Here is a 144,179-nt window from a genome sequence, read left to right on the forward strand (position 1 = left end):
GCTGCCTGACAGCCAAATGACCTCCCCACAAACTCCCTGACCTGCCCCAGAGACTTGTCTCCAAAATGTAATTTCCTAAAGTAGGATCAGGAGAAACTCTAGAGATCCCGGGTGGATTTCAGCATAACCTGATGAGAACAAGAGAACCAAAGGGGTTGGGAATGGAGCACTGTGAGGCAGATGAATTTATTTAAAAGGCTGGACAGTGAGAAAATGCAGGCGTTCTTGCTTGAGAAGTATTAGAGAGTGGAGTTGTTCAATCGCCTTTGTGAGAACGTTGTTTGATGAGATCCAGGACTAACTGAAGCAGAGACTAGCAAAACCAGTTTTCTTAAAGACAATCTTTGAAATCTTCTTAATTTCTCATTTCCTCCCACCTAAAAAGTACCCACCAAGTCCCCAAAGCAATTATTCTCAAAGTGGAGTTTTTCAAGCACCTGCACCAGAGTTAATCTGTGGAGTATATTAAAAATATAGATTTTGGGGATTCAGAACTACCAAACTCAAATCTCAGGGGCTGGAGTGCAGGAATCTGTGCTTTGAATAAACTCCCATGTGATTCTCTGTCCTTTGGAGGTTTGTGATGCTTTATACAGAGGGAAGTATAAAGAGTAGGTAGAGAGGAGAATTTGTCCTAAACTGTGACTGAGGATAACTTTGGCAGCAAGGTCACCCAAGCAAGTCACTGGAGCAGGCAGGACAGAGCTAAGACTTTCCTGGCCCAGTCCCAACTTCCCAAGTTCTGTCAGCCATTCCACCAGCCTGAGGACAATTTTGTTTTTTCTTTAATCTTCTACAAAATTTGAAGATTTGAATGAAAAAGAATACATAGAATTTGTTCTTTCTCTTGGATACCAGCCTCACTTAAAGCAATCTAACCTCTCTAACCTTTCCTGACAATAAAAAACATTCTAGAGATGTGGATATGTCCCAAAATAATATTCAAATTCTTTCATAAATGGTTTCTTAGAAAACAAAGAAAAGAACAAAGAAGTAGGGGCCCCCCTGGTGGTGCAAGGGGTTGAGACACAACCTATGAAGCTGTCTGCAACCTCTGCAGCACGAGTTCGATCCCCAGCCAGGGAGCTACCCACATGGCGCGGCAGACCTCTCCTGAATAGGCCACTGCTCCCATCAGCTATGTACTTTGGTTGATCTGGCTGTTCTGTTCCCCACTCTGTCTCTGGTGAATCCTCTTGTCCCCCACGCCCCTGGCCTGTACCCCAGCTCTTGTATACATAAATAAATAAATCTTTAAAAAAACAGAAGTAAAATTTTTATTTCTTGTATGTTTTTAACTATGGGAAGAGGGAATGAGTAGTATATTCCTGGGGTCCAATAAATGAAATATTAAGAGATCAAGAGCAATGTAATAGTAAAAATCTGGCAGGATAGTAGTAAAATTAAAATTTTTCATACCACTTGACTTAACAGTTATTCTTTCAGAAATTCATGCTAACAAAGTGGATAAATGCAATAAGATATGTAGCAAGGATGTGCATGAGTATTGCTTATAATTCAAAAAGTTGGAAACTTCTAATATGAAACACATCAGTCACTGTGCATGCAACCGCATCTTCTTTTACAGAACCCACCCTACTTGTGGTCCTTTGCTGTGGCCTGAGGTTATAGCTTGAGTAAAGACTGGTCCCTAAATGGACCTGGAGCAGGGATCTGAGGAAAGACTGACCAGCAATCTGGACTCAGCCTGACCCAAAGGGGTTGCTATAAACTAATTAGACAAGTTGGACTTTCTCCTTTTACAATTCAACAGAAAATACAGAATCGGTCAATAGGAATTGACGTTTACATTTTCCTTTATAACGTTATATATTAAAACTTCAGGCGGTAAAAAACAACTATGAAGTACAAAAGTTATTTTCCTAAGAAAAATATTAACAACACTGTTGTTTTATCCATTAATGTTTCAATAGTTTGCCAGCTAAATTAGTTACAGTAGGTGGTCAACGTATTCTTTCAGCTGACAGCATGGGAAATGAATGTTGATAATAAAGTCTTATGTTCACAAAGTTAAATATCTTGGATTTTAAAGCTCACTAGAATTGGCCTCTGTGGGATGTGAATATTGGCTCTGTTACCAAAATCAGGGACTGGATTTCTAGTGAATAGGTTTTCTTTACACAGGTAATATAGATTTTAAAGAAACCACATGGGCTCATTAGAGGTTAATATAAATGTGAAATTGCTACCCAGACATTCCATTAGCCACTTTGTTGATTTTTAAATAAATCAGCTTGTCAAATAAAGCTCTGTATATTTCCCTCATGTGCTTTAGTCACTTTCTCCTGGATGGACAAGTGCCAGGCATTCAGTATGGTTTAGCATTTAAAAATAGATAAAATAAACACTGTACTACCATAATTTTAGGAAAATGGAGAACAACTTGCCAATAAATGTAACAACATTATTTAGTTGTAAATAATCATCCACACTAAAATTGACACCTAAGGCCCTGCAGAAATACACACTGCAGAGATGATGGAGGCCAAAATAAATAAGAAATAGGAGTCCTGTCTCCCATGGGCCTCTGCTACACCTCCCATACCTGCTTGGACATTTGCTGGGATTTCTACCAAAGGTCCTCAGGGATCCTCTGCCTCTCCAGGTTTGGTTCCTTGCTTCCAGAATATATGCCAACCATAACACCTGCTCCGATGACTGTCCACGTATCCAAATGTCAGAAATATTCATCTGTTAGTCAGCTGTATCAAATTTCTGCCCTTCAGGATATAACCTCTCTGCTCTTTAATTTTATCAAAGCTCAATTGTAAAAATCGCTGTTTGGTCAAAGATCACCCAGAGGACTAGAAGGCCATGCACTTTTCTGGGCATGTTAGTTTTTTTTTTCCCCCTGAGTCAAATCAAACCATCAGAAATGTTCATATTTACAACAAGATTTCCCTTCTATAACAGGATTTTGACATTATGCTCTCCATCGGTGTAAGAGATTTTCTATAAGTCACCTGTCACTGGTTGAAGATTATGTGGTGTTTAGTTTATGAGGGCCCAGGAAAGAACCTTCTGTTGGACCTCTAATGCTTTTTTTCTGTCTTAGAAATACTGAAACAGGTCGTAATTAACCACATTTCCCCCCTGCTCTTTAGAAGTTCAGTATCAAATTTGTAGACTACGTCCAGCTACACTTAGTTGTATGTTGACTCTGTAGCTGATTTGATTTAATTTCCCACCTTTAATTTCTCATTTCTCTTATTTCATCCATGAGACAAGGAAAGAGGGAGGAAAAAATATTGGAAGTAAGAGAAAGAGAAACTGGACGTTCTGGTTAATATGCCAGTTGTCTATTCCTCTCATACAAATGTAAGGGCAATGTCCACATTGTAAATACTGTGGTGACTTTCAAGATATTTGTGCCAAGAAAGTCTCAGAGCTGAGAGAGAAAGTAGTGGGATGGGGAGAGAGAGAACCTGTTACCATTTCCATGTAACTTGTCCATATAATTTTTTTTAGAAATTTTTATATAGAACTGAGGTGTAGGGCAGAGGTGCAGGGGAGGGGGCAGGCAGCAAGAGGATTCACCAGAGACAGAGTGGGGAGCAGAACAGGAAGATCTACTGGAACACACTGCTGAGGGGAGCAGTACGCAAGACAGGAGAGGTCTGCTGTGCCATGTGGGTCACCTCCCTGGCCAGGGATAGCGCTGAGACTTAACCCTATGGGAGACCCATGTTATTTAATCAGATACTTTGGTTAAGGACCACATGTCTCTATACCATTTACTTCAAGTCATTTAGAGATGAAAGATTGTCAGGAGACATGTAACTGGAACCAGTGGGTCCTCGGGTTACTGGGTAGCCAGGTATCCCCTTTTCTTCATAACTTTTACTTAAACATGGCACTTTCACTTGAGTTTTTTCCAAGTGGAATTGTCAAAAAGGAAATTCTCACTGGCTCAGAATGTTTTTCTAAGCCAGGTTATGCTGGTCACAGCTGGGAGTAAGAGTTCCAGGTCAGGTAACCAAACATCTCTTGCCTAGCCTGCTGGAACAAGGGTCATGAATATTAAAATATGACTGTCTTGGAAACTGAGCAAGGCAGCTGCTTTGAAGGGAATGCAGATGGGCAGGCAATGGAAACAACTAGTGCACCACAAAAGAATTAGGTGAGAAGACTCTCCCCCCCTTCAAACCTACTGAAATATGGGTTAACCTTAAACTCTAGAGTTCATTCCTGGATCAGCAAAGCTTTATCGGTCCATCTCAGCCTTTCCTAGTCTCGCAATCATTTACATTTACCACATGTCTCAGAATGTAGTTTTATGGCCTTCACCTTTGTCTATACTGTAAGATTTGGCAGGACAGGAACTGCATCTTATTCTTATTACCCCACAGGTCCTGGATGGTACCTTAACATGGTACTCAATAAATATTTTTTCTTGACAACACAGAGGCTGATACAGTGAGCCTTCATGCTAATCTACAAAACAAATGAATAATCCTATCTCATGAGCAAAATAATGAAACACACCAAAAGTTCTGGCTTTTGTAACAGTTTCCCACCACATACCAATATTCCTCTAGTATTCAGGAACAATGTGAGAATTATTTTTTTTTAAGATTTATTTTATTTATTTTTGCATACAAGAGCTAGGGTGTAAGCCAGAGGTGCAGGGGGTGAGAGGATTCACCAGAGACAGAGCCGGGAACAGAGCAGGCAGAATGACTGAAATACACTGCTGAGGGGAGCAGTGGGTGAGACAGGAGAAGTCTGCTGCGCCATGTGGGTTAGCTCTCTGGATGGGGATGGAACTTGGGCTGTAGTGGCTGCTGACAGCTTCATCGTGCTGAGACCGAATCCCTTGTACCACAAGGGAGGCCCTGGAATTTTTTTTTTAAAGATTTATTTATTTATGCATAAAAGAGCTGGGGTATAGGCCAGAGATGGGGGGGGGTGTGGGTGAGAGGATTCACCAGAGACAGAGCAGGGAACAGAAAAGGCAGACTGACTGAAATACACTGCTCCAGTGGGCAAGTCAAGAGAGGTCTGCTGGGCCATGTGGTTTCTCCCTGGCCGGGCATCGAACTCGTGCTGCAGAGGCTGCGGATTGCTTCATAGCGTGGTGCTTAACCCCTTGCGCCACCAGGGAGGCCCAGAATTATTTTTAAATTAAATAAAAACCAATCAATCACAAGAAAGAAAGCAGTGGGTTTCTGGCCTCTGTCTCAGACCCATAATCCCCACCCTCTAGTCCCTTTCAGTGCCCATGAAAGCCTCTGATGACAGCAAAGTCTAGATATGCCCTTTGCCTGTGTGTATAAAGGGTGCCCTTTGGAGCCAATCGATGTGGCCTCAGGCTATCAGTTCTGACTAGGGCACTTCAGACTTGCCACCAGGATGGATTTCCTGTGCTGGCTGACACCCTTAATGTACAGATAGTTATCGTTAAATCAACACAGTCAGGATCCCCAAGGGACTGCCTTTTTTCTGGTAGTGTATTTCCTGCCCATTCTTGCTTGTTGGTTTGATAAGGTGCTAGAATTCTCTATTGACTGTCAAAGTTAGATATAGCCATTGTATTTTATTTCCAAGAAAAATGTAGTTTTTAGGTCTGCTGGGAGGATCGTGAATTTGGCAAAACGATATAGCTGCACATCCTTTGCTCTCCAATCTCTCCTCTCCTCTCCTTCTCTGTCTTTCTCTCTCCTCCTCTCTCTTCTCTTTTTCTTTCTCTGTCTCTCTCATAGTCTCATCTTCTATCACTGAATTTGAATACCTTTTTTTTTAAAGATTTATTTATTTATGCACACAAGAACTGGGGTACAGGCCAGAGTTGTGGGAGATGAGAGGATTCACCAGAGATAGACTGGGGAGCAGAACAGGTGGATTGACTGAAATACACTGCTGAGGGGAGGAGCGGGTGAGACAGGAGAGGTCTCCTGTGCCATGTCGGTAGCTCCCTGGCCAGCTGGGGATTGAACTCATGCTGCAGAGGCTGTGGATAGCTTCATAGTGCTTCATAGTGCTTAACCCCCTGTGCCACCAGGGAGGCCTGAATACCTTTAAATAAGATGTGTCCCTCCATTTGCCAAATCCCTACCTCTCCCTAGCCCTAGCCCTCACAGAAATGTTCGCACAACTATTACCACCATTCACAGTGGCCAACAACCCTGCAGCATCTTGGCTCTAAAGACCTAGATTGACATCAGGTCCTCACAGAGAGCAGGTGGGTAAGAGTCTGGGCATCTACACTAGCTTTCTGATTCATTATAAAGGGAAGTAACCCTGTGGGATCAAAGTCTGTGGGAGAAAGAAGGTAGAACAGCTTTTCTTTACTTTGGTATGTATCTCTGAATAGTAAGTCCTTTTGAAATGCAGTGCCAGTGTTATACTAAATAATTAACAGTAATTCCTTAATAGTCTCAAATATCTAGTCAGTGTCACATTTCCGTGCTTGTCTCATAAAGGTTTGTTTGCTTATTTTTATAATTGGTATGTTTGAATTAAAATCCACATACTGTACTGGGGTATGTTTCTTGAGTCTTTTAATCTGTAAAGTTCTCTCTTTTTCTCCAATTTATTTGCAAAAGTAACTGCCATTGGTAGAGTTTCTGATATTCTGAGTTTTAATGATTTTGTTGACTTCATTTCTATACCATCATTTTATGATGTTTCTGTTCCCTGTATTTTCTAGTATGGTAGTAAAATCTAGAGACTTGATAGGATTATAATCCATTTGTTGGCAAGAATATTTTATTGGTAGGGTTGTGTACTTTTTATTTACATCATACAAGATACATAATGCCTGCTTGTGTCTTTTCTTATAATATTAAGATCAATCAGTGTTTTGAGGTGTGTTAGCATGTGATTGAGGGGCACACAGGGTCCCAAAATTAAAGGGGTGCTTGCTGTAAAATAGGATCCTATAATCTACACATGAAGACAAAGGAAGATTCTTTGCATGTGATTGGCCTTTAATAGAATTAAGATATACAGAGAGAGAAAAGAAAGGATATTCCTAGTAAGTTTCCCCATAAAACACCCCAAACTCCCCATCCTCTCATAGGCAAATGCCTGGCCAAATGGTTGACCCAAAGCAGGCCAGTGAGGCACAAGTTTGTCACAAGTGTAAGGCGCCTTCCAGCAGGGAACCACAAGAAGGGACTTAGGCAGGTCTCAGAGAGCTGGGACTGAAGGAGAGATTCAGAATACAAAAAGCACCAAATAATCCACCACAAGCCAGGACAACAGCTGCCATTGTCCTGAGAAGGACCAGGAGAACAGCCTCCCCACGGGTCTCACCTACATGTCTCTTCCAAGTGTCTTTACATATCTTTCCTCCATACATCTCCTCCAAGTCCCTGGGTGGAAGCTGAAACCGGAAAAGCAACAGTCCACCTGCCTTCCATGTTCCATAGCTACACATGGCCACTCTGTTCCACCCCTCTTTCTCAGATACTCGTCCAACGCAGCTGCATGTAAGAGGAGAAATGGCATCTCCCCTAACAGATGCTGTCAGCCTGATCCTTCTATTATAAAGTTCATATTAGTTATCTGCAAATGGTCTTCGTAGCGCTTAATGACCATCACCCAGAGCCATTATTTCATAAGGGTTGCAATATCAATTATTCCTTTCTTATTTACTAACTGGAGTTTATTTTTTTAAAAGAACTCTCCCTAATTACTATTGATTACTTTGAGGTATAGTTGTTCCCACCCACCCACCCCCTGGAAGGGCAGAATATTTGATTTTTTTCTTTTAATTTACTGATTTTCAGAATAATGTCCATCTTCCAAAAATGACCAAGGAGTGTTTTAGGCTTTGGTGTTTTTATGTCCTTATGAACTCATAAATTTTAGTACATTTTTATGTATCTCAATCCATTAAAGTTTGTTTTTCCTCAAAATGTTCCATTTGTGGCCTTAGCAATTGCTTTGGTCCTTAGAGATGAATGACCCATAACAACATGTGTTTATTTTCCCATATGACTAAGAGTTCCTTTCCAGAACTTACAAAATGATCTTAAATCTGGTATTTATAGATCAAAATTAGTATGTTACTGAAGTTTAATAGGGCTACATTCTTCCATGAAGTCAACTGTCATGCAGATGGTTGAAGTCAGCTCCAAGTGGGAGAAGAAACTTCTCAGTATGGTTCCAGATGCTGCTCTTCTTGAGAGGCTGCTACAACTTTTACTCTACAATCCAGTCTAGGGAGTGTCATGTTCCTACCACCCAATAAGGAACTGTCCTGAAAAAAAAAAACCAAAAAAACTGTATCCTCACTAGGGCGCAGGGCCTAAAGTCTGAGCACTATTAAGTTATTGGCAGCCACTGCAGAAGGAGTAGGATCCCGGAGAGGGAGGTGATCCACATGGCACAGCAGACCTCTCTTGTCTCGCCTGCTGTTCCCCTTAGCAGTGTATTTCAGTACATCTGCCTGTTCTGCTCCCCACTCTGTCTCTGATGAATCCTCTCACTCCCTGCACCTCTGGCCTACACCCCAACTCTTGTATGCATAATAAATAAATCTTAAAAAAAAATATGCTGGGAGTGCAAACTGGTCCAACCACTATGAAAAGCTGTCTGGAGTTTCTTCAGTCTACTAAAAATGGAGCTACCCTGTGACCCAGCAATTCCACTTCTAGGGATCTACCCAAAGGACACAAAAACATTGATTCAAAAGAACACCCATACCCCTATGTTTATTGCAGCACTATTTACAATAGGTAAAACCTGGAAACAACCCAAATGCCCAAAAATAGATGACTGGATCAAGAAGATATGGTATAGATACATAATGGAATATTACTCCGCAATCAAAAAAGATAAACTCATGCCATTCACAGCAATGTGGATGGAGTTAGAAGAAATTATGGTCAGTGAAATAAGCCAGAAGGAAAAAGGAAAATATCAGATGGTCTCACTTATAGCGGGAATATAGGGTAATCAAATAAGACATCAATGTAAAAAAAAAAATAATAGCAATACAAAACACAACAAAACAAAAACAGACAATTATTAACCAGAGACATCCTGCAGGGGAGGAGGAGGGAGAGGGATCAGAAGGAGGAGGGTGGAAAACAAGGGACTGAGGTGATGGTGCACAGGTGCATTGGTGAAGGAAACTGTATGGGTACTGTACCTGAGGGGGTGGGGGGAAGCAAGTATTGTTTAAAAAAGAACAATGATGTAAAAATAAATAATTAAAAAAGTAAAAATGAGGAATTTCAATATGTGAAAATAATAACACATATGCATAAAGAGGGGGGAAAGCAACTAAAAAAAAAATGCTGCAACTGCCCCTGGAAGGAGGCCACTGTCAGCCTTATTTTCTCACTCATATTGTTACATTTGTTATATTCTGCTTTGGTTGTACTTGTATAATCTGTGTTTGTTGCCATTTTCATTGTAATTTTGTTTCTAATTATAATTACCTAGTTTCCCTATTCCCCCAAAGAATCATGACAGACCAAAATCCTTAGCCCCATCAAGAGTCAGCTCTGAGGGCCTCCCTGGTGGCGCAGGGGGTTGAGCGCCACGCTGTGAAGCTGTCCGCAGCTCTGAGGCAGCCATCTTCCACAGGGCAGATGCGCACTCCAGGTGAGGGCACACCTGGTGATGGCTGGTGGCTGGCGTGTGGGAAGAAAGAATGAGGGTTTCTTTTCATCTCTTTGCCTTCCATCTTTGTATGTTTTCTACTGTATATAAAATATACTTATAAACAAAAATAACGTATTTGGGAATGTTTTCTCCAACCTTACTCTTTTAACTCATGAAGTCTTGTGATCTAAGCTATTTGACAATTTTGGTTTAGGGTAACACTGTCCAATAGACACATGTGAACCACAGATGTGAGCTCTACCTCCACAATTTTAAAAAGTAAAAAGAAATAGAATTAAATAAATAAATATTAATTAATATTGAATCAATATTAATTTAACTTAATAAAATTAAATAATACTTTACTTAACCCAACATGCTTCAAGTAGTTTCATTTCAGCATATAATAAAATAATATTGATAATTATTTTACATTTTATTTATTTATTTACTTATTTTAAAACAGCTAAGTCCATCTGTGCCTTTTATTTTTTTTAAAGTCCAATTTATTTATACATACAATAATAACTGGGTACAGGCCAGAGGTGTGGGGGGTGAGAAGATTCACCAAAGAGAATGGGGAACAGAATAGGTAGATTGACCAAAATACACCACTGAGGGGAGCAGCAGGCAAGACAGGAGAGGTCTGCTGTGCCACGTGGGCAGCTCCCTGGCCAGGGATTGAACTTGTGCTGCAGTGGCTGCGGCAAGCTTCATAGGTTGCATCCCAACCCCTTGCGCCACCAGGGAGACCCCCACATTTTTATTTTTTGACCTATGTCTTTGAAATCTGGCATATTGTTTACAATGACAGCGCAGCTCAATTCAAACTAGGCACATTGCAAGTGCTCAGTAGTTCAGGTGGCTCGTGGCTGCCACACTGGACAATGTGATTCAGGTTTAGAGAGTATCTGAGAGATGTCCTGGCACTAGAACTGCTTGTAATGAGGCAGACCACTTGGGGTGGGGGCTGTGACTGCCTGGTGTCTGCCATATGCCCCAGGCAGTAAGAGAACTCCAATTCATTGAGCATCTATCTATTCTGCACTTAATGCACCTTCACGCCATTTGTCTTCATTGTCTAGCACCCTTTTTGAAAGAGATTATTAAATCAAGTAAAGATGAAGGAACAGAAACTTGGGTCATAAAACTAGTTAGGATCCTATTCTCATTCAAGACCCCGAACTGCAGATTGTTCTGAACTCCACTACAGCCTCTGCAATGCTGTTACCTGTTGAGACTGCTTTCATACGACAAGCAAGCAGTCTGCGGTTTGACCACCAGGGCAGCCATGACAGCCCCCACCCCCTCCCCAACAAAAAATGCTGATTGTATCCAAGCCATTTTGCTGCTCTCCTAGACTATCCAACTGTGCACTGTCAGATTTCCCAGCGTGGTGCTTTCCTGGTTGGGGTTTCTTTATGTGAACTCAATCTGCAGTAGATTAATTAAACACTGTATTGATTTTTGGTTCTCTGGGGTACTTCTAAAAGGGCTTATTCCTGAAGTCCCTTCTCTGAGTCAGTAGAACATTTCTCCTTGCAAATGTGATATTTAGAATTTTATCACAGTGCTACCACTCAGCCCCACCCAGACGTCAACATCACTCTCCCCACTCCCAACACCATCACCATCACGGGACATAAAATCTGACTTCTGGCCTTTTCTAAAAGATGCTCATAACAAGAAAAGGGGGAGGGAGTCCTGCTGGCTTTCAGGTCATGTTGATTTAACACTTCATGATTTATGCATCCTGGCTGTCTTGCTTGTAGATTTTCATTTCTACATCCTGCTAAATACCTTGCAGGAGTGTTGTTCCTCTTAATTAGTTAATGTTGGCAGTACATGTTACAGATGAAAGTGCTGTGTCAGTGCTAAATATGAACATTTGGGTATCCTCAAGCTGTCCTTTGTCTGTCTACAGGGGGGGGGGTTTCAGTGTAACACAAATCGTGAGAGATTTGCTTTTGGAAAAAGGCTTGAGTAGTCTCCCCTGAGCTGTAGAATGACGACATACACATTTGTAATTGGAAATTCAGGGTAGCAATAAACGCAGACAGTTGGGACAGCGTTGGCTTTCACACAGTTGTCTGACCCTGATGTAACAGTGCTGTCCCCACTTTGCAAAGTGTGATGATGAAGGGAAGTGAAAAAAAGGACCTGCCCTGTGAATCGTGCTGCCTTAGTGGTAGACCCTTACCTCCCTAATATGTAACAAGTAATGTCAATTTTTTTTTTTTTTTGGTTCAGTGAGTGGGCGACTGAAACAATTTAACTGCATTTCCAATGTGTCTGAGTAGGAAAAAAAAAGATTCATTTAAAATTACAGCATGTTAAATTAAATGTTGAGTAATGTTTCACTAAGACAAATTTTAAATACCAGTTTCATTTGCTTTTGTTAATATATTCACTAAACCTTGAGTTTATCAAATTTCTAAGTGCGTAAAGAATCATTGTAAGCAGACTTATCAAGGTATTAATTTCAAGTCCCATCTTTGAACACAAAAACAAATATTATTTTATGTTAGAACATCGAGTTAGCCTTTCATTTTTTATTTTCTAATCCTCAGCTTTTAAGCTAACTTTATATTTTAAAATAAGAAAACTGCTTGAACTGGAGCACAGAAAGTTACAGGCTCCTGTCTTAACAGCAAGAGGGTAAAAAATATCACATTTTTGGTATTTTGTTTTTTAAATAACAAAACACAAACTTGCAGGCTAAAATATTCTTTATACTTGTCCTCAAATCCACAAAATGGCTGTTGCCTGCAAGTAATTTACAGCAATGTTATTTTGACTGATCCATATTTCACCGTAAGACTATATAGCAAATTATCTTTTGTCTTTCAATTGCTTTTCGATGCAAGAAAATCTTAAGCTTATTATTAATAATCAAAATTCCTAAATGCTCCAAGAGGATCCTCAGTCAATGTAAATTTACATAATTCATCTCTTCCACTCAACTTGTTTTTCTATAATTAGTGCAGCTGTCACCAGGGAGCCACATTCTTGTGGGCAGGTAGCTATGGGTACAGCAGGCAGACTTCAGTCAAACATTTCCTCTTAAACCATCCATCAGTTTTTCTCCTCATTTAAAATGAGTTGGGTTCTATGAAAATAATCTGTTTCCCACTTGGCAGATCTCCCTTTTCAAATCTTGACTCTCCATAATTTAGAATTCCTTCTCTAGATCTACTTAGCTAAAGGATAAAAATGAATTTCTAAAGAATTTCTTGGTCAAGCCAACTTTTAGGCTGCATACATGATATTTCTCTTTATAGCTTCCATATTTTTTCAAGACAGATCCTGATTCCAAAATATAGTTACAATGCTGTTGAGAACACAGCTAAGCCACATTTTGAGCTCAATGACAAAGCAAGCTTAAAAATAGTACAGTAAATACCTAGCTCTACCTTTTTGTAGTACATAGTCTTCAAAATATCTCTCTTTACCTTTGATGTAATTTTCCAGGATAGTGCTTTTTATTTTCTATTCTATTGTTGCTTCATTTATACTACTTAATTTAAGACTGCAGTAGTCAATGTTTTAAATCATGAATTTTCACTATAAAAATTTCCCTTAAAAAAAAAAAAAAAAAGAGGGCCTCCCCTGGTGGTGCAGTGGTTGAGCGCTGGGCTGCAAAGCTGCCCACAGCCTTTGTAGCACCAGTTTGATCCCCGGCCACCGGCGAGGGTCCCACATGGTGTGCAGACCTCTCCTGCCGCCTGCTGCTCCCCTCAGCAGTGTATTTCGTCAGTCTGCCTGTTCTGTTGCCTGCTCTGGCTCTGGTGAATTCTCTCACTGTCCCGCGCTTTTGACTGTACCCAGTGCTTGTATAAATAAATAAATAAATAAATCTTTAAAAAAAAAAAAAAAAGGGCCTCCCTGATGGATGGCCTAGGGGTTAAGTCTCAATGCTGTCACTGCTGTGGCTTGAGTTTGATGATCCCTGGCCAGGGAGTTAACCCACATGGCACAGCAGACCTCTCCTGTCTCACCCGCTGCTCCCCACTGCAGTATATTTCAGTAGATCTGCCTGTTCTGCTCCCCACTGTCTCTGATGAATCCTCTCATGCCTGGCACTTCAGCATCTCTGACCTACATGCCAGTTCTTGTATGCATAAATAAATAAAAATAAATGTTAAAAAAAATTAAGAGGAGACCAAAATGCCAATGGAAAAACAGATCATAAAGGTATGCAGCCTAGGCTTGAGCATCAGGACAAGGGCTCAGCACCCATTTCCATCATTACAGAGTTCCATCAGATAGAACTGGTCCGAAAGTCCTACATTTAAAATAGGAAAGAAGATTCTTAAGTATTTTATATTCTGTGCTAAAGGCAAAAGAAGAGGGGGGCTGTCATGCACATGAGAGGAACAGAAGGGGACTTGACATGTGGGCCAAAAGCCAAGAGTCAGTAGACAGCTGGACAAGAAGGAAACTGGGTTAGCAGATCTGGACTAGCCAGGAGAGACTGTGAGCCTGAGGCACGGCCATGGGGTGCAAGATATGGGAGGAGAGCAAAGGAAGGATCTACAAGTCTGGCTGAGTGGGGGCGGAAGAGGGAATTCAATGCAGGACATAGGTGCTGCAGCCACTAAGAGCCAAGAGGGACCTGTATTGTTGACCCTCGCAGTGTCCCACTGAAGATTTTCAGTCTGAAACATACGCTGATGCCCCTGAAGAGTCAACTTGGGGTTTCTCATATGATTTGACTCAGGTTTGGTAGCAATTCTTCCCCAGTGTGGTAGAGGCAGCTGCAGGCCACCAACATACACTTACCTCTTCTTCCTGGGCACACCTCCCTTGCTTTATGAAAGGCCATCGGACTGAGTTTAGCCAGGAGAATGTGAGCTTAAATGAGAGGAATCGCTTCCAGTCCTAGGCCATAGCCCTTCCATGACTCTGCCATCCTCTCCCCTTCCTATGGCTTGCAGAAGGCAGAGCCAACATCAGCCTGGGTCTGAATGTCAGTGGGTAACAGAATCACATTATCCCTGCTCTGGACCCAGAGAATCTGTCCGGTACTGCTAGGGGAGGAGAAATAATCTTCTGTCACCTTATGGGTCTATTTGTAGAGCAGCATGGCCTTCCCTAAGTAATCCTCAGGGAGGCCAAAGACACGCCAAGCCTCCAAAAGGGTTCTCATAGAGAAAATGTCCCAAGGCATTGCCTTTATGTGTGTTGAGTGTATGACCAACCATGCATATACACAGAGACTGTTTCCATAATGATGTTATGTCCACTATTTTGGGTCTTTTCCCATATAAATGGTGTTAGAAATAGCAGTTAGGTCCTCACACCTACCCCTGGCCAGCTTACAGTACCAAAAGAAATAGTTCAGTACAGTCCAAAGCCATTTATAATGTTTCTTTGCCTGGTGTCAGAGGGTAAAAAAAAAAAAAAAAAAGAACAACAATGGGAAATCGGGTAGGGGAAAGCAGACACAGCTCTGTCAAGTTCACATTAATAGATGGGGACCTTGTCATGTCACTGCAGGATTAAAAGGCAAAACAGGCCCTCTTAGGTCCCAAAGGCCAAGAATCATGCTGGAAGGGAAAGAATGAATCTTAAATGTAGACTTGGAGTTGACTAGCATAGAACATTAATTTTCACAATGCAAGATGTCCAGGTTGTTTTTTTATTTTTAAAGATATTTGGAAGTGGTCAAATGTTAAAAACAAAAGGAAGGCAATTTGAATATTTTCCTCCCCTCTTCCAATCCCAGAGTGCCTGTTTTTCCTTTCCATCTTAGCAGCAAAGCTGGGAAGTAGAAAAGAATTAGTTACATATGTGGTGAAGGAGGCGGGCAAGGAGGATGGATGGGCAGGGAGAAAGGGCGTTAGCAGGTGGGACAGTCTCAGATCTTAGAGTGCACGCCCATGAGGACACGCAAAGGCCTGGGAGTAAGACCTTTCAGTTTTGTCAGTTTCCAGGGACAAGGATTCTAAACTAAAGGCTAAGAACTCTCTTCTCATCCCCACCACTCCTGTCCTATGAGATCCTGTCACCAGTTGCCTGGAGTACAGAACTAATTGAACCTTCTTCTGGGGTCTGTGAATATTGGCTTGGAAGAGCTTTGGAATAGACCATCCCCAACTCCTGGCCCATAGCAAGGGCCTGAGATACCTCCCATGGGCTCAAAGCAAAAATAAAGGGCACAGCTTTGGGAGTCATTTGCTGGAGACAAAAATGGGTCTGGGTCACCATTTCCTCTTCCCTGGGAAGAAGTGAAGTTTTTCCTAATGGCCAGAGAGAAGGAGCCAAGAGTCCTGTTTACTCTTGAAGTCATCTGAAGTCTCCTCCAACAGGGGGTGAAGGGAGGTAGGATTGAGATCCAAAAACCCAGAACAATATTTCCCAGATTTGTCTCCCACATTAAACTTGATTCCTAGTGGCTTTTGAGTATTTCTGAGAACCAAACCTATCTTCAAATTATGAAATGTGCTGCTATTGAGGATTTTCAATAGCACTCACTAGTTAGGGTGACAGAAGTAGTCTATACTCGGAAACTCTTCTGTCCTAAATTCTTCTCAGTAAACAGAAAACTAATAATCAACTAAAATTAGTCTATGCTTTTTAGTCTCTCCAATATTTCTGGAATCCCCTTTCCTTGCTTTCTATTTATTACCTGAGTAACTGGGGGCCTGCTCTAAAAAAATGCTTCCGTTTACATCAGTGCTGGGGAATCCCACAAAACCCCAGAATGATTCACCTTCCCGACCATAGCAAAAAGTTTCTCTAGCCTAAGTCAGCATTTAGTGTGTGAGTGAAGGCATTTCCCCAGTGCAGTGTTCCAAAACTATCCAAGGACAAAAATCACGTGCGTGGTCTGTTAAAACAGTGGTCACTTAGGGTCAGCTCTGCTAGAGCAGAGATACTCTGCCAACCTGTACTCTTGGTGAAACCACAGGCCAGCAGGAGCTCCATCTTTCCAAAGCACAGAGCTAACATTTGTTCATTTACTTATTTACTTCTTTAATAAATATTTCTGGAGAGCTCATGGACCAAGCACTGTTCCAGGTGCTAGGAATGCAGAGTAAATGAAAATGACATGGCCCCTCCTCATGAAACACACGGGTTGGAAGAGGTGTCAGGTGATTATAAAACAAAGCAGCACATTGTGAGAGACGCTCTGAAGAAAATATGCAATGGTGAAGAATGGTGGAGGGACCCACTAGGTCAGGTGGCCTTAGGTTGTCCTTTGTAGAAGTGACACACACGCCTGAAGGATTTGAGGTGTCCACGCTGAGAGGCGGGAGGAGAGGAGTGCATCTTCAGCATGAGGACAGCATGAGTAAAGGACCTTAGGTAGAAACCAGTGTGGCAGGAAAAAAGAATGATGAAGTTAGGGTGGGATTTGATGTTTGGCTGGAGGTTGGATCCTCGGTTATCATTTAAACATCAAAGTTGTCATGGATGAGGCCTTAGAGTAGAGTGGTGAGCCAGGTGCCACACCTTTTCAAGTGAAATGGAAGCAGCAAGAGAAGTTGAGCAACACGTCATGAACCCCAGAGAGAGGATTTTCACACACAGACGGAAGAGTAATAGTATGTAGTAGTAATAAGGAACCAGAAAAATGCTCAACCCTGGGCACCATCAGGAGAAGGAGCAACCTCCACTGGACAGGGGGCAGAGAAAGCAATCTTCTTAGGGCACAGTCAGCGGGGAAGCAAAGTGCAATGAACAGGCAGAGAAGATTGACTCGTTTACCCAGGAAGGCGGGTTCCAGTGGACACAGGAGAAATGTTAAGAGGGATGAGAGAGGGTGGAGTTTGGGAAGGTGAAAACAGAGAAGGGGATGAGTACAGGGCAGGCTGTTACTGGAAGCTTATCTTGGATGGTTCACAGATTTAGGTTTAACTAACACTAAGATGTTTAAAAGAACTAACCCCAGAGGGCACCTAGTAGATTGGAGATGTGTGTGTGCCTTAAAGGGCATGCTGGTTTCCTGGAAATCAGCAGCATAGTGGACTTGTTGATTGAGGGAGGCAGGTAAATGAGGTGGACAGACACAATTACCATATTTCGTCGGGTGGCTTCACTCATACCATGTGCCACGCACAGGAATTGTTTCTGATGGGCTAGTGCACGATTCTTAGCCCTTGAAAGAATGGGGTTCTAGGGCCTTCCTGGTGGCACAAGAGATTAAGATGCAGCACTATGAAGCTATCTGCAGCCACTGCAGCACGAGTTCGATCCCCGGCCAGGGAGGTGACCCACATGGTGCAGCAGACCTGTCTTGTCTCGCCCGCTGCTCCCCTTAGCAGTGTATTTCAGTAGGATCCACCTGTTCTGATCCCTACTCTGTCTCTGGTGAATCCTCTCACACATACCCCACACCTCTGGCCTGTACCCTAGACCTTGTATGCATAAATAAATAAATCTTTAAAAAAAAAAGAATAGGGTTCTGGCTTGTCCAAGAATGTGTAGGTCTGTGGGAGACTCAAATCATGGACAGATAGAGTGCAACCTTATGGGAGAGGGTGGCAGGGTCGGGCCAACCCTCTGCAGACAGTTGGAAAGAAGGGACTAAGACTTTAAACAGACTTGGAGAACTGGCCAGGAAGGAATTAGTAAAACAAATTGAAAAACTGCATTAGTTGAGTGTAAGTTCTTAGAAGACTGAAATTTTAAAACAAATTTTAAACTTTCTTGAGAGGCGACAGGCCCTTCATATGGGATTTGTTAGGTTCCTTAACCTACCCAAATCTTTATTGTATTTTTACATAAAATAATTATTGTTATGATTACTGTTCCACAGTAAAAATACATATTAATAGAGTTTAGTGGTTCCCAAAAGTTAACTGGAAACCAGCCTGAGATGCTAGTCTCAGCCACCCCCCCCCCGGGACAAATCCTGCAATTCAGTAATTCTGGGGTGGAAAAAGGGTCAAAGGATTGTTAGGATAAAATGAGAAGTGGGCAACCAGTGAGAATGGCCCACATTTTTTTTTTTAAAAAAAGAGAAACAAATGTTGGTGAGGGTGTGGAGAAAAAATAACTCTCTTACACTGTTAGTGGAAATGCAGACTGCTCTAACCTTTTTGGAAAGCTGTGTGGAAGTTCCTCAAAAGACTAAAAATGGATCTGCCATATGACCCAGCAATTCCACTCCTAGTTATCTATGCAAAGATCACAAAAACACTAATTCAAAAGGAAACCTGCACTCCTACATTTATTGCAGCACTGTTTGCAATAGCTGAGATACAAAAACAACTTGAATGCCCCAAAATAGATGAATGGATCAAGATGTGGCATATATACACAATGGAATACTACTCAGCAATCAAAAGATAAATTCATGCCATTTGTGGCAGCATGGATGGAGCTAGAAGATTATGCTAAACAAAATATTACAGAAGGAGAAGTAAAAACACCAGACGATGTCACTTCTATGTGGAATATAGAGAAACCAAACAAAGAGTCAAAGACAAACTTTAAAACCAACCCTTGAAAGCTGACCATAGATCTCAGACATCCAAGAGGAGTGGATGGATGCAGAGAACACAGTGGACAATGATGGAGGACTATGGGTACTTTGGTCATGGCAGAGCTATGGTGATCACACCTGAGGGGAGTAAGACTATATTGTCAAAATATTAACAAGGATGTAAAATAATGGTGCTACTTATAAATAATAAAAAACACTCAAATATACAGCCACCATCCTAGATATCACTACATGCACTAATATACCTAGACATGAAAATTTAGATAAATGACAGCTATGTCAGAGTATTTACAAAATTTAATAAAGTAGAATTACACTAAAAACTGTAAAAAAAAAAACATAAGAAAAGACATGGGCAAAATGTTTAGTAGACACCTGGTCAATGTCAGCTATTAAGAGACATACATAATATTTCTATTTGGGTCGATCTAACTTTAAGAAGAGCTTGTTTTGGGGAAACTTAACTTCTTTTGGCATCATGAAAATCAAACAGTAGTAAAAGATGCTAGGCCTCCTTGAAGTTGTGAAGTACAAGTTTTCCCCTCTATTTTAAAATAAAAAAAAGAATTCCTATACTTTTAAGAATACTTTGTAAGTGGACAGATTTCATACTTCTTCATTACTTTTACTACCAAGTTACAACATGCAGATTACAAAGTGGTGTCAACAACACGATGAATCTAAAAAAGTTGTTGATGAAAAAACCTGTGAAGGGGAAGGTGTGAGGTTGTTTAATGCAACTTGCGGCACTTTGTACAATCAGTTATTTTGGGCAATGAAGTAAATGACTGCCTGGAATTGAGGTACAGTGGAAATTAGCTTTCAACAGGATTAGCAAGAATATGTCTTTCCTTCACAAACTATGCTTCCAACTATTTACCTCTTGCACACAAGTGGTTAGTGCTTGTGAAATAGTGAAATCAAAACCTCTGAAATTATGTTTTTAATGGACAATCTGAGCGTCTACAAACATTCTGTGTTAAATCTGTGAATGGCACTATTTGAATGCCATACAGTATTTAATATAAAAGTTCCACAACCGAATATGGACAATTTCTTGGATTTTGTTTTAATTGAATTCCTCTAAATTTAAATGACCAACATCATTCCCGGTTTTCAGTTAAAGGTATTCTTCATAGAGAGAGAAGTGCTTAGACAATATGAAATAAGACTAAACTCTTGCTTGATATATCCCCAGTGCCTGCCCCACACTAGTTCTCATTTGTGCTAGTATATATATGGAAGTTCTAACATAGAGATGGTTAAAGAAGGCAAAGCGTTTTATAAAAATTTGACAGAAGGTACCAGGAAAAAGACTCATTATAATAAAGTAAAAATCAAAATCAACAAGCAACTATAAACCAGAGACACACTATGGGGTAGGGGGAGGAGGGATTAGGGACAAAATAAGGGGGGGTGGGAATTATATGGGACTATAGCTGGGATGGAAATGCATACATTGTGCAAAAATGAAAAATGATGTAAAAAACATATAAAAAAAAATTCAAGACTCCCAGAGATTAGAGATTTCCTTCAGAAGATCAATTCAAATGGCATATTGATTTAATTAATTCTATAAAATCAAAGCACACACAATCAGGACAGATAAAATCCTGAACCTTTTGGTGACTGGCCTGTAGTGAATCTACTGCTTCTTTTTCCAAAGGGCTGGGTAACTCTGCCCTTCATCACAGCATGACTGGCCCCTGGTGGTGGTGGAGTGAATAGACCCATCATTCTAACTAGAACCAGATAGCCGGCTGTCTCACCTCCTTTCTGTAATTTTCAGATCTCACTACTTTGGGATAAATGTTAATTTTTATTTTAATCACAGGAACTATCCGCTAAAGAAATTGACAATGTACATACAGGTTTTTCTTTTAAACTTAGGGCAGCTTTTCTGGAATGACTTTTTTGGTCACAAGCCAAAAAAATTCTGAGATAAAAAATTCTGAGATAAAAATTTCCTGCAGAAATCAGCACGGTACTAGCCAGATTGTAAAGCTTCCAATAAACACATGAACTAAAAATTTTAACTTACAGGTAGTAAGATAATGTAGCAAAATATCAAGTCTGATTCAGATATTCTCATTATTTTTTCAAACTGGGTAAATGAGTAGAACCTTTGCAAATGCACATCCTTTCATGATTCTTCAACATGGATGGAGCTAGAAGGAATTACGCTCAGTGAAATAAGCCAGAAGGAAAAAGAAAAGTATCAAATGGTTTCACGTATAGCAGGAATATAGGGGAACCAAATAAGACATCTGTGTAAAAAAAAAAAAAAAAAGTAACCGTACAAAACACAACAAAACAAAAACAGACAATTATAAATCAGAGACATCCTGTAGGGGAGGAGGAGGGAGAGGGATCAGAGGGAGGGAGGAGCACAGGGGACTGAGGTGAGGGTGCACGGGTGCATTGGTAAAGGAAACTCAATGGGGACTACACCTGAGGGGGTGGGGTGAAGCAAATATTGTTTAAAAATGAACGATGATGTAAAAAACAAAAAAAATTAAAGAAAATAAAAACCTCACCTTCAAATAAAAATCTGGAGTGCCTAGAAAAAAATTCTCTAAAAAATTTTTTCTGTAGGTCATAAAATGTGACTTATAGTCCCTGTACAGAAATACTTTTTACATTTTATTCCTAAAAATATTATGAATAATGTAAAAAAGTCACCAAGTGCAGCCACCCACACTGCAGACAGTTTACATGATGTAAGTTTTAAATCTGGTTACGTGGGACTACCTCTAGAGATCTAGTACTTTCCTTATATGGAAAAAAACAAAGCATCGATTTTTTCAAGGATTTTGCTAGTGCTTTTTGATGGACTCTTTTTTTTATACAATTAGAATTTGTTTCTGACCAGCTACCCTGTTGATGAAAACTTGAGCTAAAGCTCTCCCCACTCTAGTGAAGCCATCTGGCCTATGTTTTAACTCCCAGACATCCTGTAAAATACCACACTAAACAACCATTTCATTCTTAGATACTTGTAATTTTAGTTTCCCCCCAAAAAAACATTAATAATGGTAATTGGAGTAAAAAATACAATGCTAAAATAAAATGTTACGTGCAAATTGCTACCTGCAGGTTAACTGAACTGGCCATCTCACAAAGATCACTCTCAAACTCTGAGCTGGGTTAATTTTAGTGGAAATTATAAAATCTAATCTAACCAGACTATCTGACAATTTTCTCTCATTCCCATATAAAATCCAGTTTGTATTTCTGAGCACAAAAATCAAAAACAGTGATATATGCTTACGTGTGCATATAATCTTAAGACAAGACATCTGAGATTTTATTCCTAATACTTATATATATAAATTTTGAAGGCTTAGAGGAAACTATCATAAATCTAAAAAGTGTCTAGCATGGATCAATTGCTTATCTGAATGCCAACTAAAACTCTGAATGGGCCTCTCTGGTGGCACCAGGAGGTTAAGACGCAACCTATGATCTGTCAGCATCCTCTGCAGCGCAAGTTCGATTCCCGGCCAGCCAGGGAGCAACCCACATGGCACAGCAGACCTCTCCTGACTTGCCCGTTGCTTCCCTCAGCAGTGTATTTCGGTCAACCTGCCACTCTGTCTCTGGTGAATCCGCTCACCCCCCATACCTCTGGCCTGTACCCCAGTTCTTGTATGCATAAATACAGAAATCTTTTTTAAAAAAAACTCTGAAACTGACATCATGACCACTTAAGGTCTATTATGTGCATTTATTTGGCATTTATCAATGAACTAGTTGTTGTGAACATCTTTTATACCAGAGCAACCTAAAAAGGGGAGGTTCCATGCTCCCTGCCCCATCCAGTGAAGGGTGGAGATGGCAGAGGTAGGCTGGAAATCCTAGAAAGGACTAGGGAGAGAAGACTTGGAGGAGGCTTATGGAGTAGAGACATGTGAAGCAGCAGCTATGCTTGCTTGGATTTGTACTAAGCCTTGGATTTGTACCAAGGACTTGGAGGACATGGAAGGAGACACTTGAAAGAGACATGGTTAAGAGACCCATGGAGAAACTGATAATGGCAGCCTTTATTTTGACTTGTACTTTTTGTTCCTTTACCTTCCAGATTTGCCTGGTCCCTTCTGTCCCTTTCCGGTAATTTCCCACCAGAAGATGCCTTAGACTTGTGGCAAGCTTTTGGGCCTCAGTGGTCCCGCTTTGGGCCAACACTGCTGGCTGGGCATTTACCTACGAGGGAATGGGGTGGGGCAACTGGGTGTTTATGAGGAAACTATTATCCTTTCTTCTTTTTCTGTGCACACTAAGTCTAATAAAGTTCTTTTCTATTAAAGGCCTTACACACTAGAGTATGCTTTGTCTCTAAAGATTTATTTTATTGATGCATACAAGAGCTGGAGTGTAGGCCAGAGCTGCGGGGGCCTAGAGGATTCACCAGAGACAGAGTGAGGAGCAGAACAGGCTGATTGAAACACACTGCTGAGGGGAGCAGTGGGGCTAGACAGAAGAGGTCTGCTGTGCCATGTGGGTTAGCCCCCTGGCCAGGGATGGAACTTGTGCTACAATGGCTGCCATTAGCTTCATAGTGCTGAGACTTAACCCCTTATGCGGCAAAGGCAGAATCTAGTTAGAGCAGGCAGGTTTGGAGGTCCCAGGGAACCCTTCATTCTGCCCACTAACATTTTCCCAGAATGTTCATTTCTATCTTGGATGTTAAAGGCAGAGATTCTGCCTTTTTATTAGCTATACTCAGTACCATCCACAGTAAATTCCAATATATTCTGGAACAATAAACAATGAATACAAACTGATGAAGGTTTAGAATAGAAAATTTGGGATGGAGGCATCACAAGACCAGAAACTGGAAGTGGGGGTAGAAATTAAAATAGTTGTTAAACCAGCTATAGAAATAAAAAATCCTTAGGTGCAGACTGCTCTAGAAAATGTCCCTAGGGGCACAAGAGGTGGGGATATGGAGATTGAGGGTCATTAGAGAATCACTGGTCCTTACAAATTAACCCAGTCACACCTTGAAAACGATTGATTTAATAACAGGTAACAATTTCACAAAGGAATAAACCCCTCCCCCAAAGGAACACTGTATTAGAACAATTCAACACCACCTTCTACAATCTCTGTTAACTTACCTCTTTTAGAGGCAACTCTTTCCGCCCTCTTCAGTCTATGCAAGAATCTTCTTCCCTTTCTAATAAACCTGCTCTTTTGGATATAATCAAACATCTGTCTCCTTTGAAAACCTGATGTGTTCCACTGAAAGGGGAACTTTGCCCTTTCTCGGAAGTAACCCGAGGACTCCACCCACTGAGCCCTACATCTCATCAGAATGACATCACACACTACTAGATTATCTGGGCCTTAACCGAGTCCCTAAATCCTAGACCAGAGGAGGGTAAACCCATGAAAGAACATGAACGACACCAAGGACTTACTGTTGAATGTTGCCGAGAAATCAACCTGTCAAATTTCAAAGATTGGAGACTGGCTTTATTTTTCAGGGAGAATTGGTTGCCCCACTGCAATTTCCTAATACAAAATTTCCTAAAAGCTTGAAACTTCTCTTTGGGCTATTTTTTTGGGATTGTACTAAATCAAAGAGAACAATCAAATTTATGATTTGGTATAGGAGATAGCCCGGCAGCACTTCATCAATACTGTCTGTAGGTCCTCCTTGGTAGCACAATAGCACTATGAAGCTATTGCCAGCCACTGCAGCATGAGTTCAATCCCTGGCCAGGGTACTAACCCTCACAGTGCAGCAGACCTCTCCTGTCTCGCCCGCTGAGCCCCTCAGCAGTGCAGATCCACCTGTTCTGCTCCCCATTTTGTCTCCAGTGAGTCTTCTCATTCCCCATCTGGCTGGCCGCACAGCTGACTTACACCCCAGTTCTTGTAATCATAAACCTTAAAATTACTGTAATTCTATTTTAAATAAAATTAGAGTAAGATAATAAAAAAGAAGCAGAAGATCAGTCTTTAGTGGTTTTAATGCATGTGTCCTTTTTCTCTGACAAGCCAACTAAGAAAAAGGCAAAGGCATGTTAAGATTTTATCCTCCTTGTGTAGGGAAGAAAGTTACAGTGAAGAGGATCATAAGAGCTGGACACCAGACACATTTGTTTCCATATGGACACTGTGCTACTATTGAAAAATCAGTTGTCCTGGGAACTTCAGAATGAGTACTATAAAGCATAATGCAGGGATAATCTGTTTTGAATCTGTTTCAACTTGCTTCCATTTAAAAACTAATTAAAATGTTCTATGCTTAACTGATTTAAACTAATTTGTTTTCTAATGGAAGAGATGCATAGAAAGGTGAATTTAAAAATACACTGAACAATATTTTAAGAATATATGTCTACAATATGGCATCAGAGCTAGCAGATGCTGCTTTAAGAATAGCAAAATTCCAAACTCTAAAATCTTCATTTTTCTTCTTTAACAAATTTTGATGCACTTTTGTTCTTACACAAATGTGAAATGCTACATATTAAAACGTTTCAATCCTGATGAGTATTAAACATTTTATTTAAAGATTTTAAAGTAAAAAAAAAAAAAACAAAACAAAACCAGGTACACAAAAACATTGTATTATAACCATGGTGGTATTTCTACATGACAAAAATCAAAGCAAAACAAAATTTTAAAAGTAAATGTACAGGTACTAAATAAGCATAATACCTGATAGCCAATTCAGGCTGCATTTACATACAATGATCTGACTACATGTTTATGCAAAGTAACCATTCTGTCAACTGCCTTATCCCCTGGCGAGTATTTTTAGAGAATTTTTACATAATATAAAAAGACTTGATATGGCACTTAAAAACTACAAAAAACAGAACACAAAAACACATTTGTAATCCAATTCTATATAAAACATATACAGTAAATTTACTACCTTAAAAAAAGATTTAAAAACAAAGACTCCTTGAATAGTGGCTAAAACCTCATCGTAGAAAAATGCTCAACATTTCTAACATTACCGGTAGCAAATTGATGGACTTCTTGTTCTGATTGAATTTTTGGAGAACATGTCTAACTTAAAGCAATTCATTCAAAATTTATGTTAAAATTTGTAGATGACAGTAACTCACTGCCTACCCCATCTCAAAATATTTAATCATGAATACTCTTGAATATTTAACAAAATAAAATACTGGACAAAATAAGAGTAACTTTAACAAAGTGTTTCTTAAAATAAGGTCTTGTAACTGGGTGGGCCCAGTAAATGTGCATTTTAAACAAACTTGCTCTGTGGTTATTTCCTATTCTAAAATTTGAGAACTAATGTCTTAGGGAAACAGCACCACTTGAAAGCAAGATCATAAATATATTCCTGATATAGATATCAGAGTTTTCTACAAGTTTATGACTTGAAGTGAATACTGATTTTTGTTTTAAAAGAAACGTCAGGTATTAAGAGAAACATGTATCTCTTCAACATGTGAATATATTCAAACATTTTCCACTGAGGTTTTCATAGCTTTCAGACTTAGATAGATGAGGAAAAGAGTATATGGCCAGAAACTTTGGAAAAACTACATTTCTAATGAAATGTAGTATCCTTTAAAAAAGAAAAATTATAAAATGCCTATAAATTTTAAAACATCTTAAATTTAAGACTAAATAGTTTCCTAAAATTGAAATTTTATGAAGATTGGATAATTGTGAGTAATTTAAATGATCATGGTTAAGTTCTTTCTTATAAAAAAATATTTTAAAAAGGATGCTATCTCTGATATCTTTAAATAATAAACATTGCTAAACATTAATATTAATAAAAATAATATGAAGAACTCTGCCCCTGAAATGTATTCCATTCTGTATTACATGTTACGTACTTAAAAACTCACATAAGGAGCTAAAACTGTGATGTGTATGAGAACATGTGTGTGTCCTGAACATTTATTCATTTTTATTATTTTTCTTGGACTTCATTTAACAACCTACAAACTAGGTCCAAAAAACATGGATAACATGGCTTTGGGATAGAAATGAGTTTAATTAAGACACTATTTGGAAGATAAATTATTTTCTCAAAACTAAATTTTAAGGAAAAAAATAGTATACATTTTGTCTCCACTGGATAATTGGAATGAGCTTACAAGTTTGAAAACAAGTAAATGCTTCCTTATTATTTAAGTCAAATCGCAAAAAGCAACTGTGGAGTTTCCATTTGAGGAAATAAATATTACCATTTCATTTTTCTGTGTCTATTTCAAATTTCTATTTTTTCCTTTCTATCTACTGAGAAATATTCCATTCAACTGCATCCTGGGTTCTCTAAACTACAAACACCCTAGTTAAAGTTCTGGCTGAAGGGACAAACTCAGAAGCTAACCCTTTAATATACGCATAAATCACATCAGTTTTTCAAAAACAGCTGATGATGAAAGCAATTTAAACAAACAAACAAACAAACAAAAACCTGTGTTTTCCCTCAAAGGGAATCTGTATTTCTTCATTCTAAGCAAACAACACCTTTTAGTACCAATTGGTTTAATAACTGTTGTCTTAACCATTAATTTAACGATTCAAGACAATAAAATTATTATTGCTGAATTTTTAAACACAAAGAACTCAAACTATAGGTGATAAGACAAGTTGTTATATTTTGAGTTAACCTTTTATTCCAAAAGTAAAAGCCAATTAAATGACTTAATTTACTTAAATGACTTAACAAAGAATAACAAAAATCATGAGGTTTATGATGTAATCCCACTTAAAGCAACAGATACCCTTTTTTAAGCAGTGGTAAGAATTTCTTTTAAAGAGACACTTTCGTTACTCATCAGTAGGCTGCTAGATTACCAGTGTAACTATTTTTTGACACAGTTGTCTGGAAACTAGTTTCAACTTTTTTTATAGTTAAATGCAAATGTAATAACTGACTCATTTAGTTAACAACAGAAGATAATAATGAGCGTTTTTTGGTTGATGGCAAATATAAAATGGTTCACTGTATCCAGGCTGGAAACTTTATCCATGCATTAAAGAGCAACACAGCAAAATGCAAAGTTGAGAAATGAGGATCAAACACATTCTTCTGCAGACATCAAAAGAGGATTGATATACTCAAAACCTTCAAATTCAGACTGATCAATCTTCCTCACAATGTCACTGTTGGAAAAAAAATAAATTAATTTTCATAATCCAGATTTCTTCAACTTTTAATTAAAATGGCAAAATAAGATTAAAAAAATTTGTATAAATTATGGGGAGAAAAAAATCAAGTTTTTAAGATTAATCCAAGACATTTTCTAAAAGAATCAAGAGTACTAGGGCTTCCCCGGTGGCGCAGCGGTTGAGCGCTGGGTTGCAAAGCTGCCCGCGGCCTCTGCGGCGCCGGTTCCATCCCCGGCTGCTCCCCGGCCACCGGAGGAGGGTCCCACATGGCGCACAGACCTCTCCTGCCGCCCCCTGCTCCCCTCAGCAGTGTATTTCGGTCCTTCTGCCTGCTCTGCTCCCTGCTCTGGCTCTGGTGAATTCTCTCACCCTCCCGCGCTTCTGACTGTATACCCAGTGCTTGTATAAATAAATAAAAATAAATCTTAAAAAATGTGTGGACATTACCCTTTTTAAAAAAAAAAAAAAAAAAAAAAAAAAAAAAAAAGAGTACTAAATACTAAAAATCAATAAAGACTAATAATCCCACAGCAGGTTTAGAGTCAAAAGGTAGTCTAAAGTGAAGACTGGGACTAAAAAGGGCACAAATTATCACATTCTGTTTAATCTTAACTAGGGTTTTGATCAGAGTAACATCCTAATTACAGGTGACATCCAGGTCTGAATTAGCATTCAATTTAGTAGTCACCTCACTGGCCAGACAGAAGATGGTGAGAAGGCCCAGAAGTTCCCCAAAAGGAAAAGGCAACAGGAACCAGTACACTGAAAGACCTGAAATAAATCCCTGGACTGCCAGGAGGTAATGAGTCGTGGAACAGAGATGTTGACATTCTGTTACACTGAGCTTCTAGTTTAATATGCAAAGGAGTACTATCAAATATTTTAATGTTTAAATGCACACAGCATACTGCAGAAGACAAAGTTACACATCTACAGTCCCTTCCTTCAAGGAGGGAAGGTACCTTATATAACAACGAGAAAGCAGTACCTACTAGTTTCAACCAGGACAAGCTAAGTCCTTTCTAACCATAGTTCTAAAGAAAAGGACTTCTTGGAGAAATCCAGAAAGGAAGCACTCATTCCACAAAGACTGAATGGAATTATGAAATTATAGTAAGTCTGGGGAAATAAAAGTGATTTATTATGGCTGGAGCATAGGAATAGAAGGATATTAATGGCAGATGAAGTTGGAAGGGAAATGATGACTCAAAGTCAGTGATGTTTACATTGAGAAGGTTCATCTTGATCTATCAAAAATCTGCTTGTGTGTGAGGTAACTCTGAAAGGCGGAAAAGGTTTAAACAGGTAAAAATGAAGGAGGAAGACAGAGGAAATGGCACTAGCAAAGGTACCAGCACATTACTGGTCAGTGTGGGAATGGTGAGTGAGACTGATCAGAACTCAGCTTTTATGCAGAACATAGTGAGACATGGATAGAAAATCAGGGTTGGAGGAGACAATTAGGAGCCTTACATATTTTATCTGCTCAGCAATGTAGGAGTTATTGAAGATTTCTGATGGAAGGAGCTAAAGGATTGGGGTAGTACTTGATGAGGTGTACCGAATGGACTACAGTGTAAAGGACAAGACCAATTAGTAAGATGGTAAAATATTCTAGGTGTGACTTGAAAGACATCTGAACCGGCAATGGGAACAGAAAAAAAGGATCTGATACAAGTGATAAAGGAAAAATAGGCAAGGACTTGGCAGATGAAGGTATTACATAGTCTGTTACTGAAAAGAAGTCAACAATCACATTTTGAATCTGGATGCAGGAATAAAAGGTGGTGCAATGTGCAGGAAAAGGTAAATAAAAAACCAAGAAACTGAGAACAATAAAAAAAGAGACCACAAAAGGTCATTACTTCAATTTTAGACTTCGTATGTTTGAGATGCTTGTCTATATAAACTAAGGGAGAAATTAAATAAGCAGATGGAAATGCAGCCTAGGGAGAGATCAGGGCAGGGACTAAGCACCCTAGAAATTACTGCTCACTTATTCTTCATAGCAACCTTGTGAAGCGGACAACTGAGCAAAAGGCTCAGAGAATAAATGATACTGTCAGAAACAATGATTAGCTAGTAAGTGTTGTGTGACTGACTTACATCTTGATCATCTTTGAATGTCTAGGACTTAGCGTAGTGCCTTTTTCTTTATAACTGCTTGCCAATTTAGCTAAGCGTCATTTAAATAGATGGTATCCATGCTATAGGGCTGGCTAAATCCCCAAGGTACAAACGAGTTATACAGCAAAGAGAAAGATGTCATAAACAGAATCATGGAACATCCTATTCTCAAGGGGGTTAGGGGAAGAAATGACAAGTGGATACAGAGATGAAGCAGAACCAGGATGGGGAGGCCAACCAATACAAGGCCATGAGTGCCAAATGTTGTACAGTCATCAGGGGAAAAGGGTACCGATCAAAAAATGTTTTAAAATTTAGAAATTAGGAAATCAATTCAACCTTTGAAAGCTGCAGAAGCAGGGTAAGCTGCAAGGGGTAAAGTGCTGGTAATTAGTCAAAGACTATCAATATTGACTAGTCTGGAGGAGCTGGATAAAAATACTGCTTATTTTTCTTTTACGATGAGCATTTATTATTTTTTAAAAAGCTTGATGATGAAAATAAAGTGAGAAAAAAAATGTAGTGGTTCAAAGTACTAAGGTTCAGGGAGGGAATTAGAATATCTGAGCATGTTTGCAAAAAGAGGGAAATAAGCTGAAAAAGAAATAGGAAAGAAACTGGAGTAATAAGATAACTGAAAAATGAAATCCTAGAGGAAACTAAGGGAACTTAGGTAAATAGGAAAGCACCCCCTCCAAAAGTGGGATAGCCTCCCAAGAATAATGAAGAAAAAATGGTTGAGGAGAATTAGAGAGCAATTCTGAGATGCAAGGTGACCTGGTGACAACTGAAAAGGGAGTAAATCCATACCAGGGATGTCTCAATCCTTGCTGTCCAGTTCAGGCAAGGCTAATCCATTAAGAGTAACAGAGGCAGGGGTAGGACTAAAGGTTTATGAAACGTAGAGACAGTTTGGAATAGCTGCTGTGAAGATTGTGATAAGAATTAACAAGATAGAAGTAAAATGAATAAACAGTAAAGGTCTCCTTGAAATTAAAGAATGAATTGTAATGACAGGAAAATGATCAACATTATTCTAAATCATATCTTACAAGAAGCAACATAAATACAAAACAGCATGTCTGATCACTGCTATAGCTAGACTTGATAAGTTGATGTGATCTGAAAAATCAATTGGCAACATATATCAAGAACTTTAAAAAATTTCATATCCTTTGTCAGACAAAACCAAACCAGTAACAAACCCTAGAAAGCTGCCTGTAGTATTGAGGCTCCCAGAAATGGATGGGAAGAGGAAGTGCCAGTGGGGAGGGGGGTCCAATGGCCTATGCTAGAGGGCATCCTGGTGGTGGGTGTGGTAACATACATCTGAATGAGTGATGCTATTCCTCTAAATCATATGCAGTGCTGTAAAACTGTTACTTTCATCAAATTTTCAAGCCCTTTGACCTAGTTCCCTTTCTAGGAATCTGTCTTCAGGTAATACCCAGAAAGTCAGACAAAGATGGCCATCATCAAAATGGAAAACAATTGGAAAAACAGTGGAAAAACAATTGGAAAAAAAAACAACTAGAAAACAACTGGAAAAACAGTGGAAAAACAGTGGAAAAAGCACAAGCCTTAGTCATTCTGGGTTTGAAACCTGGCTCTGCCACCTGATAGCTGTGTAACTACTTAACCTCTCTCTGAGACTCAGTTTTCTCATCTGTAATATGAAGAGGATAATTGGATTTACAAGGCTGTTGCGAGAAAAAGAGTAATGCAAGCAAAGTAAAGTAGAAACTGGCAGCTATTATAATTTATTATAGTATAATGGATACAAATATCCTGTAACTGAGTAGTCAAATAAACTATGGAAACACTGCTTGGCCACTAAAAATGGGTCTTTCAAAGAACTTTTAAAAATATTTGTCTATAGAACTACTTACTCATCATCTGGAGTGAGCTGGACAGGTTCATTAGTAAACTGAGAATCAAAGTTGTCCAAACCAAATTCCCCAGAAATATTTGGTTTAAAGGGAGGTACCACCTGCTTTTGCTCCATCTAGAAAGAGATATTGGATGACAGTTCAAGCCTGTATTCTTAGAAAACTTCCACCTCTACATTTTTTTCCTGCCTTCAAATGTTTCCCATCATATTAAAGTGAGTCTCTATGGTCCCACAGTATCCACAATGATCAAAATATTTTACAAGCCTCAACACTAATACAGGTCTCAATAATATTATAACCAGTTCCACTAAATTAATAATTCTAGGCTTTTATTGTCTTAAAAGCTTTTTTAAAAAAGCACACTAGAAAATGGGCTTTAAGTTATTTTAATTTGTATATAACAATTTTTCAACATTCTTTTACGATAATAAAATTTGGCCCCAGAAAATAATAAAATCTAGTAATACAGAAAAGAGTCAAAATTTACATACCATATCCCAATCAACATTTCGGAAAAATGGGTGTCCCTGAATATCAGCAAATCCTGTTTGAGGATGACAACCCAACCGTTCCTTTGGGTCCTATAAGTGGAAAGAAATGTTTCAAGAATTGCGTGAATATCATGCTTAGAAAAACCACCTTTGTAATCTATGTTTCAAGTCCATTATATAACACCTTTATGTCTGAAATCAGAATGGTCTACCTTTTCTTACTAGAAAGTTTAATACTAGACTCAGATGATTATCTGGAGTTTGTGACAAGTAAGACTTCCTCATGGCTCTCTATCTACCAGAATAATCATCACTCCTTGCTAAAGAAAAATGGAAGGAAAAAGAGTAGCAAAATCATTTGACAGCACCCAGCTATTTCTTTGGCATAGGTTACAGTAAGAGTCAAAATATGCAAAACCCCAAACTTCAACATATGCTTGTTCTTAGCTCAAATTAAAAGCTTATGCCCTAAGGCCTCCCCGGTGGCACAGTGGTTGAGCACTGGGTTGCGAAGCTGCCCACAGCCTCTGCAGCAGGGGTTTGATCCCCGGCCACCAGGTGAGGGTCCCACATGGCGCGCAGACCTCTCCTGCTGCCCGCTGCTCCCCTCAGCAGTGTACTTCGTCAGTCTTCCTGTTCTGCTCTCCGCTCTGACTCTGGTGAATTCTGTCACCCTCCCGCATCTCTGACTGTACCCAGTGCTTGCATAAATAAATAAATTAAAAAAAAAAAAGCTTATGCCCTATTACAGCAACAACCTATGTACAATAATGATACAATCCATTATTATCTGAATATAATGGACTAGGAAGGGGTCTACAACCTATTAAAAAGCCTTGGCTATTCATTACTGGGAATGAGAACATGTCCCCATTTTTCTTTCCAATAAAAGGCATTTTAGGGGCCTCCCTGGCGGTGCAAGGGGTTAAGCACCTCACTCTGAAGCAATACGCAGCCTCTGCAGCACAAGAGTTCGATCCCGGGCCAGCCAGGGAGCAACCCACATGGCGAAGCAGACCTCTCTTGCTTCGCCCACTGCTCCCTTCAGCAGTGTATTTTAGTCAGTCTGCCTGTTTTGTTCCCCGGTCTGTCTCTGGTGAATCCTTTTACCCACCCACCCCCGCCCCCTCCCCGCCCCCGCAACTCTGGCCTGTGTCTAGCTCTTGTATGCATAAATAAATCTTTTTTTTAAAAAAGGCATTTTATTTTTGCATATTAACACCTCTCATCTTTATTTTTCACTGTATTAAAGCTTAGGCTTCCCATTTAAATCTTTTTTTTTTTTTTAAGACTTATTTATTTATTTATACAAGCACTGGGTACAGTCAGAAGCGCGGAAGGGTGAGAGAATTCACCAGAGCCAGAGCACAGCAGGCAGAAGGACCGAAGTACACTGCTGAGGGGAGCAGCGGGCAGCAGGAGAGGTCTGCGCGCCATGTAGGACCCTCCTCTGGTGGCCGGGGAGCAGCCGGGGATCGAACCAGCGCTGCAGAGGCTGCAGGCAGCTTCGCAACCCAGCGCTCAACCACTGCGCCACTGGGGAGGCCCCTACCATTTATTTTAAAGTAAAATTTATAATTGCCGAGACCACTGTGAAGCAGTAAGATTTATGTGTTTTGTTTAGCCCTGACACTGAGCTTCAAAATTCTTTGTAATTTACTGATTGGAGTGTCTTCTGTTACTCATAAAAAGTCCCTTTCAAACACACCTGAGTTTATGCTAACAAATGGCTCTTGATGAGCCTCCTGATCGCTTCAGGTTGGGGATGGGTTACCAAGGGAACCAACCATATGATTAGAGGGTTGGAACTTTCATGTTCATTTCCAGAGGTGCTGGAAATTGGGCTCAATTATCAGTGGCCAATGATTTAATCAATCATGCTGTATAATAAAGCCTGCATAAAAACCTCTAAACCACAGGGTTAAGAGAGCTTCTGGATTTGCAAACATATCCAAGTGACAAGAGGGTGTGCTACCCCAACTCCACAGGCACAGAAGCTCCTGTGCTCAGGACCCTTATGGACTTTACCCTACGTACCTCTTCATCTGGCTGTTTATTTGTGATCTTTATAACAAACTGGTGACAGCAAATAAGAGTGTTTTCCTGAGCTCTGCAAACCGTTATAGCAAATCATGGAAGCTGGGTGTATGTGGGAACCCCTGATTTTGTAGCCAAGTCAGACAGAAGTGTGGGGTATCTGAACTAAGAATGGTCTTCTGGTACTGTGCTTTTAAACCTAAAACCTGTGCTTTTAAACCTGGTGCTAATTATGGGTAGTTATTATCAGAAATAAACTGTAGCACACTCAGTTGGTATCCAGATAGTTGGAGAGCTGGCGTTAGAAGTGTGATGAGTAAAAACAGTTCAGAATGATCGCAGATACTAAAAGCTCTTCTAACCTATCAGCTACATCAAACAATTGCATGGTATTCAGAATTTTTAAAAGCCAATAACACATTTCATTTCTTCTGAATTTTATCTAATTTTAGGATTTTAGACATGAGAATTTGTAGGGAATGCTATAGCCCCAAATGCTCAGTAAGTAAAGAAATTCTGTATACACTAATCCAACTGAAAACTAGAGCTGAAAGTACAACTGAGGATCCTCACAAAGATTCAATTTTCCCCTAATTGAATACATGGTATAGACCACCATTTACATTAAAAACACCACATGCAATATATAGCTGGAGGTAAATTATATTGGCAAAATGGAAAGGAAAACTTATAATAAGGAAAACTTGTAAAACTAATGCTTTGAAATTGCTCTTTGGTAAAGAGGCAAATTCTAGACATAATAGAAAAAGTTATACGCTGCTATTCTAGAATTTAATTGTACTTTGCCTGAACCTCCACTTATACAGAGATAACCCACTAAAGATTTTGTACATGATTTATACCTTGTTGAGAAAACTCTTCAGGACACTTGCAGCTTTTACAGACAGTGAACGTGGTATGCGAATTTGTTTTTCCAAAATAACTAGAAAGATAAAATTGATGGCATTATATTTAACTTTCACATGGCTTTAGTCTAAGTTTTATAATGAGATATTTAAGACATTCTAGTAGAAAAATTGAGGCATTATATAGACTATCTAACAGCTGTGTACTTTCCCCATCCCATTCTCAGTCTTGAACAGCAACACTGTTTTTATCATTTATATACATGTTCTATTTTTTGACTACCTTATTGTTCCTCAGTTTCCCTATCTGTAAAATTGGAATAAAAATAATACCTGTTTCAAGAGATAGGTTTAGAGGAGTTAGTATTTACAAAATGCTTGGCACATACTGCATATAGTATTATATTCTATTTCAACGAACACTGCTACATTACTCCCCAAAGATGTGTCTGTTTTCATTTCCACCAGCAGACTAGAAGAGTTCAGCTGCTCCACGTCCTCACCAGCACTGCTATTATCAGACTTTAAATCTTTTGCCAAATGAATGCCTATAACATAGCAGCTCATTAATGTTTTAATGTGTATACCACTCCTAATTACTAGTGAGGCTGAATGTCTTTCCATATATTCCAGGACCCTGGAATTTTTATTTGTCCTATTATATGAAATCTCTACTTAGTTCCTGTGACGGTTTTAAGTATTAAATGGCATTAAGGCAGAATTTTATGGCAGCCTTCACACTTCTTTGACTATATACTGGGTTTTGGACTGTGCTTGTTTCTTTTTTCCATTCAATTCTTTGTATTGCAACCATGGAGCCTCTTTTTTCACCCTTTGATCCCTCTTATCTTCTTGGTACTCTATTTTCCCCCCTACATTGCTTTGGACCACATTGTTCTATGAACTCAATCTCTGGGTCCAGGTGAAAAGACTTTGTCCTCTCTCACCACAAGATTTCTTCTTCCAACCTCTACTGATATACAAACTGAAAGAACCTCTTTGTTAGTTTTTGAGTAGGAGAAGGGAACTGACAAATGAGACCGAAGACTACAGAGGTAGGAAGGATGTACCTAAATAAATAAATAAGTAAAAATCAAAGCCTCAAATTAAGTAAGAACTGTATGGTCCAGATTATTTTTGTTCTTACTCAAAGCATTAACCTGAGGTGCTCGTCTGTGCTCTAGAATGGGTTATTCACAGAAAATTGCTATAAAGTAGCACAAATTACCTTGGAAGAGATAATCCTCTGTGTTTTGATCAGGATTATCAGAGCTCCCAACAATATCAAATGGAGACCTTCCTGCCATCATCTCAAACATTAGTACTCCAAGAGCCCACCAGTCAACACTGAAACCTTTAGAAAAGAAATTTTAGATCAACAGATTATCTACTCTGCATTCTTGAAAGTCAGTTAATTTGAGATGCATGCATAACACAATGAAAAAATAAATGTAATGAAAAAGTAACATCTACATAAATGCATTATAACTATCATGGTAGACAGGCATGGAGGATTACAGAACAGCTATCAATGGGGGGTTGGGGTAGTGATGTGCGTAAGACGGAGTACCTAAAAGAAATTTTAAAAAGAAAATACAGGAAATGAAACACAAGTTTCTTTTTCCCAAATATGAGGGTAATTTCATGCCCTATATCTAATATTTTGTTTTGAGGTGAGAATTATATTAAATTTGGAATATTCATCCTTATTCTGAAGCTTGATCTGCCAGCTGATTAAAAACCCATGAAGGACCTTGGAGTTGGACTGTGAGCAGCTGTCAGAAGTTCCCCTTCTCCTTTACATCTGTTGAATGCAAAGGACCACAACCCAAATGTCTTTGTAGGTAAATCCTCTGGACATTGATAAACAACCACTCTTTCCATAATCTTTCAGACTTTTTGAAGAAATATCCCAGGTCATTTGAAAAATCTTCCAAAGGTTCATGATTCCAGAGTCAAAAAGCTGAAATTTAAATCTCTGCCACTTGCCTGCTCTATGAATTTGGGCAAGTTATTTAGACTTTCTATACCTCACTTTCCTCATCTGTAAAATGGGAATTAACAGTGCTTACCTTATAGGACTGTTGAGAGGATTAACTTAGTTAACATATGTAAACTGCTTATAATAGTGCCTGAAATACTTTAGTGGTTGCTAATAATAAAATATTATTCAAACTGTACCCTCCCTCTGCCACCATTATGCCAAGGTACCACTGTTTTCAATTTCAGTATTTAGGGTCTTCATGTAGGTTTTAAGGGGAACAAAAAAGGCTTAATTAATGAAACCAATACATGCTGCAATGTAACTGTTACCACATTTACCCACCCTTCTAGCACATAGAGAGAATACCATCTATTAATTTATTACCATAGTCTTCTCCTCTTAAAATTTCTGGAGCAATGTAATTGGGAGTACCACAGAAAGTGCTGGTTGTATCTCCTGGCCGTAATCCTTCCTTTATTAAAAAAAGAAAATAAGAAATAATTTCCAAAATTCTGGTTAAATTTACCTCTTTTATTTCCTCTATCATTAGGTTCAGCATCTACAGGTAATATATTAAGCTTAATCATCTATTGCCACTAAATAGCCTATTTTAGATGTTGGCAGAGTCAGTTAAGATTAAAATTCCATTTAAAAACTATATTAAAAAATTTAATATAAAAAATTTAATTACATTAAATGAGTAAAAGAAGCCATATTTCATGAAAAGAAGCAGCACTTTAAATCTCACTTATAATGGTAATTGCTAATGTCATGATGCTTCCTTTCTGGTGTTGTTTTAAAAAGGCACAAATTTTGGGGGGTTCTATTTTTAATAGAACTACAGGATATAGGATATTAAAGCAACACACACTAATATGTAGAAATAGAGAAACCACAGAGTAACAAATTGAGCAACCACTAAAAAGTTTTAAAACTTGTATATACCTAATAACATAGTCTCAAAAGACAGAGTAAAAATGGACAAAATAGAAGAAAATTCACAATCTCTGCTATGGAGTAAATGCCTGTGTGCCCCCCAAACTCACATGTTGAAGTCCTAATATGATAGCACTGGAGGTGGGGCCTATGGGGGGGTAAATAGGTCATGGGGGTGGTGTCCTTTAAGAAGATAGAAGAGGTCTGGTGTGCCATGTGGGTTAGCTCCCTGGCAGGAGATCAAACTCATGCTGCAGTGGCTGGCATCAATCCTTTGCTAATGCTGAGACTTGAACCCCTGCACCACCAGGGAGGCCCTGGTCTACTAGCATCTTGATCTTGGACTTCCCAGCTTCCTGAACCATAAAATAAATTTTTGGTTTTGAGGTATCTAGTATGGGCCTCCCTGGTGACCTAGGGGTTAAGTCTCAGCACTATCACCACTATGGACTGAGTTCAATACACAGCCGGGGAGCTGACCCACATATAGCACAGCAGACCTCTCCTGTCTCATCTGCTGCATGCTTTAGCAGAGTATTTCAGTAGATCTGCCTGTTCTGCTCCCCACTCTGCCTCTGGTGAATCTTCTCACTGTCCCCCCTCTCACACCTCTGGCCTACACCACAGTTCTTCTATCCCAAAAAAATAAAGTAAGCTACCTAGTCTATGATATCTTATTATATCATCCTGACCTGACAACACAATCCCCAATCACACAGATAAAAAAATAACAGGAAGCAGAAAAAGATTTACACAAAAGTTTGGGCCAAAAGTAAATATAACAGGGCTTCCCTGGTGGCGCAGCGGTTGAGCGCTGGGTTGCGAAGCTGCCCACAGCCTCTGCAGCACCGGTTCGATCCCTGGCTGCTCCCTGGCCACCGGAGGAGGGTCCCACATGGCGTGCAGACCTCTCCTGCCGCCCGCTGCAGTGTACTTCAGTCCTTCTGCCTGCTCTGCTCCCTGCTCTGGCTCTGGTGAATTCTCTCACCCTCCTGCGCTTCTGACTGTACCCAGTGCTTGTATAAATAAATAAATATTTAAAAAAAGTAAATATAACATATAGTTATAGATACAGTGATACAGATATAAACAGAGAATATGCACACACATGTATGTGTAGAGAAAGGAGAAAATCTCAGACACCTTACATGCAAACAGAGATTACATATCCTTTTTAAAAGTAAATGTGGGATATGGACCAAATACTAAGTCATAAAGGAAATTGCAATATATTTCAAAGAATCAATATCAGTCACACCTTTCTCTAGTTACAAGGAAATTTAATAAGAAATAAACAATAAAAAGATAGTATAAAACAGGGTGAATAATATTAAACATACAACTAATAATCTTTTTTAAACATTATAAGTATTTCTTATGTGATTACATATTAACAACTTCTTATTAACAACTACATTAACTCAACTATATGTAAGTTTCTCATATTTCACTATTTCTTGGATTATATGGTAAAAAATTCCAACGGGGGAGAGGAGAAATACCCATTAAAAATCCAGCCTTCCTTACAGTCCTGTCCCTATACACCTAGCTCCAAATATCTAGAGGCAAACATTGTTTGTTACAAGGTCATTAGGGGTCCCTCTAGTGATATTCTAGGCACAGTGAGTGCATTTTTCTTCAAATTTTACTCTATTATATAAAACTCTGCTATAAACATCAAGAAGAAATATTTAGTAACATGTTGTGATGCCAAGAATTTTTTGATTCCTAATAGGGATATGCTATTTTTATATACTCTAAGAAAATTAAATATGACTTAAGTTGTTTTGTATTAATGGCAATGGCTTGACATAAAGACTTATAGTAAATGACATACACTTTCATGGCAAGGGATGCAATCTGTTAACTCATAGGAGAAATAATTCTCTTGTTCACTGAACATCTGATGCAGGCCCATTAGATAATTTTACCTATAACATAACATCACAAACCTTTAAATACTGACTCTAAATCGTAAAATAACATTTAAATTCTTGAGGGATTCACTTCTCATAAGCTTTAATGTCACCAGGGTATAAATGTATTAGCAAACGAAGCAACAAAGTACTGATAGTAAAGTCTTTGAAAAGAAGTTCCAAGCTAAATGTCTTTTCCCACTAATTAAACTAAGCAGTGGGGAGAGAGGGAAGACAGAAAGAGAGGTAGGGAGACAACCAATTTAAAGACCTGATAAATAAAACTTTGGAAGATTTATCAAAGATATTGACCAACTGATCGAGGAGCTCTAGAAAGAGAATATATAACAAATCAATGTTATTTTTCAATAAATTCAACAAAAGATTAACTTTTTTCTAAAAATATCTTCCAGGCAAAACAGAATCCCCAATTTCATTGAAGAGGGGAAAAAAAAAAAGACAATATAAAAAGAAAGGAAAATCCTTATTTTGTGAATTTCATTATATAAATAATGCATGTCCATTAAAATGTCTCAAGTATGGAAAAGGTTTTCTTTCCATGCTGATTGCACTCTTGCAAACATGATGAACATTCTTAAAACCTACTGGAGCATGCATGCTTCAATCCCACAAAAGGGACATAATACAAGTAGGGAGAGATTCTGTCTGCCCAGGTGAAGCAGCATCATGTCAGAAAGCAGAATGGCTATGGTGGGCAGACTAAGCCAATTTTTCAGAAAAAGGCTAACACTTACAAAGATTTGAACTGAGAGTTGAATGCATTGAGCCCAACTGCAGATATAAGAATATGCTGGTTATTAAGAGATATAAGCATTTTGAACTGCGGGAACATAAGAGAAAGGACCAAGTGATATAGTTCTAAGTTTCATCTTTTGTATGTTACAATGACAATAAAATCTTGAGATTATGTTCAATTAAAAAGTAAATGAGTGATAGTACACAATACAGTAATATGTGACAAGTTACATAAACATAGAATTAGAAACTTTTATACTTTAAATCTTTTTACATATTAAGTACTTTATGTATATTTATCATAAATTATAGCAAAAAATGTTTATAATAAATCTTTCCTCAGACAAAATATTTACTCAGAATAACTCAACAGGTAGAATTACTGGATCAAAGAATATGGCTATCTTTGAAACATCCTCTCAAGCTGCTTTTCAAAAGGTTGTAACAATTTGCACACTTACTAATGACATGAGAATGCCTGTTTTATTAAACATATATAGACTATTGTAATTTTAAAACCACGCTCTGACATGCAAAAAATGTTTTATGTGAGGGGAAAAAATTAAAAAGAGACAAGAAGAGTAATTAAACTTCTTATTCTGACCTATTATACTTTATGTCAGATATTTAAACTTCAAATATAAAAAATGTAAGACTTTTTAGGAAAATCTTGAATACATTATTTCAGAGTTACTACTGGAAAATCAAGTAGTTGTGCAAAAAGTAGTGGGATTTTTTAAAATTTTCTTCAGTAGTATTATAACTTTCAAGACAAAAAGTTACAGACAACAAAAAGTAATTAACTGTTACAGCATATAGAACAAAGAAGATGTGGAATTTCATGAATGGTTAAGAAATAAGTGGAATTGCTTTTGGATACCAAAAAGTATCCTAAACAAAGCAGCAATCATTTCCCCATCTTTAAAGTTATTTTACCAAGACAATTTTATTAGCTGCTGACACTTTAAATAACTAGAAATTTCCCTCACCTTACACATGCCGTAGTCAGTAAGTTTAATGTGTCCTTCAGAGTCCAGCAATACATTGTCCAATTTCAAATCTCTATAAATTATCCCTCGTTCATGAAGGTAATTTAATGCTAGACTGATTTCTGCAGAGTAAAATCTAAAATAAAGAATAACTCATTTGATTCAAATTTTTAAATCGTGGTAAATTTCTAGAGAAAGGTATTTAAGCCCTACTCTTATCTGTAAATAAAAACATCAAATCACATAAAAAGATCTTTTTTTCTACCAGTGCTTTTAGGAACTAATACCAAAAAACAAACTGAAGTACCACTTTGAAAAAATAGAGACAAAAAACACAATCATACAAGTTTCAGTCTAAATTAAACTGTGACTTCTCATAAATGTATTTCTTTCAAAGTCACAAATACAAGAATCTTGTTCTTTGGTGAACCTCATACACACTAGTCCTATAACTATAGGCAAAGTTGTATGTACATGTGCACACATACATTTTCTAAAGTGTTGCCATGGTTTTTATCATTTCTCTAAGGGACCAATGACCTCTGAAAATGCTAAAACCACTGATTGGTCTTGAATAGAAAACACTAGTCATTCAGAACATTTGTCAACTAAAAATCGACTACTCGAACCATAAAACCATGCAACAATTTCAAAAGAAACTATCCTGTAACCATAATATTTAATAGTAAAGAAAGAACTTTTAAAAACTCCAATCGACTCTTTCATATTAACCAGAACGTCTGACCCAAATAGTGAAATGGAACACTCAAGCAAGTTCATGGCTTCTTTGGTGAATGTTAACACTATCAGTCAGGAGAGACAAAGCATACACCTTCCAGCTACTTAATTCTATGACTAAAGAACTTAAGCCCTTAACCATGCTTTAATTCCTAAAAAACAAAACAAAACAAAACAAAACACGAAGATGGTACAGAAGTGTTGGCACTTCAATATAGTAAAAACTAGACTACTTTCCCCCAAGTCCAACTGAACAAACATGAAACAAATACTGGTTATGTTTATAATTCAAAATATCATATGTGGTTTTACTATGAAGGGTAACCATTTGATAAAGCTTATATAAACAATATACACAAGGTAAATTAAAAATAAAAACCTTGGCCTTAATATTAGATTAGTGCATTTTACACCTTTTTTTTTTTGGTGAAATTAAAGGATATTTTCTCTTTTTGACAAAAAATAATCAATGAAATAGTAATTTTTAGTAAATGTTATTTTTAACAATGAAGTCTCTTATCTTTGTTACTAATTTAATAATGACATGCATACATAAGTTCATATGCTTCACTTTACCATTACTCTTATGAAGCAAAAAAGGTTGGGTTATTGCTGAGTTTAAAAATCTAAAACAAAACGTGGTACTCATGGACTAAATTTACCTAAGACCATCTTCCCCACCTAAATCCCTCAACATAGAAACAATTTACAATGTAAGGTCACAAAATTAATACTTAACATTTTTGTTCTAACCATGTATGGTGTCAGAGGGAAAAAGCCAAAAGCAGAACATTTCAGAAATTCTAATTACAGGAAGAATAATCAGAATTACGTAACAGTTTAATGAAATTGTTTATTACTCTCAAATAAATATAATAATCTGCTGATGGCAAAATTGTCAAATAGAGATCACCAAAAACCTGGTAAGATTAATAACTGCAAATCCATCAATTATATCGGTGGCTGATGTTGATTAGTCAAAATATTTGGAAATAATTGGATTTAGCAGACTAACAGTTTCCCCTTTAATATTGTTTACACCTCTCAATTATTTATAAATACATAATTGTATATGTGATATATGCTACATACATGTTATATATTATAATACAAATTAACTTTTAGTTTAGCCTATATATGACCCACAAAGAACTAATTATTTAGCCAAAGGCACATAAAATGCCCCAATACAAACAATAAAGTTACCTGGCATGTTCTTCCGGAAGTTTTCTTTGTCGCTGCATATGAAACATTAAATCTCCTCCATTTACATATTCTATAACGAAGAACAATCTAAAATACAGGAGAGACATAAAACCAAGATCTAAAATAAGGTGGTATAATTTTGCATTTTAAACACTACAGGAATCAGTCACAACACAGAGAACATTCCTGACTTATCTTGAACAATTCCAGGAATTTGGTGGAAACAAAGGGTAACTGAAGTAGAAAGCTATTTAGTAACAGATAATATAGTAAACTAGTAAGCTAGTATGATAATAATTCTGGAACCCTCTACTTCTAAAGTATTACCGCTTTGTAAAAACAAGAGTCACTCATTTCCAACCCAATTTTAGCTTTTACAGTAAGTAATTTACAACTGTTACTAAAGGTAAAGATGTCAGACTTCTTTCACCTACTTAAAACTCCAGGAAACTCTAAGTCATAAATGTAGAATCTTGGGGATATTTAAAAGGTTGAATTTCTGATGCCATAATTATGACCTGGTTGGTTGTTTTTTTTTTTTTTTTTTTCACCTAAAGCAAGTATTTTCTTTCTTTCTTTTTTTTACTTTCTGTTTTAAACATTTTATTTTATTTATTTATACAAGCACTGGGTACAGTCAGAAGCACAGGAGGGTGAGAGAATTCACCAGAGGCAGAGCGGAGAGCAGAGCAGGCAGACTGACGAAGTACACTGCTGAGGGCACCAGCGGGGGGGCAGGAGAGGTCTGTGCGCCATGTGGGACCCTCACCCGGTGGTCGGGGATTGAACCAGTGTTGCAGAAGCTGGCCCCAGCGCTCAACTGCTGCGCCACCAGGGAGGCCCGCAAGTATTTTCTTTAATGCAGATCCAATATTAAATTGATATCACTGGTTAGCATATGAATGGCAGGAGATTATAAGCAAAGAAATGCTTTGTCTGTCTTATAACTTCTACTTCAGGAATTATAATAGACAGGGTTCGTAAGTGTAATATACCAAAATGTGTAAAGCCCAGGATTCATTACATTATCTTTTAATCTTACCTACTTTCCGTCTGAAAACAAGAATGCAGCCCAACAAGAAAAGGATGATTGGATGCTTGCTCAAAAACATGCTTCTCTGTCTGTACCCAATCAATATCCTATTGTAAAATAAAAGAAATCTATGTCAAAATGAAATATCATCAAGACTAATGATAAATTTGTTCTTAGCAATTCGATTATCACAAATGCAATTATTAACTAACTGGGATAAATATCAAAAGATTGCTAATCGTGAAGCATAGTTCATCTACAAAGAGAAAAACACAACCAGTAAATCTCAATATTATGAAGTAGTCTAAAAATTTTATAAAGCTCAAGTACCTTCCCCTGATATAACATGGTTTGATTTTTATTTTTTAAAAGATCTAATAATCATCAGATTACTTTAAGTATATGCTGTGTAATCTGAAGTGTATAGTTAGAAATGTAGATGTAGTAATAATAATAATAAGGTGGGAATATTGAGGTTTTTCTGTAATAATACAGTGAGGCCAGTTTAACAGCTTTGAAGTAATCATCACTGTGCTTACCTCATCATCATTGACAAGTTCTTTTTTCACAACTTTCATTGCATAAATACGATCTGTTTTTTTCAATCGTACCAATAGTACTTTGGCATAACTTCCTCTTCCTATTACCCGGAGTAAATCAAAATCCTGAAGACCTAAACTGGAAGAAGCTTTGCCACTTTCCCTTGTGTTCATTGCCTGTTAAGAACATTTATATCAAAGAGTTACACCTTGGAGGTATCTTGCATAATACATTATACTTCTAACAGCTATAATATTGCATTGAATATTTTCTGATTGAAGTTAGTAATTCTTTTCTTACATCACTCCAAACCACGCTATCTAACTACTAGAGAGGGAGAATGAATTTATGAGTTGCGGTCAGAGTGGTTCTGATAGGAATGAAAAGGGAGTTGAAATCTGAGAAATGTCAAAAGATGTTTTAAAAATGACCAATAACTTTTGGGGTGGGAGCAATGTGAATGCATGGAAAAAATAAAAAGACACAAATTTTGAAAACTGGAGATACCACTAATAGAAAATAAAGTATACGAATGGACTAAGATTGACAGAGCTGTTGAGATACTGAGTTAGGGTTTTTACATTGAATTTAGAAGTTATAATGGGATATAAGCTCGGTATATAAAATCTGAGTTAGTGAGAGGATATACTCAGAGCCATTTTTGAAAGCAACAGGCAAAAAGAAGCAGGAGGAAGTTAAATTAATGAAAAACATTCTCATACATAAAACCAAAACTCATTTGGAAGGACAGATTCACAGCTAGAAAGTTAAGCTTCTGGTAATTTCAGAGACAACTGAAGATAATGTTTTATAATAACCTGCAAAATCCCCAGAACACAAATCAACAGGTGTATCCATTAGAATTAAAGATTAATTTTCCAAAGATAACAGTATCAAGAAAAGCAAAGAGCAACTTTTGAAAAAGATAAACCAGTAAGCACAAAGCAGAAAGAAAAGTATGAAAATGGAAGGAAACAATGATTCAAAAGGTCCATCCAGAAAAATACTTAGAAATAATAATATCATCTGGTAATAAGGATAAACATAAACAAAGAGGAGTAAAGAGAAATCAGATTAAGGCAGACTAAGAAAGAAAAGAATAGTGAGGAGATGACATAATGTATGTACTTTAAATATACTCAATTGGAAACTATAAAAGAGAATCAAAGGAAACAAAAGCACAGTACCTTCACAGAAACAATGAGGCTGAATGAAATGACAGAAGCCAGTTAACAGTAGAATGTCACCTTTCAAGGACCTAAAATAAACCATGCTGACCTAAAATTCAATACCCTGTAAAAATAGCCTTCAAAATGACAGTGAAATAAAGCCATTTAGGCAAATAAAAACTAAGAAAATGCACGATTGTAGGCTCTATTTAAAGGAAATACCAACTTGAGTTTGACAAGAAGATGATTTCAACTGGAAGAACAGAGATGCAGGACGGAATATAGAAAAAGATAAAAGGTAGATAAACCAAATAAAGACTATTTAAAAACAGTAGCATATACACATACAGAATTTTAAAATATGATAAAAATGGCACCAAAGACAGGAAGGAGGGATAAGCAAACTGAAAATATTCTCAGGTCCCCGAATATTCTAGGAGATGGTAGAAATATTAACAATTTATATTTAATTTAAGTAAGTTCAGGAATTAAGGCACAATCTTTGGAACAACCAGTAACAGAATAGCAAAAGAATGTAGTTCAAACTAAAAAGATATAATATAAATATACAAAGTTTTGATGAGAATGTAGAACAAACCAAACTTACACACATTGTTAATGAAAGTATAAATTGATACAAGCACTTTGAAAACTGGCATTATTCACTGAAGCTGAATGCACACATGACTCAGGAATTTCACTATGTATCTAATGAAATGTTGACAGTTATATGCCTAACAGAAATGTTTAAATATATGTGTCAAACTATATTTATTGGGATTATCTAGAAGGGAAATTGGCAACAGAATAAATTGAAATAACAATGAAAATAAATGAAAGACTGCCATCTGAAACAAGGCTGAATCTCACAAATACAATGCTGAGCAAAAGAAGTCTGGCACAAAAAGGATACATGCTGTCTGAATCCATTTCTATCATGTTGGGGGGGGGGGAGGGAGGCAAAACTAATCTGTGGTATTAAGATAATATTGTTGTTAAATCCTGCGGTTACCTGTAGGGGAGGAGGGAGTATTAGTGACTGGGAGAAAGTCCCAGAAAGGCTTCTGCTGGTCCAATCTCCTGATCTGGTTGGTCATTACATAGTGCACATCTGTGAAAAATTATCTAGCTGTATACTCATGATTGTGCACTTTTTGCATGTTATTCTTTAAACATATATTAAAAATCTTGAAGACTGGTGGAGAGCATCGTATAGTAACATATACATTTAAAGAGTTATGGACCTTTATCCTAAAACATACAAAACTTTAATACTACCTCAATAAAATAAATAATAAAAAACTAAGAGAGTAGGAAATAAGATTAAATCAGTAACCAACTGCTGTTTTTAAAAATAATACAACAGTGAGGGAAGTGGGTAGACAACACACTTGCCATATACTGACCTTGTTTTAACTGGGTAATTGATACAGATAAAGTAACTTTATTACACGGTTTATTTTCACTTATGTTTGAAATCTTCTATAATAAAAAGGTGGATTTCTTTTAAAAAGGTAACCAATAGGCGAGTAAGACATCACACACTTATCAAACAAATACTGAACCAAGTAAGGGGGGAGATTGAGTGAATGAAACCTTTCAAGACCAGAAATATAGAGAGATGAAAAATTCAGGGGGCGTCCCTGGTGGCATAGGGGTTACATTTCAGCACTATCACTGCTACAGACTGAGTTTGATCCCTGGCAAGACCAGGGACCTAACCCACATATGGTGTAGCAGAGCTCTCCTGTCTCACCCACTGCTCTTCTTAGCAGTGTATTTCAGTAAATCCGCCTGTTCTGTTCTCCACTCTGGCTCTGGTGAATCCTCTCACCCCCCCTCACCTCTGGTCTATACCCCAGTTCTTCTATGTCCCCCCCAAAATGAAATATTGAAAGACAGAGGTATAAATATTATAGATATCTAGAAATGATTAAAACAGGCTGCCTCCTAGAAGTTAAAATATTAGTGTGAGGAATGATAAATCTTTTTCGCTGCAAACTTTAAAAAAAATAATTATCATTTTAATGAAATACTTTTTATAAAAAATTTGTTTTAAAAAACTTACAAAATATTTCATAAAAAAAAAAAAAATAGGGGCAGTTAAGATGCTTAATCACTTATACTTTAAACAAATTGCCCAAAAAATATAGGCTCTAATGTTAAGTGAAGTCAGAAGGAGAAAGACAAATACTGGGTGGTTTTATGTGTGGAATCAGAGAAAGCAAACAAAAGGTCAAAGACAAACTTTGAAAGCTGACCAGAGATCTGAGGCATTGGGGGAGTGGAAGGAGAGGAGAAAAGGAGAGGTAAAACAGGAGGAGGGAGAACATATGGACTATGACTAAGGCTACCAGAGGGAGATGTGGTGGGGTGGAAGCAAAGGAGAAAAGAGGGTCTAATGCAGGATTGCTGGGGTTTTGGTGGTGGGAGAGGTGAAATAAACTACATCTGTAAAGGTGTGAATCTACATGGATAAGACATATATTATAATGTAAATCAACATCACCGCAAAAAATATTAACTATGAAAATATATATATAGGATCTATGATATATTTAAGCAATACACCTAAGTATTCTAAACACCCTTTTTAGATACATCATAAGTTTTAGAGGATGCTATCCTAAATTGAAGATAAATTATCCTACTATATTCTTAATTTTAATTAAATTTTAAAAATTTAAAGATTTTAATTAAATTAGTAACTTATTCAATTAAATCAAACTTTGGAATCATTAAAAAATATTGCTGCATTTTACCATTATGACATAAAATATAAGTAAATAAATTTGCCATATTTCTAAACTGTCGGGTCTTATTAAAAAGCTGATGACATAATGTATAAAATAACAATTTATCTTACCTCCTTTTCTTCACCAACTTGGTCCAAACTCTCATGACTTGAAGGATTATATGGAATTACTAAAACCCCAATTCCAAACAAAAGAAAAAAAAAAAATCATCCATTAACTGAATTTGATTAAAAAAAATTTTTTTTTCTCCCCATTTTACAGTTTTTATTTCTGAATAAGTTTTCATCGTTTAAAAGTAAGTATCTGTCCTAATAACAAATTGCATTTAAATGAGCTAAATACTAATCTTCAAAGAAAGTAAGGAGAAGAATCAATCAGTAGTCAATACTATTTTAACAAATATTTTTGCTATTTTTTAAACATTTCTGTTCTTTAAAAATTAATCCAACAACTTGTGAAAGAATGATTCTATAAACCCTACTAATTTTGTAGCATGACTAAACATTGAAGATCTCTGGTTTTCATGCCTCATTTCCTTGGTACTCAAAATGCTGCTGACTACCATACCTCACAGGTCAAGAAAATAAATGATGAAGATGGAACTCTAGTCTTCATTCCCTGAAGCTTACCTGGACACTAAAATCCTACATTCATATAATCAGCAGCCTCCATGAATAAGAGGTTGCATTCTGTCTTCCCAGAAAAACTCCTTTGCCTTCCTTTTCTTGATTCAGCCCAAATCATGATGCTCTGCTTCATTTTACTGCTCTCCAAATATCCCAAATACATATTTAAGGTTTGTACCTATTTGGTGTTTTAAATAACATGATCTATACTGAATCGCTATCTTTTACATAATTTTTATTTTTGATAATAAAACTTATAAAAACATGACCCACAAAGTCAGTATATGTAGTCAGTATTGAAAAAAAACTAGGTATGCTGAATTTAAAGGGATCTAAAAAGAAACTTATCTGAATTAGACAAGTCATTTGTTATAGTTTACCAGTCATCCTTTTCAAATGCTAAATGTGCTTTAAATATTGTGACTGATATTACCACTGCAAAATATAGTTACCTAATTTTTATCTGGGAAGACAGTATATATTTTAAACTTGGGTAAAAGAGTCACCTAAAGAAATCTTAAAATGATACTTTGTTACTGAACAATGGTTCATGCCACTATTATTCTTACCTGTTTGTGCATGTTCTGAATGCATGGATGACTGATCTATGGTCATGAGCGGTTCCTACAAACATTTCCAAAAATAGGGGAATTAGTGGATTCTTTTAAATCCCAATACCTCTTTTAAATCCCAATAAGTCCAGAAGCAACATTATTTCTATGAGAACTGGCATATTAAACTTTAAACTTCAAAGAACGTAACTTGTAAAGTGAGGATTCTATTACTAAATTTAAGTTATTATTTGTTATTTATTATATCTTAATTAGCATCTTAATTATTTAAACTATTTACCACTATATTAAATTTATTTTTAATCTTATTTTATGAAACCATACAATATTCTTGTAAAAGAGGTAACGTCAGTCACATTTTACACATAAGAAAAGAAATATAGGGCCTCCCCGGTGGTGCAGCGGTTGAGCGCTGGGTTGCAAAGCTGCCCGCAGCCTCTTCAGCGCTGGTTCAATCCCCCACTGCTCCCGGGCCACCAGAGGAGGGTCCCACATGGCGCGCAGACCTCTCCTGCCGCCCGCTGCTCCCCTCAGCAGTGTACTTCGGTCCTTCTGCCTGCTCTGCTCCCTGCTCTGGCTCTGGTGAATTCTCTCACCCTCCCGCGCTTCTGACTGTACCCAGTGCTTGTATAAATAAATCTTTAAAAAAAAAAAGAACTATAAAATTAGTTACAGGTTATCAATCAAAAATCAAATTAAGCTCCCATGTAGTCTAATGTGTTTCTCTTCTATGCTACATATTCTCCGTTTGAGCTCCACATATTCACTTTAAGTCTTTGGCTGAGGCAGAGAGACAGACTTCATGTCTACAAACCTCTTGAAATTATATGTAAAATACTGTGGGTTTCCCATTATTTGAAGATTCTCAAAGATGTCAATGACCCAAAAAAATACAAGTACCTTCTATAAACAGACTTAAGCAACTAAATAACAATAATCTCAGGAACAATGCTAATTCAAACCAAAATGTCACCAACGCATTCATCTTGATTAATATTTTAATCAAGTTTAGTGAATATCAGCAGGCAAGGGTAAACTTGAAAAGGAGCATTAGTCATACAATTATCATTTTAAGGCTAAAGATAGGTTCATGGATTTTTCAATGCATTTAGCAACCATCCTAAGATATCAATGATTCACTAACTCTGCCCCCCTTTTCTACATTTATGAAGTCACACAAGTCATAATCAACAGTAACTATGTTTTTGGCCTTCTGTTTTCTTTAAGACTGCATTTTTACTTCACTAACTATAAACTCATTCCTATAAATGAAGTAGCTAAATAATTCTAATACCAAACAGCCACCAGTTATAATGTATTTGTACAATGTTCAAAGAGTTATAAACAAACATGGTATATACAATTTACAAAGATGCATCCAGATCTTTTTAAAAATGCTTATCCTTTAACCCAGTAATTCTATTTCTGTATCCCTAGATAACAATAAATTTACCAGGAAATTCATCATGATTTTCTTTATAGGAAAATTTAGAAAATAACTCAAATGGTCACTCACGGGGAACAGGTTAAATAAATCACAGTATAGACATATAACAAAATGTTATGCTAAAAATGATGAGGATATAGATGACAAAAATACATTGCAAAAATGTATTAGAAAAATGGGTTAGGAAACAGTATATATATGGTCTCACTTTTGTTACTATTGGTAATAGAATGAGACAAAACCAAACATTATATGCCTTTGGTAAATATTCCATCTTCTATAAAGCAAATAGTCTGAAAACAACCCACAAAAGACCAAGAACCAAGATCTAATCAAACCTTATAGATCCAACTATAATACAAAGGACAGGAGAAATTTAAACATAACAATAGAAAAGTTAAGAGCAAAATTCTGCAACATTCCAAATGACACTATAATTTCTTCTGTAATTAAATTGTGAGGGGGGAAAAAGAGAGACATGGAAGAATCAATAATTAAAACATCTCTAAGACACATGCCAACTATAGACTTCATGCCAACACATGCCAACTATAGACTTCATCTGGACCCTGATTTATAATAAAAATTGTAAAAACAAAATCATAATATTTATGAGCTAACTGAAATTCTGAACATTTCCTAGATGGATATTTAATATCCATGAATATTTGATAGAATTTGGTTTTCTGTTATTTAGAAAACCTTATCATTTAAAGATACATACATCTGAGATATGTGTCAAAATGAGGACAGGTTAAATGGGTAGGGGTACAGAAACAAGATTGTTTTGAGCTGATAACTGTAGCTGGCTGAGTGGTACATGTACTTTTGGAAGGATATACATCAAATGCCAAGTGTAGATGGTATGTTTCATGGGGAATTTTTATTTAATTTTTTTATTCATCTGTATTCTAAATTGTTTCTATAATAAACATGTTTTGATGACATATATAAAAAAGGAAACAAAAAAATTTTAAATGCAAAATTCTCCAGTACTCTCTCACTTCAGATAGGAAACATGAAGTCTCTTAACTGATCTCTTCTTAGTACAGATGCTAAATTAATAGAAGTTGTAAATTAATGAGTTTAGCTTAATGAAGAGAAATAATTTCTTAAATGATTTTTCCCTACTTCTTCCTAATTTAGAACAGAGGATCTACAACAGGTTAAACAAAGAAATTTCTATATCCTGTAAATAAATTTGTAATAACAATTCCCAAATCCACCCTATGTTATCTGAACTTAAAGCATTCATATTCATATTCTGTAACAACAGTATTGCACTATGATTCCTTAACATCTCCCTACTTTAGCCTTCTGTTCTAGAGTGGTTATCAAAAAAACGCTACTGAAAAAAGACAGACATTTGGTCTTACTGGTTGCAAAGTATGCCGCCCACATTCAATTGTGACAAGTTTGTGGCACTTCTTATGAACCAGGAGTTTGCAGTTGATGCACTTATATCCCTGGCGTCCAAGTCCCCAGATTCGGTCCGTGCAGATGGCACAGTGAGCACGCTGGAAAGAAACAGTAATTCAGCAATGTTTTAACAAGAAAAGATCATTTTCCAACAGTTTGTTCATTAAGTAATGAAATTTTGGCTTTCTTCGTGATTCAATTCCCTTTATCATGCATAACTTCTTCAAAGCTAGACTGGTCAAGGGAATTGTATTAAAGAGACAATGAAATTAATTAACCAGGCTGTGTTCTGTTATAAGGCCAAGAATTTTCAGTCTTCACATAATTAAGTTCAGAGTAATGAGTAAGAAAAAGTGACCTATAATTCAAAAATATATGGCAGGAAATATGTGCAAGGACTCCCGGCAAATATAAACCTAAACTGTTTATATTTAGAGATCAAACTAAGATCCTGCTTTCTTAATTAATACCTAAAGTGACCATTTTTTAAAAAAAGATTTATTTATGCATACAAGGAGGGGGTGAGAGGATTCACCAGAGACAGAGTTGGGAGCAGAGCCAGGCAGATCTACTGAAATACACTGCTGAGGGGAGCGGTGAGGAAGTAAGGAGAGGTCTTAGCTCCCTGCCTGGGAATTGAACTCAGGCCATAGTGCTGAGACTTTAACCTCTGCACCACCCGGGAGGCCCTGACTTTCTATTTCAGTTTTTAATCAGTGCTACTAGGAATAAGAGTTTGGAAACCCCAGGTGGTAGCTTCTATTTACATTTCTGAACTCACAGCACTGGCACTAATTTTAGAATGGAAATGGAGTCCATAAATCTGTAGTTTTAAATAGTAGTTTATTTATTTAAAAGATGTATTTTATTTATTTATGCATACAAGAGCTACAGTGTGGGCCAGAGGTAGGGTTGGGGTGCAGGGAAGAGGATTCACCAGAGACAGGGTAGGGAGCAGAATAGGCATGCACACTGAAATACATTGCTTAGGGAGCAGTGGGCTAGAAAGGAGAGGTCTGCTGCACCATGTGGGTCAGCATCCTGGCTGGGAATCGAACTCACACTGTAGTGGCTGCGGATAGACTCATAGTACTGAGACTTAACCCCCTGTGCCACCAGGGAGGCCCTCAAGAATAATTTAAACATGGAATTCTGAACACAGACTGCTTTCAAATCTTGCCTCTACCACTTAGTAGCTTGTCATCTTGGGCAAGTTAACTGCCCTGCCCCTCAGTCTCTTCATCTGTATAATGGAAATATATAGTACTTATCTTACAAGGTTGTTGTAAGGATTAAATGAGTCAATATATGTAAGCGAATTGGAAAAATGTTTGGTATATAGTAGAAATCAGACAAGTGTTTGTAATTATTATTTCTAAATGAAAATTGAAATTACAATATTAAATGAACTTAAAAATAAAACTTGTTTATTTTCTGAGAACCTCAAATTATATTAAAAAATCCAACTGGGTGATGTTAAGTTAATCATCCAAGCTAGAACATTTTTAGGAGTGAAATAAGATGCTAATTAAGAATTACCTCAAGTCAACAAGTGTACTGCCCCAGGAACACTACTTATTCTTTTAAAGGGTGTAACAAGACTACCTTTCTTTCATAGAAAAGAAGAAAACGATAGGTATCTCAAATTATCAACATGTAATAAAGTTTACCCTGTTGAAGCGCTTGGCTTGAAAAGTGTGACCATTTGCACAATAAAGCTTTCTCCAGCGCCTTGCACCTCTTCGGTAAATGGATTCTGAAGAAGATTAAACGTTAGGAAAAAGAAGTAGAGCAAGTGTGAATAAAAGTCATTTTGTGATTAAGTCTGATTTTTTAAATGATGCTCTTGTGCAAAAAATATATACTCATAAAAACCTCAAAGTCAAAAAAAAGTATTAAAAATAATACCAATAAAAAACTGAATGTGAAAAACTAAAAGGAACTAGAATAAAGCCCAAGGAGTAGAAATATTTTAATAATTATTAAGAATAACTTCTTGCTAAGACATTCAAAAGAAGGCCCATTAACAATTCTTTTTTTTAATCATTTATTTTTTTAAATAAATTTTATTTTTATATTCCCCACACAATTGCAACCCCCTTATTTTGACCCCAATCCCGCCCCCTCCCTGCCCTGTTGATTTTGATTTTCATTTTCTCATAGTTATTCATTTTCCTGGTCCCTTATTTAAGTTTCCTAGATTCCTGCTATGAGTGAGACCATCCGGTATTTTTCTTTTTCTTTCTGGCTTATTTCGCTGAGCATGATCCCTTCCAGCGCCATCCATGTTGCCGCAAATTGCATGTGTTTATCTTTTTTGAATGCTGAGTAATATTCCATGGTGTATATGTACCACATCTTCTTGATCCAATCATCTATTTTTGGGCATTTGGGTTGTTTCCAAAGCTTAGCTATGGTAAATAGTGCTGCTATAAACACAGGGGTGCAGGTGCTCTTTGGAATTGATGTTTCTGTGTCCTTTGGGTAAATACCTAGGAGTGGCAATGCTGGATCATATGGAAGCTCTATGTTTAGTAGGTCCAGAAATCTCCACACAGCTCTCCATAGTGGGTGGACCAGTTTGCACTCCCACCAACAGTGCAGGAGAGTTCCTTTTTCTCCACATCCTCGCCAACATTTGTTGTTGCTAGTTTTTTTAATATGTGCCATTCTCACTGGTGTAAGATGGTATCTCATGATAGTTCTGATTTGCATTTCCCTGATTACAAGTGATGTTGAACATTTTTTCATATGCCTGTTGGCCATTTGCATTTCCTCTTCAGAGAAGTTTCTTTTTAGCTCTTCTGCCCATTTTTTGACTGGATTATTTTCTTTGTTGTTGCTGAGTCTCATCAGCTCTTTGCAGATTTTTGTGATCAGTCCTTTATCATTAGTGTTGTGTGCAAAAATGTTCTCCCAGTCAGTGGGGTTTCTCTTTGTTTTGGTTATTGTCTCTTTTGCTGTGCAGAAGCTCTTTAATTTGATGTAGTCCCAGCTGTTTATCTTTGCCTTCACTATCACTGCTTTGGGTGATGTGTCTGTAAAGATGTCTTTGATGTGCATATCACGCAGTGTTTCACCTATATTTCCTTCTATGTATTTTATGGTTTCAGGTCTTATGTCTAGTTCTTTAATCCATTTTGAGTTGATTTTTGTGTATGGTGTGAGGTAGTGGTCAAGCTTCATTCTATTGCATGTTGCAACCCAGTTTTCCCAGCACCATTTATTGAACAAACTTTCTTTGCTCCAGTGCATAGTCTTTGCTCCTTTGTCAAAGATTAGTTGACCATAAATCTGGGGGTTTGTTTCTGGATTTTCTATTCGATTCCATTGGTCTGTATGTCTGTTCTTGTTCCAATACCATGCAGTTTTGATGACTATGTCTTTGTAGTATAGTTTGAAGTCTGGGCATGTGATGCCTCCATTCCCTTCTTTTTTTTTTTTCAGGAGACCTTTGGCTATTCGGGGTTTTTGGTGATTCCATATGAATTTCATCAATAATGGTTCTATTTCTTTGAAAAATGACATTGAAATTTTTATTGGAATAGTATTGAATCTGTATATTGCTTTTGGTAGGATGGTCATTTTAATAATGCTTATTCTTCCAATCCATGAGCAGGGGATGTCTTTCCATTTCTTTGTGTCTTCTTCTATTTCTTTTAACAGTGTTTTATAATTTTCTTTGTATAGGTCCTTTACCTCTTTTGTTAGATTTATTCCAAAGTATTTGATTTTTTTTTGTTTTGATAATAAAAGGGATGGTTTTTTTTGATTTCTTCTTCTTCAGATTTATTGTTTGTGTATAGGAAGGCTACTGACTTTTGCGTGTTGATTTTGTATCCTGCCACTTTACTGAACTGACTGATGAGTTGAATTAGTTTTTCTGTGGAGTTTTTGGGGTTCTCTATGTATATTATCATATCATCTGCAAATAGTGATAGTTTGACTTCTTCTTTTCCTATTTGGATTCCTTGGATGTCTTTCTCTTGTCTTATTGCTCTGGCTAGGACTTCCAGTATTTTACTGAAAAGCAGTGGTGAGAGTGGACATCCTTGTCTTGTTCCAGATCTTAATGGAAATGCTTTGAGAATGATACTGGCTGTTGGCTTGTCATATATGGCCTTTATGATGTTGAGGTATGTTCCTTGTATCCCAAGAATTTCAAGGGCTTTTATCATGAATGGGTGTTGCACTTTGTCAAAAGCTTTCTTGGCATCTATTGATATTATCATATGGTTTTTATACCTTTTTTTGTTGATGTGTTGGATAACATTGATTGATTTTCGGATGTTGAACCATCATTGTGTCCCTGGCATGAATCCTACTTGGTTGTGGTGAATTATCTTATGGATACATTGTTGGATTCTGATAGCTAAAATTTTATTGAGGATTTTTGCATCAGTGTGCATCCATTAACAATTCTTAAAGAATTGTGTGCTAAAGTATTTAGAGGTGAAGTAACCACCTACTCTCAAATAGTACAGAATGAAAAAAAAGTGTGTTTGCTATGCATATACATGTGATGGAGGCTTAAGACTAGAAAAATTGGGATAGATATGTGTGACAAGACCTCTTGAAGGTGGGGATGGAAATGATTAACATCATCTTTAAACCAGCTATAGAAATAAAATATCTTTAAGTGCAGCTGGAGATGGGGATATGGGAACTGTGAGTCATTAAAAATAACTGCTATAGAAAATATACGTAGGCAAGGACCAGAGGTAGGAATATAGAGATTGAGGGTCCTTACAATTAACCCAACCACAACTAGAAGTGATTCACAACAGATTAAAAATTTTATAAAAAATCAACCCCTCCCTCCAAAAGGAACACTCTTATCAGAAAAACAACTGCCCTGGCAAAATGCAGTTCTTTTCCCAAGACTGACAGTGTCTATGCAGGCGTCTCTTTGAACAAATTCCCCTTTTTCCCCCAAAAGCAGCAGCAGCAGCTTTCTGCCTACCCACTTATATGCAGGTACTTCTTTTTTCCTTTTTCCTTGTCTTAACCTTTTCTTTTAGAAGGCAGCCTTTGCCTGTTTGAGTCTATGCAAACCTTAGTAATCTTACAGTGTGCTGCTGGAAAGGGAACTCTGCTGGAATGTTTCTCAGAGGTAACCCAAGGACCCTGCTCACTGAACCCCACATCTCATCAGAACATGGGTGTGGTGCACTTACAAAGCCAGAGATAAAGCAAACATGGAAAACACTAACCACTGGTGAACATTGGCAAGGGGTACATGGATACTTTGTTTTCAATGTTGTTTCAACTTCTCTATAGATTTAAAACTCTCCAAAATTAAAAATCAGTAAGAACACAACTAAAAACTAACTTCATTTTCCTTTCAAATGCTCAACAGACAATTATAATATGTAATTAAGAACTACCTGATTTTGATCTAGCAAAGATTAATTTAGGCAGTTGCTAATAATACACTCTAAATTAGACTGACAAAGGGAATCAAGTGAATTAAAAAGTGCTATTTCTGATTTCTTTTCCTTGTGCCAGAAATAACTTTTTTCAAAGATATGAAATACGTAAACACTCACTATCTTCTCCTGGACAGGGCATTCCAGGACGTTCTGGTACACAAGGGAATACTGAAAGGAAATAAACTAAAATTAATACAGCACAATTAAAACATAAATTGCAAAGAATTTAAACTCAAATATGAAAAAACTAGACCCAAATGTCAACCTCACCCTTCTTGATATAAGATTCTTAACATGTGGTCAGTATTTTTTGAAGGGATGCATTTTACTAAGGCTATATAAAATAAGTTCTAGAAAAGTAAAATCCATAACAATGAATTAGAAGCTCAAATTACTCATTCTAGTCCCTGTTGTATCCCTAACTGATATTTTTTTGTCCTTAGAGAAATCACTATTATCCCTTAAATCCTGAAAACAGATTTGATACAGTGGAAAAAGAAATAAAACTTAAAATTAACTCTTTAATATTATTCATCAGTCATTTCTTTAAGCATTCATTCCAGTTTAGTTCTAGAAAGACATGACCAAAAAATGTGTAACTTCTAGAGCTCTACTATGATCTCAACAAATTATAGATTCCTTGGGAGCTGCTAAGACAAATTCCGAAGGTGGAAAAACTCAAACTACTGTTTAAATTTTTAAAAAATACTGTAGAGAAAAAAATAAAGTACAACGGAATAGTGAATTATTATTCACTATACTAGGAGGAGATTTATATTTGTTTCAAATTTTAAAAAAGTTCTCTGGCCTAGAGCTCTCAAAACTGTTACATGAAATACTGCCAAAGTGTATCAATTAAATACAGCATTTTAAGTGATTCTACAGGACACAAAAAATTTGAGGGATAGTAAGGGAGAATGAAAAGAGCAGATTTGGAATCAGAATACCACCTAGACTGACAACTCGGGTTTATAATGTAATTGTTACATGACTGCTGAATTTAAGCCTCTTCTTCTATACCACACCACTACCTACCTCTCAGGGTGGTTGACATTTAACACACTGATGTCTATAGTAACTATGTAAATGGTTTCACTGTTAACCCTTCAACAAAAGGACACTTAAGATACCTTTGAAAATTTATATATTACAAAACTGCAAGGAAATGATAGGCTCTAATAGGCTCCCATACTTAAAATCTATTTAAACTTTTCTGTGAAATAATGAAAGAGAATCACATTTTAATATCCAGACAAGCATGAACAAATAACACAAATTTACGGATTGCCTTTTTCTTCTCACATTTGAGAAGCTACTGAATAAAGACAATTACATAGCTAAAAGAGGAAATGATTAAAAAAATAAGGACTATGTTTTTAAATGGTTAAGAATATAGGATTATTTCTAAAAGAATAAGAAATGACTACTCTTTACCATGAATCAAGAGCTCAGAGTCCTTGTTTAGCTCATAAAGTCTAAAAGCTTCTTCTAATTCCAACTGAGATGATACTGTACATGGGTCTCCTAAAAAACATAAAAAGTCAAGTCAAGTTACTTGATATTCTCCATGATTAGTAAACAATGTCTATTATGTGAAATTTTGAGGAAAAAAATGCATATATACATATAGTAACAATAAAATCTTTTAGGTATTTAGACAATTTCATTCTCTAAAGTAAGTAACATAACTTCCACTTCTATTTCTAAGAATATTGCATGAGGTTCACAGGTACCGAATTTATACATACTAAAAATTTAATTCTCAGTATTGTATATATACAAAATGTAGCAAACAGAGTTCTACCTTGACCACATTTTAGATGGTTACTGAAATATGACTAACGGCCAGGAACAAGCTTTCTGTTACCTATTTCTTTAAATGACGAAGTGAAAGAGGTTCCATTTGCAAATTATAAATGGTTAGTTTTCCATGTAATAATTTTGTCAAATTTTTCCTTTCACCTGAGAGCCTGCTCAAGAATGTCACAGAAAGAAATCACAGTTAACAAAAGTACTCTGGGCTTCAAAGAGTCCTAATTGAGCTGCTTTTAAACGTAAATGCCTAATTTTAGTGAAGTTACACAGAGAGAAGGAAAAGTCACCCCTCTTATCCTGCCAGTCCAATTGAGTCATCCCTAGCAATCTATGAGATGGCACATTTCCTATAAATGGCATTCCTCAAAGAAAAAGTCATTTAGAACATTGAAGGGGAAAAGGAGTAATGAGTTACTGTTTAATAGATACAGAGTTCCAGTTTGTGAAGGTGAAAAATATACTGGAGATGGATTTATTGTGGTTAGCCTGGCTATACCTACATTAGCAAAACAAACAAACAAACAAAAAAAAAAAACAAAAAAACAAAACAAAACAAAACAAAAAAACCCACGAAGTGGTACGGTGCCAGTTCCGGACTTCAGAATGAAGAAGGTCAGGTACCTTTTGCTTTTGTGCTTTTGGGAGTCATCAGTCACTAAGTAAAAATGAGAGGAAACCATTGACAAGAGCAGATTTATACCAAGAGTGAGAGAGAAGAAAGTGTGCCAGCATCATGGGTTCTATCTGATTCTAGATGCATTTGCCATCTGACAGTTGGTCACTGCATTCATTGCTTCCAGTGAATCCAGCAAAGCCAGTCAACTCGAGTGCAAAAATTTATAAACCAAAATGGTGGAATTTCGTTAAAGCCAGAAAACTTTGAGGTGATTTGTTATGTCACAAACACCTTCCTACCATTTTCCAAGTGGAATCCAGAAAATTGGTGACTCTTATCAACAAAAGCCATTTCACCTGAAAACTCTTACCTAATGAGGTAATGTTTCACATTTTCGTCTCCCCCACAAAACATTCATTTTATCCCTTTCTCCTTTCCCTTCCCTCTTAACCTCAGAGTCCTCAGGATATTTATTAATGTCTACTAGATTTTGAAAGTGTTTTACGTTATTGAATTATTTGCTATGTAAATGTCCAATATTTGCTTGTATTATTCTAACTCACTTTACTGTATACGATTCTCTCAAATTTCCTCCATTTTGTAGAAAATGGCTGCATTTCATCTTTTCTTATGGCTATATGATTCTCTATGGTCTGTACATATATTTTCTTGATCCAATTATTTGCTGATAGACACTCAGAATGCTTCTATGTCATAGCAATTGTAAATAATGCTGTGTGAACACTGTGGAACACATGGAGGATTTTGTTGATGGTTTCATAGTCTGTAGATACATACCCAAAAATGGGATAGAAGGGCCATACAATATTACCATTTTTAGTTTTTTAAGGTAAATCCAGATTGTTTTCCATATTGGTTGCACCCGTTCACATTCCCACCAACAGAGTATTAGGGTTCCTTTTTCTCCACATCCTTGCTAACATTTGTTGTTGTGGTTCTTTTAAATGTGTGTCATTTTCACAGGTGTGAAACAGTACCTTACTGTATTGATAGTTTCAATTTGCATCTCTCTTAATAGAAGAGACATTTTTTTACATGTCTTTTGTTTTTCTGGATATCCTCTGGTGAATTATCTCTTCATATCTACTGACCACTTACTCATTTGGGGTTTTTTTGATCATGAATTGTATGAGTTTTTTATATATGTTATCTATTAAACCCTTATCAGTTATATAGTATGCAAATATTTTCACCCATCCAACAGGGTGGCTATTAAATTGTCTTTTTTTTTTTTTCACGGTACAGTAGCTTTTTAACTTAAGGTAATCCCAATTGTTTATTTTTGCTTTAAATCCCTTGCCACAGGGGTTGAGTCACCAAAAATACCCTTATTGACTATAGTAACAATATTTTCCTCTATGCATTTAATTGTTTTGATTTTATATCTAAATCTTTAATCCACTTGGAGTTTATTTTTGAGTATGATGTTCGTGAGCAATCCAACTGCAAACTTTCATGTGTGTCTTTCCAATTTTCCCAGAACCATTTATTTATTTATTAAGATTTATTTATTTATTTATTTATTTATTTATTTATTTATTTATTTATTTATACAAGCACTGGGTACAGTCAAAAGTGCAGGAGGGTGAGAGAATTCACCAGAGCCAAAGCGGGGAACAGAATAGGCAGACTGACGAAATACACTGTTGAGGGGAGCAGTGGGCGCTGTAGGAGAGGTCTGCACGCCATGTAGGACCCTCGCCGGTGGCCGGGGATCAAACCGGCTCTGCAGAGGCTGCGGGCAGCTTCGCAGCCCAGTTCTCAACCACTGTGCCACCAGGGGAGGGCCAGAACCATCTATTAAAGAGCCTGTCTTTTCCCATTTTGTGGCCATAGCTGTTTTAAGTGCTGGTATGTATATGGTTTTATTTCTGGGTGTTTGACTGTTCCATTGATTTGTGTATCTATTTTTGGATCAATACCATGTCGTTTTAATACTGTTGCTTTATAGTAAAATCTGAAGTCAAGTAACTTGACGCCTCCATTTCTATTCTTTTTTTTTAGGGTTGCTTTTGCAATCCGACGTCTTGTATGGTTCCATATATATCTGATTAACAAAAATATTGCTGGGGGCCCCCCTGGTGGCGCAAGAGGGTAAGATGCAGCCTATGAAGCTGTCCGCAGCTACTGCAGCATGAGTTCAATCCCCGGCCAGGGAGATACCCACATGGCGCAGCAGACCTCTCCTGGCTCACCCGCTGCTCCCCTCAGCAGTGTATTTCGGTCAGTCTGCCTGTTGTGTTCCCCACTCTGTCTCTGATGAATCCTCTCACCCTCTACACCTCTGGCCTATATCCCAGATCTTGTATACATAAATAAATCTTAAAAAGAAAAAAAAAAGAAAAATATTGCTGGTATTTTGATAAAGACTGCATTAAATTTGTGTATCATTTTAGGTAGGATAGTCATTTTGGGTATTCCCCAACAATGAGCATGAGCTATCCTTCCATCTCCATATGTTATTATCAACTCCTTTCATAACATCTTGTGTTCTCGCTGTATACAGCCTTATTATCTATTATATTTATTGCTTCTTTCTGAAGCAATTATAAATGGAGTTACTGTCTTAATTTCTTTTACTTCCTGTTGTCATTTATCCATAAAAAGACTGAAATTTATATGCTCACTTTGTAACCTGGTACTTTGTTATATTTGTGTATTGTTTCTAATGATTTTTTGATATTTTGCTTTTAAATTTTTTGATAGTGTATTATCAAAAAATCATCTACAAATAATACTATATCAACTGTAAAAAGTAATGGCTTCACTTCTTTTCATACTTAGATCCCCTTTACTTTCTGTGTTTATCTGGCAGCTTTGGCCAAAACCTCTTAAATAGAAGTGGTGGAAATGAGCTACCTTGTCTTGTCTGAACAAAGGAGAAAGTTTTTAGCTTTTCACCATTAAGTAGTATATTGGCTGCTGGTTTGTGGTATATGGTCTTTATTATATTGAGGTAGATTTCTTCTATTCCCATGCTGTTTAAAGTGTTCATCATAAATGGGTGCTGAATCTTATCCAATGCTTACTCTACATCTATTACTATCATTTTTACCTTCAACTTCTGTTGACGTTAATTGATATACACATATTAAGCCCCTTTAAGTCTACTTTTTTCTTATAGTTGATTTCTAATTTTATAGCATTATAGTCAGAAAAAGTGCTAGGTCCAATTTTGATATTTGTATTTTATTGACTATTGACTGGTATTACAAGATATGGTCTATTCTTGAAAATGCTCCATGTGGACTTGAAAAAGAAGTGCCTACAAGTTTTGGGGTCAGGTGTTCTGTAGCTGTCTCTTAGGCCTATTTGGCCTATTTTCCTCATATAGTGATTGTTTTCTTATTTATGCTTACTCTTACTGATCTGTCCATTGCTGTAAGTGGGATACAAAGTCCCGTAGTATTATTGAGCTATTATCAGTATCTCTCTTATGTTCTATTATTGTCTTATGTCTCTCAGTGCTCCATCTTTCATTGCATATATGTTTATGAGTGTTATTTAACCTTGTTGCATTAGATCATTTTTTTCTAAAGATTTATTTATTTATGCATATAAGAGCTGAGTACAGGCCAGAGATGTAGGCGGGTAAGAGGATTCACCAAAGAATAGGCAGACTGACTGAAATACACTGCTGAGGGGAGCAGTGGGTGAGACAGGAGAGGTCTGCTTTGCTATGTGGGTTCCTCCCTGGCCAGCCGGGGATCAAACTCGTGCTGCAGAGGCTGCTGATTGCATCATAGTACAGTGCTGAACCCCTTGTGCCACCAGGGAGGCTTTGTATTAGATCATTAATCATAACATTGCATCTGTCCCCATCTCTTATTACCTTTCTTAATGGGAAATCTATTTTATCAGACATAAGCACAGTTAATCCTGACTTTTATCCCTCTGTAATAAGCTAAAGAGAAAGAAATAACATTCATATCACAGGCAGCCTAGAAGAAGAGGAAGAGAAAGGTATATAAAACTTATTTAAAGAGGGCTTCCCTGATGGCACAAGGGGTTAAGTCCCAGCACCATGAAGCTATCAGTAACCACTGTAGCATGAGTTCGATCCCTGGCCAGGGAGCTACCCCACATGGCACAGCAGACCTCTTCTATCTAGCCTGCTGCTCCCCTCAGCAGTATATTTCAGTCAATAAATAAAGTAAATCAACACCAGTTGATTCTTTTAACATTGTTATAGTTCTATAAATTTTTCCATAAAGCTTAAAATAATTAATCCAAATCCAGTCCATGATTCAAAAATCCAAAACCTAACCATCTTATTTTATGAGCAACCTGGGTAAACCATTTCATTAAGATGGTCCTGAATTCTTTAATTTCAGAAAAAAGACAAGATGAGGCAAAGATTGATTAAATGCTATCTGTAGTAGGCGGGGAGTATCTTAAGGCAAAGGTAATTCAGAAATAAACACAAAACTGCACAAAGGAAAGGATTCTAAATACATATAAATTGAACACCTAAGTTAAGAAAAGGTCATTGAAAAAATAACAAGACTGAAAAATAAAAACAATTCTGCAGGATGATGACAGCATAATGGATATAGTTTCTAAAGTTTTATGACTTTTAAAGTTGACTTAACATTAAATTTGCAACTAGCATCTACAAAATATTAAAAGGCCTAGAAAAAACTTTAGGTGGTTGTGTGCCTTGGAGAGAGATGTAGTGTCAATTCATATCACCCTTCATTAGATTGCTACGTGCTCCTAAAGCAAAAAAAAACATATCAGCCAGAGATTACAAGGCTGTCAGTAATATAAATGTTACGCTAACAAATAATATTAGTATGGGGCCTCCCTGGTGGTGCAAGGGGTTAAGTATCAGCACTATGAAGCTCTCCGCAGCTACTGCAGCACAAGTTTGATCCCCAGACAGGGAGGTGACCCACATGGCGCCAGCAGACCTTTCCTGTCTCGCCTGCTGCTCCTGGCAGCAGTGTATTTCAGTCAATCTGCCTGTTCTGCCCCCCACTTTGTTTCTGGTGAATCCTCTCATCCCCCACACATCTGGCCTGTACCCTAGTTCTTGCATGCATAAATAAATCTTTTAAAAAAATTGTATTAGTATGAATTGCCTAAGTAAGGCCTTTAAAAAGGAGCATCAAAAATCTCTCAGAGGCATCCTATAGTGCTCTGTACCCAGGTCCTTTCCCAGGTTCCAAATCCCAGATCTTTTTTCACTTTAGTAAGGTAACTTTTTTGAGCTTCAGTTTCCCTTATGTAAAAAGAGAGCTATTAATAATATCGCAAGGATGCTGGGAAAACTAAAGATCATAGCTGAAGTGATTCAGTATGACCAATCCATTATAGGTGTGCTTTTATTATTGCACTTTGATGAAAAAAATCAAGAATGTAATTAAATACTGTTAAAGTTATCACTATATATATTTATAAAAATAAATTTTTCCCTTTGCTGGATGTTATCTTTTTGCCAGACCAGTATCTATTTGCAGTTGGTTGAAACCTATGCCAGGACCTCCCTGGTGGCACAGGGGGTTAAGTTTCAGCACTGTGGGGCTGTCAGCAGGCACTGCAGCATGGGTTTGATCCCTGGCCTGGGAGCTGACCCACATTGGTAGACCTCTCCTGCCTCGCCGGCTGCTCCCCTCAGCAGTGTATTTCAGTAGATCCACCTGTTCTGCTCCCTGCTCTATCTATGGTAGATCCTCTCATCCTCCCGCACTTCTGTCCTCACCCTAGCTCCTGTATGCATTAATAGATAAGATCTTTCAAAAGAAAAAACAAGCCCAACCTTAAGTCAGGTCAAGTACCTGCTTTTAGTAAATACATAGAGACTGACATTTTTGAATAACCATAAGGACGTGTGCGAACAAGTTAGTGACTATATTCGCATCTATTTTGTTTTTATTGGACTGAACGTCTTTGGTTCAAGTATTACCTCATTGGGCTAACTGCTTAATGCCTGATAAATAAAGCAGGACATACAAGTAAAACATTCCACGCAGAGTCATTCTGAAACAAAGGAGAGGAAAAGCTATTTCTCAAAGCCCACTCTATTACTAAAGTTTGAATTCACATCCTAAAACAAGAATATAACCAGGATGAAATTTGCTCAGTCTAATAAATTTTAAGGTAACAAAATCTGTATATTAACCAGTAGGCCTGTTTTTTTTCCCAATGCATTGACATTTTCTTTTCACCAACAGAAAAAGAGAAGAAAATTAGAGGACTAGACCTCAAAAAGTCTGATAAGTATGCCAGAGCCAATAAGCTGGTAAGATGCATAACATGAAACACATGTATAACAATAGTTATATTAGATAATTCAAATGCAGTTGAATCAGTGCCCCACATTTGAAATAATCAACACAGCCTAAAACCAAAGTTGGCAAACTCTAACATTTGCCTGAGACAGCAGCACCATACTTCCCTCCCTTACCTTTCTGTTCCCACCATGAGAGTCCCACTGCCACCCTGCCTCTGAGTACTGGGTTCAGAACACTATAAACCACTTGTGAAATCATTATACTGCCCACCTAAAGACTGTACTACTTAAACATTTTGCAAATACTTACCTTTGCAAAAACTGTCCAAGAATGCTATGGAAATCTCTGACAAATGATAGCAAATATACACTATATAATTTTTTAAAGTTAGAAAATGTCAAAGAGTTGGTTGTCTTTATGGTTGTCTTTAATACAAATATGCATTAAAAAGAATGCTATGGTGTTTTGATAGTTATCCATTCAACATTAGCACTAATCAAAACAATAATGGACTTCTGTTTGTTGCTTCATTTTTCTGCAAATAGAAATCAGTGGTTACAGAAACATATGCTGTCCTATCAAGTAACCCATCTTCAACTTACACTTCTGGAGAAGATGGAACAGTAAGATTTAACCTTACACATAAAACAAACAAAAAAACTAAACAAAAAAAGAAAAAAGTAGAAATCAAGTATCAAAGGATTAACTGTTTCTAAGTAATTTAAATGCAATCTAGAACAAAACTCAAAAATATTTATAAGAATTCTTTATAAGAATATGTTCAACACCCATGGAGCCTCCCTGGTGGCACAAGGGGTTATGTCTCAGCACTATCAGCTACTGTCAGCCACTGCAGCAGGAGTTCAATCCCCAGCCAGGGAGCTGACGCACATGGTGCAGCAGACCTCTCCTCTCTCACCTGCTGCTCCCCTCAGCAGTGTATTTCAGTCGATCTGCCTGTTCTGCTCCCCACTCTGTCTCTGGCAAATCCTCTCACTTTTCCACAACTCTGACCTACACCCCACCTCATGTATGCGTAAGTAAATAAATCTTTCTAAAAAAAAGAATATATTCAACACCCAATAAAGCAAAAGTCACAATGTGCAGAACCTGATAAAATATAACAATATAACTAGGCCTAATGTTACTTCAGTAAAAAAAAATAAAAAAGGTAATGAAACCAAACATGTGCTGAACAGTAAAATACTAGGCATGTGAAAAAGCAGGGATATATGATCCATAACAGGAAAAACAGAGACCCTAAATTAACACAGATAAAAGAACTTGAAGATAGGATTATTATAACTATATCCAGCATGTTCAAGAAGCTAGAAGGTATTAAGCAAATGGAAGCTATTTTAAAAGACCCAAATTGAATGTCTAGACATAAAAGCTACAAAGTCTGAAATGAAAATTGCACTTAAATGAGATTAATGGCAGACAAAATATTGGAGATTACTGACCTTAAAGACACAGCAATAAAACCATACAAAATAGAATGAAGAGAAAAAGGCTTAAAAAAAAAAAGCATTGGTGAACTTTACAATTTCAAGAGACATAGCATACTTGTAGCTGCAGTCCCAAAAGGAGATGATTAGTAACAGAAAAAAATGTGAAAATATAATAGCCAGGGGCCTCCCTCATGGTGCAGGGGTTAAAGTCTCAGTGCTATCAAGCTATAGACAGACGGCCTGAGTTCCACCCCTGGCAAGTGAGCTAACCCACATGGCACAGCAGACCTCTCATGTCTCACCCACTGCTCCCCTCAGCAGTGTATTTCAGTAGATCTGCCTGTTCTGCTCCCCACTCTGTCTGTAATGAATCCTCTTACACCCCATACCGCTGGCCTACATCCCAGTTCTTGTATGCATAAATAAATAAAAATAAATCTTTAAAAGAAAATAGTCAAAATATTTTCCAAATTTGATGAAAATTATAAACCATAGAACTAAGGTCAAGAAATCTCAACACAAGAAACTTGAAAAAGGGTCTTCCTGGTGGCGTAGAGGTTAAATCTCAGTGTTATCATGCTATGACAGCTGTGGGTGTGAGTTTAATCCCCAGTCAGGGAGCTACCCACATGGTACAGCAAACCTCTCCTGTCTCCCTGCTGCTCGCCTCAGCAGTGTATTTCTGTCGGTCTGCCTGTTTTGTTTCCCACTCTGTCTCTCGTGAACCCTCTCACCTCCCACACCTCTGGCCGGTACCCCAGCTCTTGTGTGCATAAATAAAATAATAACTGCAAGAAACTTAATAACAATAATTATTACTAGCTCTGTATGCCTAAACCAAAAAAAAAAAAAAAAAAAAAGACTGGCATCAGAATCAGAATTAACCAGGGTAAGATTTTTATGAAAATTTTAAACTTTTAATTGGATAGAGCAAAGGCTACAGTTTTGTAGCCTCCTGCCAGAACATTAGGGCACAATAACTGTTCAGGAAGAAAGAATACAAATTATAAGACTGTTTCATCAAAGAATTAATTTAATGTTCTATGTAACTTTATTAAAATATGCTATTATATCAAGGAAAAATAAACAGCAACCTCCAACATTTAAATCTCTAATAACTGACATCAAACTATGTGATGGAAAGACTTGCTACGAGGCTTTTGTACCGTTCACAAATATTATTTGAGCATACTATTACTGAGTACCGCTCCAGGTACTAGAGTTCCATGGTGAAAAAAACAGACAAGATCTCTGATCTTTAGCATGTAATCTGTGTAGAAATAAAATTAAAAAAATGGACAGCTTCTACAAAAGACTTCTCGGAGGACAGGAAATTTGAGTAAAGACCCAAATGATAAGAAAGACACAACCATATGACAATGTGGGAACAGAACTCCCAGGGCAAAGCCAATACAAAATTCAGGGTACTATAAAAAATTTTAGTGAATTGTCTCTAAATCAATTACCCTTTATAAAATGCATTATCTAGTGATTTCTATGTGCACTGATTGAAAAAAGCCCTAAAAAGCAAATTAATAGCAGGTAGTGATCAAGACTGGATTAAAATTAACATTGATTGATTATAAGCATCAACTTATTGATGTTAACTATATTCTATACACTACACTGTTATATAATCTCATTTTCAGGCTGGACATACTGTGAGATATTCACACCATGTATAATTAACAATATTTAAACTAACTTTGCCACAGAGCATGTTAAAAAGTTGTTGAATAAAGATACCATCTTACTTTCATGTCATAAAAATTTAAATTACCACGCTAGCATTTCACTTATTAAAACTGTAAAAATGTTAAAGATTCATCATATCTGAGGTTTGTGAGGGCAAGAGTGAAGGGACACTCTCAATGTTGTAGTGCCATAAATTTAGTTGTGCAATAAATTGCTTTAACATTCTTTAATAGCAAATTGTCACTAGCTACCAAGATTTATGATGTGCACACTCTACAAATCTGCTCCACAGAGCATACCTTAGGGTAGCACATAATTACATATAAAAATGTTCATTACATATTGATTATAGTAGTAAAAAACTAGAAATAGTCCCAATGTCCATCAATGAAAGATTAAAAACCATGAAATGCCTATGCAGTGTTTTAAAATGGTAATGGTGAAATTCACAACAAAATGAAAAAATGTCCTACATATACACATATGCTGTTAGTTGTTTGTACATGATATAATTCTTCTTGTGTTGAAAAACTGCAAGTATAGGGCCTCCCCAGTGGTGCAGCGGTTCAGCGCTGGCTGCGAAGCTGCCAGCAGCCTCTGTAGTGCTGGTTCGATCCCCGGCCACCAAGGAGGGTCCCATATGGTGCGCAGACCTCTCCTGCCGCGCCCAGTGCTCCCCTCAGCAGTGTCCTCCGTCTATCTGCCTGTTCTGCTCCCCGCTCTGGCTCTGGTGAATTCTCTCACCCTCCCGCGCTTCTGACTGTACCTGGTGCTTGCATACATAAATAAATAAATCTTTAAAAAAAAAAAAAACTGCAAGTATAAATAATGTATTGACACATTTGTATATGCATACAAAATATCTAGAAGTATATATACTAAGCTTTGACCACTGGTTTCCTTAGAACTGTCACTGGAGAAAGAGAAAAACAAAAGGCAAACAGAAGACTTTTTCTAAAATTGCCTAAACATTTGTACTACTTTTCCCAAATAGTGGACTTGGGTTACCTTAGAGAAACTTTGTAAAATATACTTTACAAAATGAAAATGGGTTTAAGTTTACATGTAGCTTGGAGTGGTTTAATATCTTTCTGGGGCTCTTCATATTAGGCAACAAAGAAATGGCCTCCAATACTAAGCTAAATTTTATAATGTGTTTTTTTCCAAATGAAATTCCACATCCATTATAATTAATAGAAAACCATTTTACAAAACCAGAATATTTAAGGTATCTTTTAACAACACTTCAATGACATTTCATCATATAAAATAAAGTTTAATGTGGTTTGCAAAGTCTATGAGGACCTAGTCCTACACTTCTCAAACTTTAATATTCATGCAACTCACCTGGGAGTCCTGTTAAAAATGGAGTTTTGGAGTCAGTAGTCTATGGTGGGCCTAAGAGTGCCTTCTCTAGCAACTTCCAGGCTACACTTTGAGAAGCTCAGATCTAGCCTAAGTCCATACCTTACCACTTCCCACAATTCAGATTTAAAGAATTATTGCTCTTTCCCACATGCCATATTTTTCATACCTGTGTGCCTTTTTGTATTTTATTATTTATTGTAAATGGTTTCTCCTTCACCTCCTCCACCTCAAATACTTTTACTCGGCTATAGTGAAGTTTAGATCATATGTCACAGATGTTTCAGGCAGACGTAGATGCTACTTCTTTGTATTCTGTGGTCTCTATACATTTACATTCATTCACATGTTTGTCTCCCTATGATACTATGAGGATAGAAAATGTCTAGCCTCAGCACAGCAGACAGATTCAATAAATGTTTTCTAACTACAAGTCACTAAATATCAAGTTTCTACCACCACCTTTGAGATAATGTTTGTCACAATCACTTTCATTCCATAACATTTTCTTTATAGTATTCAATAAAAAAATCAAATTATTGAAGGTAAGCTCTTACATTAACACATGAGGTAATACATATTCAAAATTAAAGTAAAACATAACACTATTTGATATGTTTACCTTGAAAATGTCAAGTAAAAGTCACCATTTTGGAGTAAGGGGAAAACAAAGATTGTACTCTTTGGTACATTTGAATTTAAACACAAATTTATCCCGGTAAAGAAAATTAAGAATGGCATCAAATTTCTAATGCCTTTCCCCCTCACACTGAGACTGTTAATATATTTTAGAAACAAATGACAGAATAGTATATTAAATCAAATGCTTACACAGGCAGTCCTCTCTTTACTACTCACCTTCCTCATCTATCCATTTCATGGTGAAAAGCTGTTCGTTGTCAAAAGAACACATGTCTCGAACCTCATTGCAAAGGCCCTCAAAGGAGATTGAAGGCTCAAAATGTGTTATCATGATATCCCTAAAAAAGAAAAGGAGTTTTAAGTTTGACAGTGATCAAAATTAGTAACACTCCATTGGCAAAGGAAACTCTATGGGGACTACACCTGAGGGCATGGGGGGAAGCAAATATTGTTTAAAAATGAACAATGATGTAAAAATTTTTAAAATTAATAGTAAAAAAATTAATAACACTCTATACATTTTGAATGCCTCACAATTTGATGAACTCTAGTTACTTTGTGTGCATATCAACATGCATCATCTTCTAGTAAACTACTGATATCTTTGTAAACTTAAATACATATCAGTATTAAATGATGTTTAAGGGGACTCCCTAGTGGTGCAAAGGGTTGAGACACAACATGTGAGGCTGTCCGCAGCCACTGTGGCACGGGAGTTTGATCCCCAGCCAGGGAGCTGCCCACATGGTGCAGCAGACCTCTCCTGACTCACCCACTGCTCCCCTCAGCAGTGTGTTTCAGTTGATCTGCCTGTTCTGTTCCCCGCTCTGTCTCTGGTGAATCTCCTCGCCCCCTCCCCGCACCTCTGGCCTGGACCCCAGTTCTTGTGTGCGTAAATAAATAAATCCTTAAAAAAATAATGCTTAAAATAAAAATAATGAATTTGTAAGAAACCTTGATCCACCCCCCCCCCAATTCAGGAAGCATACCATAACTGTCCTGACAGGTGGTAGTCCACTTTTGCTTTAATGTTATCAGAAACGCACTCTTTTGTGATTCATTGCACACCACAGATGAACAGCCCTATTACTGACAAACTTTCTGCCTTATGTTTAAGTGAAATCTGTTCCAGATATCCTCTCCCCAAAAAGTCTATGCTTGGTTAAGAGGTGACTCATCAATAATTTCACAAAGATCTGTTCTCTTACTTAGCCCTGCTTTCTTTAGAATAACCAACCAGAGAACCATCAAATATTCTTTGTATGACATGATTTTTAGATCTCGTGCTCTCATTTTTTTTGCCTCTTACAGAAAAAATTCCCTTTTGCCAAAGTTTTAAAGTACAATTTATATTTTAAGGCATCTAAAACATATAGGATGAATATTAATGCATTTTAAATTTTGGATTAATGTTAGACAAGCAATAAGTATTTAAATAAATCAACCTAACAACTATTCACTGTAAGACTTAAAAGACTTAAAACTACAACAAAATATTTTATTTTATTTTTTTATTTAAATATTTTATTTTATATAATTCTTACATCTTTTTTCATCTTTGCACAATGTATGCATTTTCATTTTGGTTATATTCCCCATACAATTGCACGCCCCCCTTATTTTGACTCTAGTCCTTCCACTCCTCGCCCCTCACCCCCACCCCCCTGTAGTGTGTCTGGTTTATAGTTGCTTGTTGATTTTGATTTTTACTTACAACAAAATATTTTAAAAGACTCTCCGCTACTCCCAGTTCAGACAGACACCTCTTCTCATACAATGCCAATTGCATCTCTGAGACACCATAGTGAAGGTCAGAATGAAAAGATTTGGCTAGGTGACTAGGGCTTTTAACTCTGGCAAAGTGGATACTGTTGCCATCAGTGACCTCTTCTTTGACCTCAACCATACATGGTCTGCATGTTCAGTATGATTCAACCCATTGTAAGTTCAATGGCACAGTCAAGATAGAGAACAAGAAATCTGTCATTAATGGAAAGTCCATCTCCCAGGAGCAACATCTCACCAACATCAAATGGAATGGAGCTGGTGCTGAATATATTGTAGCATCCATTGGTATCTTCACTACCTTGGAAAAAGCTAGGGCTCACATGAAGGGTAGGGCCAAGAGGGCCATCACCTCTGCCCCTTCTGCTGATGCCCCCATATCTGTGATGGGCATGAGCCATGAAAAGTATGACAACCCCCTCAAGATTGTCAGCAAGACTTCCTGTACCATCAACTGCTTGGCCCCTCTGGCAAGGTCACCCATAACAACTTTGATAGCATAAAGGCACTCATGTCCATTCCATGCCATCACTATTACCCATAACACCATGGACCATTCTTCTGGAAAGCTGTGGAATAATGGTCAAGAGGCTATGCAGAATATCACGCTTACTTCTACTGGCACTAACCCCAAGGCTGAAGGTAATATTAACACCATGAAGAACAGTAAACTCACTGGCAAGTCCCTCATGTCCCCACCCACAATGTGTCAGTTTGGACATGACCTGCCACGTAGAAAAAGTTGCCAAGTATGATGACATCAAGAAGGTGATGAAACAGGCATCACAGGGCCCCATTAAATGCATCCTGGGCTATACTGAAGAGCAGGTTGTCTCCTGTGTATCAAGAGTGACACCCATTCCTCCATCTTCAATGCCAAGCCTAGCATTGCTCTCAGAGAACACTCTGTCAAGTTCACTTCCTAGAATGACAATGAGTTTGGCTATAATAACACAGTGGTGGACTTTATGATCCAGATGGCCTGCAAGGAGTAAGAGCCATCGGGACAACCAGACCCATTAACAATACAAGTGAAAGAGAGAGGCGCTCAGCTGCTGGGGAGTCCTTCCCCCACTTTGAAAATCTCCCAAACATAATCACAGTTGCATCCCAGACACCCTAGAGAATGGGAGGGGTTTAGGGAGCCCTACCTTGTCATTACCTTTAGTAAAGTGTAGTTTCAGTTAAACACACTAAGAAAAAGGATTCAAATAAAATTAGAAATGAAAGTGATATTGCAATTGGTATCACAGAAATAACAAAGCATTGAAAGATTCTATTATGAACAAAATTTACCTAGAAGACCTAGAGGAAATAGATAATAAATTCTTAGAAACAAACCTACCACAACTGAATCACAAAGAAATAGAAAACCTGGACTGACTGCAAGTAAGGACTTTGAATCAGTAATCAACAACCTCCCAATGAACCAAAGTTCAGGACCAGAAGACTTCACTAGTAAATTCTACACTTCACTAGGAAATTCTACCAAACATTTGAAGAAGGAAAATGTCCTTCCCAAACTCTTCCAAAACACAAAAAAGAACAGAACATTTCCAAACTCAGTTTATGAGGTAAACATTACCCTGATATCAAAACCAGATAAGGATGCCACAAGAAAAGACAATTACACACCAACATCCCTGAAGAAAACATTATAAAATTAATGTCCTTCCTCTGTTTCACACTCTTCAAATAAACTCCTTTTGCTCTCATGCAGAGTAAAATCCCTAGCTGAGTCTACAAGATCCTGTGTGAATTGGTCCACGCTTTGTTGCTGACCTAATTCTTCTACCACAAGATAGATAAACTAGTATTTATAGTCCACTATCTACCCTATCTAGAATGTAAGCTTAGTGGAAGTGGGGATTTTGCTTTGTTTATTATATTCCTAGTTGCAAACATAGTGCCTAGCACATAATGGGTACTCAAATATTTGTTGAAGAAAGAGAGGAAGTAAATGACACTGTGTTTGGAATTGTGAAGACACAAGTAGTTGGAACATAGGTCATCCTAAGAAGTAGAAATTAAAATTTTTTAGTCATCTTGAAAAAAGTTAAAACTGCCGAGGGCCAAGCAGAAACATAAAATGGCCATTTTGGTTAGTGGTCTTTTCTAAGCATCCCATATAGTTTGCACCCCTGCTTCTTAGAACTCTCTTGCCTTAGAATTCTCTTGTTTTTCATAACAGTATGTGCCCGGCTTTTTTCCTACTGTTCTGAATATTTAATCTCCAGTCTTCAATCAGGAGATAGTCTTTTTTGTTGTTTTTAACATCCTTGTTTAATTTTTTCACAATATGTGATTTTTCCCCTCAGGTGCGGTCAACAGTTTTCCCACAACCAAAGCTCCCTGAGACTTCCACATTCTACCGCTCTCTTTCCCAATCTTCACACCCTTTCTCATATTCATTCTCTGTCATGCTCTCTCTCTGAAGCTTAGTTCACATTCAATTTTTAACTATTGTTTTTCTGTGGGGGTCTATGAAATCTAATTCCAGCTCTGGATGTATACTAAGACTTGGTAATGTGGTTCTAATTTCTATTCTAAACTTGATCCCACCATTCCCAACACAAATATTCTACTAAAGACAACTGGTTTACTAACACCACCTATGTACATAAAAAACTTGGTCATTCAAGTTTTAATCCTGTCATTCCCTGAATTTATGACAATTTATAGAGGGAAGTGGGAACCAGTCTTTAAAGGGCAGTTCAATGTCAACGACCATTAACCTTTTTCGACCACACAGGCACAATGGCCTACACTTCTAAACTTACCCATCATGTACCTCAGGTTCCATCTTTTGCTATTTATCTCATCATATTCTAGTAATACATCCTCAACTAAATTTTAACTGGAAAACAGAAATTCTAGGACTTTTTAATATATTCACGTAACTATTAACATAGTAGGAACTCACATATTTCTTGGCTGAACATAGAAGAAATATTTTCAAGGAGAAACCCATCTTCAGGAAAATGTATCTCTGACAAGGAAATATCAGTTTATGTTTCCTTTGTCTATAAACAACTACAGAATACTTAGTATGTTCCAGTTATTTACAAATTTTATCTTATTTAATCTTCATTAACTGTCTAACTAGACAGTAATCCTATCACACAGATTTAAAAAGTGGGGGACAATGGCATATTTGTCAGTGTCTCGCAGTTAGGAAATATAATATGAATTCAAATCAAAATCTCATGTTACTTGCGATGCACGCTGTGATCTGACCTTTCCCTTGCTTCCCCTCCCATCCCTAGAATCCCCCATCAGCAGGAAAATTTATTATACGAACTGCTAGGAATGTTGTCACTGGACAATTCCCAGTGATTACTCCTTCAGAGATCTCACTCCTTCAGAGCCTCCTTCAGAGATCTGACTCCTTTGCCTTCTTGGAGCAGCCCACAACCACAGACTGCCTGGATCTAGGGGGTAGAAAGGTCTGAGAAATGACCCAGGGAAAACACTTATCTTCAGAATTCCCCCGAGGTTGAAGTGAGGTTTTGTTTCAGTCTTCAGGACAGCCTGATTTTTTTCCTATCTAACCTTCCTTTCCTTGTCCTCTTTTCCATAGCCATCCATCCCCAGAGTATTCCTGAGTAAACCTCCTATATGCTAATCTGATATATCAGTCTCCACAGAAGCAATGCTCCAATGTACAGTCATTTATCAAATATTTTTAGACAAAAAGAATGAATACAATCAATCTCAGTTTTAAAAGACTGGTTAAATATATAATCTTTATTTTGGAAAATAAATTAGTCTACTATTTTTTTCTATTTTACAAAGAAAAAAATTGCCAGCATATGTAAGTTCCACATATTTTATACACATATATGTTTCCCCCAACTATATGTGAAATCCATGAGAGCAGGCACCTTGTTTTGCTCATTGCTGTTGTCACCACTACCTGAATACTGTCTGGCCAGAGTAGACACTCAATTAATATATATTGAGTGAAAAGAGGTGTCCCATAGTGAACTCTATGGGAAAACGAGAAAATGTAGAAATAAAAAGCATTCTAGGAAGGGAAGCGGCATGTGAGAGACACTCATAATATAATGGCTAAGATGATGAGAGTTCAAGTCAGAATGCTTGAGTTTGAATCCAAGTTCTATCACCTAACATCTCTATAACCTTAGGTGAGTTACTTAACAGCTTTGTGGCTCAATTTCCTCATCTATTAAATAGGAAAAATAACATATCATTTGGTATTATAAGGATTTAACAGATTAAGTGAATCAATATTTATAGTACTTAAAATACAGCCTATCCTATAAAATTTTTAAATCTTTAAAACACTGTATAAAAATTCAAGTAATACTTTAAATAGAAGTAGAACCTCATTAGACAGATAAAAATAATACAAATTCCAAAGCAATACAGGGATGTTTCTGTTTTAATATAATAGAAGGAACACACATTTATACCCTTTATCATAAGGGCCCACTGAAATGACAAATTATCAAAATCTTAGAAAACAAAAAATGCACCAGAATAGACCACAAAATATGAGAAAATCCTAGCTAGTTGAAAACAGATGGGATAAAATTGAATGAAAAAACACACCAGCCCCAAACAACAAAGTTAACAGGAACTTTTAAAAGAGCAGCTTTATTGACACAGCTTTTCTTTCTCTAAGTAATCATATTACGTGGCTCTTCAAGGGCTTAACACTTACATGAGCATTCATTATAAATGTTTTCTTAAACTGCTTTAAAGAAAAAAAAAAGTATATAATAATACTGTAGACCTTTACAAGGAAGGCTTATTAGGAAAAGTCAAGATGTGGAGAAAAGTGAATAGAAGTATAAATTTAAAAATGTCCCCTTCCAAAAGGTAAAACGGTCACTAGTCACAGAGGGCAATTATTAACAGAAAACCCTAAAAACGCCACTAAAAATCTGTTGGAGCTAACAAACAAAATCAATATACAAAAAAATCCTTGTGTTTGTATGTGCTAATGCCTATCAGAAAGAGAAATTAAGAAAACAACCCAATTTCCAACTGCATCAAAAAGAATAAAACATCTAGAAACAAACTTAACCAAGTTGGTAAAAGACCTGCACAATGAGAACTACAATGCTTTGAAAGAAACTGAAGATAGCCCAAATAAATGGACTGATATTTTGTGCTTATGGTTTGGAAGAACAGTATTAAAACGTCTATACCATTCAAAGCAACCTATAATTCCAATGCAATCCCTATCAAAATTTCAATAGAATTTTTCATAAAAATAAAACAAACAATATTAAAATTTGTATGGAAACACACAAGACCCAGAATAGCCAAAGCAATTTTGAGAAAGAGCAAAGTTACAGGCATCATGCCCCTGGTTTTGAGCTATATTACAAAGTTATAATAATCAAAACAGTATGCAATTGGCATAAAAACAGATTCAGAGATAAATGAAACTGAATAAAGTGGCCAGATAAAACCATGCATATATGGTCAATTAATTTACAACAAAAAGCCAAGAATAGACAATGGGGCAAAGGATAGTCTCTTTAATAAATGGTGTTTGAAAATTGGACACCTGCATGCAAAGGAATTAAACTATACTACTCGCTTACACCACATAGGAAAATTAACTCAAAATGGATTAAAGACTTCAATGTGAGACCTGAAATCATAAAAGTCAGAAAATACAGGCACTAAGTTCCTTAGGATTGGTCTTAGAATCATATTTTTTGATCTGACAATGAAAGCAAAAACAAGAAAACAAAGTAAACAGTGAAGCTACATTAAACTTATAAACTTCTCCACAGCAAAGAAAATCATTAACAAAATGGAAAGAAAGGGCCTCCCTGGTGGTGCAAGGGGTTGAGACGCAACCTGTGAAGCTATCCACAGCTGCTGCAGCACGAGTTCGATCCCTGGCCAAGGAGCTACCCACATGGCACAGCAGACCTCTCCTGACTCGCCTGCAGTTCCCCTCAGCAGTGTATTTCAGTCAATCTGCCCGTTCTGTTCCCCACTCTGTCTCTGGTGAATCCTCTCACCCCCCACACCTCTGGTCTGTACCCAGTTCTTGTATGCATAAATAAATAAATCTTTATAAAACAAAAAACAAAATAGAAAGACAGCTTACAGAATGGGAGAAAATATTTATTAAGTCATTGTTAGGAAAATGAGTAGCCTTTCAAACAGCAGAGAGCCCATACCTTTAAATGCTATGTTTTCCACCATTCAGACATCTAGCAAACAATAGATGTACCTTGCATTTGCAACAATCTATCAGTTGTGTGGCTATGGGCACTCAACATGTAAAGAGGGCTAGGCAGAGGAATTGCTTTTCTGCCTCTCAATGTTAGAAGTCTCTCTTGCTCTGTCTGTCTGCCTTTGTATATGGTCCCCTGTCTCAGCCATTGAAGGACTGCAAAATCCATGAAATTTCCAAAATTCTCTTTTTGTCTGCAAGAACTGACAATGAACTTACCCAACTTACAATGGTTGCACAATAGTTATATATATGATAAGAGGTTAACATCCAAAGCATGCAAAAACAATTAAAACTAGCAAAACAAATTTTATTGAAAAATAAGCATACAATCTGAATAGACATTTTTTCAAGAAGACATAAAGATGGCAAAAGGTAAGTAAAAGATGATCAATATCACCAATTACCAGGGAAATGCATATCAAAACCACAATGAGATACCACCTCACACCTGTTAGAATACCTATTGTAAAAAGGAAATAATATTGTAAGGATGTGGCCAGAAGACACCTTTGTGCAGTGTTGGTGGGAATATAAATTGTTGTAGCCACTTTGGAAAACAGTATAGAGGTTCAAAAAAATTAAAATAGAACTACCATAAGATACATGTAGCAATTCCACTTCTGGGTATTTATCTGAAGAAAATGAAAACACTAACTGAAAAAGATGTATGTGTCAGCATGTTCATTTGTTCATTGCAGCATTATTCACAATAGCCAAGATATGGAAACAATGTAAGTGCCAATAAAGGATGAATAAAATGTGACATATACATATATGTATTCAATAGCTATACATATACATGCAATAGAATATTACTTGGACATAAAAAATGAAATCTTGCTGTTAGTGACTTCATGGGTGGACCTTCAATGCAGTATGCGAAGTGAAATAAATCAAAGAAAAATACTGCACACTCTCACTTTTACATGCAATATAAAAAAACAAACAAAAAGTTCATAGATAACAGAGAACAAACTGGTGGTTACCAGAGGTAAAGGGATGAAGAATGGGCAAAACGGGTGAAGGGGGTTAAATGTACAAACTTCCAGTTATAAAATATATAAGTCATGGGGCTGTAATAACTTAGAGTAATTAACAGTATGGTTAATACTATATTACATATCTCAACATTGCTAAAGAGTAGATCTTGAAAGTTCTCATTATGGGGATGGATATTAACTAGACTAATGATTATTTCACAATAGATACAAATATTGAATTATTGTAGTGTATACCCCAAATTAACATGTTACATGTCAATTATAACTCAATTTAAAAAGCCTGCTTTCTGGGCCTCTCTGGTGGCACAAGGGGTTAAGTTGCAGCACTATGAAGCTATCCTTAACCAATGCAACATGAGTTTGATCCCCAGCCAGCCAGAGAGCTATCCCACATGGCACAGCAGACCTCTCCTGTCTGGCCTGCTGCTCCCCACAGCAGTGTATATTTCAGTCTATATGCCTGTTCTTTCTCTACTCTGTCACTGGTGAATCCTTATATGCTCCCTCCCAGCACCCCCCACCCCCAACCTCTGGCCTATACCCCAGAGCTCTCATATGCATAAATAAATCTTAAAAAAAAAAAAAAAAAAAGTCTGCTTACTAATGGAGAGTCAATACACTATCTAAAATGAATACTTTAAAAATAAAAGCAGGGAACAAGAAAAAAAAAACAACCCTGAGTTTAAAAAAGATCAAAGGGCAGCTCTCCTGCCTGACTGTGACTATGCTGGTGTTTCTCTTCACCAGCCTTCTCCCTTTGCAAAGCAGCAGAGGCAGCTCCTCCCAAGGCTGCCCGCCTCCGTCTATGCAGGCCTCTCTTTTAACAAACCTGTCCCTTTCAGGGCAGCTCTTTCTGCCCAACTGTGTCTGTGCAACTGTGTCTGTGTCTGTCCTTTTCCTTTCTTTCCTTTTTTTGGATAGTAAGCCTGCCCTTTGGATATAAAAATAAAAATGGCAAAGGACTTGAATAGACATTTCTCCAAAGAAGATAAAGAAATAGCTAGCATGCATGTGAACAGACGTTTTAACATTATTGACCATTAGGTAAATCAAAACTCTGAAGATCATCTCATACCTATTAAGCTGGCTACTATTAAAAACAATGATAACAGTAAGTGCTGGCAAGGATGTAGAGAAACAGGAACATTTATGCACTGTTGGTAGGAAGGTAAAATGGTACAGCCACTGTAGAAAATAGTATAGAGGTTATTCAAAATATTAAAAATATAATGTCCATATGACCCAGCAAGTCTATTTCTGGGTATAGATCCAAAAAATTGAAAGCAAAGACTCCAATATTTATATGCCGTTCACAGCAGCACTATTTACAGCAGCCAAAAGATAGAAGCAGCCCAAGTGTCCACGCATAGATAAATGGAAAAAACAAATGTGAAACATACATATGAAGGAACACTAAAATGGAAGAAAATTATGACATATAAGGTAACATGGATGAACCCTGAAGACCTTATTTTAAGAGTTAACAGGCTGGTAGCAAAAATACAAATACTGTACCATCCACTTAGATGAGGCACCTAGGGTATTCAAATTCATAGAAACTGAAAGAATATGGTTGGAAAAGTCCAGGGGAGAGGGAAGTTAGTTGTTCAGTATGTATGGCTTTCAGTTTTGCAAGATGAAAAAGTTCTAGAGATGGTTGCATAACAATGTGAACAAAGTTAACACTACTAAACTGTACACTTAATAGTTATGATGATACATTTAATGTTATTTTTTTTAAAACCACAACTACAAAGAAAAAAGAAAAGCAGGAAGAGGTATATTATTTCCATTATAAATGTAACCCCAGGAAGAACTAAACACAGGACAGAAGGCAATGTAAAATGTGAAATTCCTCATCTTTCATACTGATTAAGATATGCTAAAAACAAAGTTTAAAAATGGTTTACCAAGTTGAAGAACTGGGTACTAGGGAAAGGATAGAGAGAGAAAGACGTACTTTGTCTAAAAACATTCTGAATGGTATAATTATTAATTTTCCTACCATGTAAAGGTATGATTTTACTAGAAAATGTATTAGAAAATCTTCTCCAAAGAGGATACACAAACTTCTGTTTTTCTAATAAAATTAACATAAAACATAAGATAAATTCAAAATAATTTATAAATTGTCACTTTAAATATTTTTAAATTTTATTTTTAAAAAAACAGTTCATTCCTCTAATGACATTTAAAGAGAACCTGCTTATCTTTCAATAGTCTCAAAGTCACAAGTATGAAGGACTAAGGATTGAAAGAATGTATTTTAGAATTAAAAGGAAAGATAAGGAAAGGCTCCTACAGAATTTCTCAGGCAAAGAACAAGTATGACATTATCTTTTGTGAATGCAAGGAAAAAATAATTGTAAGATCAGACATCATCAAAATAGGACTTCCTATTAATTAAGGTCCACATGGAGTTAAAATTAACATATGTAAGCATATTGGTAGACAATAGGAATGTTTCAGAAATCTTATTTTTAAAAAACTAAAAAAAAAATCAGAACCTGTAAATATTTTTAAAACATCTATGTAATCCTTAAAAAACATAAGTACAGACATACTAAGGTGACTAAATGAAAGAGTTATGCATTATCAACTGCCACTCCTTAAGTTTCAGGAACTAAAATATTTAAGGGAGTTTTATGTAAACACTTCTCTAAGGAAAAGCGCCAGGATCATACATTCCACAATCATCAGATCCTTATTATAGCACTAAAGATAAAAATGAGCTGCAAGATAAAGGCATTACATTGTAAAGGTACAAAACAAAATATGTGTGATTTTTTTTGGTTTTCATCTCAGTGTTAACATAAATTATTTTACCATTGCTATTCAACAGAATTATAATTTTTTTAAAAAAGATTTATGCATATTGGGGTACAGGCCAGAGGTGCAGGGGGTGAGAGGATTCACCAGAGACAGAGTGGGGAACAGAACAGCAGCTTGACTGAAATACACTGCTGAGGGGAGCAACGGGCGAGTCAGGAGAGGTCCGCTGGGCCACGTGGGTAGCTCCCTGGCTGGGGATTGAACTTGTGCTGCAGTGGCTGCCGACAGCTTCCTAGGTTGCGTCTTAACTCCTTGTGCCACCAGGGAGGCCCAGAATTATAATGTCTTTACCACAAAAATTCCCCAAATGGCAAGTTTAAATAGTTTTCATTGAATTTTTAAAAAGAGGGAAAAGCATTTTATTATTATTATTTTTTAAAGATTTATTTATTTATACAAGCACTGGGTACAGTCAGAAGCACGGGAGGGTGAAAGAATTCACCAGAGCCAGAGTGGAGAACAGAACAGGCAGAGTGACGATGTACACTGCTAAGGGGAGCAGCGGGTGGCAGGAGAGGTCTGCGTGCCATGTGGGACCCTCGCCCAGGGCCGGGAATCGAACCAGCGCTGCAGAGGCTGTGGGCAGCTTCACAGCCCAGCACTCAACCGCTGTGCCAGCAGGGGAGGCCCAGGAAAAGCATTTTAAAAAGAGGGAAAAAATTCTGCTCTTGGCCTCCAGAAGACAAACTGCTTTAAGCATTCATTATATTCCTATGTTTTAAAATACAGAATCTACACAAATTTTTCTTTAGGAGAAACTGCTTTTGAAAATAAACCTAAAAACCACATTCAGCCCTTCTGCTATCACAACATAAGCTTTTCACCTTAATTAAATATAGTATAATTAGAAAAAAAAGTTTATTTGCAATCACCAATATAATAGATTGAGGCAGAACTGGGCGAAAGGCTTGGGAGGAATAGAATATTCATACGATCTCAATGTGTCAACTCTCATTGTCAATTAAAAACAATTCAGAAAGCAACTTTCATTTTTTAGTAATCAGGAGAATACAAAATTAACTCAAAAAGTTATCTGCAAAATAGGAATTTCACAATAAAGAAAAAAGTAACCTTAAAAAGCTCCATCAATACACTAAAAGGGAAAAGAGAAATCTCCCTAGAGGGTAAAACTCAACTTTGGCTTTTGTTTTACTAAATTTTAATGTTATCAACCATAAGATGGAAGTGATAGCTACCGCTGAACACTGCTGTGAAGATTAAATAAAAAGTGTAAAACACTTAGAGTTCTTACAAGATGTGACATTACATGCATAATTTTATAAAAGGTTAGCTTCCATGTAAGGTCTTTAACATACTTCAAAGGAAGAGTGGTTATCTTTGAAAACAATTTATGAATTTTTTCTATTGATCAGGTATTATTATGATAAAAGATTACTACTAAAATTCAACACTACCTGAAAAACTGAGACAAATGGTCAAGATAAGGAAATATAAATATAGAAAATGATAAAACTGGGCTTCCCTGGTGGTGCAAGGGGTTAAGGCTCAGCGCTATGAAGCTACCTGCAGCCACTGTAGCACAAGTTAGATTCCCCCTCTCAGGGAGCTGACCCACATAGCTCAGCAGACCTCTCCTGTCTTGCCTGCTGCTCCCCTCAGCAGTTTATTTCAGTGATCAGCCTGTTCTGCTCCTGACTCTGTCTCTGGTGAATCCTCTCACCCTCCTGCCCCCCACCAATCTCTGGCCTACACCCCAGCTCTCATATGCATAAAAAAACTTAAAAAAAAAAAAAAAGGAAAGAAAATGGTAAAATTGTTATTATATGTTGATACTTGTCTACCTATAAATTCTAAGACAGTTAACTACGAAGTTATTAGAATAAGGTGGCCAGTTCACCTCAAACACACAAAACCAGATAGTATATAATAAAACTGAGAACAGGGCCTCCCCTGGTGGCGCAGGCGGTTGAGTACAGCGCTGTGAAGCTTTCCGCAGCCACTGCAGTGCCGGTTCAATCCCAGCCGGCCGGCGAGGGTCCCACATGGTGCAACAGACCTCTCCTGCCTCACCCGCTGCTCCCCTCAGCAGTGAATTTCATCAGTCTGCCTGTTCTGTTCCCCTCTCTGTCTCTGGTGAATCCTCTCACCCTTCCGCGCATCTGACCTGTACCCCGGGTTCTTGTATAAATAAATAAACTTAAAAAAAAAAAAAAAACATAAACTGAGAACAGAAGATTAATAAATGCAACAAATTATAAAATACCTAAGAGTTAACTTCATAGGAAATGTGGATGGGAACCTTTCTGGAAAACATGAAAAAATTTAATAGTATTATATCACATACACATGTAGGGCAAGACTCAGCATTATAAAATTACCAGTTCTCAAATTAAATTATCAATTCAATGCAATTCTAAATCAAAATGTAAATAAGATTATTTTGGGGAACCTATGAAAACCTTCAAAAATCCACCAAGAAGAGAAAATGTACAATATCTACGAGACAGAAAATTACTGAAATGAAGTATTAATAAAATAGGGCTTTCCATAACTTACATAAATATTCAATTATTGACAATTAAAACCAAAGTTAGCATGTGCATAAAATAGATTTCTCCCCTCAAACCACTAAAACAGCATAGAAAGCACTGACACAGATCTAAGGAATTTAGCCCTTTGCACTCCGCTGTCCCCTCTCAGGGGACATCGGAATTCTAGCATATCACTCGGATGTCCCCTCTCAGGGGACATTGCAATTTAATAGTGATTACGGGGAATTGAGGTTATTTCAACGCAACTTTTTGAGACATGCATGTTTCCCTGAAGTTTTATCTTGAAATGGCACAAGAAATTAAATCAAAATATCGTAAAATGGTTCGGAGTGCAAAGGGTTAGTATATAAAAAATTATTTCAAATCAGTGGTAAAAGAACAACTTATTCAATAATGGTATCAGAATACATATGAAAAAAAAACTAAAGTATATCAGCACACTACAAATAACTGAAGTTCTAAATCCAGAGTTATTGAAAGGATAATACCTTCATTTTTTTAAAGATTTATTTATACAAGAACTGGGGTATAGGCCAGAGGTGTGGGAGGGGGAGAGAGGATTCACCAGAGACAGAGTGGGGAGCAGAACAGGCAGATCTATTGAAACATCATGCTGAGGAAAGCAGAGGGCAAGACAGGAGAGGCGAGGTCTGCTGTGCCATGTGGGTTGCTCCCTGGCCAGGAATGGAACTCATAGTGCAATGGCTGACAATAGCTTGATAGCACTGAGATTTTAACCTCTGCACCACCAGGGAGGCCCCAAAAGATAATAGCTTTGAAAGTTGCATATCAAGAAAAATAGAGTATTTTTGATGAGAAGGCCTCCCCGGTGGCTCAGCGTTTGAGCACTGGGCTGCGAAGCTGCCCACAGCCTCTGCAGCGCCAGTTCGATCCCCAGCAGACAGCGAGGGTCCCACATGGCGCGCAGACCTCTCCTGCCACGCCCACTGCTCCCCTCAGCAGTGTCCTCCATCTGTCTGCCTGTTCTGCTCCCCGCTCTGGTGAATTCTCTCACCCTCCAGTGCCTCTGACTGTACCCAGTGCTTGTATAAATAAATAAATCTTAAAAAAAAAAAATTTTCAAAAGTGTGAAGAAAATTAAAAAATAAATAAATAAAGAATATTTTTGATGAGAAACACTTCTAACCCAGAAGCCATAAATTACAAAAAACTTACAAGATTACATAAAAATTAAAAACTCCGCACAAGCAAAAGGTTAGAGAAATGCCTGCAACTTCAAGACAAAATGTCAACATTCCTTCAAACAAAAATTAATAAAAAGGTAAAAAGAGTTCAAGAAAAAACTGCATTCATACATTGTGGCTGGGAATGTAAATGGATATACATTTCTGACGAAGACTATCAAATTTTAAAACAGGCATATTTTCAACAGTGTTTACAATAAATTTATAATAAATAAAAGGACATTCCTTCAGTATGATTTGAAATAGAGAATTACCAAAGCGACTTTGAATGTTCATCAACCCAAAAAAAGAGATGAATTAAATGAGGCAACAATACTGTGTAACACTATGTACCAAATATAAAGAAAGGGGTGGTTGGTTCTACCTGTCTATATGTGTACATTTTACCTATCCATCTATCCATCCTGACATAGAAAGATGACCATGCGCAGCAGACCTCTCCTGGCTTGCCCACTGCTCCCCTCAGCACTGTATTTCAGTCAGTCTGCCTGTTTTGCTCCCCACTCTGTCTCTGGTGAGTCCTCTCACACCCCCACACCTCTGGCCTATACTCCAGTTCTTGGATGAATAAATAAATAAATTTAAAAAAAAAGAAAGATGACTATGAATGAAAAAAAGTTTCAGAAACAGGTATAAATATGAACCCATTTGTTGGAAAAATAAAAGGGGGGCTGTGTGGACAATATTTATAGATCTACTGATACTCTGCATAATACCCTAAACTAGGTGCTCCTATGAAATGGGAGTGAGAAGGTACAGGGAGAATTTCCTACTTCAATTTAAAGTAATTTTCTACTCTCTCTTCTGTCCGAGCGCCACCAAGATGGTGTTCAGGCGCTTCGTGGAGGTTGGCCGTGTGGCCTACGTCTCCTTTGGCCCTCAAGCCGGGAAATTGGTCGCGATTGTAGACGTTATTGATCAGAATAGGGCTTTGGTTGATGGACCCTGCACGCAGGTAAGGCGACAGGCCTTTCAAATGCATGCAGCTCACTGACTTCATCCTCAAGTTCCCACACAGTGCCCGCCAGAAGTATGTCCGGCAGGCCTGGGAGAAGGCAGATATTAATAAAAAATGGGTAGCCACAAGATGGGCCAAGAAGATTGAAGCCAGAGAAAGGAAAGCCAAAATGACAGATTTTGATCGTTACAAAGTCATGAAGGCAAAGAAGATGAGAAACAGAATAATCAAGCTTGAAGTTAAGAAGCTTCAAAAGGCTGCTCTTCTGAAAGCTTCTCCCAAAAAAGCACTAGCTGCAAAGGGTGCAGCTGCAGCAGCTGCTGCAAAGGTTCCAGCAAAAAAGGTGACTGCTGCAGGCAAGAAGGCTCCAGCCCAGAAAGCTCCTGCCCCGAAAGCCACGGGCCAGAAGACTGCGCCTCCTAAAGCTCAGAAGGGTCAGAAAGCTCCAGCCCAGAAACCACCTGCTCCAAAGGCACCTGGCAAGAAAGCATGAGCATAAAAGGCTATTATAAAAGTAATAAAGGTTCTTTTTAACCGTTAAAAATAAACAAATAAATAAAGTAATTTTCTACTTTAAAAATGCATTTCTGTATTTTTAAAATTTAGCTTTAGTCTCTTGCTTTTGTGATCTGTGTTTGGCAACTGAGGACATTTTTGTTTCTGTTATTACTCTTGGCCCATATTCCCACACAGGTGAGGTACTACGCACAGTGCTTAGGCCACAGAGCACGCACACAATGACTGCACAGTTCTGTCTATTTCCACCTGGATGCTTCCAAAGTACCTTGACCTCAAATTTCAGTTACTTGTTCCAGGAAATGAATTGCCTTTTCTCACAAATCTCTTCCTTTTTTATTTCCCAGTCTCTCTCAAATATTTAAGAGTTGTCAGACACTCCTCTCCTCCACAGGCAATACATCTCTAATTCATGTAGACTCTGCCCCAAAAATTGTCCTGGAACCCATATCCTCTTTTCTACCTCTTCAGAATTCCTCATCAGACTACTTTCTAAAGCGTCCAAATTAGTCACATCCATTGCCAATTCATCTCCCATACTGGTTCTAAGAGTGATCCTTCTAAAATGAAAATAGAAGCCCACATTTCTCTTAAAGGCTTCATCAATGAAAATGGACTACGTTAGTGATGGGCATGGTATGGTAACATTTTTGGAGATGTGTAAATTTATACCTCCAAATCATATACAGTGTTATAAACCAATGTTACCTCAATAAAAAAAATGAAAAAATAAAACCTTTACCGAGGAGAAAAAGTCTAAGCCCTGCAGTATGATATGTAAGTTTTCACAATCCAGTGGACAATTCTTTAAAAAAAAAAAGATTTATTTATTCATACATTGGGTACAGGCCAGAGGTGTGGGAGGGTAAGAGAACCCACCAGAGACAGAGCGGGGAGCAGAACAGGCAGAGAACCAAAAACACTGCTGAGGGGAGCAGCGGGCAAGACAGGAGAGGTCTGCCGCGCCATGTGGGTATTTCCCTGGCTGGCCAGGAATCAAACCCATGCTGCAGCCGCAGAGGCTGTGGACAGCCTCACAGAGCAGGGCTCAACCCACTGCACCACCCCGCAGTGGACAATTCTTACTAGCCTCACTCCCGTAGTCAACATCCCCATGCACCAGGCAAATCCATTTAGAAAAGCTTCTAACATTTCACCCCCTAAAAAGGCTTCCCTCACTCCAAACTCCTCCCCAATATTCATCCCTACCAGTATCCCTTTTCTTTCTTACTCCTTCCTTCCCTCTCTTCTCCCCTCCCTCCCTCTCTTCCTATCCCCACCCCATGTCTTTCTCTTGAAATTGTCTTAGATGCTCAAAGGCTGAGCCTTACATCCAGCTCTACATCCCCAATACCCAACCTAGTACCATACCTGGTTTACAGAAAGTGTTTCACGGTACTTATTAAACTAAATTTAAATACTCTTTGGTAATATGTAAAACCCTAAGCAATAGTGGAGTTCAAAAAGTTCATGTTTTAATTAGACCCATTTCAACATTAAAATAACCAACACTCAACTTAACTTAAAAAGAGGGTTGGCAGTTGATTAGAGCTATAACTTCTAGAGAGAAATTTTGTTTGCTTCTTTCACCTCTGCTTTCTCAAAGATGTCAGTTTGTATACAGCCAGTCCAAGCCTCATAGCTCAGGTCTTCAGCTTCCATCCTCACTGCTAATGCAATTTACCTCCATATAATCTAATTTCAAATTTCTGAGAGGGTGGTTTACATTTTGATTTTTGGCACCATGTTCTTTCTCTCTCTAGTAAAACCAGATCATTTGACTATGGTTAGGTGCTATGTGAAAATCTCCAGGACCCACCAATAACTCACATTCCCCCAACTCTCAACTCAATACACTATTTTCACTTCCTTAGAACCACTACTGAAACATATCACTAAAATTATTTGGTAATACTTTTAAAAAACAAGTCTTGCCAAGACTTGTTCACAGTGAGAAAAATCCTGCATACTTCCGTTAATGAACGTTCCAAATGTGAGAAGAGTTAGCAATCTTTTTATTTCTAAATGTGCACACAAAGAATCCCTGAATTGCTATAACTACTCAATAGTAGTTAGTTTAAAAAGCATTTTTACAAGGTTTTTGCAAAATTTCCCACATATTTATAATGTAAAGAAATAAGTAGTCTCACACATTTCCTTGTTAAAATCAAGTAACTTTATATAAGGATAAGGGCATACAATGGCAATCTATCACTAACCAACAAAACCTGTTTCTCTTCTTCCAAACTAACACCCCTAGGTAATGATTGATGAGGGAAGGCCGCTCACTGACAAGCTCTCATGGAGAGGAAAAAGGGGTACAGGCAAAGACTCTTAGGTGGTCTCCAATAAAATCAGATTCTCAGTGCTATTAATGCCCTGCTTTAAAACTTTAAAAATCTAATTAAATATCTAGGGAAATGGCACATTTTCACTAAGAACAAATTTAACAGAATGAGAACACTAAATACATTTCTTTAAAAAAAAGAGCAATTTATTTTCTAAAACGTTTGGCTGTTCTTAGATTTAGCACTTACTGGAAAGAAATACTGTTAGAAATGAATAAGTGGGGGAAAAAAAGAAATGAATAAGTGGAAAGCCAGAAGATTTGAGGGAAATGAAATTTTTTCAAATGCAGATTGTCCTTACATTTCTTGTTATAAAGGAAGGATTTTCAATTTTAAAATCAGGTAGGTGTTCCAGTTAGCCAACCTGTTTATTAACTATTCTTGTTGGTGACTCACTTCAGTTTCATCTGTAGTAATGAGCAGCTGACTATATATCATAACCATCAGTTTAGACTATTGTTAATAAACATATAATCTCAACATATCTAATTTCAGAGGATAGAAATTGGTACGATTTAGAGTGTTGATGTTGTCTTTAAATAAAACTTAAAATGAAGGCACTATTAAAAAACTTTCATTGAACAAAAAGTTCTAAAGGACAAGGGGTTAATTCTTTCCTTAGCAAAAATCACGAATAAAAAGCTCGAAAGGACAAGGGGTTAATTCTTTCTTTAGCAAAAATCGTAGGTTTTATAAATCAAAGAAAATGTTTACTCGAATGTCTTGGAGAACTCTTAGTTAAGCACTAAAAAGATTAATGTCCTTATTGTTTTTTAAAGACAATTGGAGCAATAAGACAAGAAAATATGACACCTACAATCCTAAAGGATAGCAGACTGTGATTTCTTTCCAAAGGAGTTTACAACGATTTCAATTTATAAACTAAGCCTATTAACATGTTTAAACTAATACAAATAGGAAAATAGGGAGAAGTCCTCATTTCTTCACCTTTCATAGCTGGAGTCACTGGAAACAATCAAAATTTGATAAGACAGAGAATAATACATTATTTAACATCATAAGGGTATGAAAAAAATATTAGTTTAACAGTCAAAAACTAGGAAAAGGAGAGGAAGCAAAAGGTAGTGTGCACCCAATTTCTCATCTTTCAGGAGAAAGAATTAATATACTTTCTAACTGAAAAACCATGAAACAGGAGTGTAACTTTTGAAGATATAAAGACAACCTCAGAAAAACCAAAAATAAACTAACAGTAATTATCTCTGGAAGTTGGGAAGGTGGGGGACACTTTTTAGTTCATACCTTTGTACAACTTGCACTTTCCTATCCTATGTGTGTATTCATTAATCTATTTTTTATAAACTATCAATAATCAGACATCATTTTTCAAAAAAAAGAACACATACTATATAGCTCATTCTCTGTACCTAATAATTCATGGATTGTCAATTTCATAAAGTGGAATATGCTCTGAAAATGAAGTATCTCATCCACTGAATTAAAGATAAGGTAAGGAAGCAAAGCTTTTCCCCCACAGTGCAAAGTTCACAGCTGATCATTCTCAAGTCAAAACATCTGTAACAACTACAAACTTCAAAAATATACAAAGGCTTCTAGGTACTGTTTTACAACCAAGGCCTCCTTGATCGATTTAAGCAAAAACACTGATATAATACTGTCCAAAATAAGTCTTGTAAACTACTCCTTAATACAGCAAGCTAATAAACAGAGGGCAGGGTTTCTGGTAGCAAACAAGCTAATACGTCTTTACATCAAATAAGTAAGGCATTTAGGGGATTTAATTTTCTTTGAAATCAAGAGAGGTATTTTGAAAGTTTGCTATCTTCACTGATCCTCTCAGGAATGTAAAAGTATGCATTGCAATTTCAACCTCCTAAGTGCTTAAGTTTATTGTTTTTTGTTTTTTTTAAAGTAATTTATTTCTGCTTGGAGAAGCAGTAAGACAGGCCAAAGCAGTTGGAATTTCTGTTAACCCCTAGTTTCAAAGCTTTATACTCACACGGATATTTCACCTTTCCATATACTCCTAAATGTAATTATCTCCAAGAAATTTCAAATCACAACCAATTCAAAGGAAGGGGGGCACTTCAGGTCACAGATGATAGGATGTGATTTACTACAACAATCTTAGGACTGGATTATTTCTGGTAACTACAGGAGTTATAATTTAAGTAATAATGAGTAAAGATCACAGATTTTAAAATTGTGCCTTGGCTGCTCTTCTTCTGACCTTGCAATTCTCACTCACTATATCAGATGGTCCTTGAATAAACAATGACCAAGAAGCGTTCACAAAATTTTCATTTATACAAATACGATCTAATTTTGGTGAGACTTAAGTACCTAATGCACATCCCTGAAAAAGCATCAACCTTACTCAAATCCTAACTCCTGTGTCTAAAACACTGGCAACACGACCGTAATCCAGACACATTTCGTGAACTCTTCTAGGCAATGAAAACAAACCTTAGAGAACCAGAGGCTTCAGGCCTGCTGGTGGCCAAAAGGGCCGGCAAAACTGAAGCAGTTCTGTAGTCTAAGGAAACTGAATTCGCTGAGGCATCGCTCGGAATCAATTCAGACTTAAGGACGGAAAGCCCTTGCACAGCTCTTAGGAAGCGAGTCCAACACATCAAATTGATGAACCTGCTCTGTCCCAAGGCTCCTGCCCCAGACCACGCAGGCCGCTCGGCTGAGCGCCCCCCGGCGCCCGGCACCACACCTGGGGGCGCCCCCGGACGCCAGCCCCGAGCCCCACTGCCGACCACTCGGCCACCCATCCCCAGCGGCCGGAGTCGCGCGCCCAGCCCTACCCGCCCACAACGCCTCCGGCCCCTCAGCCTCCCCCCTCCAGGCCGAAGCGGAGCCGGCCGTTCCCTCCCCCGCCCCGCTCCAGCCGGGCGCGGGACACTCACCCGCGGTAGTAGGCTTTCACCCGGACCTGGTGAGCGTGGTCCCCGCCGCCGCCGCCCGCGACCGGGTGGGACATGGTACCGCTGTCCCTCTGGGTCGGCATCTCCTCGCTCCCCCGCCTCAACGCCCGAGGCCGCGGGTGCGGGGGGCGCGCGGGCGCCGCGGGAGACTCCGCGACCTGCCCTCTCTCAGCGCCGCGGCCGCGCGCTCCCTACCTGTGCTCCCCGCCCGCCGCGCGGACCCAAGGGTCGCCTCGTCCGGGCAGCCGGAACCGCGCGGCTCCTCCCACCGCCCGCAGCTGCCACAGCCACTGCGGCCGCCCGGGCCCTGCACGCCTCCCCGCCCCCGCCCCTCCCACCGCGCGCGCTCCCAGGGCCCGCATTCCCAGCCCGGGCGGGCGCAGCCGAGGCCCCGGCTCCAGCGCCTCGATGCCGGGCTGAACCACTCTGACGGGGGGGGAAGAGAGGGAGCGAAGGGGAGGCTCCGACCCTCACATCAAATACTGCAGAAGAGGGTCTTTTGTAGAAGTTATCCCTGAGAGAATACGAAGGTTTGGGGACCGTCGTTCAGTAAGAAGCCCCTTCCCTACAGGAAAAGTGCTAAGGGGCAAAAGCTGCGACGTCTTCCCCCTATTTCCTAGCTTGGTCGCGTCCTCAGCGAACTTGGGACTCCGGGTAGATTTGCCGCACGGGTTTCTGGGATTTGGAGTCCCGGTGGGATTCTGGGTCTGGAGTGTCCTCGCGTGCGGAACGCTCCGCCTTGTTGCTGACAGTCGGGTCTTCAGCTAGCGCCACCGGAGCGGACGACGTGGAAATCCTGATGCTTGGGCATCTGAGGGCACTGGGAATGACTGCGTTTCGTTAAAATGTAGACGTTGTTCTCTGATGAATTCACCCTTCCAATTGCATAAACAACGCAATCTTACAGTTCCCTTTTTTGAGAACAAAAATTTGATTACCTGCTCAGCATAACTACTTTGATGAAAGTAGCAGATGAAATAATATACAGAAATGGAACAGATGAAATAATGAGGATAATAAAGGAGGAAGCATGACTAGAAGATATGTTGGAAGACTGACTGTTCTTCCTTCTTGGCCCATGTTGTTCCTTGCATATTGTCATTGCATTGAACAGGGGCACAATAAAGGGCCCATCATCCATCCATCCTCATCTTTACCAATACCTAATTTCAGGATATTGTCATCTGCTCGCCCAAGAAAGTAAATACTTTTCAGCAGTAACTCACCAGTCTTCTTAACTTCTAGCAATCGCTAATGTACTTTCTGTCACTATGGATTTTCTTATTCTGGATCTATCATATAAAGGGAATCATACAATATTTAACCTTTTGTGTCTTTCACTTAGCTTAATGTTTTTGAGATTTATCTACGTCTTAACAATTTATCGCTTTTTCATTCCTTTCTATGGCTGGTTGATAGTCCATTGTACAGGTATTCCACATAAATGCTTCTGTAATATATATATATATATATATATAGAGAGAGAGAGAGAGAGAGAGAGAGAGAGAGAGAGAGAGAGAGATTTTGGGTGAACATGTTTTTAATTCTCTTTCATTGCTGAGTCATATGGTAACTCTATGTTCAATATGGTAAGGGAATGACAAACTGTTTTCCTATGTGATTGCACAATTTTATATTCACAGCATCCACGAAAGAGTTTCAACTTCTTTGTATCCTAACTCTTATTTTTTCCTTTCCCTTTATTTTATTTATTTTTATTTTTTTATATCTTATTTTATATATTTTCTACACCTAACTCTTATTAATGCCTGTCTTTATTATAACCAACCTAGTGGTTGTGGAAATGATTTTGATGTGCATTTTCCCTAATGAGTAATCATGTTGAGTATCTTTTCATGTTTTAATTTACCATTTGTGTATTTACTTTGGATAAGTGTTTATTCAGATCATTTGGTTACTTTTATATTGGATTACCTCTTTTCATTGAGTTATAACCCCGGTGGCGCAGCGGGTTGAGTGCAGCGCTATGAAGCTGTCCACAGTCTCTGCAGCGCAGGTTCAATTCCCGGCCAGCCAGGGAGATACCCACATGGTGTGGTATACCTCTCCTGTCTCACCCATTGCTCCCCTCAGCAGTGCTTTCGGTCCATCTGCCTGTTCTGCTTCCCGCTCTGTCTCTGGTGAATCCTCTCACCCTCTGGCCTGTACCCCAGCCTGTATAAATAAAATAAAAATAAATCTTAAAAAAAAAGTTCTTTGTATTCTGGAAACAAGTTCTCTTGTTAGATCTTTTGGAAATTAAGTTCTTTTTTCTATTCTGTGCGTTATCTTTTCATTTTTCAGTGGCATCATTTGCAAACAAAAGTTTGTTTTTTGTTTTTTTTTAAATGGGGTAAATTCTAACTAGCACAACAAATGTTGGCAAGGATGTGGAGAAAAAGGAACTCTCCTGCACTGCTGGTGGGAGTGCAAACTGGTCCAACCACTATGGAAAGCTGTGTGGAGATTCCTCAACCTACTAAAGATAGAGCTTCCATATGATCCAGCAATTCCACTCCTAGGTATTTACCCAAAGGACACAGAAACATCAATTCCAAAGAGCACCTGCACCCCTATGTTTATAGCAGCACTATTTACAATAGCTAAGCTTTGGAAACAACCCAAATGCCCAAAAATAGATGACTGGATCAAGAAGATGTGGTACATATACACAATGGAATATCACTCAGCATTCAAAAAAGATAAACACATGCAATTTGCAGCAACATGGATGGAGCTGGAAGGGATCATGCTCAGCGAAATAAGCCAGAAAGAAAAAGAAAAATACTGGATGGTCTCACTCATAGCAGGAATCTAGAAAACATAAATAAGGGACCAGGACAAAGAATAACTCTAAGAAAGAAGGGAGGGATTGGGGTCAAAATAAGGGGGTTGCAATTGTATGGGGAATATAAAAATAAAATTAAAATAAATAAATAAAAGTGGTAAAAAAATAAATGGGGTAAATTCTTCCTCTTTTTTTAAATTTTATTTTATACAAGAAATGGGGTACAGGCCAGAGGCATGGGAGAGTGAGAGGATTCACCAGAGACCGAGCAGGGAACAGAACAGGCAGACTGATGAAATACACTGCTGAGGGGAGCAGCAGACGAGACAGGAGAGGCCTGCCATGCCATGTGGGTTTCTCCCTGGCCGGCCGGGAATCGAACCTGTGCTGCATAGGCTGTGGACAGCTTCACAGCACCGCGCTCAACCCGCTGTGCAGCACAAAAATTTTTAATTTTGATGAAGGCAAATTTATCTAGGCAGTTGTTATGTATGTTTTGGTGTCATGGCAAAGAAGACATCACCTAACCTAAGGTCATGAAGATTTGTAAGTATGTTTTCTTCTAAGAGTGTTCTAGTTTAACCTTTTCCATTTAGGGCTATGATCCATATGCATTAAATGTGGTATGGAATGAAAATAAGTGGTCCAGGGCCTCCCCGGTGGCGCAGCGGTTGAGCGCTGGGTTGCGAGGCTGCCCGCTGCCTCTGCGGCGCCGGTTCGATTCCCGGCTGCTCCCCGGCCACCGGAGGAGGGTCCCACATGGCGTGCAGACCTCTCCTGCCGCCCGCTGCTCCCCTCAGCAGTGTACTTCGGTCCTTCTGCCTGCTCTGCTCCCCGCTCTGGCTCTGGTGAATTCTCTCACCCTCCCGCGCTTCTGACTGTACCCAGTGCATGTACGAACAAACAAATAAATAAATAAATAAAATATGCCTCTATAAAAAAAAAAAAGAAAATAAGTGGTCCAAATCATTTTTTTTTTTTTTTGTAGGTGGATATCCAGATGTCCCAGGATCGTATATTGAAAAGATGTTTCTTTCCTTCATTTAATTGTCTTGCATACTTGTCAAAATTTAATTCATGGAACTGTAAGATTTTATTCCTAAACTTTCAATTTTAGTCCACTGATCTATATGCATATCCTTTTACAACAAACACACTGTTTTCATTATTGTAGCTTTGTTTGTTTATTTTTATTTTATAAAGATTTATTTATTTATGCATACAAGAGCTGGGGTACAGGCCAGAGATGCGGGAGGTGAGAGGATCCACCAGAGACAGAGTGAGGAACGTAACAGAACAGGCAGACTGACTGAAATACACTGTTGAAGGGAGCAGCGGGCGAGACAAGAGAGGTCTGCCTCGCCATATGGGTTTCTCCCTGGCTGGCCAGGGATCGAACTCATGCTGCAGAGGCTGTGGATTGCTTCATAGTGCGGTGGTTAACCCCTTGTGCCCCCAGGGAGGCCCCATTATTGTAGCTTTGTAGTTAACTTTTAAAACAGAGATATTTGAGCACTCGCAGCTTTGTTTTTTCAAGATCAGTTTGACTATTTGGGTCCTTTACATTTCCATGTAAAATTTAGGATCAGTTCTCAATTTCTTTTTTTTTTTTAAAGATTTAATTATTGATTGATACAAGCACTGGGTACAGTCAGAAGCGCCGGAGGGTGAGAGAATTCACCAGAGCCAGAACAGGGAACAGAACAGGTAGACTGACAAAGGGGAGCAGTGGGTGCAGCAGGAGAGGTCTGTTGCTCCATGTGGGAACCCTGCCTGGGCCGGGGATCGAACCGGCGCTGCAGAGGCTGTGGGCAGCTTCGCAGCCCAGCACTCAACCTCTGCGCCACCAGGGGAGGCCCAATTCTCAATTTCTTAAAAACTGTCAGCTGGGATTTTGATAGGGATTGCATTGAATCTCTTGATCAGCGTGTGATCAGTCTGTTGATCAGGCATATTGTTATATTAATGATGTTAAGCATTCTGATCCAAAGTGTCTTTCCGTTTATGTAAATATTTAATTTCTTTCAAAAATGTTTTTTAGTTTTCAGAGGATAAGGCTTACACTTATTTTATTAAATTTATCCCTAATTATTTTATTCCTTTCTAAGCTAGTCTTTTCTAAGCTATTATAAACGGAATTGCTTTCTTAATTTCATTTTTTTAAATTATTCATTGCTAGAGTATTGAAATACCATTGTTTTTACCTATAACTTATATCCTACAAGCTTGCTGAAGTCATTTATTAGTTCTATTAGTATTTTGGTGAATTACTTAGGAGCTCCCATATACAAGATTATTTCATTTTAAAATACAGATTATATATTATAATACAGATTATATATATTAAAATACAGATTATATATTAAAATACAGATTATATATGTTCCTTTCCAATTTGAAAGCCTTTTATTTCTTTCTCTTAACTGACTGCATCTCTAGAACATGCAATACTGTGTTGAATGACTGTGTGAACATCTTTGTTTTTTTCCTCAGTCTTAGGTGGAAAGTTTTCAGTCTTTCACCATTAAATGTGAACATTGTTTTTATCAGGTTGAGGAAATTCCATTCTATTTCTAGTTTGTTGACTATTTTTTATTTTAAAAGAATTTTCACTTTTCACAAGTAGTTTTTCCATATCTATTGAAATGACTGGATGGTTGTCCTTTATTCTATTGATATGGTATTTATATTAATTGATTTTTGTATAAATACCAACTTAGCATTCCTGGGACAAATCCCCCTTAGCAAACTGGATTCCATTGCTAATATTTTATTGGGGAATTTTTAATTTATTCTCACAATGAGTATTAGTTATTGGTCTGTAGATTTCCTTTCTTGTAATGTCTTTGTCTGGTTTTGGTTATCAGGGTAGTAATATTGTCCTCAGAATTAGGTGAGAAGTAGTCCCTTCTCTTACCGTATTTACAATAGTTTGTGGAGAATTATTACTAATTCTTTAAGTTTTGATAAAATTCAACAGTAAAAGTATCTGTGCCTTATACTGTAAGAAGGTTTTTTAAGTTATTAATTCAATAACTTTAATATAAGTCTATTTGTATTTTCTATTTTTTCCTAAGTCAATTTAGATAAATTGTGTCTTACTAGACTAGAATTTGTATATTTCATCTAACTTACCTGATATCTTTACACACAGTTGTTAATCATGTTCCCTTACAATCTTTTTTTCTTTCCTGCAATGTTGGTAGTTGTAGTCGTTCCTTCACTTCTGATTTTACTAATTTGAATCTTCTCTCTTTTTTTCTTCATCAATCTAACCAAAATTTGTCAATTTTGTTAATCTTTTTAAAGAAACAACTATTGGTTTTTCTGATTTTCTCTATTATTTTCTGTTCTCTCTTTCATCTAGTCTTTATTATTTCCTTCTTAATTGCTTTAAATAGTTTACTCTTCTTCCAATTTACTAAGATGCAAGTTTAAGTCATTGATTTGAGGTTTCTTTCTTTTTTTAAAATTTTGCTGTTTACAGCTATGAAGGGTAGTAATCTGACCACTGTTTTAATTGCACTCTATAAGTTTAGTATGTTGTGTTTTCATTTCATCCATCTTATAGTATTTTCAAATTTCCCTTTTGACTTTTTTCTTTTTTAGGAGTGTATTTTTTAATATCCACTTATTTTTGAATACTCCAACTTTCTTCCTGCTTTTGTTATTTATGTTCATTTTATTGTGGTTGGAGCATATGCTTTGTATGATTTCAATTCTTTTAACGTTATGGAAATTTGTTTTATGGTGTAGCATGTGGACTATTTGGAAAAATGCTCTGCTTTATGTGCACTTGAGAAGAATGTGTATTCTGCTGTTTTTAGTCAGAGTGTTCTTTAGATATCTTTTAGGTCTACTTGGTTTGTAATGTTCAAATATTTAATATCTTTGTTGACTTATATTCTTAGTTTGTTTAAGATGGCTATAACAAAATACCATAAAGTGGGTGACTTATAAACAACAGAAATTTATTTCTTACATTTGTGAAAGCAGAAAAGTACAAAATCAGATGCCTGCACATTCTGGTGAATGCCCTATCTCTGATTCTTGGCTACATTTTCTCACTGTGTCCTCACGTGGCAGAAGGGGCAAGTGTTCTTTCTGGAGCCTCTATTATAAAGACACAAATCATGAGAGCTCCATCCTCATGACATAGTCACCTTTATGGGTTCAGATTAAATATATAAATTTTGTTGAGATACATTTTACAGTGTTCAGTGTTCCAACCATAGTGCATACTACTCATTGTTCTATCCAGTATTGAAAGTGGGGTGTTGCGCTCTCCAGTTATATTTTGTTGTTGAGGTAGCAGTGGTTTATATTACCGTGTATATTTTAGGAGTACAGGTTCACATCTCTTCAAATGTGTGTTAGCATACCATATCTACCACCAAAGTGCAAATAACCTTCCATAGCAGCCCATTGTACCCCATCTACCTTTGTTTCCATGCACTCTACCCCTTTGCAGAGAAGTTTTGCAGTCAGAATCCAAGGGTTTGTTTTTGTTTTAACTGACTATGTTACCTAAATACTCTATTTCTCCTTTCAGTTTTTTTCAATTTTTGTTCCATGTATTTTTGGACTGTGTTTTTAGGTACATATCTGTTTACAATGATTATGTTTTCCTGATGATTAACCATCGTATTATTATAATATGTCTATCTCTATTAAGAAACTTTAAAAAAGATTTTTATTTATTTAATTTTTTCAAGATTTATTTATTTATGTATACAAGAACTGGGGTGCAGGACAGAAGTGTGGGTGGTGGTGGTGGTGAAAAGATTTGCCAGACACAGAGTGGGGAACAGAATAAGGCAGATTGACAGAAATACACTGCTGAGGGGAACAGTGGGCAAGATGGGAGACGTCTGCCACACAATGTGGGTTATCTCCTCGGCCAGGGATTGAACTCAAGCTGCATTGACTGATAGCACTGAGACTTAATCCCTGCGCCACTAGGAAGGCCCTATTTATTTATTTTTGCATAGAAGGTGCAGGCCAGAGGTGTGGGGTGAGGTGATCTAGGGAAGGGGTGAGAGGATTCACCAAAGACAGAGTGGGGAGCAGAACAGGCAGATCTACTGAAATACACTGCTGAGGGGAGCAGTGGGTGAAACAGGAGATGTCTGCTGCACCATGTGGGTTAGCTCCCTGGCCAGGGATCAAACTCAGGCCGTCTCGGAAGGACTTCGCATTGGTAGTGCTGAGACTTAAGTTACTCTACGCCACCAGAGATGCCCGCTAGCAAATTTTTGTTTATTAAAGTCTAGTTTTTTTCTGATATTACTATAGGGACTGCTGCATTCTTATGGTTGCTGTTTGCATGACATTTCTTTTTCCATCCTTTCACTTGCAGTCTGCTTATATCTTTGAATCTGATGTTGTATCTCCTATATATAGCACATAGTTGAAACTTGTTCTGTTATCTAACAATGGCTCACATATAAGGTAGTGGTCTCAACAGCCTGCTATATAGCCTAGCTTGTTCTGACAAGCTTTGCCTTTTGATTGTATTATTTAAGTGATTCACTTTGTTTTTTAAAGCAGACAATATTGATGGTGGTTTATTAAACATCATAGATTATTCCTGGTTGGGCAGAGGAGGAGAGGCTCAGCTCATCAACTCAGATATTTGGACCCAGCAACAAATTCAGAGTAGCCTCTTAAAATCTCACTCTCACTCCAATAACATCAACATAGAGTCCTCCTAGATAGGGCTTTTCATGGTGCAGATAGTGGGACATTTGTGTCATTCATGAATTTCTTTGTGTAGTGTCCCTGTGAGTTGGCTCTGCCTGGCAGCTTGGCTGCCCTGGCCACCTTCATGGGCTGTACATGGCTTGTATCCATGATGGCGGTGTGGTAGTGGGTGAAAATCCATTTGCCTTTATTTGTGATAGGACTGGATTTACATCTGCCATTTACTTCTATATGTCTCATATCTTTTTGTTCTTCTCTTACTCCTTTATTGATTTCCTTTGTAAATATTTTGTAATGTAATTTTTTAATTCCTTCATTGACTTACAAAAAATTTTTTAATTTTTAAATTAAAAAAAACTCTAGTGTTTTAATATACATTTAAATTTATCATAATTTATTTCAAATGGACACTAATTTAATTTCAGTGGGATAAAGTGACATTATTACCATGTAACTATTCCTTTTCCCACTTTGGCTGATCTTTTTGTAATACATACTACATCTATAAATGTTACAAAATAAGCCATCGATTGTTGTGATCATGTATATATTTTAATATATATTTAAGAACATGAGATAAGTCGGCCAGCATACTTATTTATAGTTATATTAATCTTTTTATTTGCTCATTTGATTTTCTTCATTTTTTCCCAGAATATTCAAGTTAGTATCTAATGTCATTTACGTTCTCTGAGACAGCTTTGTTCCCACCTTCATCCTTTGTAAGTTAATGTCACATGCATTACATATCTATAGTTAATGCATTATTTCAGGACATTTAGGTCAACATTGCTCACATATAAGGTGATATCAAGGTTTGTGTAATCATGCTCTATGCTATTTGTACAACAATGAGATCACCTAATGACACATTTCTCAGAACTTACCCCGTTGTTGAGGGAAGCATGACTATACATGTTAAAGGTTCAACAATACAATTATATTAATACAATTACCTTATAAATTAGTAATGGGAAAATATATAAAATTATATGTTTTCATAATTACCTACATTATACTAATGCTCTGTGTGTGTATGAGTGTGTCTTGTGTGTATATGTTTGACTTGCTGGCTGGGGTTACTTGCTTTCAGCCTGAAGAATTTCCTTTAGTGTTCTTATAAGGCAGACAGCACACAACAATGACTGCTCACAACAATTACTCTCAGTTTTTGCTTATCTATTGGTATTTTGATTTTATCTCCATTTTTGAAAGATAACTTTATTGGATATAAGATTATTGGTTAGCACATTTTCCCTCAACACTTTGAATATGTAATACCACTGATTTTTGACCATTAGTGTTTCTGATAGGAAGTGAGCTATTAATCCTATTGGGATTTCCTTGTATCAGAGTATTCTCTGGCTGACTTCAAGATTTTGTTTTTGTCTTCCAACATTATGACTATGATATATTTGAGTATAGATCTCTTTACATTTATCCTACTTAGACTTCTCTGAATTTATTGGATGTTTGCTTACATTAGACTTTTCATCAAATTTGGGGAGTTTTCTGCTATTATTCACTCAAATATTTTTTCTGCTTTCCTATCTCCTGTTTTAGTATTCCCCTTTTGCATATGTTGGTGTATATAGTGGTTTCCCATGTTTCTGTGAGGTTCTATTCATTTATTGATTTTTCTTTTTGTTCTCCAGAGTATATAATCAGTCTCTGCTGATCTATCTTTAATTTCACTAATTCTATCTGTGAGTTCAAATCTAGCATGGAGCCTCAATAGTGAATTGTTCTTTTCTGTACTTTTCAATTCTAGATTTTCATTTTAAAAAAATATAATTTCTCATTATCGATATTCTCTATTTGGTGAGACAATATCATCACACCTTCCTTAATTCTTTAAACACAGTTTCCATTAGTTCTTTGAACATATTTAGATCAGCTTCTTTGAAGTCTTTGTGTGCTAAGTTTAACATCTGGGGCCTCCCGGTGGCAGTTTCTTTTCTTTTCTTTTTAAGATTTATTTATTTATACATACAAGAACAGGGACGCAGGCCAGAGGTGTGGGGGGTGAGAAGATTCAGAGACAGAGTGAGGAGCAGCACAGGTGGGCTTACTGAAATATGCTGCTGAGGGGAACAGCGGGTGAGTCAGGAGAGGTCTCCTGAGCCATGTAGGTCAGGGACCTGGCTGGGGATCAAACTCATGTTGCAGTGACTGCTATAGCTTGATAGCACTGTGTCTAACCCCAGTGTCACCAAGGAGGGCCCCCCAGTGGTAGTTTCTGTGTGCATGGGTCTCACTTGCCTGTTTCTTTGTATGCCTCAAAATTTTTTTACTGCAAACTGTACATTTCCATTGTATCGACTGATCTTGACTGGCTCTAGGGCTTGTTGTTATGCTATTGCTGTTTGCTTGACTATCTGGTTAATGACTTGACCAGGCTAGTTCAGTGAAGTCTATTTCCCCCACAGTGTTCAGCCTCTGGTGTCTCTCCTTGGAGAGTGCTGTTTTGACCTGCACACTGCCTGACTCCTGTTCCTCTCTCCAGAGATTAGAGTGGTTTTAGATGGGTTCTCTTTGTCTCATTCCCTCATCTCCCATCAAGTTTTGGAACGGTATGTCTTTATCGATATCACTCCCACTATTAGCCTCCACTAATTGGCAACTATGTGCCCCTGTGTTTTCTTACAATACCCTGAGGCATTAATTGCTTCACAGTCTGGTACAATGGTCATTGTTTATTTATAATTTTCACCAGTCATAGCTGTTTCATTGGAGAGAGTGTCCTTATGTCACCATTCTGGAAGTACTATGACATTAATTTTTAAACTCAATGTGATGCCTTTAAAATAGATGTAAGGCATAAGCAGTATGCATTTAGGATGATCAATGCACAGAAATTGTTATTTTTAGTAAAAAAAAAAACTTCCATTTCTTTAAAAAAAACAGGACTCTGTAAAAGGGTTTAAAAAGAACTGGACAGGGACCTCCCTGGTGGTCCAAGGGGTTAAGACATAGCACTGTGAAGCAATCCGCAGCCACTGCAGCATGAGTTTGATCCCTGGCCAGGGAGGTGACCCACATGGTGCAGCAGACCTCTCCTGACTCTCCCGCTGCTCCCCTCAGCAGTATATTTCAGTACATCTACCTGTTCTACTCCCCTCTCTGTCTCTGGTGAATCCTCTCACCACCCACACCTCTGGCCTATACCCCGATTCTTGTATGCATAAATAAATAAATCTTAAAAATAAATAAAAAGAACTGGACATCACATTAATCATATCTTTGAAATTTTGACTTTTTTACAGATTGAGCTGCTCTAAAAAAATATAATCAGAAAAAAAAAATCAGAATACATAGACCTTTATATATATGCACCCTTAATTAGCCTTACCTGTGTGTCCTTCAACGAATAGCAAATATGAAAATTTATTTACTGTGTTCTTTATGTCATCTAATGAATGCTGCTTCTGGATCTTTGATGTCTGTTTCTTGGCTAATGATCAAATGATACAAAATCAATGACAGACATTGTAAACAAACCTTCCAGAGCCCATTTTTTCTGTTGTACTTCCTGTCTTACCCTAATGTAAGATTGTGGCCTGTCTGGCTATGGAACCGACAGAAAGCTGTCTCTCTTTCAGCAGTAAAGGTCAAACTCATTGAAGCAATTAAGACTCTCTCTCTCTTTCTTTCTCTCTCTCCCTCCTCTTGCGAGAATGCAGCAATTCCTGGAGTCAGCTAAAGGGAAAGTGAGGCAAGGCAGGCAGGTCTTTGAAGTTATGTGTTTCAGTTCTCAGCCCTGAACTTCCTTTTCCCATAAATTATTATAAACTTTTGCTGCTGTTTTACAAATATAAAGATGTCTCGCAGTTGTGGTATAAAGAGAGACCCTGTGGAAAGTCCTTCAAGCATGAAGCCCTTGAAGATACTGATACCAGCATATCCCTTGCACCTGTGGCTACCAGATTTGCCAATTTTGTTGGCATCAAACTTTGTCCCGTATGTAAAAGCCATATCCAGAAGACTCAGCAGTTGATTAACCACTCTCCCATGCAGAACTATGAAAGATAAATAGTGAGAAAAAAGGGAAACAAAGTAAGAGAAAACAGAAAGTCACAAACATTTGTCTAGTATTTGTGTTGTGCAGAAAGAATCTATTCTTTGTTATAGATCTATCTTAGCACAGCAGATCCAGAGGTTTTAAAGCAACCAAAATATTTGGGGAAGTTTAGTAAAATACATAAAATTGTCAACAGTAATAGACATCCTATGCAGGTTGACAGATGCTTATATAACCTATGTCCAGTCAGAAGATGCTCTGCTCAGGCTCTTCCTGGTGGCCTAGAGGTTAAGTCTCAGCGCTGTCACTGCTGAGTTCGATACCCAGCCGGGGAGCTAACACATATATGGCACAGCAGACCTCTCGCCTTGCCTGCTGCTCCCCTTCACAGTGTATTTCGGTAAATCCTCCTGTTCTGCTCCCCACTCTATCTCTGGTGAATCTTCTCACATACACCCCCACCTCTGGCCTATACCCCAGTTCTTCTATGCTTAAAAAAAAAAGTTGCTCTTACTCAGACAGTATGTCAACAGTGTGGTGATAGATGGCCAAACACGCAAGGCAGCTCTAGATATTATAAAACACTGCAATAACTTCCTAAAGAATATGCAGCTTCCAAAACATGATACATATACACAATGAAATATTACTCAGCAATCAAAAAAGATAAACACATGCAGTTTGCAGCAACATGGATGGAGCTGGAAGGGATCATGCTCAGCAAAATAAGTCAGAAAGAAAAAGAAAAATACCGGATGGTCTCACTCATAGCAGGAATTTAGAAAACCAAAATAAGAGACCAGGAAAAAGACTAATCAATACAAAGTAAAAATCAAAATCAACAAGCAACTATAAACCAGAGACACACTACTGGGGGGGGGGTCAAGAGGGGTGGGGAAAGGAAGGACTAGAGTCAAAATAAGGGGGGCGTGCAATTGTATGGGGAATATAACCAAAATGAAAATGCATACATTGTGCAAAGATGAAAAAAGATGTAAGAATTATATAAAATAAAATATTTAAATAAAAAAATTAAAAAAAAATACTGCATGTATCTGTGTGAATTGGGAGATGAGGTGGACAACTTCACAAAGGAGGAAATACAGGTAGGTAAACACCAAGAAAATGAACAGAAGCTACTTCAATAATTATGGAAATTAAACCTCAATGTTCTTCAACTACCTATGGGTTATACTGCCACAAGTAAGAACAAAGTGACACCACTGTGGGGGTATGATACCCCCATTGACAGATTCTCTCAGTTAAGGAATGATCGTAATTGCCAACAGACCTCGAATAGCGCTACGCCTCACCACCTAGTTACCTAATCCGTCATCCCCATCCATTCATCCACGATTCATGCAAGCACAGTGCGTGGGCTCCTTTTGAAGGGGCGGTCACTGAGTCACAATCAGTATTCTCAGACAACTTCTATCTTTCCAGTCCTATCCCCAGTGGGCTACCTCCTTTCCCCAAATCTGTACAGACATCCAGTACTGGCCAGAACCAGAGCCTCTTCATGTTAAAAACAATTGCAGCAGTGTCTTCCTCTGCACACTGGTAAGTGGGTCTTTGATTCTTCTAAACAACAGAGACTGACTTGGATTTTTTTAAAAAATATTTATTTATTTATACATACAAGAGCTGGGGTACAGGCCAGAGATGCGGGGGTGAGAGGACTCACCAGAGACAGAGTGGGGAACAGAACAGGCAGATTGACTGAAATGCACTGCTGAGGGGAGCAGCGGGCGAGACAGGAGAGGTCTGCTGCTCTATGTGTGTTGTTCCCTGACCAGCCGGGGATTGAACTCATGCTGCAGTGGCTGCAGATTGCTTCATAGTGCTGTGCTTAACCCCTTGTACCACCAGGGAGGCCCCTGGATTTTGATCCCTCTGATGTCACTTGAAAAGCCTTAGCAGACCTGATTGAAAAGGAACTGTCAGTCAAAGACCAGCCTTCCCTTTTGCCCACATCTCTTCAGAACTCCTCTTCACACAGTACCTGCCATAAGTGCAGGCTCTGTGTCTCTGCCTCCTGCTGCACCCCACATGCCAAATCTCCCAGTAGTACCTTTTCAGTTTTGCCACAAAGGTTCCCTCAATTTCAACAGCACTAAGCAGCTTATAATTCATTTCAGTTTTCCAAGGTCAAGCAACCACCCATCCTTGCTATTCCAAGCAATAGCAATCATGCACTTGAATCACACAGAAAACCCACCTCAAATAGCAATTTCTTGGACTTAACTATTCACAGCACAATACAGGTCTGGGAAGGATCTCTATGGCAGACAACAGCAGTTCTGAAGAGAGTTTAAACATGAAACAATGGCAGGACTAAGGGCACTTCTATCTAATATTAACATCAACCTTGCTGGACTGCCGGTTTCTTTTTCCCCCTCCAACGCCAACAGCAATACACCAACGAAAAGCACTGGCACCACCAACAGCCCAGGTGGGACAGCCCTGGCAGCTGGGTAGATCCAGCCATCCTCAAAGGTGTTCCAGCATCTTTAGGAAACAGTTTAGACTCTCTAGGATGACAATCCTCCACACCAGTTAAAATCCCTTCAGGCCCTCACAAAGATGGATAACCCTGGTGCTGCCCCAGCATAAGCCTCTAGTAGCCCCCAGCGCACAGATCCCTCTGCAGTTAGACTCCTACCTCCTCCTTCAAATCCTTCCACTTTCCACCCCTCACTCCCAGGCTTTCAGATGACTTTCAGAACCCCCAGCAACAGATTTAAGACAAAGTCCAGCACTGGATCACCTTCAGGGAAAGAGGAGAAACCATTAGAAAATGCAGGATTTGACCCACCCTGTTTTCTCTCCAGTGGCCCGCCCACCCCTCCCTTCTTATCTCTTATGTTCAGAAGAATCCAGTTCCTGGTCAACTTTTTTTTTTTTTCCCTACCGCCAGATGCAATGCAATCACAGGGTTATTATTTATTTATTTATTTAAAGATTTATTTATTTATTTATACAAGCACTGGGTACAGTCAGAAGCTCAGGAGGGTGAGAGAATTCACCAGAGCCAGAGCAGGATGCAGAGCAGGCAGAAGGACCGAAGTACACTGCTGAGGGGAGCAGCAGGCGGCAGGAGAGGTCTGCGCGCCATGTGGTACCCTCCTTCGGTGCCTGGGGAGCAGCCGGGGATCGAACCGGCGCTGCAGAGGCCGCGGGCAGCTTCGCAACCCAGCACTCAACCACTGCGCCACTGGGGAGGCCCAGGGTTATTATTTTTTCTAATAAAATCACATATTTGGAATAGAATGTCTGTTGATCAACATTTGAATAAAACTTTTAAAAGTCCCTTCAAATGCTTTTTTTAAGTAAGGGGAAAAAAAGGCAATATGGACATTCAGAAAATTACTGTTGTGCATAAAAACGATATAATCTGCTTAGCAGAAAATCAGAAGTAAACCACAGGAAAAGTCAAAAAATGCATTATTAACAGCAGAAGTCTGAAAACCAGTTCAACTGAAATGAGATGGCTAAATGCTTAGGATACAGCAGTGGCCCTGGCTTCCCTCTTGTATTTAGTTTATCATTACCACAGGGAAATGCTTTAAATTTAATTTTTAATTCTTTTTGTAAGTTGATGGAAAGGACTTAATGTGCATTAAGCAAAAAATTTATTGGAGGGCCTCCCCTGGTGGTGCAGCGGTTGAGCGCTGGGCTGTGAAGCTGCCCGCAGCCTCTGTAGCTCCGGTTCGATCCCCGGCAGCCAGCGAGGGCCCCACAAGGCGCGACAGACCTCTCCTGCTGCGTCCACTGCTCCCCTCAGCAGTGTACTTCGTCAGTCTGCCTGTTCTGTTCCCCGCTCTGGCTCTGGTGAACTCTCTCACCCTCCAGTGCTTCTGACTGTACCCAGTGCTTGTATAAATAAATAAATAAATAAATAAATAAATAAAATCTTTAAAAAAAATTATTGGAAGTTAATGGAAATGTTAGGGGGAAATGATGTCCTGAGCTAATCCCATACAGGCTGCAGTAGAGCATTAATAAGTCCTTTTTAAGCGCACAGGTGAGGACCAACAGTCAGGCACCCGGTTTTGTATCGGGGTTGCTCTACAACAGAAAGACACACTGACCTTTAAACTGACATATTGCTGAGGAGTTTATAAGAAGAGGGAAAGAAGCTGTTATCAAAGGAGAAAAAATTTTTTGGCTCTTCATTTAAAGTAAAATTAAAGTGCTAAAGAAAAAAGCAGATTTATATATCTGTACCTGAAATATAAGTAATTTTTTCAGTATTTTTCCTCTCCTAGAATCCTTTTTTTAAAATTTTTTATTGCGAATTTGTTTGATCAGGGCACTTTAAGATTGCACTGCTCTGAGGCCATCTGATCCCTTTCAGGAGTAAATCTCTGCTCTCCTTGCCTTCAGCTTTTACTTAACCCTGTAGTTTCTGGACATATATACAACATTGAAAAGACAGGAGAAAAGAAACCAGAAAAATGGTTATACCTGACACCAAAACTAAAAACAAGGGAATAAATGCACTTCTTCAGAATTAAAACTAGAATAGTAAATCAAGCAGAAAACTTGATGATGAAAAAAAGTGGTGCTTACTAGTAGTATCGGGGTTGCTCTACAACAACTTCAACTTTGGTTAAGCCTGTAGTCTTCTTCTTTTTTTTTTTTTAGGTCCTGCCCTTTAAAAATTCCAATCTAGGAAGGTAGGTAAGACATGCACACATAAAGCAAAGCAGAAAAATAGGGCAATATTGCAGAATATGAATTGTTATGAGCAGTCAAAGAAGCTTACTGATGTGGGTAAGGGATGGGAATTGCAGAGGCCCCTGAAGTTAGCTTTTGGTAGGTGGGCAGCCAGGATGCATGTTCTCAAGGTTTCTGAATAGGTATTACATACCCAGAGTTATGTGCTGGGGTGAGAGAGACAGTTGTAACAGGGAAGGATTGGTGTGTGGGTGGAGGTACAGCCCACACCAAAGACAGAATTCACCAAATTCACAGAATTCACCAAAGAAAGAGTGGAAAATTTAAAAGGTGGATTTATTGAAATACACTGCTAAGAAAAGCAGCGGGTGAGCCGGGAAAGGTCTGCTGCGCTAGGCCTGTAGTTGTTTTTAAACTAGCATTCTCCAGTGTTTACTGAGCAGAGATAATGCCATTAAATGGGGGGGGGGGAGTGTTTAAACTGCAAGTCCTGATCATTTGGAGGAACATAGTGACCTATGGTAAGCATTGGACACTAGGCTGAATTATTTCCTATTTTTGACTTACTGCAATAAATTTAATAGGAGAAACAATGGTCATAATGTTAGGGGGAAAAGGATGTCCTAAAGCTAATTCCATATAGGCTTTGTGGACTCCACCCCCACTCCAGACCAAAGCCATCAGGACATTGGGAAAGACAAATCCCATCACCACCAAAGGGAAGGTTGCTGGAACCTGAGGGTGGGGTTAAGCAGCCAGGTTTGGTATAAAACCAGACATGTGGGCCTTGGGGGGGTCCCCTTTTTTTGGCTCTCTGCCAGCTCACAGCATCCTGCCAGCTCTCGAGTGCCTTTGGGTTTCCAGGTCAGCGGATCAGGTAGGACGCGTCAAAGACTTTATTTCCCTATTTTCTCCCTGAGTTGTACATTTCCTCATTTCCCTTTCCCTTGTAAATAAACCTTTTATTAACCTTTTGTGTGTGCCTGCAGTGGAGTATTAATAAGTCCCTTCTAAGTGCGCGGGTGAGGACCCACACCCAGGCAACCCGTTTTTATATCGAGGGCTGCTCCGTAACAATATCTGCAGACTTAAGGGATTTAAAATATTTTTTGACCAACAGTCCCTCATTTTGTGATCACCAGAGTACCTACCCCAATGTGGAACAAAGAAATCACTGCCTAGAGAATGGTGAATGACACAACAGTAGACACAGGTCCTGTGTGATAATGTCTGGAGAGCACATTAATTGTTCTATTTAACCTTCAAGAGCAGAAGCCATGTCCAAAACTCCTGATTGGAATCTTGTCAGCTAAGGTTAGAGACAGTCTTAATTTTTATTTTATTAATCTTACTTATTGCATCAACATAAACAGCAAACAATGCTTCCATGGCTTCCCTTGCCCTCTTCTGTTTTATCTGCTTTCATTGCCACAGTGACATCACCAACTTATTATGTAGGTTATCTGTGGGGACTCCCTTTATTTCAACCACAGATTTATTTTCATTATAGTTCCTCAATCTTAATACCATTTTATAAATCACACACTAAGGGGCTTCCCTGGTGGCCTAGGGGTTAAGACTCAGCGCTATCGCTGTTAGGGCCAGGGAGCTAACCCACATATGGCACAGCAGCCCTCTCCTATCTCTTCCGCTGCTCCCCTGAGCAGTATATTTGAGTAGATCTGCCTGTTCTGTTCTCCATTCTGTCTCTGGTGAATCCTCTCACTATCCCTGGCCCCGCCAAATTTCTGGCCTATGCCCCAGTTCTTCTATGCAAAATAAATAAATAAACAAATAAATAAATAAATCCATTTGCCCTTGAAGTATATTCTTCATTTTGAATTTATTTTTTTGAATTTATTTTTTTAAGATTTATTTATTTATTTATACAAACACTGGGTACAGTCAGAAGTAGGGGAGGGAGAGAGAATTCACCAGAGCCAGAGCGGGGAGCAGAGCAGGCAGACTGACGAAGACACTGCTGAGGGGAGCAGCGGGTGCGGCAGGAGAGGTCTGTCGCGCCATGTGGGACCCTCGCCGGTGGCCAGGAATTGAACTCATGCTACAAAGGCTGCGGGCAGCTTTGCAGTCCAGCGCTCAAGTGCTGCGCCACCAGGGAAGCCCTCTTCATTTTGAATTTAAAACAATTACAAAATAAAGCCATATATTCCCTGATAATCACAGAAGGGAAACTCATTTATTGCTAGCAATGAAATAGTAGCCTCTCCTAAGTTTGAAATGTCCTTCTTAACTCAGTTCCTACCACCTCTGGTCTATGTCTCTAGGAAACATTTACAAGTTCGCCTCTGCTCCCCAGGGTGTTAGGTACACATTCTCTTCACTTTTACTCTGTACACCTGCTCTATGCACTGTTTTATTCATCAATTAGAGCACATATTGCATAGCATCATAGTAGCTTATTTTCTTGCTGGCATGTTCACAAGGCTGGAACTTCGACTTGTTCATCTCTGTGTTCCCTGCACCTAGAACATAATAAGGGCTCAATAATGTCTTTAACACTGAACAATACCACTTTATTTCATTTTTCTTCTCTAAAAACAAAGATAAGGATTTACTTAATAAGAATTTCCTAAGGCTGGACTAATTACTTCATTCTTAAGATATAAAATAGTACACTGTTAACACAAAAAAAGTACATGAAATAGGAGATTTCTTTTAGTGAATCATAAAATGCAGAAGTCAGCAATAAAAATGATAAAACAGTTAATGAAAGTCACTGAAAACTCAAATATGTCTAAGAAACCTCATCACCATTAATTCCTATGAGATTAATTCATTCTGGGCACTGTCGTCTCTCTTTTCAAGAAAGTTATAATCCAGAAAGGATGTCAGGACATATATCAATAAAGAGAAAAATGCCAAATAGTAAGCAATATGCCAGTAAATGATACAGTAATTGCAACAGCTCATGAGTGTTACCTCATCTTCTTTGGAAACCAGAAACACCAAGTGTGTTTGGCTAGATTGGAAGGCATAAAGTCAACTAGTAAAGGGACTTGTTGAAAGGGCCTCCATCAAAACATGGAAAATTTACCAAGAAGAAACGTTACTTAATAATGTTTGCACACCAAGTATACCTTCATTGATGGCACTCAACCATTAAATGTAAAGCAACCTACACTTTGAAAAGGTTGGAGGGTGGCCTATTTAATTGAAAATGTAAACCCTATCTAATAAATTCTCCCACTCCAGATGCTCACCCACCTGGCATTGGCCTCCTTCAGTGATCTATGTCTTTCTCCCAATCTCTGAAGTAACCTCTCTCTCAGAAGGTTGCAGATCTGTCTCCCCTCCACAAATGACTAGCTCATTTTCTTTACCTTTTCCACTCAAATTGCACTCAAATATTTTCATATTGAATTTCTGCTGATCTTAGCTTAAACCATTTGCTATTTTAGGCCACAGAAAAATCAGGGGGTAAATAGATCTCAAAGTCTATGACGATTTCTGGCTGCTTAATCATATGTACAATGTCAAAGGGAACAGCATTTCAGAGATAAAGCTGGCTGTTAGTTCTCCTGCACTCTGTGCTTATCATCCTGTGACTTAAGCATAAGGTACTGCACACAATTGGTATGGCTTCCTATCTGGATAATAACAAATTATAAATTCATTTATAATTAATTCAGTAGAGGGTTCTAGACACTGACCCTTCTACAACAAGGCTACCATCTTCATTAGGTGCCTAGATAGCAGGAATCTTTTTTTTTATGCATACAAAAACTGGGATGTAGGCCAGAGGTGCTGGGTAGGAGGTGAGAGGATTCACCAGAGACAAAGTGGGGAGCAGAACAGGCGGATCTACTGAAATACCACTGCTGAGGGGAGCAGTGTGTGAGACAGAAGAGGTCTGGTCATCCATGTGGGAAGCTCCCTGGCGGGAGACTGAATTCATGCCATAGTGGCTGGTGATAGCTTGATAGCACTGAAACTTTAACCACTGTGCCACCAGGGAGGCCTAAGAGCAGGAATCTCACTGCTTAATTTTTTTAAAAATAAGGTGAGTATAATTGACATATCACTTTATTAGTTTAAGTTGTACATGATTCAAAATTTTTATGTACCTCAAAAAGATCTTCATAATAAGTTACCTAGTAAACATCCATCACTGCTCATAGTTACAATTGTTTTCATTGAGAATTTTTACAATTTACTATCGTAGCAGATTTCAAGTAAGCAATATAGTGCATTAACTGAAGTCCTCATGATTTATATTACACCCCATGATTTATTAATTTTATAGCTAGAAGTTCGTACCTTGTGACTCCCTTTACACATTTTGTCTAACTTCCACTTATGGCACCCACTAATCTGCTCTCTTTATGAGCATGGGGAATTTTTAAAAATTTGTTCTCTTTTTTAAAATTTTTAAAAATTTTTGCATAGGTGAACTGGGGTATAGGCCAGGTGGAGAGTGGCATTGAGAGGATTCATCAGAGACAGAGTGGGGAGCAGAAAAGACAGATTTGTTATAGGACAGCCCTGATATGAAACGGGTTGCCTGACTCCGGGTCCTCACCTGCGCACTTAAAAGGAACTTATTAATATTCAACTGCAGGCACACATAAAAGGTTAATAAAGGGTTTATTTACAAAAGGAAGGGAAACGAATATCTCAGGGAGAAAAAGAGGGAGATAAATTCGGAAATGTGTCCTACCAGTTCCGCTGACCTGGAATCCCAATGGCACGCTGAGAGCAGGCAAAAAGCCAAGAGCTGTGAGGCCAAGAGATTAACCCAAGGCCCACGTGTCTGGTTTTATACCAAACCTGGCTGCTTAACTCCATCCTCAGGTCCCAGCAACCCTCCCTTTCGTGATGATGGGATTTGTCATTCCCAGTGTCTTGATGGCTTTAGTATGGAGTGGGGGTGGAGTCCACGGAACCTGTGTGGAGTTTGCTCAGGACAGATTGACTCAACTACACTGCTAAAGGGATCAGTAGACAAGACAGGAGAGGTCTGCTGCACCATATGTGGGTTAGCTCCCTGGCCAGGAATCAAACTCAGGCCCTAGCAGTGATTGACCTGAGACTTAACCCTTAGGCCACCAAGGAGGCCCCCAATTTTTAAAAATGTGTTTGTTTAGTAGGACCATTTATCTTTCTCTGTCTGACTTACTTCACTTAAAATAATACCCCCATGGTGACTTCATGTTGTCAAAAATGGCAATATTTCGGGCCTCCCCTGGTGGCGCAGGCAGTTGAGCACCGTGCTGTGAAGCTGTCCGCAGCCTCTGCAGCACCGGTTCAATCCCGGCAGGCCAGCGAGGGTCCCACATGGCGTGGCAGACCTCTCCTGTCTGGCCTGCTGTTCCCCTCAGCAGTGTATTCTGTCAGTCTGCCTGTTCTGCTCCCCGCTCTGTCTCTGGTGAATCCTCTCACCCTCCTGCGCATCTGGACTGTACCCTGGTTCTTGTATAAATAAATAAATCTTTTTTAAAAAAGGCAATATTTCATTCTTTTTTTTTACAGTTAAAAAATATTCTTTCATATGTAAACAGTATACCACATTTTCTTTATTCATGGATGGATACTTACATTGTTTTCATGTCTTGTCACTTGTAAATAGTGCTTCAGTGTGGTCCAACCACTATGGAAAGCTGTGTGGAGATTCCTCAACCTACTAAAGATAAAGCTTCCATATGATCCAGCAATTCCACTCCTAGGTATTTACCCAAAGGACACAGAAACATCAATTCCAAAGAGCACCTGCACCCCTATGTTTATAGCAGCACTATTTACAATAGCTAAGCTTTGGAAACAACCCAAATGCCCAAAAATAGATGACTGGATCAAGAAGATGTGGTACATATACACACATATACACTCAGCATTCAAAAAAAGATAAACACATGCAATTTGCAGCAACATGGATGGAGCTGGAAGGGATCATGCTCAGTGAAATAAGCCAGAAAGAAAAAGAAAAATACCGGATGGTCTCATTCATAGCAGGAATCTAGAAAACATAAATAAGGGACCAGGACAAAGAATAACTCTAAGAAAGAAAAAATCAAAATCAACAAACAAGTATGAACCAGAGACACACTATGGGGGTGGGGGTGGGGTCTAAATAAGGGGGTTGCAATTGTATGGGGAATATAAAAATAAAATTAAAAAAATAGTGCTTCAATGAACATGGAGGTACATATCTTTTTTCTTTTCTTTTCTTTTTTTTAAAGATTTATTTATTTATGCATATAAGAGCTAGGGTATAGGCCAGAGGTACAGGGATGTGAGAGGATTCACCAGAGACAGGGTGGGTAGAAGAACAGGCAGGTCTATTGAAATACACTGCTGAGGGAAGCAGTGGGCCAGACAAGAGAGGTCTGCTGCTCCATGTGGGTTAGCTTTCTGGCTGGGGATCGAACTCGTGCTGCAATTGCTGCAGATAGCTTCATAGTGCTGAGACTTAATCCCTTGCACCACCAGGGAAGCCCCCATATATCTTTTCAAGTTAGTGTTTTTGTTTTCTTCAGATAAATACCCAGAAATGGAATTATTGTATCATATGGCATCTATTTTTAATTTTTTAAGAAATCTGCTTAGTGCTTTCTATTTAAGTTGTTTTTGGCATTTAGATAAGTATAGTTAATCAATCAATAAAAAAATGACCTAACTTAATATTTAAATAATTTTACATTATTACATATTATATATGTATTATGTATTTACATAACATTACATATTATGTAATATGTATACTACATATTTGTAGTAATGTATTACATTACATTATTACATAATTACTAAAATTACTCTTAGTGTAATAAAAAGGAAATTAACAAAGCCAAACAGCACAGCAAATCTTTATTTTCTGTCTACCTTGTCAAAGGTGTTTCTTTCCTTTTGTTTCCTTTTTTTTTTAAAAGATTTATTTATTTGTACCAGCACTGGGTACAGTCAGAGGCGCGGGTGGGTGAGGGGTCTGCGCGCCATGTAGGAAGATCCCAGGCCCCCGCGCCGCAGGAGAGGTCTGCGCGCCACGTGGGACCCTCGCCCGGTGGCCGGGGATCAAGCCGGCGCTGCAGAGGCTGCAGGCAGCTTGGCAGCCCAGTGCTCAACCACTGAGCCACCGGGGAGGCCCCCGCTTTTTTCCTTTTTGTAAAAGATGTGACTGAAGGTATATCAACCAGTTGAGCAATCAATCCTTTAACTCAAGTAAAACACAGATGCCAAGGCAATAATTTTCATTTTACCTAACTTGCATCTTTCAACTAGAATTATAGAATGGCAGAATTTACTAGCTGAAAGTTACTTTATATCATCTAGGTCAGTCTTCTCAAATTTTAATATACATATGAATTAGGTGGGGATTTAATATATATATGAATTAGGTGGGGATTTAGTTAAAAGGCAGATTATGATTTAAAAGGTCTTAGATGGAAGTGACTGCATTTCAAACCAGCTTTCTCATGATGCTGATGCTGTTGGTCTATCCATTATAGTGGGAACAGCAAAAACTCTAGACCAACTCATTCATTACAAATGAAATCCAGAGAAGTGAAATAACAGGGATTTTATAATTGTTTCATTTTTCATTTTTTTAAAAAAGATTTATTTATTTATGCATACAAGAGCTGGGGTACAGGTCAGAGGTGTGTGTGTGGGGGTGAAAGGATTCACCAGAGACAGAGTGGGGAACAGAACAGGCAGATTGACCAAAGTTCTCTGCTGAGGGGAGCAGCGGGTGAGTCAGGAGAGATCTGCTGCACCATGTGGGTTGCTCCCCGGCCGTCCAGGAATCCAACTCGTGCTGCAGAGCCTGTGGATTGCTTTATAGGTTGCATCTTAACCCTTGTGCCACCAGGGAGGCCCAACATTTTTCATTCTTTAGCATAATTAAAACACAGCGTGAATTTGAAATAGTGACAGTGATCTCTGGCAAATGAGGGAAAAATTAACTTCACAGAGAAGTTTTTGTTTTGTTTTCTATTTGTTTATATTTCATGATCTATCCATAGCTAAGATGCTACCTGAAATCATTGTTCTTAGAGAATCACTATAACCTACATGTAATTTTTTCTTAGCACAATCAGTGAACAAGCTGGCTGTATTCCCATAGATGTATTGTAACAGGGTGGTCCCCAGGAAAGGGAGAGGGTCCAGGTTTCTTGCCTCACCCAAAAGGAGGGTGGAGCTGAGCAGGGAGAGAAGAAGCTGCAGAGGAGACTAAGGAAGAAAGGACGCAGGATGGACAGCCAGAGGAGACCTCTAGGAGACATATGGTGCCAAGAGACATGTGAAGAAACTGTGCTTGCCGGTCGTTGACTGGTTGACATAGATGTGGGTGAGACTCATGGGGAGGTGATAATGGCAGTTTTTGTCTGGATTTTGATTTTGCTCTCTTCCTCCCAGACTTGTCTGGTTGTTTCTGATCCTTTTCTGTGGGTCCACACTGGAAGATGCTTTAGACTTGTGGCAGGCTTTGGGGCCTTGCTCTAGGTGAATCCTGCTTGGGTAGACTTTTACCCACGAGGGGAAGGGTAACTTTGGGTGCTTGATTTAGAAACTATATTCTTTGCCTTTCCTGTATTGTTTACTAGTTGTATTAAAGTTCCTTTTTATTAAAGTCTCATATGTTTTACGTTGATGCGGCAGATGGCAGAACCTATTTAGAGCAGGTAGGTTTGTGGGGTCTGTAGTGCCCCTCTCCCTGCCGTGTAACAGTATTGTTACAGGGCAGCCACGATATGAAATGGGTTGCCTGACTGTGGGTCCTCACCTGTGGCTGAAAAGGGACTTAATACTCCACTGTAGGCACACACAAAAGGTTAATAAAAGATTTACTCACAAGGGAAGGGGAAATGAGGAAAGTACAACTCAGGGAGAAAAGTGGGAGATAAAGTCTTAAATATGTACTATCCGTTCTGCCAATCTGGAATCCCAAATGGCACTCTGAGAGCTGGCAGTGAGCCAAGAGCTGTGAAGCCAAGAGGCGAGAGTGAGTGCCCCAAGGCCCACGTGTCTGGTTTTTATACCAAACCAGGCTGTTTAACTCTACCCTCAGGTCCCAGCAATCTGCCCTTTGGTGGTGATGGGATTTGGCTTTCCCAATGTCCTGATGGCTTTGGTCTGGAGTGGGGGTGGAGTCCACAAAGCCTGTATGGAATTAGCTCAGGACATCCTTTCCCCCTAACAGTATCACGGTATATTGAGTATCACATCTTTTTGACATATTCATTCTTTATGATTTAGCAATACTATTTAGTCTTTATTATATGAACCCAGTTAAAGATTCTGGTTATGTTCTGCAAACACTGTTCAATATGAGGCTAGATTATTCCATCTCCTTCTCTACCTCATAATTAGAAAGCAAGCTTAAGATAAGAAGAGAAACAGGATGTCTTTCTTTACTTTCTCACTAAGTAATTTAAAACTAACTCAGAGTTTCCTTGACAGTTTAATTTATTGGGTTTTTGGAGGGGGGGGGGAATTTTGCCAAACATTTTCTTATCCATCTAATAGAATTGAAAAACTTTAATAGTAATTAATGTCAGAAAATCTTTTAAAAGTATGTACACACTAATTATTAGGTCTCTTGTTTCTCTATTCCTCTGGGAAAACAAGTAGAGACTCACTGGAAAATTTCCAAATGAGAGAGGGTACTTCACCTTCCAAATCAGTCACCCTGAGCAATGTAAAAGTCAACAAATATGGTATATGGGGGAGGGGCAGAATGAAGTTTAGAGCTAATAGCTTAAAATTAATTATTTAAAAAATAATTATTTAAATAAAAAAATAATGTTTAAAAATATCTGTTGCATGTCCCCTGGTGTAAAGCTCTATATTTAATACAATAAAATGTAAAATCCAAGTTTTGCCTCTTAGTTTATTTGGGGCTACTTAGCAAGCCACATAGGCCTATGGTGAATAACAATTTTGAGATTTTATAACAATCCAAAACACTAGGGCAGTACAAAACAAATTGCTAGTATTGTGGAGGAGCAAGTGAAAGCTACAGAAATTCAGAGAAAGGAGTAATTATGTACAGTCATACTGGAGGAATTTTTTTTTAATCTCTGATAGCAGTTATCTCAGAAGATAAGTGTGGTATGAAACAGAAGCAGTTGTCTTTCAAATGGAATGGACTTTATCAAGGATTAACTGAAAAAATTCTTTATCTAGGACTAACTGAAAAAATCCTTTGTTGACTTCTAATAGTCAGAATGCAGTTTCAAAGAGACCTAGAACTCTGGCAAATTTATAAGAGATAGGCAACAGGCTGTTATTTAGCTTTTCAAGGCCTGCTTTTCCTTATTGGAAAATGAGGGGGCAGGGTCAGGAGAGAGTCTATAATCTTAAAGACCTCTCTCAGTGTGGAATTGTGAGATTCAGGAAACTTTCACTTTAAAAAATTCACAATACTGTGACCTTATGTGTAAAATTGTCCCAACACCTACAAAGTCTACAGCACTTGGTATTTGTTGGTTGACATTCAGAATTACCAAATCAGTTTTTCATTCATTGAATTTGATTTTGAAGTTTTAGAGGAACACCGAGGAGCAAACTCTCAGCCAGGTAATGATGTTCTGAACAACTCCACTCCCATCTTCACACTGAATGGAGCCTAGGTTCTGAGGACTACAACTCCGAGCATGCCATGAACCTAACTTCCTGAATGGGTGGCCACTCGACTAGAGTTAGGTGGCCAAGTTTGGCTTCAAACTGAACAAATGTGTGCTCTTATCCTCTTGCTTTTCTGGTTTTGACTTGCACTATAGTGTTTCAGTTCAGATGTTGTTGCTGGTAGGAAGTATCAGCCTCTCTCTTCCTCTGTCTCTCTCTATTCCTCTCTCTGTCTCTGTCTCTCTCTCCATTCTCCTACTTCTCATTCCCCTTGTAAGTAAATTTTTTTTTTAAGATTTATTTATTTATGCATATAAGAGCTGGCGTGTAGGCCAGAGTTGCGGGGATAGGGGGTGGTGAGAGCGTTCACCAGAGATAGAGTGGGGAACACAACAGGCGGATCTACTGAAATACACTGCTGAGGGGAGCAGTGGGTGAGACAGGAGAGATCTGCTGCATCATGTGGGTTGCTCCCTGGTCAGACCTTTTTTTAAATTTCTCTCTATGTGTCAGTCTTTGGGTCTGAGTTCTTAAGTACGCAGGTGAGGATTCACAACCCAGGTCGCTCCCATTTCCCCCAGGGTTGCCCTATAACAGTTGGTCTATTATGGCTTTGTTCTGTGCTAGACGTGTCATGGTATTGTTACACGGCAGGGAGAGGGGCACCCCAGAAACCCCAAACCTGCCTGCTCTAAATAGGTTCTGCCATCTGCCACATCAAGACAAACATAAGACCTTTAATGGAAAGGAACTTTAATAGAATTAATGAATATAGAAAAGACAAATCATATAGTTTCTAAATCAAGCACCCAAAGTTACCCATCCTCTTGTGGGTAAAAGTCCACCCAAATGGAATTGGCCCAGAGTGAGGCCCGAAAACCTGCCACAAGTCGAAAGCAACTTCCAGTGGGGATCCATAGAAAAGGGTCAGAAGCAGGCAGACAAGTTTGGGAAGAAAAGATCAAAATCAAGATAAAAGCTGTCATCGTTAACCTCCCCATGGGTCTCTTTTTTTAAAAGATTTATTTATTTATGCATACAAGAACTGGGGAACAGGCCAGAGGTGTAGGGCTGGGGGTGGGGTGAGAGGATTCATCAGAGACAGAGTGGGCAATAGAATAGGCAGACTGAATGAAATACACTTGCTGAGAGGAACAGCGGGCGAGACAGGAGAGGTCTGTGCCATGTGGGTAGCTCCCTGGTGGGCCTGGGATCAAACTCATGATGCAGAGACTGCGGACAGCTTAACAGTTCTGTGCTTAATCCCTTGCACCACGAGGGAGGGCCCCCATGGGTCTCTGACCCACATCTGTTTCAACCAATTCAGGACCAAGAAACAAGTGAAGCTTCTTTAAATGTCTCTCTGCTCCACGTGCCTCCTCCAGGTCTCCTTCTGGCTCTCCATCCTACTTCCTTCCTTCTCCAGTCTCCTCTCTAGCTTCTTCTCCTCTCTGCTCAGCTCCACCCTCCCTTGGGTGGGGCAGGGAATCTGTAACCTCCCCTTTTTCTGGGCACCACCCTGTTACAGTTACTAAATTTAAAACTAAGCTCCCACTCATTGCCCAGCAAGCAAGTTTGGGAGGCATGGATGGAACTGCTATGGTAACTGGGCCTTTAAACTGATGATCCATTAAGCTGATCCAGTTTAAGAGTCAGGACACAGCCAAAACTAGTCACCCTACCCAATCAATGTTGCTTGGAGTATTAATAGAGCCTTAGGACCATCTCTCTGTGTGTAGCAGACCTTTCCTGACTTATGTGCCGTTCCTCTCAACAGCATATTTCAATAAATCTGCCTTTTCTGTTCCCACCTCTGTCTCTGGTGAATTCTTTCACTCCAGGCCTCCAGCCTACACCCTGACTCTTCCCTACAACAAGATGAAGGTAGGATAAACAAAAGATCTTGCTCTCAATTTGCTCACAGTAGCAGTCATGTGTCAACGCTTATTTAAAAACATGTTGTAAAGGCCATGACAACTTAGTGGGGAAAATATTAAGGTTTTCTGTTTTTAACAAATAATGCTAAAACAATTGGTTATTCATCTAAAAAGCAATGACTTGAAAGGTTAGAACTGGGGGATAAGAGGATGACCTTGTTTGTGAATCCCTATCTTAACATTGCAGAACAAGACCCAAAAGCAGGTTTACATTGGGAGTGAGAAAAGAGAGAACCAAGAGACAGGGAAAAGAAAATTGATTGGTCAGCACATGGCGGTATGCCATCTATCCTACCAGCAGATACAGTCAGCTGAGCAGTGATCAGTGTGCAAGTAAAAACCAAAAATAGCAGTCCACCTGTGATGAGTCTTGGAAGCTCCACTCTACGCTAGTTTCTAGCAGCCCCTGTTCAGGGAGTCAAGATTTAGAGTACAGAAAGCTCCATCTTTTACCATTAAGTTGGTTATGAGTGCCATTCAATGGCTTGGAGATTGATTCCTCTTATAGAAGTTCAACCCCTAACTAACCTATACAAAAGTTAATTCAAAATGGATCAAAGACCTAAATATAGCAGCTAAAGTTATTAAACTCTTAGAAGCTGGGCCTCCCTGGTGGCCTTGGGTTTAAATCTCAGTGCTCTAACTGCTATGGCCTGAGTTCAATCCCTGGCCAGGGACATAACCCAGATACGATGAGACCTCTCCTGTCTTGCCCACTGCTCCCCTCAGTAGTGTATTTCAGTAAATCTACCTATTCTGCTCCCCACTCTGTCTCTGGTGAATCCTCTCACTACCTATACCCCAGTTCTTCTACACACAGAAAAACTCTTAGAAGAAAACATTGTCGTAAATCTTTGTGACCTAAGACTAGATAATGGTTTCTTATATTAACACCAAAGCTCAAAGAACAAAAGAAAAATATTAATTGAACTTCATCAATATTAAAGTGCTGGTATTTCAAAGGACCCCAAGAAGCTAAAAAGTCATTCCACAGGATGGGAGAATATATTTACAAATCACATATCTGATAAGTACCAAATATGTGAATAACCCTTACAACTAAACAATTAAAAGGCAAATAATTTAATTTCTCTTTGTAGGCAAATGATTTAAATAGATGTCTTTCCAAAGAAGATACACAAATGAGGTGTATATATGTTACATATATATATATATATATATATATATATATTCACATTAGTCATTAGGGAAATGTAATTCAAAATCACAATGAATTATCACTCATACTCACATAAAATGGACTTTAATTCTGCAATAAAAGGAATAAAGTACTGAAATATATTAGTGTTGACAAATCTTGAAAAGTGAAATAAGTCAGAAAAAAAAATGACATATTATATAATGTTTATAATAAATGTTTAGAATAGGAAAGATCCAAAGAGACAGAAATCAGATTAGCGATTGCCAGAGCTTGCAGGGAATGGGGTGGGGTGGGGAATGATTACTTAATAGACATGGAGTTCCTTATGGGGTGAAGAAAGTGATGTGGAGCTACTTAGTGGTGATGCTTATGTTGCCAGTAATGCTGGGTCCTGCTACCTATCACTACAGAAAGCCAATAGCAGGGGCAGGAATGAATCTACAAGAAATATGTTTATTTAGATAGCTGGCCAGCAATTTGAGAATAGTGGGCATATTACTCTGAAGAAACCATTTGACATTTCATCTCTAGCTGACTGTTTTATAGTGAGTTTGATGAAAAAACTTATTATTGAGTAATGAATATAATAAAGATTCCAGCAGAAATTTAAGCCCAAGTGCAATGACTATTCCAACGCAGGCATAATCAACAAGTTTGCCTGCTTACAGCTCCTTCCCTTTCAAGATACCTGGCCAGGGCTTCAGCACACTTATCTACAAGGTTGGGCAGCTGACCAAGCTGATCTCTCTCTCCAAGGCCATCCCCAAATGCCTGCATCTTTCACCCCTTGCCTTGCCCTCCTAGACTTTGCCACAAATGGTTGAACCTGCTGAAAAACGATGTTATCAATGTAACAGATATGGACACAGTTGTGTACAAAAGGAATCCTTGGTTTTAAATGGGTGCTCAGATCTTACGGGGCTACCCAGGCCTGGGACCTCATGCATTAGTAATAAAGCTTCTCCTGACCTCACCATTCCTGAAGTACCACTTGCTCTTCCTCTGCCTGGATAAAAGGCTAGAATTTATTTCTACAACAAGTTGAATAAAAAGTTAGTCATTAAGTGAATCGATTCTTCAAAACAGCCCATCACAGCTGAATTAATTTATCAGAACAGCCCATCATAGTTGAATTAATTTATCAGAATAGCCCATCATAGTTGATGTTCCTGGTTTTTTGTCAAGGTCAGCCCCCAGAGTTTGTTATCAGCTTCCCAATTTTCTTGACCTTGGTATACATCCTGGCCTGCTTGGTTAATTTCTGATGGTTTCAATGTCTGGCACTCATTCCATCATTATCAAGGCAGGAATCTCAGTTCAAAGTAAGAGTTTTAGTTTAAGGAAAACAGATCATTAGTCATACAGTGTGTATGTGCAGCCTGTGCTATGTGTGTATATACAGATTCCTATACTAGATGTTCCAGTACTTCCTTCCCTACTCATCAGTTACACAACATTGTGAATATACATCAGGTCCTTACATCATTTCATTCAACATCATATTGTTATAATGCTGATGAGGAAAAACACTGATCACCAGATGGGGCTATATCTGTATAGAGTTGTACATTCTCCCTATGTCTGCACAGGTTTTCTCTTGGTGTTCTAATTTCCTCCCACAACCCACAGATGTGAATTGGTATGTCTAAATTGTCCCAGTCTGAGATGTGTGGGTGACTTATACCCTGTGATGGAAGGATATCCTCTCCAGGGTTGATTCTGCCTGGTACCCTGAGCTGGCTGAGTACACGCTGGCCATCCATGACCTTGAATTGGAATAAACATATTTGAAAGTGAATGAATGAATACAAATTATTATTTAAAATTACAAGTGTTTTGGATCTTTTTTTAAAGATTTATTTATTTATGCATACAAGAACTGGGGTACAGGCCAGAGGTGTGGAGGGTGAGAGGACTCACTGGAGACAGAGTGGGGAACAGAACAAGCAGACCAACAGAAATACACTGCTGAGGGGAGCAGTGGGCGAGTCAGGAGAGATCTGCTGTGCCATGTGGGTAGCTTCCTGGCCGGGGATGGAACTCGTGTTACAGTGACTGTGGATAACTTCAGAGTGCTGCATCTTGACCTCTTGCCCTACCAGGGAGGCCCTTGGATCTTTATATAGAAGTTTGGCGATGTCTCTGTGACCAGAAATATGCCATAGGAACTAAACTCTATTTGTGATCAGCCTATGGTAAAATTGGTTTACCTCTATGTCATTGCTTACAGTGGCAGTTTCCAAGCACCGATCAGTGATGTTAAGTGAAGGCTTAATGTAGTAAAACCCACTGAGTTTTATACTTTAAACAGATGGATTTTATATTATATGAATCATATTAAATTAAAAATAAACACCTGGTAAGCACTATTAGAGAAATATAAACAGAACCATGGGAGCACTGTGAAGTGAGGCTGTGAAGGCTAAAGGAAGGAAATGGTGAGCAGTGGTTGGAGAGAATTATGAGGCAGTGGTTGGAGAGAATCAACATATGGAGGAGGCCAGGACTTGTAGTTGGGGGCTGGAATTTAGTCCCAAATCTAGTCCTGTTATAGTGTGATCTTGGACAGTTTTTTTATTTTTAAAATTTTATTTATTTATTTATGCATGGAAGAACTGGGGTGTAGGCCAGAGGTGCAGGGGTGAGAGGACTCACTAGAGACAGAGTGGGGAGAGGAACAGGTGGATCTATTGAAATACACTCTGAGGGGAGCAGCGGGTGAGACAGGAGAGGTCTGCTGTGTCATGTGGGTCACCTCCCTGGCCAGGGAGCAAACTCTGGCAGCAGTGGTAATAGCACTGAGACTTAACCCCTATGCCACCAGGGAGGGCCATGGACAGTTTATTTAATCCCATTAACATGAGTATCCTCATCAACAAATTGGGGGATAATAATACCTACTTCATGGTTTGTTATGCAAATTAGATGGGATACTGCATATAGAGCTCTCAGGTTTTCAATTTGTGGCCTTCTTTTTCTCCCTTCAACCTCTTCTTATTTCTATTTTAGGTGGGATTAATGTTGAGGGGTAAAGGAAGAGCAGTAAAAAGGCCTGGATTTTGTCTGAATGGTGAGAAACCCCAATGAGGCTTAAGTATAAAAACATTTGAAAGCAAAAGAAGGTGTTTTGGAGTCATGAAAAATACTCATGAAGCCAAGGAAGGAACATTGGATTTAGTTGTATGATTTAGTCTGATATGCGTTCTTTATTTAATTTGATTTATTTATTCATTTTTTTAACATTTATTTAATTTATGCATGAAAGAGCTGGGGTATAGGCCAGAAGTATGGGAGTGGGGATGAGAGGATTCACCAGAGACAGAGTGGGGAGCAGAACAAGTGGATCTACTGAAATACTCTGCTGAGGGGAGCAGTGGGCAAGACAGGAGAGGTCTGCTGCGCCATGTGGGTCAGCTCCCTGGTCAGCTGGGGATTGAAATCGTGCTGCCATGGCTGACCATATCTAGGGCTGTGTCTTTAACTCCTGCACAACCAGGATATAGATTCTTAACTTTATTAAGTGTAAACCATCAGTGGCATCTTAGAGATACTTGATGTGTCCTCTACGCATAATGTATTGCTAAGGATTATTTGATGACAGATTTTTCATATTTTAATTGCTTGCCCCAACAAATATTTTGATTTAAACAAACTTAAATGATTCCAGCAAAAGAAGATGTTTATTGTGGGGCGCAGTGGGAAGCTTATTGTGGAGGAAGTGTCTAGCTTGAGCGCTTCCTGGCAAAACTGAAAGCCCTGGTTCTAATTTTGACTCAAGCCGGTTATGTAACTTGCTGTGTATTCATATCCTTTCAGAGAGGGATGATGACAACTTTACCTGACTTAAAATATTATGAAAATAAATAAATGTTTCAGAGCTCTTTGAAGTTCATTGGTGGAAATTATCCTTTAATCTAAAATTTCTCTGTATAAGTAGGCAGTAATTAATCTTTTCCTGAATCAATTTTTAGTGTTCACCTGTCCAGTCTTGCCCTTGAAGATTTCTATAATTATAACAACAAAGAAACTTCTGAGTTCTTATTCTAAAAAAATTCCTGCCGTATATTGTAAAAAGAGTAAATTTTAAACACATGTGCATAGTGCCTTGCAGTTACAAAAACACGCTTATCTGGTAAAGATTATAGTTATTCCTGCTTTTTGATGATGAACCTTATGTTTGGAGAGGTTAAATTAATTGCTTAAGAACCCAGCTGAAAATGGGTAGGACCGGTGCTTGAATTCAGGTTCTTTTTTTTTTTTTAAGACTTATTTATTTATGTATACAAGCTGGGGTGCAGGCCAGAGGTGGGGTGAGGTAGGGTGAGAGGATTCACCAGAGACAGAGTGGGAAACAGAACATGCAGACTGACTGAAAATACACTGCTGAGGGGAGCAGTGGATGAGACAGGAGAGGTCTGCTGAGCTATTTGGGTCACCTCCCCGATCAGGGATGGAACTTGTGCTGCAGTGGCTACAGATTGCTTCATAGTGCTGACACTTAACCCCTTTCGCCCCCAAGGAGGACCTTGAACTCAGGTTCTTTTTTTTTTTTTTTTTAATTTTTTTTTTTAATAGAGGCATGTTTTATTTTATTTATTTGTTTGTTTGTTTTGTTTACACATGCACTGGGTACAGTCAGAAGCGCGGGAGGGCGAGAGAACTCACCAGAGCCAGAGCGGGGAGCAGAGCAGGCAGAAGGACCGAAGTATACTGCTGAGGGGAGCAGCGGGCGGCAGGAGAGGTCTGCGCGCCATGTGGGACCCTCCTCCGGTGGCCAGGGAGCAGCCGGGATCGAACCGGAGAGGCTGCGGGCAGCCTCGCAACCCAGCGCTCAACCGCTGCGCCACCTGGGAGGCCCTGAACTCAGGTTCTTAATTCCAAATTTCAGATTCTTCACATCTTGCAGGATGCGAACTAAACAAAAGATACACACGCACACACAACACACACACATGTGTGCATGCACAAATGTTTAACTACTGACCAAATGCTTCATATCTGTTACAAAGAAGAGATTGCTTCTGGTCTCTTAAATATAATACATTGAGGCAGAAATTTATGTAGATTAAGACTGAATAGTATAGCATTGGCTAAGAGAAAATGATCCTGTTCTTAATATTTTCATTTCCATAAAACTACTTCAAATAGGGCCTTGCTGGTGGTGCAAGGGGTTAAGTCTTGGCACTATGAAGCTATCACCAGCCACTGCAGCATGAGTTCAATCCCCAGCCAGGGAGCTAACCCACATGACACAGCAGACCTCTCTGTCTGGCCGCCCTGTTCCCCTCAGCAGTGTATTTCAGTAGATCCATTGTTTTGCTCCCCACTCTGTCTCTGGTGAGTCCTCTCACTGCCCCCTACTCCCCAGCACTGTGGCTTACGCCCCAGTTCTTATTTGCATAAATAAATAAACACAAATCTTTAAAAAATGTCACTTTTAATTCTACATAACTACATTTGGGAAATGTAATAACTAATATGGGAAAGCATATTCTGGGATTGTATGGAAGGCCCTGCAATAAGCAAAGTTTGGGGTTTTTAAGAAACTGGAGGGATTGGGGTTTTTAAGAAACTGGAGGGAAGCCAAGTATACTGACATGGAAAGACTGACATCAAAAGAGTTGTAGGATAAAACTATAAAACACTGTTAAAAGAAATAGAAGAAGACACAAAGAAATGGAAAGACATCCCCTGCTCATGGATTAGAAGAATTAACATCATCAAAATGGCCATCCTACCAAAGCAATATACAGATTCAATGCTATTCAAATCAAAATTTCAATGACATTCTTCAAAGAAATAGAACAATTATTGATGAAATTCATATGGAATCACCAAAAATCCCGAATAGCCAAAGCTCTTCTGAAAAATAAAAAAGAAGGGAATGGAGGCATCACACTCCCAGACTTCAAACTATACTGCAAAGCCATAGTCATCAAAACTACATGATATTGGAACAAGAACAGACACACAGACCAATGGAATTGAATAGAAAATCCAGAAATAAACCCACAGATTTATGGTCAACTAATATTTGACAAAGGAGTAAAAAATATGCACTGGAGCAAAGAAAGTTTGTTCAATAATTTGTGCTGGGAAAACTGGCTCGCTACGTGCAAAAGAATGAAGCTTGATCACTACCTCATACCATGCACAAAAACCAACTCAAAATGGATTAAAGAACTAGACATAAAGAACTAGACAAAGAACTGAAACCATAAAATACATAGAAGAAAATATAGGTGAAACACTACATGACATGCACCTCAAAGACATCTTTACAGACACATCACCCAAAGCAGTGATAGTGAAGGCAAAGATAAACAGCTGGGACTACATCAAATCAAAGAGCTTCTGCACAGCAAAAGAGACAATAACCAAAACAAAGAGAAACCCCACTGACTGGGAGAACATTTTTGCACACAACACTAATGAGAAAAGACTGATCACAAAAATCTACAAAGAGCTGATGAGACTCAACAAAAAACAAAAAAAAAATCCAGTCAAAAAATGGGCAGAAGAGCTAAAAAGAAACTTCTCTGAAGAAGAAATGCAAATGGCCAACAGGCATATGAAAAAATGTTCAACATCACTTGTAATCAGGGAAATGCTAATCAAAACTACAATGAGATACCATCTCACACCAGTGAGAATGGCACATATTAAAACAACTAGCAACAACAAATGTTGGCGAGGATGTGGAGAAAAAGGAACTCTCCTGCACTGCTGGTGGAAGTGCAAACTGGTCCAACCACTATGGAGAGCTGTGTGGAGATTTCTGGACCTACTAAACATAGAGCTTCCATATGATCCAGCATTGCCACTCCTAGGTATTTACCCGGATGACACAGAAACAGTAATTCCAAAGGGCACCTGTACCCCTATGTTTATAGCAGCACTATTTACCACAGCTAAGCTATGGAAGCAACCCAAATGCCCCAAAATAGATGACTGGATCAAGAAGATGTGGTACATATACACAATGGAATATTACTCAGCAATCAAAAAGATAAACACATGCAGTTGCAGCAACATGGATGGAGCTAGAAGGGATCATGCTCAGTGAAATAAGTGAGAAAGAAAAAGAAAAGTACTGGATGGTCTCACTCATAGCAGGAATTTAGAAAACCTAAATAAGAGACCAAGAAAAAGAGTAATCAATACAAAGTAAAAATCAAAATGAACAAGCAACTATAAACCAGAGATACACTACGGGGGGGGGGCGGCGGGGGGACGGAGGGCAGGGAAAGGAAGGACTAGAGTCAAAATAAGGGGGGGTGCAATTGTATGGGGAATATAACCAAAATTAAAATGCATACATTGTGCAAAGATGAGAAAAGCTGTAAGAATTATATAAAATAAAATATTTAAATAAAAAAATAGTCAATAATGCTTCATCTACTGTATTAATCTCATTTTTTCTTAAGTAAAATATTAATTTCTGCTTATGTACTCAAATATGATAATTAAAACATATTTTCCAAAAATCTCAGAAATTATGTTTTATTCATTCTCAATTTAAATAAATTAAAATTTTGAATATCTCAAAAAAAGAGTTGTAGGATAATATGTATAATCCAATACCATTTTTTTAAAGATTTATTTTATTTATTTATGCATAGAAGAACTAGGGTGTAGGCCAGAGGTGTGGGGGGTGAAAGGATTTACCAGAGACAGAGTGGGGAGCAGACCAGGCAGATATACTGAAATACACTGCTGAGGGGTGCAGCGGACAAGACAGGAGCGGTCTGCTGTGCCATGTGGGTCACCTCCCTGGCTGAGGATTGAAATCAGGCTGCAGTGGTGATAGCAGAGACTTAACCCCTATGCTACCAGGGAGGCCCCAATCCAATACCATTCTTAACAAAAAAGAGATATAACACTTATAGGTATGTCAGCACATAGAAAATCAAGACTAGTATACAATAAAGTGCTAGTATTGATTATTTGTGGGCATGGAAATGGTGGATTATTGTGGACTTTCACTTTCTATTTCATATCTATTTTGCATTATTTGTATTTTTACACAATTTTTATTCAAATTTTACCAAAGATAAATATGAAAATCAAATTTTGTGTCTTTGTAAGTTTATGTCACATAACTTTTCTTTTTTTTTTTAAATAATAAATTTTATTTTTATATTCCCCCATACAATTGCAAACGCCCCATTCTGACCCCAATCCTTCCCCTCCCGCCCCCCACCGCCCAAAAAGTGTCTCTGGTTCATAGTTTTTTGTTGATTTTGATTTTCACTTTCTTATATTCATTTTCCTGGTCCCTTATTTAAGTTTTCTAGATTCCTGCTATGAGTGAGACCATCCGGTATTTTTATTTTTCTTTCTGGCTTATTTCGCTGAGCATGATCCCTTCCAGCGCCATCCATGTTGCTGCAAATTGCATGTGTTTATCTTTTTTGAATGCTGAGTAATATTCCATGGTGTATATGTACCACATCTTCTTGATCCAGTCATCTATTTTTGGGCATTTGGGTTGTTTCCAAAGCTTAGCTATTGTAAACAGTGCTGCTATAAACATAGGGGTGCAGGTGCTCTTTGGAATTGATGTTTCTGTGTCCTTTGGGTAAATACCTAGGAGTGGAATTGCTGGATCATATGGAAGCTCTATGTTTAGTAGGTCCAGAAATCTCCACACAGCTCTCCATAGTGGTTGGTCCAGTTTGCAGTCCCACCAACAGTGCAGAAGAGTTCCTTTTTCTCCACACCCTCGCCAACATTTGTTGTTGCTAGTTTTTTTAATATGTGCCATTCTCACTGGTGTGAGATGGTATCTCATGGTAGTTTTGATTTGCATTTCCCTGATGACAAGTGATGTTGAACATTTTTTCATATGTCTGTTGGCCATTTGCATTTCCTCTTCAGAGAAGTTTCTTTTTAGCTCTTCTGCCCATTTTTTGTATGTCACATAACTTTTCACCCCCACTCACTAGCTTTGCTTTTTCCCTGTAATGTATTTCTGCCTCTGTTACCTCTTATTTTATGTAACTATGAGAGATTTATCAATCATAAATAGAACATTACAATTAAGATTTAACATGAAACTGATATAATATTACTGTCTTAGTATGATAAGGAGCATTTATTTATTCTCTAACACTAACACCAAATATTTAAAAGGGCAGGGTATGCAAGTTTAAAAATGTATATAGTTGTGCAGCGGTTGAGCGCTGCACTGTGAAGCTGTCCGCAGCCTCTGCAGCACGGGTTTGATTTGGGCCAGCCAGGGAGAAACCCACATGGTGTGGCAGCCCTCTCAAGCCTCGCCCGCTACTCCCCTCAGCAGTGTCTTCAGTCAGTCTGCCTGTTCTGCTCCTGCTCCGTCTCTGGTGAATCCTCTCACCCTCCCGCGCCTCTAACCTGTACCCCAGTTCTTGTATAAATAAATAAAATCTTTAACAACAGCCAAAAAAAGAACTAAAATAAAATAAAAATGTATATTGCTAAGTAACTTTCAAAAGTAAGAACTGTTCACAGTGCTTAAAAATGATAGCTTTTGGAAATAGGACAGGATAAGAGGATGATTTTCCTGTAAACATAATAACATGTGGCAAAATAACAAGAAAATGTAATGACAGTTAAGCTCAGTGTACATTTATTATACTGTTTATATATATTATTTCACTATTTTACTTCTACAGTAACTTAGTAGTTACAGTACTGTTTTTCAGATAAGCAAACTAGAATTATAGAGATTAAGTAATTTTATTCATTCAATGCACATTTTTTGTTTTTGTTTTTGTCTTTATTTATTTTTTTAAAGATTTATTTATTTATACAAGAACTGAGGTACAGGTCAGAGGCGCGGAAGGGTGAGAGAATTTACCAGAGAGAGCAGGGACCAGAGCAGGCAGAAGGACCGAAGACGCTGCTGAGGGGAGCAGCGGGCAAGGCAAGAGAGGTCTGCCATGCCATGTGGGTTTCTCCCTGGCTGGCCAGAATAGAACCCACGCTGCAGAGGCTGTGGACAACTTCACAGCGCAGCACTCAATCCGTCAATGCGCATTTATTGAGCACTTGTTTTAAGAATTAGTAATACAGCAATGAACAAAATGTGGAGCTTACAATCTGATTAGAGTAGTAAATAAACAAATAACATAACATTATGTCTTGTGCACTGAAGTAGAGTGCACAAGAAGTAAAGGGAAAGAAAGTGATGGGAGAGCCATATTAGGTTAATGACAGGGAATACTCTTTGAAGAGAAGGTGTTTGAGCAAAAGCCTGGGTGACGTGTGTAAGAAAGCTGTGTCAGGCATTCTCAGCTGCGGAAGTAACAAGTGCAAAGGAGGAAGTAGCAAGTGCAAGGAGCCTAGTGTGACTGGAGCAGAATTAGCATGAGAAAATTTCAGAAAACTTCAGGGCCTTCCTGAAAGTGGAATGCAAAGATACTGGGGGATTTGAGCAGGGTAGTGATGTGATCTGATTTACAGTTGAAAAATCTTTCTTAGTGTAGAACAGACTATAGAGGAACAAGAATAGAAACAGGGTGACCTGTCAGGAGCTTGTGCAGCGGTCCAGGAGACAGGTGATGGTGACTTGGCTTACCCTGATCACAGAGGACATGGGGAGAACAGTCAGATTTGGTTTGTATTTTGATTTCATGCATGTTCACGGTACTGTAGTCAGAGATGAAATCATATTTTGAAGAGGGAGCTGATGTAATAGCTAGAGGTCACAGAGCTAATGAGTGCCAGAATCAGGGTTCAAATCTGTGTCTGTTTGATTCTAATGCTCTGCTCATTTTTTTTTTTTTAAGATTTATTTATGCATATAAGAACTGGGGTATAAGTCAGAGGTGGGGATAAGAGAATTCACCAGAGACATAGTCGGGAGCAGAACTCACCAGAGACAGAGTGGGGAGCAGAATAGGCAGATTGATTAAGTACACTGCTGAGGGGAGCAGTGGGTAAGACAGGTCACCTCCCTGGCCGGGGATTGAACTCACGCTGCAGTGGCTGTGGATAGCTTCATAGTGCTGAGACTAATCCCTTGCGCCACCAGGGAGGCCCTGCTCTGCTCATTCTAATGTCCTGCTCATAACTTGTAGGCTGCCACAACACTAAGTAAACATTAAGCATAAAAACAAAATGAAAATATATAGCATCTTCAAATGGAGCACCTAGATGCTTGAAGTAAGGCTTTGTGGCACTAGGGAAAAACTTTGGACTGGGTAGATAGAAGATCAGAATTTGAATTTTGCTTTACCACTGGTTCTTCCTGAGTGGGTCACATGATATCTAAAATTCCTTCCAGCTTTAACACTCCCTTTTTCTACTATTCAGCACCTGGAGCTATAAGGAAGACCACTTATGGTGCTTCCCACAGCCCATAGGTATCCAAAGGAAGGTAAGACTGGTAAGCAGAAGATCAGCATACTGATGATTGTAAGAGTTGATGAGAGGTGGCAGTAGATGAGAGACTGTCTTTTTAGTTGCAACACTGGTTTACTTATACTAAAGTAAAGCAGTTTAGTATAAGTAAACCAGTGTTTTAGCATATTTCTTTCTTGGAAAAGAGAAAGCAAGTCTATAGAATATATCCTCATAGACTTTATTGAAATTTTATGCCTCAGTCATCTAATTATTCACACATTCATTTCCTCAACAACCTTTAAAACTGACTGGGTATTAGACAATAACATTTATTGAGTAAATCTAGGTGAAGAAGGACCTTGATAAAAAGTTGAAAAAAAAAGGGCTTTTTGAGATTTTGCATTTGCCTTTATAAGACTGCATAACATATCAGTTATATGGTGTAGGGTAAAGAAAATGTCAGGCTTTTCTGCCCTTCCGCCATCAGGATAGATGATGGATCCTTGTCCTGAATGCATGCCTGATGGCGGGCACCTGGAACAGGGTGTGGGCATAGGTAGATAGGATTCAGCTGAGCTAAGACTGTGCTTTTAAGGGCGGCGTCACGGGGAATCCAGCAGCAGCAGCAGCAGCAGCAGCAGCAGCAGCAGCAGCAGCAGCAGCAGCAGCAGCAGCAGCAGCAGCAGCAGCAGCAGCAGCAGCAGCAGCAGCAGCAGCAGCCGAAGCCGCAGCCGCAGCAGAAGTCGAAGCAGCAGAAGCCGAAAGAGAAGCCGAGAAAGAAGTAGCAGAAGCCAAGAGAGAAGCAGAGAGGGCCGGAGAGCCCAGATAGAGTGAAGACTTGCTGGGGGCTGGGAGGCCTGCCAGCCCCCCAGCCAGCACCCCTGCCTGCCATATGCCTGGTGAACCCCAATTAAAAAACCTGCAAAACCACTGAGGACTCTGATTCCTTTACCCGGTCTGCATGGGATCAGAAAACCTGCACTGTGTCCTGTCCTGCCTTTACAATTGGCGTAAGTTGGCAAGATCCATGCAGACGGGTATTGGAGCCCTCCGAAGACCTGGAGGGACTAAGGAGAACAGACTGTCTGCCTGTGATGACGCTGGAGGCGCCATGGCGGCACAGAAGGTAGATACGGTCCGGAGCAGTGGAACGAGACATGGAGGAGACGCCCGAGAGGACCAGGCAACGACACTGGAAAGGACCAGGCAACGACACCGGAAAGGACCAGCCAATGACCCCTGAGGCAGCAGGCCGCTGCTGACACAGGGAGAGGCCAATGGACATGGACTGATAAACTTGGACTGACAATCCCGCCAGAAGGCAGAGGACCTTGGCAGGTTATGTTTTTTTTTTGAGAATCTGGTGGTGGCCAGTGGGCCTTGATGGCCAAAAGCAGCCTGTGCATGCCCAGCAACCAGGCAGAGGAGAAAAGCCAACTGAGAAGGCAAAAGCTGGTACTGATGCTAAGTTGAGAAGCCCTGAGTGGCTGTTAAGCAGCCTGAGTATGCTGAAGACCTGTGAGTCTCGTAAAATCACCTGTGGGTGATGCCCTGCTCATTCTTGAGTGAGGGTGAGAAGCTGAGGAACCTGTCCTTGGGGGATGGGTGGGGAACGTGGCTTGGGGTGGAGCCCAAGCTGAATGCAGAGTTTGGATCCCCGACCCATGTGCTTGTGCAGTGGGTTGCCTGAGTGCAGGGGTCTGCGAGTCGCATTGGTGGCCATGAAGGCCGAGTGTTGGAGCAACTGCAGACAGAAACCCTGAGGGTTGGCGATTACCCCCAACAGAATAAAATTGCCAATCCCAGAGCTAGTGCATCCTGGGGGTGGATGCTGTGTGTGGCTTGTAGCCGAGACTACAGCCAGAGAAGGCCAGGAAGTCTGACGGCTCCTGGCGTGTTGCAATAGATGTCGTGATTCCCCTCCCTTGTATGAGCAGTGCCTTCGGCAGCAGATTTGGTGGCTCATCTGCTGGTACCAATAATTGTCTTTTGCACTAGGTTGGTGCCCTGCCTGGACTTATTTGTGTTCTGTTGTATTTTGTTATATTGTATTTTGTTATATTTGATGTATTTGCTTTTGTGGGCCATGGCTGCATTGTTTGTTTGCTTAGAAAATTGTATATATATGTATAGACTGTATGGCAGAAAACCCTGAGGGGGTGGACTGTAGGGTAAAGAAAATGTCAGGCTTTTCTGCCCTTCTGCCATCAGGATAGATGATGGATCCTTGTCCTGAATGCATGCCTGATGGCGGGCACCTGGAATAGGGTGTGGGCATAGGTAGATAGGATTCAGCTGAGCTAAGACTGTGCTTTTTAAGGGCGGCGTCACGGGGACGCCAGTAGCAGTAGCAGCAGCAGCAGCCGAAGCAGCAGAAGCCGAAAGAGAAGCCGAGAAGCAGCAGAACGAGCACTAGAGAGCCCAGATAGAGTGAGGACTTGCTGGGGGGCTGGGAGGCCTGCCAGCCTCCCAGCCCCCCAGCCAGCACCCCTGCCTGCCATATGCCTGGTGAACCCCAGTGAAGGACCTGCAAGGCTACTGAGGACTCTGACTCCTCCTTTGCCCGGTCTGCATGGGATCAGAAAACCTGCACTGTGTCCTGTTCCTGCCCTCTACATATGGTATTGTTGTAAGGTACTATTGTTCCCCTCTATTTTCACGTTGTAAAATTAAAACTGGGAGCAGTTAAATTAGTTCCTCAAGTTTGCTTATTTGATAAAGTAATGAGCTCAGTATCCAAATTCGAATCTGCTGGAGTTCTGGTCTCACCAGTAACCACAATCTTGTTGGGTGTGCAGGGCCCTGTGTCCGTTATATTAACTATCCTTAAAGAGTCCACAGGAGGGGAGGGGGTAATCCGTGATCTAGAATAGGAGTCAGCAAACTTTTTTTTAAAGATTTATTTATTTATACAAGAACTAGGGTAGAGGCCAGGTGTGCGAGAAGGTGAGAGGATTCACCAGAGACAGAGCAGGGAGCAGAACAGGCAGACGGACTGAAGTACACTGCTGAGGGGAGCAGCAGGTGAGAAGGGAGAGGTCTGCCATGCTGTAAAGGCAGGACTGAACACAGTGCAGGTTTTCTAATATCCAGCAGACCGGGTAAAGGAGGAGTCAGAGTCCTCAGTGATTTTTGCAGGTCTTTTATTAGGATTTACCCGGTACACAGCAGGCAGGAGTGCCTCCCAGCCCCCAGCAAGTCTTCACTCTATCTGGACTCTCTGGCGTTCTCTGCTTCTCTCTTGGCCTCTGTTCCTTCTTGGCTTCTTCTCAGCTTCTACTGGCGTCCCCGTGATGCCGCCCTTTAAAGCAGTCTTAGCCCAGGTGAATCCCATCTACCTATGCCCACACCCTATTCCAGGTGCCCGCCATCAGGCATGCATTCAGGACTGCAGGGATCCATCATCTATCCTGATGGTGGGAGGGCAGAAAAGCCTGACATTTTTTCCTTACCCTACACATGCCATATGGGATTCTCGCTGGCCGGCTGGGGTAAAACCGGTGCTGCAGAGGCTGTGGACAGCTTCACAGCGTGGCGCTCAACTGCCTGCGCCACCAGGGAAGCCCAGCAAACTTTTTTAATAAAGGTTCAGAGAGTAGGCATGTTAGGTTTTGTGGGCCATTACATTGTGGCAACTACTCAACTTTGCCTTTATGGCACAAAAACAGCTATAGACAATATACAAACAAAGGTGTGGCTGTGTTCTAATAAAACTTTATGGATTCTGAAATTTGATTTTCATATAATTTTCACATGCACAAAATATTACTCTTCTTTTGATTCCCCCCCCAATCATTAGAAAGGGAAAAACCATTCTTAGCTTGAAGGCAGTACAAAAACAGGTGGCAGGCTGGATTTGGTCTGTGGGCTTGCCTTAGTTTGCTGTCAGCTGCTATAACAAATACCATAGCGTAGGGCAAATGAAAAATAAAAACGTATCAGGCTTTTCCGCCCTCCTGCCATTAGACTAAATGCATGCCTGATGGCGGACACCTGAAGTAGGGTGTGGGTCTGCAAAGGTGGGTACACTTGGGCTGAGACTGGCTTATAAGAGAGTGAAATAGAACTAACAGAACAGAACAGAACCAGAAGGAGAAGAGAGAAAACGAGGCCAAGAGAGAACATCGGAGAGCCCAGGAAGAGTGAAGATTGGCCGGGGGCCAAGAGGCAGGAGGCCCCCCTGCCTGCTGTGTACCTGGCAATAAAAGCCTGAAAAAGCCACCAAGGCCTCCCAGGACTGCCCTCCTTCACCCTTCTGTGAAGGATCATAGAAAACCTGCTCTGTGCCTTCCTGCCCCTACACATAGGTTAGGTGACTTCAGCAACACCAATTATATCTCACAGTTCTAGAGGTTGGAAAGTCTAAATTTGAGGCACTGGTAGATGGAGTGTCTGGTAAGAGTCTTATTCTTGGTTTGCACATGGCCACCATGTGGCTTTTCCTCATATAGGGGAAGAGAGATCATCTCTTTCAGGTGTCTTCTTATAAAAGCACTAATCCTGGGCCTCCCTGGTGGTGCAAGGGGTTAAGATGCAACCTATAAGCTATCTGCAGCCACTGCAGCATGAGTTTGATTCCCAGCCAGGGAGCTACCCACATGACACAGCAGACCTCTCCTGTCTTATCTGCTGCACTGCTCAGCAGTGTGTTTCAGTAGATCTGCCTGTTCTGTTACCCACTCTGTCTCTGGTGAATCCTTTCACCTCCCACACCTCTGGCCTGTATCCCAGTTCTTGTATGCATAAATAAATATATCTTTTTAAAAAATCATAAAAAGAGTGAGCCCCTTGATTAACTCTCAGACCTCAGAGACACTCAAATGTAGAGCAGGCCAGGTGCCCTAAAGGAAGGACACATGCACACTACCAATAATTTATACAATTAACCTTTCTCCAGTCTTTATCAAGGGGACCTACAACCTTTTACAAGAATAACTGTGCACTGGGGGAAAGGAAATAATCACACTCTTTGGGACTATAGGATATTGGTTCTGAACTGACTCTAATTGCAAGAGACCCAAAACTGCCATGATTCACCAATTAGAGGGGGTGCTTATGGAAGATGGGATCAATGGAGTTTTTTTCTCAGGTCTGTCTCACAGTGGATCCTATGGCTCTCTAAACCCACCCTGTGGTTATTTTCCCAGCTCTGAAAGACATAGTTAAAATAAATATACTTACCACCCGGCAGAATCCCCATATTGGTTCTCTGACATGTGAAATGAGAGCTAGTGAAGTGGATAAGGTGGAACCCATTTGTGCTACCTCTACCCCGGAAAACAGTAAACCAAAAGCAATAGTGTATTCCTGCAAAGGAAATGCAGAGATTAGTGGGCCTACATCCCCACTGAACTGGCCTGTTTGGTCTGTGCAGGGGACACATGGACCTTGAACAACTGGTCCATTACATTGATAGTATGCTGACTGGACCCAGTGAACAAAAGGTAGAAACTACTCTACAGTTGTAATTTATGTGTCAGAGGATGGGAAATAAATCCAAAAAAAATGCAGGGTTCTTCTACCTTAGTGAAGAACCAGTGGGGTCCAGTGGTGTGTGGTATGTTGAGAAATTCCTTATAAGGTGAAGGATGACTTGTTCACCTGGTCCCTCCTCCAAAAAAAAAAAAAGAGATAGAGCCCCTGCTGGGCCTCTTAAATTTTGGAGGCAACATAGTCCTCATTTGGGTATGTTACTCTATTTACCAAGTGATCTAAAAAGCTCCTAGTTTTGAGTGTGTCTCAGAACAAGAGGAGGCACTGTGAGAGGCCCAAGCTTCTCTACTTGAACGGCAGGAGCCATGGGATGGGTGTTTCTCATGGCTCTGCGAGAGTCCAGGCAGAGAGAGCAATCTAGAATCCAGGAAGAATGTGATGAGATGCGAGAAGAGATGCGGATACAGCAACAACGTTTGAGGATTCTGGAGGAAGAAGTTCAGAGAAACCGACCCACCCCTCCGGAGATGCCTGACCCCTGCTCAGGAGAGGAGGAGAGGGAGGCTGAACCGTTGCCTGAGTCCCAAACGGCCGTGGCAAACCAACCTGCAACCCCGGAGATGCCGGACTCCTCTGGAGAGGAGGAGGAGGCTGGTCCCATGCTCTGGGCCCGCCCGGTGGTGACTCAGAAAATGAAGTGGCAGCGACCCATGGCCCCAGGGGGTCAGGCTGCGGGACCACCACAGATGACGGAATTTACTACCTACCGACCTTACACCCAGGCGGAACTGGTGGACTTGGGCAAACAGTTCCACCAGAAACCAGGGGAACCCTTGGCAGCCTGGCTGCTGTGTTTATGGGACCTGGGGGTGGATGGGATTATTTGCACGGCTCAAGAGATGGAGAGACTGGCCTCTGTGACTTCACACCCATCCTTGCGACAGAGGCTGCAGAACCGCCGGCGGTATGGCCAGGGTGACCACACCCTCCTGGAGTGGATAATGGCTGCCATACAGACAGTATGGGCTGATGCAGGAGACGTGCCGGAGACAGTAAGAGGATGGCAGACATACGCCGAGCTGGTTCAGGTACTTCGGGAATTGGGGATGCGGCAGGCCATGTTTAATGTGAATACGCGTGGTCCTGATGACGAGCGTTTCACAGCAGGGATGAGAGACTTGGTATTAAAGAATGCCCCCTCATCTACATTTGGATCTCTCATGGCAGTACTAGCACCCTATGTGGGACGTCAGATACATGACGTCACCACAATGATAGCCAGCTTGGGAGAAGTTGAGAGCCGGCGCTCTCAGAA

The 144,179-nt window shown here is 38.8% G+C and overlaps 1 protein-coding gene and 2 pseudogenes across 2 annotated transcripts; 2 read left to right on the plus strand and 1 right to left on the minus strand.

The window, feature by feature from the left end:
- Positions 1–25,518: 25,518 nt before the first annotated feature.
- PRKCI (protein kinase C iota) lies at positions 25,519–95,353 on the minus strand. The gene is made up of 18 exons (XM_037525714.2): positions 95,211–95,353; positions 73,143–73,264; positions 60,520–60,609; positions 59,203–59,253; positions 55,324–55,409; positions 53,611–53,751; positions 50,785–50,839; positions 49,700–49,758; positions 45,664–45,840; positions 45,134–45,231; positions 44,092–44,178; positions 42,148–42,283; positions 37,935–38,022; positions 36,795–36,920; positions 35,564–35,643; positions 32,664–32,753; positions 32,170–32,285; positions 25,519–28,147 (listed from the first exon to the last, which is right to left on the minus strand). Exons 1-18 carry the CDS (start codon positions 95,309–95,311, stop codon positions 28,060–28,062), a joined length of 1,791 nt encoding a protein of 596 aa, XP_037381611.1. The 5' UTR covers positions 95,312–95,353; the 3' UTR covers positions 25,519–28,059.
- Positions 89,306–89,985, plus strand: LOC119257632 (60S ribosomal protein L14-like; annotated as a pseudogene). The gene has a single exon (XR_008553921.1). The product of XR_008553921.1 is annotated as a 60S ribosomal protein L14-like (transcript).
- A 12,186-nt stretch (positions 95,354–107,539) lies between the features above and the next one.
- LOC119258156 (CCR4-NOT transcription complex subunit 4-like) lies at positions 107,540–112,401 on the plus strand (annotated as a pseudogene).
- Positions 112,402–144,179: the final 31,778 nt, after the last annotated feature.

Source organism: Talpa occidentalis, unplaced genomic scaffold (assembly GCF_014898055.3).
Source record: "Talpa occidentalis isolate TD23 unplaced genomic scaffold, MPIMG_talOcc4v2.1 talOcc4.4, whole genome shotgun sequence".
Classification (NCBI taxonomy): domain Eukaryota; kingdom Metazoa; phylum Chordata; class Mammalia; order Eulipotyphla; family Talpidae; genus Talpa; species Talpa occidentalis.

Coding starts and splice junctions, on each gene's coding strand:
- PRKCI (XM_037525714.2), bottom strand. CDS start 95,311: ATGCCGACCCAGAGGGACAGCGGTACCATGTCCCACCCGGTCGCGGGC. Junction 38,023..42,147: donor CTGACTACGGCATGTGTAAG/GTGAGGGAAATT, acceptor TTTTTAATAAAG/GAAGGATTACGGCCAGGAGA. Junction 28,148..32,169: donor CAGCTCACTCCAGATGATGA/GTAAGTAGTTCT, acceptor TTTTTCCAACAG/TGACATTGTGAGGAAGATTG.